The 124,051-nt window shown below is 50.8% G+C and overlaps 3 protein-coding genes and 1 long non-coding RNA gene across 7 annotated transcripts; 1 reads left to right on the top strand and 3 right to left on the bottom strand.

Annotated features, from left to right (window-relative positions):
- Positions 1-3,410: 3,410 nt before the first annotated feature.
- On the bottom strand, positions 3,411-17,455 carry LOC115947326 (uncharacterized). Its single transcript, XR_004081267.2, has 3 exons — positions 17,302-17,455; positions 17,142-17,227; positions 3,411-3,696 (listed from the first exon to the last, which is right to left on the bottom strand). It is a non-coding gene; the product is annotated as an uncharacterized lncRNA (long non-coding RNA).
- Positions 17,456-24,273: 6,818 nt separating this feature from the next.
- On the top strand, positions 24,274-58,298 carry PAFAH1B1 (platelet activating factor acetylhydrolase 1b regulatory subunit 1). Of its 3 annotated transcripts, none has more exons than XM_034068710.1 (11): positions 24,274-24,443; positions 41,152-41,362; positions 42,519-42,603; positions 44,660-44,734; positions 45,738-45,944; positions 47,734-47,902; positions 50,178-50,280; positions 51,034-51,262; positions 52,607-52,708; positions 53,332-53,488; positions 54,682-58,298. In XM_034068710.1, exons 2-11 carry the CDS (start codon positions 41,331-41,333, stop codon positions 54,753-54,755), a joined length of 1,233 nt encoding a protein of 410 aa, XP_033924601.1. In that variant the 5' UTR covers positions 24,274-24,443; positions 41,152-41,330; the 3' UTR covers positions 54,756-58,298. The 3 variants fall into 3 exon arrangements, with proteins under 3 accessions (XP_033924601.1, XP_033924602.1, XP_005154444.1); XM_034068711.1 differs by lacking the exon at positions 24,274-24,443 and adding an exon at positions 24,621-24,649 and having other exon boundaries at positions 54,682-55,227; XM_005154387.3 differs by lacking the exon at positions 24,274-24,443 and adding an exon at positions 38,333-38,386 and having other exon boundaries at positions 54,682-55,227.
- A 1,216-nt stretch (positions 58,299-59,514) lies between these two features.
- CLUH (clustered mitochondria homolog) lies at positions 59,515-91,832 on the bottom strand. 2 transcript variants are annotated; one of them, XM_034068767.1, is made up of 26 exons: positions 91,677-91,832; positions 80,464-80,660; positions 79,110-79,281; positions 78,815-78,958; positions 78,492-78,619; positions 77,693-77,847; positions 76,392-76,517; positions 75,285-75,432; positions 74,497-74,589; positions 73,324-74,018; positions 72,009-72,226; positions 71,329-71,433; positions 70,135-70,235; positions 68,630-68,782; positions 67,998-68,060; positions 67,079-67,323; positions 66,526-66,610; positions 65,834-65,987; positions 65,455-65,594; positions 65,266-65,346; positions 64,579-64,704; positions 64,018-64,139; positions 62,755-62,848; positions 62,442-62,576; positions 61,788-61,861; positions 59,515-61,186 (listed from the first exon to the last, which is right to left on the bottom strand). In XM_034068767.1, the coding sequence occupies exons 1-26, from the start codon at positions 91,777-91,779 to the stop codon at positions 61,018-61,020; spliced, it is 4,026 nt and encodes a 1,341-aa protein (XP_033924658.1). In that variant the 5' UTR covers positions 91,780-91,832; the 3' UTR covers positions 59,515-61,017. The 2 variants fall into 2 exon arrangements, with proteins under 2 accessions (XP_033924658.1, XP_030909503.1); XM_031053643.2 differs by lacking the exon at positions 91,677-91,832 and adding an exon at positions 90,810-90,831.
- A 2,636-nt stretch (positions 91,833-94,468) lies between these two features.
- Positions 94,469-107,239, bottom strand: CCDC92B (coiled-coil domain containing 92B). The gene is made up of 4 exons (XM_034068892.1): positions 107,195-107,239; positions 103,064-103,217; positions 100,937-100,984; positions 94,469-98,510 (listed from the first exon to the last, which is right to left on the bottom strand). Exons 1-4 carry the CDS (start codon positions 107,237-107,239, stop codon positions 97,903-97,905), a joined length of 855 nt encoding a protein of 284 aa, XP_033924783.1. The 3' UTR covers positions 94,469-97,902.
- Positions 107,240-124,051: the final 16,812 nt, after the last annotated feature.

The raw sequence follows: 124,051 nt of genomic DNA on the forward strand, positions 1-124,051 counted from the left end.
GCCATTTGCTGATCCCTATGCAGAACCAGCACATCCTGCCAAGTGCTCCTGGGTGGGCCCCAGCTATGGGCCGTTTCCCCAGGGGTGAAAAGCCCCTTTGCACAGCCCGGCAGAGCTCACTGTCTCCCTCCCATGGGCAGCCCACCTCCAGCCACCTCCAAGCTGGCTTGGGATGCACACAACAGATAACTTGATATCTTCAATGCCAATTGGATTCCATCTGATCAAAACGTGTCCAGGGTCAGAGCTACATCAAATGCCCCAGATCAGGATCTTTCAAGATACACTGTTGAGTTAGGAGAGGAGAAGGGAAACTTGTATTCTTTATCCCCTAAAATCTCCAAGTATCAAAGCACAGAAACCCAAGATAAACGGATATTCTCCTTCGCAGGGTTAGAGCCAGAAGACCTGGTTCTCCTAAGGGTGAGAAAAGTTACAGGGTGTCAGCCCAGCCGGCCAGAATAAGCATAATATCAGTGAAGGAGGTGGAGGGAAATGGAGGATCTGAGCCATGGAGTGTACAATGGAAATGGGAAATCCAGCAGATAACAAAACCCAACTCCAGAGTTAGATGAGGTGAATCTCCCTTTTGTAACCCTCCGTTCTGCAGGGTCCCAGCTGCACTGCATGAGAGCCTGTGGGAACAGCACAACCCAGACACCTGAAATGCCAGCTGCTACAGGGACAAAGCCTGACTGGATTCATTTTACCTAGGGGGGAAATCTGCTGGAATGAAATGCAGGAACACTTGGTAATGATGCTCAGGAGCAAAAAAAAAACACCAGCATCTCTTGAACCTCCCATTAATGGCAACAAAACAGGCGATGACAAAGTCACAGGTAAAACCAACCAGGACAAAGTGCTTCTAACGCATAAACACATACACATGTAAACACAGGGTTTGTTTTGGAAATCAAGATAATCACCAGAAAAACCTCTGACATTAAAATCACCGAATTTGTTCTCACCAGAATAACTAAAAATAATAATAAATTGGTGGTAACTGCTTTTAAACCTCTGATACAAAACTGGAATAAATGAAGGGACGACTGGTCCATTGTCCTGATGGTTTGTACTCTGTGCATTTATGTCCTACTGTGAAATGAACAGTGTGATTTTTCAACACTTCTTCAACCTAAAACACAATCCCATTTAATGATCTGATTGACATTATAGCAAACCCTTCCTTTCTAAGCTCTTTATCTCAAGCGATGCCCTTTAAAAGCAGCCTCATCCTTGCAGGACTCCAGGCCAGGCTTCAAGGTCACCTTCCCAGCTCTGTTGTGGTGCTCTGTGGGGATCTGCCCATCTCCGTGGTGTCCAGCTTGTGCCCTCCCATTCCCTCTATTGTCAGTGGTCACTGATTGCAGTTCAGGGCTCCCCACGCTCCAGGGAAGAGCCAGCATCAAACAGATCCCTCGCAGCAGCTCAGAGCAGGTCGATCACGTCTCCACTCACCAGATGAGCACTATCAGTCCTAGCACTGAAGTGAGCCCAGTTTGGCTGCACATGACAGCCATTGACACAGAACAAAAGGAAGCCTCGTAACAGCAATACATCAAAGAGGAGAAGAAAAGTATTTGAAGAAGAGCTATTTGAAGCAATTGTTTCAAAAAGGATGAGCAATTTGTTTTACAATCATTTTAGATAATTATTTCAAATAATGAGATTGCTCTGAACCAATACCATAACTTTAACCCAGGTATAATCACTGTAAATGACATTAAGAGCTTGTCTACAGGCAAACTGCATTGCTCTGATTATAATGGGATTGTTAAGGCTCAGCAGATCCCCAAGTCCAGATAGAGTGGACATAACAGAAAAAGAAGGGAAAGAAGTTATGCCAGAAAACCTAACCCATTTTGGGCTGACACTGACAGAGCTATTCCCATCAAAAGAACTCCTAAGGAACCAAAGCAACTGGACCTGTCAGCCCCCAAGCACCAACCTGCACTGGCAGCAGTGCTGACCAGTCTGCTACACTACAGCTTGAATAAGAACCTGTGTTGCCTTTCAAGAGTGTCCTTCTGCAGGCTGCGCAGTGTGAGTAATGTGGGAAATGCTTTCCCCAGGTCAGAGAAAACAGATCTTTAACATAAGTTTAGAGAAAGCCCTTACAAAGAGTCCTGCCCACTGAAAACTCACACTGAAGTGAGCTCACACCTTGTGCCAGGTTCTATCTCAGAAGCTGAAAACCAGAAATGAGAAGAACAACTGACCTAAATATGCAGAAATTACCCAGTGACTGCTCATGAGTCTATTTCTGAGTGCTTCACTGCAGACTTCTCAGAGAAACTTGACCACCAGAGATGAAACTTTAACAAGACAGCACCTCTCAGTGTGGAGGCATGCAGAACTGCTAATCGCTGCGGTGAAAAACTGGGTCAGAGTTATCCCCATCTTCCCCAAAGTGCTGTAAAGCTAGATTTACGTGTATATATATTCAAATTAATCTTTAATTATATATTTTTATACAGGTTTGTATTCCACTTAGCAGAGTTGGCAAAGTGCTGAAACCATCCTGGGTGGTGTTTGCTGCAGGACCACAGTGGAGATTCCAATCACAGGGCGGGTTTTCCTAAGTCCATTTTCAACCCTGCTCTCAACAGATATAATACCTATATTGGTTACGGAGCCAAAACCCCCTCTACATTCCTATTGCACAAGGCAGACACAGGCATACTTTGTACCTGTTAATTAACAGCTATAAGATGCAATGTGGATGCAAACAAACACATTTATATGTTATTTATGGTTGCACAGATCTGTAACTAAGAAAACAGGGATAAGCAAAGGTGGTTTATTTTCCACCAATGTTTCCAAACTGCTTCATTGTACTTCTACCATATGTTCATATGTAAAGTCTTAAATTAAGAGAATGTAAGCCAGCATGCCTCTAGTGGAATATACCTTCAGTAGGGGTAGCCCAGCAGCAGTAGCTCAGGCTGCTTGTGCTGGCTGCCACACAGCCCCAGCTTTGCCATAAGCATTCCTATTCCTTGAGCAGCAGCCCGCTAAGGTTCCATTTTCAAATGAATGCCTAAAGGTGGCACGCTCAATAAACAATCTTGCTAGAAACAATACAAGATAAGACATAAAAGACATATTCAATTACCCAGCCCATGCCTCCAAATGCAACAAAAATAAATGCGAAATGCTTTGGGGTTTGTCGCTTGCAGTATGCAACAGCTTTTCCATTACACTTTGCCTGATCCTTTGCCAGATTCCTCCAGGAAAGCCAAGCACTGGATGGATGGGAAGATCTTGTCTGGAGGCCAGGCAGTGGGAGCTGGGGTTCCGCTCCCCTCCTGTGGCCTGCCTGCCCCGTTCCACCCAAGCACCAGTACACACAGTTTAGCTTCCTGCCCATGTAAGTCTTACAGATAACAAGCAATGACATCAGTGCTACTACATTTATTAACTAACGATAATGCTGTGAGTAAATCCAGGCCCCAAAATGGATTGGGACTTCTACTGTCGTGTGACACAGCTGAAGAGTCAAAGGCGTGCTGGGAAGAAGCATTTACAGTATTTCCCACATGATGAGTACTATCACGATTCCAAGGAGCACTGCAGAAATCAGTTGATGCCAAGTAAGTATTGTGAGGTGGAGAAGAGTTGGGTAGACACTGCTCCTATAAATCCTGGTTTCCTAAGTCCCAGTGTGTGTCCATTATAGCACAGCACCCAGCGAGGCTGGAAGAACAGTGGAAGCAAAACCAAGCAGATGAGTCTCATTTTCTTCTGGTGAGGAATTACTCCTTACACTTCTACTACATGAGCCCACAGTGCTGCCTCTGAGCTGCCAGCTCCCTGGGGCAAGGTTTAAATTAAGGCCTCTTCTGTTTTTTGCTTTCTTTTCTTTCCCTTTTTTTCTAATCAGGAAACCATTTGTATTCATTCCAGGTTTGTAATCTTCCCTGACCCACTGTTAGAAAATAACAATCAAAAGAACACCCAAAGCTAAATGTTAACTCTAAACCCCCTTTTCCAGACCCCTATTTAATCAGCCTTGTGGCATATTAGAAAACAGATCATTTAGTTCCACTTCATTATTATGGGGGTAAAAACCCCCTTACGGTCAGGCTTAGAGCGCTTAAATACCTAAAGCCCTGTCCTAATCTGTCAGGCACATGGGTGTAGAACAGACAGGCAGGTTTTCATCCCCTGGGGCAGTATGTTCCTGGGGAATGGCGGGGGCTTCCTGGATCCCACCAGGCCCCCATGAGCACATATAGCCACATACCCTGCACTAGTGACCGGGTGGTGTGCAATGTACAGCAATGGAGGGACTGAAGCTGAAATTTCTGGTTACACCCTTGGAAATGTTCAGGGATTAACGTGTCCAATGTGCACTGAAATTAGCAGGAATTGAGCAGTGCTGCTGCTGAAAGACACCTGCAATCAAAGCAGTTTTACCCTTAAAACGCCTTGCAAAACACTATCACACGTGCAGGAGATGGTCATCCGCCTGCAGAGTGAATTCAGAGATTTTAATACAAGACAAAGCAGTGAAGTGTTTCTGGCCTCAGCCAGCAAGCAAAACCTTGTTATTTTAAGTTGTTTTTCAAAACAAATCCATGTCAGGGACTGAAATTGCTCTGTTTGTGCATTGTATGCTGGCCAGAGATTACAGATATCCTTATGTGTGCTGGGTAGCTGCGTAAACATGTCCCAGTGCAAGGCAGAACTGAGGACACGGTGCGGCTCCGCGTGTTCGGTGATGAGGGCATCGGCGTCAGCTCCATGACTATTGTGGCCTTTCTTGGGAGTCTGTGTCCTGCCACGGGAATCAAAACCCGACCTAACAAAGCCTCTTCTGTCTCCAAGCTCCCTTGCGCCGCAAGGACACATCCCTCCTTGCCATGCAGGCTGCAGGGACAGTCAGAGGAGGAGGGGATGCTCGGCAGCGGGCAGGGTGTCTGGGTGTTTGATCTGAAGGCTGCATGCGGCTCTCAAGCCACAAGTTGTCATCGTGTGATGCAGCCCTGTGCTGTACGGGTGCAGCAGGGACCGCCTGACGGTGCGCGGACTGCAGAGCAGCGGCCCCGGAGAGGCTGGTTTAGAGCACAGACACGTAAGCACGGCAGAAACCCCACCTCCCGGTGACTGAACGGATCAAATGGGTAGAAATGCCACAGATAGACACACTCCTCCCAGTATAATTGTTACTATCACAGCTGTGGTGGAGAGAGGGGGAGGAGAGCGGATGATGCAAGGCTCTTGGCATCACGCTTTGCAGTCACCCGGCTGCACCCTTTCCAAGAGGCGAGGAAGTGCTGGAATGCACCAGAGAGGCCGACTCTGCGTGGAGCTGGGGCTGCAGAGCTGGCAGCGGTACGCTGCATTCATCTGCATCTAAACTGCATCTCATCTGAACTGCATCTCATCTGCATCCGAACTGCATCTCAGCTGCATCTCATCTGCATCCGAACTGCATCTCATCTGAACTGCATCTCATCTGCATCCGAACTGCATCTCATCTGAACTGCATCCCATCTGCATCCAAACTGCATCTCATCTGAACTGCATCTCATCTGCATCCGCACTGTATCTCATCTGAACTGCTTCCCATCTGCATCTGAACTGCATCTCATCTGAACTGCATCCCATCTGCAGCTGCATCTAAATCTGATCTGCATCTGATCTCCTGCACAACCCGCTGCCATCCCACCCTACTTGCCCCAAGTTGATCCAGCCACTAGGCAATTACTCCAACAACCCCTGTTCTCAGTCACTTCTTTTCAGAGCTCATTACAAAGAGTAATTAAATGGTATAATGTCCCTGGCCTTAACCCTGTTTAGTAGATAAAGTGGGTCATTAAGCATTGTTAGCTCCATTTTGCATCTATGGAAACTGGGGAGAGAGACTAACACAAGGTCATAGGGCTACTCTGAGTCAAGCCAGGATTATAACACATCAGTTACTAACTCCTTCATCCAAAGATGATAGGATATTTCATTGATTTCAAGAAGTTACAGATCAAAACTGCTATTTCTGTCTTATCACTGAGAAATCTAGTATGGACAAGTACTACATGAGTTAACTGAATCAAGTGCTTGAGAACTTGAAATGAGCCGTTGGACCAGCCTGTCCCCAAGAGCAGACCCTGAGTCACTGGAGGCTGTATCCTTCAGGCTATATATAGCTCCATCCCTATAAACTATTATCTCACTTTTGGCCAGTCAGCTTTCTTCATTCAAAAGTGTTTATCTTGCCCTAACTGCCAGCCTAAAGGTGAAATGCTCTTTTCAGACCAGGAGAGAGGCCTAGAGAGAGATGAATTTTTAAGTATTCCTCCTTTCCCTGATTTCTTTAATACCTTGGTACTTACGCTAGATGCTACAAACTGAAGAGCTATATTTATTCACAACGTGTATAAAAGTGACAAGTTTTCCCTACTTACATGTCACAACCTGATGTCTAAGGAATGGAAAAGACTTGAGATATTGTCAATTTTGACTTTGCTCCTATGGCAGAAGGACAATTGTCTTCACTAAATGTTGAAACAGTATGGAAAACAGAGCTTGAAATCTGCCCTTATAGCCAAAATTCTTGATGAGGACTGAGTTAACTCAAACATGTTTAGTGTGAGGTGTCCCTGCCCACGGCAGGGGGGTTGGAACTAGATGATTTTAAGGTCCTTTCCAACCCTAACTATTCTAAGTAAATGACTGGGGGTAGTTTTGTTCTAGCAGGGACAGACGCTCCACTTGCAGCATGGCACAGTTCGCTCTCAGGAAGTGTTCTTAGAGATTACTACTGGAGACACCCAGAAGATCTGGACAGCTTTACAGCTTAAAAAACCCAACAAGCAAACCCAATGAACCAGCAAAGCAAAGACTCACAAACATCGAGCTTTCTAGAACACCTCCAGGCAGCAGCTGTGGGGCCGGAGCACAGCACTGCCGCCTTGGCGCTGCCTTCCCACTTGGCTTCCACCCAGTGCCACTGCTAATGGGATGCTGGTGATGGAGCTGCCACCTGGCACTGTGTCTGGCTCCAGGCTGGTGAGCAAGCGCTTGGCAGGCTGAGGGGGAACTGGCCACCTGGCTGATGCGAGGGCTCTTCGAGCCCACTGTCGGCCTCCTAGGACATCGTGGCACTGCGGGTGCTGACAGCACCTCCTCTGCTTGCTCTGTTCATCCTTCCCATCCCCACTGGTGTGCTCACAAAGAAACACCCAACACACACCCCCCTCCTGGCTCTGCTCCCCTCTGCTCCAGTGGATAAAGCCAGGCTCAGCCTTAATTGCTAAATGAGAATAAAATGAGCTTCTCACCTTCTCCAGTTCTTTAAACTATTCCAAGCCCCTGCCCCCCGTTCCTTCCTGTCTGCCTTCTCACCATCCTTCTCCACACTGCAGATCAGGATTTGTATTAATTGCTGAGTTTCACAACCATTTCTGAATGGTGCCGTTTGCTGCACATTTACTGGCCAGTAAAAACACAGATACAAATTAAGAATAACATCCAAACAAAGAACAGCACAACAGTGATCTGAAATCAGATTCATGCCCGAAGGCTAGATTCTCCACTTGCCTCGCACCCTGCTTTATTATTAGCACTTTCAAAACCTTAGTGAGAAAGGCCACAATTTTGATTTGATTTTTTACATTCTTTTTGCATATATGTAAATGACTCCACAAGGAGCAAGGCAACAGAAAATGAAGAACGGAATGCACAAAAATATATCAGTAAAGAATCCTGGAGTAGTGTCAGTGTCACACAGTGAAACAGCCTAAGTTTTGCTATGAAAATTGGATTTATTACTTCAAGATCTCGGAGAAAGGAGCATCACAAGTACTGAAATATTCTTCTCAGTTTCAAATGACTATGTGAGGTTCCACAATGGTTTTAGGCTGCTCTCAGGCTACAGTAAGTAGCAAATGTCAAGCTCTTACATCCATTAAGAATGAACTGGAAATAATGTACTCTGTTAATTGCAATAATTGCACAAAAATTAGGTCCCTCATTGGAACTGAGCTGTGTTTGCTCCTAGTGTGGCTTCCCTTCTGCTGAATGTCATTTCCAAGCTTGACATTTGGCACTGCTGGTCTCTTACTTTCCCCATCTTAGGTGCCAGTGGAATACTTATTGCTGATCACTAACAGGCTTTGAAGACTTCCAGCTGTGGACAAGGATGATGGAAATTGTGGGGCAAGGGATTTACTACAAAACCTCAGCATTTGGTACTATCTTAGCAAAGTACGTGGCCCTCTTTCTGTTATTTAGCTGTCACTGCTGATACCAACCCAAATTGAGAGCTGCTGAGCCAGTGAGTTGTTCCTTAGTACCTTGCCAGTATCCCCTTGCTCTTCTCTATTGCTCAGAGCAAACACAGCAGTCATTTCTGGGTCCTGATACTCACCACAGAGACTGATTAGTAGCCTGTGAGTGTGGAGACAGTGTTCTCACAGGAAAATGAATATTTGGTACATGAGCTCTGAATAACTCCGAGGGATACAGCAAGGCCATGGGAGGCCCGAGGAAGCCTAAACAAGCAAGATAAGAAGAAGCTGTAATTCACTGAGTGATGAGAACTGTGGACTGTTGGCAAGTGTTCGAGGTCAAGTTCTCACACCTGTGCTTAACCAATTATATGTTAGTCACTAAGGGTCTTCAAGACAAGTATCCAATCATGATATGCCAAATTGCTGTAGGTGTGTGCAAGCAATAGTATATAAGGAGTTAATGCTTTGTAATAAATGGCTTTTTGTCTGATCACATTGATCTCTGACTGAGTCCGTTCCGCGGCAAATGGCGCCCGAACAGGGACCCTCTATAAGTTCACATTGAAACGGAGGAGGGTGTGAATCGCTGGGCCGTGAAGAAATCGGCTGGAATCGATCTGGCTGGACCAAGATCGGGAGGCAGAAGCCTCGGAGGAGGGAATCCTCGGATCGGAGCCTTGTGAGCCCGGAAGACACTGCGCAGTGCAAATAAGGTAAGCAGCCGGACGGTTGGAAGGGAGCTTAAGGATGGGAAACCAGTTAAGTAAAGAAGATGAAATAATGCTTAAGCCTTTCCAATATATCCTCTCTGAGAGAGGGATAAAGTATGATGATGAAACTCTGAAGAGGCTTTTACTCTGGTGTAAAAAGAAAAAGCTAATTGTGGAGGTTGGTGAAGCTTTTAAGACTGAGACTTGGGAGAAAGTTGTTTTTGCGTTTGCTTGTGTTTGTTGTATTTGGGTTTTTTGTTTGTTTTTTGTTGGTTTGTGTTTGTGTGTGTTATGTTTGTTGTGTTTGTGGGACGATAATTCCCAAGGGTCAAAGGAGGCAAGGCCCCTTGCCACACTGTGGCGACTGTTAAAAGACACATTAACTGCTATGAAAGCTGAGAAGGAAGTAGCCATGTCTGCCTTTCCGATGTTTTCGGACTCGCCTGAGCAACAGCCGGCTGCTGCTGGTGCGCCGGTAGCAGCCGGAGTGTTGGTTTCGGGTGAGGCGGCTCCAGCTAGAAAGCCCATGCGTCAGAAAGTACAGATGTTTGAGGACCCAGTGCCCCCCTCCTACCCCGTAATATGCGATGAGGGGGCTTGGGAGAGGGAGGGTGTGCGACCACGACCACCTATGGTTAATCCTTTTTGTGATGCTACTGCCCCAGAGGCAGACAATATCTCTCCCCCGGCCCACCACCCCCACCCCCCACCCCCTACGGACAGGGAGAGAGAACCTTTTGAGGAGTATAATAAAACTCCCACTTTACAACACCCCCCTTCGCCTTTGACACCAGCACTTGCATCGCTCCCGTCGGAGCCGCAAATTAGCCAGGAATGGCATCGCTGGTTAAAGCTGTTAGATCAAAAGCTACAAGATTTACGAGACCGCCTGGAGGAGCTGGGGCCTAAAGATAAGGAGCAAGCTCTCGAGCAATCCACAGAAGTTAACCCTTTTCAGGTGCCGCTACCACCAACTCCGGCACTCTCTCAGCAAGCTGCTCCCAGTGCCCTGAGATGGCGTGGTCTTATTCAAGATGCGATTATAGATGGCACTATTTTACCGATTGATATCCCTTCTGCATTTCCAGTTATTGTGAATGCCCAAGGGCAACCTCTCTGGACTCCTATGGATTGGAAGGCTATGAAAGCACTAAAAGGAGCAATTGCTCAATATGGGTTGTCTTCCTCATATACTCAACAGATGCTAACTGCCTTATTTTCTAGTATGCTGTTAACTCCTAGTGATTGTTATCGAATAGCTGCAATTTTATTAACCCCCTCCCAGGTCTTACACTTTAAGAGTGGGTTTGAAGAGTTAGCTGCAAGAGCTGCTGATGACAACTTAGCTCGCAATCCCACTGACCCTTTACATGGTATCACATCTGACATGTTACTAGGGAGGGGCCAATTTCATCCTGATGCAGTACAGGCTCATATGAGGGTTGAGGTTTTACGGCAAGCACAGCAATTGGCATTAGCTGCCTTAAAAGCTGTACCAGAGGCAGGAAAACCTAATCCCTCTTATACATCGGTAAAACAGGGAGCTACTGAGCCTTACATGCAATTTATCGATAGATTAACAGATGCTATTGGAAAAAATATTGATTTGGCATCTAATGCTAAAGAGTCTGTGCTCATGTCCTTAGCTATGGAAAATGCTAACCCGATTTGTAAGCGTATTTTACAGGCTTTGCCAAAATCTGCTGGATTACAAGAAATGATGGATGCATGCTCTAAGGTGGGCACAACAGAGGAAAAGGCGGAATATATGGCACATGCCTTTGCCGCTGCTCTCAGACCTCTTCTACAACAAGGTCAGGATGATCGAGGGGGCATGAAGAGTGTAAAATGTCATAATTGTGGACGGCTGAGACATGTTAAAAAACAATGCACTGCAAAGAAACGTCGCCCCCCCCAGGGCAGCAGCTCAAGCGTTTGTGTCAGATGTGACAGACGTGGTCACACAGCAGCAGCATGTCATTCTAGGTTTAAGAAAGATGGAACCCTGTTGGGAAACTTGGTGGTGAGCGCGACACCACCCTGCGCGATGACACAAAATCAGGGTGTCTGGACTGCGTCCCCTCCGCCACAGCAGGGAGTGCCGGAGTGGACGTCACAACAGCAATAGATTTTACCATTACTGATACTTCTGTCCATTGCATTCCATCTACATTAAGTGGGCCCCTTGGTCATGGGTTATGTGCTTTGCTATTAGGAAGCTCATCAACATCCAGGACAGGAGTCTTTGTATTACCAGGCGTAGTTGATGCTGATTATACTGGAAACATTGGGATCATGGTGCAGACACATGCACCCCCAGTACACATCCCCAAGGATTCTAAAATAGCTCAATTAGTCCCATTTGAAGCAAAAGTTCCCCAGATGGGGCAAAAAATCAGAGGAAATCAGGCATGGGGTTCCACAGGAATCCCACACATTTTGTTTGCATTGGATATTGCAAAGCACAAACCCGAGGACCAGGTCTCTATACGGGGCCATAATAATCAAATAATTAAACTGCCTATGCTAATCGACACGGGGGCTGATGTTACTATCATACCATATCGTCAGTGGCCAAAAGCTTGGCCCCTACAAGCCGTTGCCACAGGAGTTATTGGAATCGGAGGAATAAAATAGACAAAAATTAGTACAGAATTGGTGGATGTCTTTCTATCTGATGGCAGTCATACACGCATCAGACCATATGTCATGCACTCTCCAATTGCATTGCTTGGACGGGATGCTCTTAGTCAAATGGGAATGAGATTGACTACAAAAAATTTTTAATGGCGGCCATTGATGGACGGCCAACCTATAAATTACGATGGCTTACTGAAACACCTGTATGGGTTGATCAATGGCCGCTGACAAAAGAAAAGCTGTCCCATCTTCATGAATTGGTCGCTGAACAATTAGAAGCAGGCCATATTGTGCCTTCCACCAGCCCATGGAATACTCCTATATTTACCATCCCCAAGAAAAGCGGAAAATGGCGATTGTTACATGACTTGCGGGCTATAAATGCCATCATGCAAGACATGGGTGCCTTGCAAGCTGGTTTACCTAGTCCCACTATGATACCCGAAGGATGGGATTTAATGATAATTGATTTAAAAGACTGCTTTTTCACAATTCCCCTGCATCCGAGTGATCGGGAAAAATTTGCTTTCTCTGTCCCAGCAATTAACAAAGGAGAACCAGTAAAAAGATATGAATGGGTTGTGCTGCCTCAAGGTATGAAACATTCTCCTACTATTTGTCAGCTTTACAGCCAATTCATCAATACTTACAGCACTGTTTAATTTACCACTATATGGATGATATTCTGATTGCAACGCAGGATTTAAATAAGGACCACCTACTTGGACTATTACAATCAGAGTTGGCCACTCAGGCCTTTCCGGAAGCCTTTGCGATAAATTAGTTGCTCCAGCATGGGCAGGGCCACCAGTAGATATTTTTCAACAAGCCCGGACATCTCATGCCTTCTTCCACCAATCGGCAAACATGTTGGTTCGACAGTTCGGCCTGTCCTTGACAGATGCCCGAGGACAAGCTATCATTGAATGAACACATCAAACACTGAAACAGTTATTGGAAAAAAAAAAAAAAAAAAAAAGGGGGAAGAAGGGCTTACGCCGGTACCAAGAATACAGAAAGCTGTATATGTTATGAATTTCTTGCGACTAACAGGAGACTTTAATGACCCTCCTGCTGTAATACATGGCCAGGCATTAGGGTCAGGTTATATGAATAAGACTCAGGGTATCCTGGTCCAATACAAGGACATGGAAACTGGTGTTTGGAAGGGTCCTGTGGAAGTAAAATTAAGTGGTCGAGGATACATGTGTGTAATTACGGACTCCGGCCTGCGGTGGGTGCCAGCTCGGTGGGTGAAGCCCTGGAAAGAGCCAGCAGCACCAAAGGAGAACCAGGATATCCCCCTTGTCAACAGCTGAATGAGTTAACTGGACGAACTCTGAACTTCTTTACTGTGAGAGTGACAGAGCACTGGAACAGGTTGCCCAGGGGGGTTGTGGAGTCTCCTATGTTGGAGATATTCAAGGTCCACCTAGACAAGTTCCTGTGTGTGACGTACTCTGGGTTACCCTGCTCTTGCAGGGGGTTGGACTGAATTTTTCAAGGTTCTTTCCAACCCTTGGGATTCTGTGATTCTGTAATTTATCCAATACATGGGTCTTGTGAACTGTGGGTCTCTCATGAGTGTTTAAAATATAAATTATCCATGTTTCCAGTGACCTTTGGAGACCTTTATAGATATGGCTGACCACTTCTTCCAACATAGGCTGGCCACCTGTGTTGGAATGAGTGTGCTTTTTGGTCAATATAAAAGCCCAAGCCTCATGCAATGTGAGGGAGGCAGAGCCTCTGCGGGGACGCCCGCTAAGGTTGAGCCTGCCACCTTGCACTGTGATGATGCTTCTTGGAGCTGATTTCCTGATACTCTTCACAAGGTCCTTGTGCTATGCTCTCTATGTGGGACTGTGTAGAGGGAGTAATGATTGTATGGATTTTGTGTTTCAAATATTGTAGTTGGGTGAAGTGTGCTTGTGGGATCCCAAGCGTGTGTGTGTGTGTGATGAGGGCAGACAGTGTTTTGTTTTGTTGTTGGGTTCATGCAATAGTTTTTACAACTATTGGGTAAGAATTTTATGCATGCTAAATAATTAACTCACTCTAGCTGTTATTAATGACTGCAGTTTTGATGTATATTGCTTCAAGCTTGTTTCCCAGACAATATGCATGTCTGATCAAAAAAAAAAAAAAAAAAAAAAAAAAAGGTAATGCTATGGCAAACTTGACTGTTAACACTGTACAGTTGACTTCTACAGCTGCTTCACATCCCCTTTGCATTAGAATGCTTCTGCTTTAAGGAGTCACTTTAACCTGTCTACTTCTCAAGAACTGATAACCCGGAGGAAGGGGTATATTTCTGCCCTACTACCTACAGGTCCACGGTGGCTGCCTGCAAAGTTTGTCAAGCCTTGCCATGAGCTGAACAGATGAGTGGAAGAACTCGATGCATCAGCTACAGGAGCTGACCTTGAAAACCCCAAGCAGAATGAGATAGAGAGAAACAAATGATTGTAAAACATCACTTGAGGGCAACTGAAAATTAACACCTTGAATATGTATGCTTGTAAAGTAGCTATTATTAGAGGTTGGGATTTCGCATATAAAACCACCTGTATTTACTAGCCAGTTGCTAATAAGAAACTATACCTTGTATTGTATGGAACTGTCACTTGTAAAAGAGATGTTAGAATATACAAATTTGCAGCAGCTGCTAGAAGATGCTAAGGCAAAAGGTAGAAAGATTCTAATATGATGGTACTGTTACAAAGCAGGTAATGGAACAAATTAAGAGGGTGGGAGAACTCCACTGGTAAGAAGTTTCTTTGGTTAGTCCCTCACTGCCATTGGCATCTTCAGCATGCTGATGCACTCTGTGATAGTTACTCTGCTAATGTAAATCTGTGTGTGCTTTGCTGTAGTAGTGACTTGTTACTGGGTGAAGCAGGTGAAACTCTGCATTGACAACAATGTTCAAGGACTGATATTGACCAAATGCCTGCTACCACAGTCAAGGGCAAGACTGGGTTGGCCTCTGTGTCTGCCACCAAGAAGAACCTTTAGCTCCGCTGCTGGCTGCAACCCAGCAGGCGTAGAGCGGTGGAGGCACATGCCATGCCAGACCTTGATGTGAGGGATGGCCTCCGCTGTTATCAGAGAGCCATCCAGGGGAAAAGGGCAGGCCCAGCTGTGTACAGCTATCAACAGGACCATACTGGCTGCCAGCAAAACGTACAAAGCCGCAGAACTCAACAACATAAAGAAACAGCAATGACAAAAATCTTTGTAATATCTGTTCTATTATTTGTGACTGTGGGTAATGGACAAGTATACTGAGCACATCTGTTAAATCCCCATTAGTCCATCCTGTTATATGGTGTGTAGGATTTACTGGTATGCCACATGTTATAAAGGTGACTTCAAGTGACTTCAAGTCAGACCAATCTTACTGAAATAATGCTACCTAGAGTAGTGGGTTGTTATGTTACACAAGTCAAGCAGTGATAGAGCAGACAATAAATTGTCAAAAACTTTTAACAAAATTAAAAAGGGGGAGATGTGGAGACAGTGTTCTCACAGGAAAATGAATATTTGGTACATGAGCTCTGAATAACTCCGAGGGATACAGCAAGGCCATGGGAGGCCCGAGGAAGCCTAAACAAGCAAGATAAGAAGAAGCTGTAATTCACTGAGTGATGAGAACTGTGGACTGTTGGCAAGTGTTCGAGGTCAAGTTCTCACACCTGTGCTTAACCAATTATATGTTAGTCACTAAGGGTCTTCAAGACAAGTATCCAATCATGATATGCCAAATTGCTGTAGGTGTGTGCAAGCAATAGTATATAAGGAGTTAATGCTTTGTAATAAATGGCTTTTTGTCTGATCACATTGATCTCTGACTGAGTCCGTTCCGCGGCATGTGAGCAAACACATTTTAGTTCCCTGTAGAAGATTGTTTTTCTGTAACTGGTCTGGCAGTGCAAGAACAGCTCTGTGCACTCTATTACACACGGTATTGCAAGTAATGACAGATAATGCTATCAAGGTCTTTTCCTAGAATATAAGGATTAACTCACCTCATTAAAATGTACACATTTGGCATAGCATAATGCAGCACCGCTTCAGGACAACTGTTTAAACCAGCCGAAAGAGGCTGTGCTCAGGGAAAACAAGGATGATCCCCAGCTGTCCTCTTACTTCCCATATGCAGGTTTTTATAATCTTTTTTGATCGGTACATAGATATCACAGCACTGAGCACTTTTAAAGCCCTAAAATAGACTACATTAGCTTAAATTTCTAGCTAGTAAAGAAACTCGAGGAGAGAAACATAATTAACTTGGAGCACGGAACAATTCCCTTGTGGGAAAACCACCCTGAACTAAAAAAGGTAGTTTGTACAAGTACCTAACAGTGAGCACACAGAGGCTGGCAAGTTACACACTCTGAAGAGTTATGTCTTAGGCTGAAGAGTTTTGGTTTATTTTCCTTGAGCATTTGGTCTTACACATTCAAAACTTCTGGTTTTGGATATTAAAATGACTGACAGTGCAGTTGTCAGTGCTTGGTCTTCTTCTGTCAGGAAAAGTGAAACAAAAGCTGTGTTGCTGAAGTTGCCTACAGGTACTTCTTGACATTCAAAGAACACTTCTGAAAGCTGTGATAACACATGGAGCCTGCTGCTGCTCACATTAAATAGCTGAAAGTATCCTGGGCAGCAGCAGCAGAAGAAAGTGGAGAAAGCAGAAGTGTGTTCATGATCAGGCCCTTTCCCCAAATGATTCAGGTCTTTTACTCGTAATTGATTTTTTCTTTTCAACTCACAAAAGTAACTCTGAGCAGTGTCTGTGCTGCTTCATTTCTACTCTGCCACAGCCTCTGTGACAAACAGCACTGCGTGTACCTGCTTCAGAATATGGAAATGCCTGCTCCTACAGACATGTAGGTGGCTGCAGAAAGGTGAATTTTACAGAACTGATTTGATCTATTACAGCTGAACATGTTCGAGTCCAGACTCCCATAGCAGTTATTACTGTCTTACCATAATTCAATTTCTTTTTAACAGCCTTACCTAACTTAATTATTCTGGCATAATATGTCAACCAGTTGCCCTCCCAGTTACGGTTACATTGCCAACTTCAAACCAAACAAAAGGTATTCCTTTTGTCTGTGATATGTACCAGCAGCCTGATGAATCCCAACAAACAGGACTTAGAGCCTGCTTAATAATGAAAAAGCTGCCATACAAGATAAAGGAGTGAATCCAGATAACACCATGAAGCCTGAAATGGGGACAGAGAAAACTCTCCAGGCCAAGTGGAAATCCACTGGGATTCTGTCAATGAACCAACAAGGAATTTATGCCCAGTTTTTATGAACTAGTAAATCAGTCTCCATTAGAAATTCTTTTCCATCTCAAATAATGTTCCTACTATCATTATTTGTTAACAGTTACTAACCAAGGATGTCACGATGCATTAAAGGGTAACAAACTGAACCTCCCATATGTGATTTTTGTAATTCCAGCCTCACATCTGGTTCCTAAGGAAATATTTGCATACTTGTATAACAGAATTAATCATTTTACAGCTTCTGTCACTTACAGTTTTCAGTGCTGAGATTCCACAGGGCTGGTGGCATCCCAAGAGTACAGCGAGCACTCCTCCCCACTCTGTCTTCTGTGCATTTGCTGTCAGACAAAAGTTTTAAATCTCAGATTTTTTTCTTCCATTTACAATTTTCAGTGCGTTTACTAGAAAATACCTGCTACAAGAGGCAGTGCCTCCAGGTGGTCCTTCCCACAATCCTTGCTAGATAAAGTACTGTTCATTACAGCTGTACCCCAGAGGAAAACCAGCAGTCAAAAGGGAAGCTAAGGGTACTGCTTCCTTCTGACATATGCTATGGAGAACAGCCACTGAAGTATTCCACGACTAGCCAGTGCAATGCTGAATCACAGCACAACTAATGAAGCTAATTGCAGTCAGAAAGTTTCATTTTAAGAATGTGTCAAACATAATTTGATGAGGGTGTGTGAGTATCTGCGCCTGGGCTGTCCATGGTACATTCTTATGTATGTGAATCACAAGGCATTATGAGCCACCTACCTCCTGGAAGCAGGGAAGGTGCACTCTGCTTTCCTTTGAGAAGGAAACCTGGACCACCTTTTAAAATGTTGTCAGCAGCCTCAGCACCATCTATTTCAACTCCTAAACCTTCCACTTAGACCAACAGCACCCATGATGTAACAAGAGTTACAAATTTTCCTCTCCAAAAGAGAATTCTGATTTTTCTGGTGTTAATAAATACTCTCAGATTTACAAATGCAGCATCAGGATGTGGCATTTACAAATCTGAGTGGTGATTTTTGTAAAACATTGCTGATTTTAACGGGGGAATAGACTGACACTTTATTAAGTTTAGAACAGGTTTATAAGTTAAATGGTATGTTAGGGGAAAGAAATGCCTGTACGAGGTAAGTGTTTCTGTTCAGGATTGTTTTTTTGATTAGAAGACATGTAAGATCAAAACCATCTTTGAAGCAGCTCCTGAGCAGGCTCCCTGCATACCTTGGTCCCTATGTTATAAATCTGTTGGCTTGTTCATGGCTTCAGCTGCAAAGTTCATCATCCTTCCAGAGAGCAGCAGCTCAATGTTCCAGTCAGCTCAGCTCATGTTGCACCTGCCAGGCAAGGAGATATGATGTCAGTGAGACATGTCAGGATCACAGGGTCAGAAGCTGCAGGTATGTTTCCTTCACAGCAGTCACAGGTCACAGTTCCTACATTGCTTTTTCCATTTTCCCCTCTATAATGGCAATGACATGAATAATACTGTCCTCTGATTTTCTTGCATCAACTAAAGATACTTGTACCATTACAACTGTGGCTGCACTGCCACAGCATCCTTGGGGCAGAGGCTCTATTTCCCTATTGCTTTACAGCATCTTGAGCAGCAGATTTCTGCTGTAGGAGCAGAACTTTAAAGAGCTTCTGGTGATTCTGCAGTAACAAACTAATACATATGGCTGAAAATGATTTAAAGGAAAGAAACTTAGAAGCAAATTCCAGATTTCTGTTACATATTGCCCTGGGTTCAGCAGTAGCAGTCATGTTTTCTCCTTCTTGGTAGCTGGTGCAGTGCTGTGTTTTGACTTTTGGGCTGGGAATGGTGCTGATAGCACCTATGTTTTTAGTTACTGCTGAAATGTTTACTCTGGCCAAGGACTTTCTGAGCCTCATGCTCTGTCAGGGAGCAGGGGAAGCCAGGAGGAAGGAGAGACAGGACACCTGGGTTTAAACCACGACACATAAATGATCAAATTACAAAAGCATGAAGAATAACATGAGAACATGTTTTAATATTAGGTTGAGTGCAATGAACCCACCCATTGGTGTATGATGACTCTATATACATAAAATGCAAACAGTGTCATTTAGCACTGCTGGCAGTGCTTTATTATTTCAATCAAAAAGGAATATAGTGAAAGGAATTCAGAAGGGGTGGATAGTGTCAGCAGTAACAACACACACGATTACACACTACTATAATTAGCAATGGAATTTAAAGAATTAAAAAGCAACACATTTCTTTGTTTTAACTGCACTTTGGGCTCAGCAGCAGCTCCAGCAATACACTTGGCATAAAAGTTTCTCCCAGCCTTTGTTAAAATATAAACCCATCAGAAGGAGAAATGCTGCAGTCAAAAGGAAAACCTTCAGTACGAAAAGGGCCCTAAAACCCCTCCAGAAGGCAGTTTAATCCAAATCTGGGATAACTATGGATTAGTTATTGATGTTAGTTTGTGCTCCCCTCTTTTAATGCTACTACCTCATGCTGATGTGCTCTGGCTTGTTTTCCCTAAGCACTGAACAACTCTTGCATTGTATTTGCTGTTTGATACAAAAACTTGTGGAGCAACCTGACATCAGTGCTGCCAATGGCCTGTACTCTCATTCCTCTGATTTCATCTTGAAGTGTGATTTGTAGAGGTGCCAAGTGTGAATGAAGAAGGCACAACAAAGGCTTGCACCTCGAGTACATCAAACTTTGCTTAATTGCAGCTGCAATGTGCTCAAAAACACATCTGTAAGACTGAGGAGTGATTTATCTGATCTAACATACCTGCATGTGCATTTGCAGCAGTTTCCTATGCAAATCAGGTACTTGGGCACACAAATCATTCTCGTTAGCTACAGGAGTGTGTGATGACCTGATCTGCATGTTCAGCTGTAGTACACCTCTGGATTAGCATGGAAGCTGTGTGCATTTTTGGCATGCCAAAGTATGTGCCCGGGTAGATTGAAAGGTGGATCTTTTATTATCTCTGCTTTGCTTTGCTATACATTAACTGGAATGTGCACGTTACTACCATTCACTTGAACTCATAAAAACATGCTGATGATATAAGGAATAATTTGCTGAACATTTGGGATAAAAGATTTAAAAATACGAATATTCATCCACTGAATAAGTGTAATTTCATCTAAATTAAAAAATTTGGGAACAGAAAACATCTTCTTGCATGACAATAAATATCCGCAACCCTTACGGGAAAAACTTTGTCAAGGTTATTATAAGCAATCTTGTTTGCACAGCATCACAAGGAAGGATACTTCCAATGTCTCACTGCACGGGGCCAAAGGAGGCTGAAGGTGACAGACAGCAGCCACTGCTCACACCCTCACCGCCATGCAAAGGAGCCAGCAGATAAACTGGGAGTGAACAGTGTGGCAGGTGTGGAGTTGCCAGACTCACAGGGGAACAATCAAGTTTATGTAGGTGCTCTGCCAGGCTGCAGCCAGCAAAACTGAAACTGAGCTGCTCCTACCTGGACTTTCAACCTTTGGCTCCAGGAAAGGAGCTGCTGGGCTAATGTGTGAGGTTAAAGAAGGAACCATGTGAAGATAACATCCATGGAAATACAGACTCTTGAATTGAGGTACAGAAAGACAATACTGCCACTGCTATGATGGCCAGTTGAGAGGGAGAATGGAATATAGGCATGGGAACTTCCAGTACTAAAAATCGAATGCTAAATGTGAAAAGGGGTTCACTTCAGTAAAAACCTCTGCTGCAATGGGTAAAGACTGCACAAAGCTCAGGTTCTCAGTACTGAACCCACTAGAGATGAGATTGATTTATCTTCTCTCCTTTTTAATGCTATTAGCAGGTCGGGTAGAGGGAGCACAGTTACAGGCTGCTCTTTTCCTTATGTTGATAATACATAGGAAAGGCCACAGGAGTGCTGAAAGTAGGATTTCTAATGTGAATATACATTAAAAATTAATCTGAATGCTTTTTGTGCTCTGCTTTGCATTGGGAACACAACATTTCCCCACACATTCGTATTTTCTCTCTGTTTTGGTTGCAAAAATAATACCCTTTTCCAGTATCTTTAAGTTAAACCCCAAGTGATGTTAAAAGAAAGCCCACAATGGCAGAACGCACATGGCTGTGCTTCCACCAAGAACCCAATGAAGTGGATGATTTTGCACTTCTAGAGCCCAGTCCTGCTTTACTTGTGTCAGCCAGGCCCTGCCATGGACTCAATAGATGTAAATTCACTGGTTGCAGTGGCACAGTCCCCGTGGGTGTTTTGCTACACAAATATGTACACACACAGAGAATATTAATGACAGCTTTCATTCACAGGCAACATGTGAATTATGAATGAATGAAGTTCTCAGCGTTCAGCAGAAACCTTCTAGCACAGTTTGCTGTAACGTTCTGGAACGTGTAATCTCTGGAGCAGTAGATGGAGCTGCGTGTGCCACCCCAGATGGTGAAAAGCACACTGAAGAGCCTGGCTCACTCTGCAGCATGGCTCTGTTGTAAACATATACTTCAGGAATATCCTGAAGGAAAAATGGAAGTTGGGAGTCAAGAGAAGCTATGTAACTCTGATCTGCACATCCCCACTGAGGCAGAGGGCTCGGATTTCTGTTACCAAGGTGCACTGCGACAATCCAGGAAAGCATTGAGGAAAATAAGCTCTGAGACTCCTTATGTTTTATCCATGCTGGGAACTGGGATTTTTTGCCATCCCAGTATCAAGCAGTGATACTACAAAGAGGATCAGCTGTAAAAGGAGAATAAAATACCTAGGTCTTAAAAGCATTGGGAAAATTCATTGATCTCTGTGAAATGGGTTTAATTTCTTGGAGAGGTGACTAGTTATTCCCTGAGTCTGTGGACAAGGGAAGAGCTGTGGATGCTGTCTACTTTGACTTCAGCAAGGCTTTGGACGTGGTCTCCAGCCAAACTGATGTGATAAAGACTACAGTTTGGATGGGTGGATGGATGTATGGATGGGTGGGTGAGTGGGTGGATGGATGGATGAGAAATGCCTGAGCCATCAGCTCAAAGCCCTGTGCTCAGCAGTTCAAAGCCCATAGGACTCCAGGACATAAGGTATATGCACAACAACTCACCTGAGAACAGGTTCATAGATACTTAACCTACAGGAGGAAAGGGCTCCTCTCCTTTACCCACAGCAGGAGTAGGGCTCTAAGCTACTCCTGCCCTTGTTTAGTCAGCACATGAAAACTGAGGCAGTGGCTGCATGCCTCAAGAGATAAGAAAATGCACTCAACACGTTTAAAAATTGTAAGTATGCTAATTGCCAGAGAACAATTCAAAGCTGCCCAATGGCTGGTACCATTGTGTCTGAACACTGCCTTGAAATGTTGGTACAGGACCCTGACACATGCTAGAAGTCTGGCCTACTCTTTATCTCATCACTAGTTATATTCATCAGTATATTGAAACTCGACTACTCCACACTTTTAGCCCATTTTGAATGTCACCAGTGTATTTGGGAATGTCTGTGGCATCGTCATCTCTGCGTGTAAGCTGTAAGAAATTTTCAAGGCTTAAATGGACCTAAGACTTGGCATGTTGTCAATAAAAGACTAAGTTAAATGCAGTTCATACTCATCATTTGTCCTGGATGCATTTATAGTTTTGCATTGCATGTTGGGTTAAAATCGCAGCTCTTGCCTCCTGCTGTATAAAACAGCATTACAAAGAGGAAGTGGCTGACCATAAGCCACAGCACAGCAGTGAAGTGACAGCAAGCACCGCCGATGCCCTCAGTGCAAAACAGATTCATGGCATAAATTTTATTTGCTACTGGCAGTAAAACCAGATAAAACTACAGATTTGAGTGTGAATTTTGCAGTGTCCCTTGAAGATTCTTCAGGTTTTTCCTATTCACATCATTTTACACATGAAATTACTTCTTTCCCAAATCAGCATTTCAGATACCTTTACGGCCCACACTCAATGTTGTGTTACGCTGCCAACATTCGAAGTGACTTTGGTCAGTGGCCTTTGACAGTGACACAAGTAACTGTTCCCTGTAGCCACAGGACTCTTTGGCACCTGGATTTGCCATCATTGAGCAGTTGCACCGGTTGGGTCCACTGCCAGCTCCCCTCCAGGGTTCTGTACTCTCTTGTCAGTCACTTGAGCATGTGGATTACATGACCAGTGGGCCATGCTTTGGTTTACCATCAGGAATACTGATGTATTAAACCAAGGATATTTAAGATTTACCTTAGCAGAGTTTGAAGAAGACTATGAAAGCATTCTGTTCCAAGTGTAAATCATGCTGATACTGAATGTGCACTAGCAAGAGGCACAGGGACATAGAATCACAGAATGGCTTGGGCTGGAAGGGACCTTAAATATCACCCATTTCTACACCCCTGCCATGGGCAGGGACACCAAGCTCCTGGATCTCCAGGGGCCCTGAGGTAACGGTCACAAACGATATTTCTCTCAGATCTGGTGACCCCAGCAGTGTGGGACACGGCTACGCACCAAGAATAACGCTGTCCTGAGAGCAGATTCCACACGAGCCAGGGCAGCAGTGAGACCAAAGGCAGTGCCCAATGTCAGGAGCAGGTAACCCCGTGCTGGGACTGCTCCATTGCATCAGCTGGGTCAGGACAGAGCCAGCACCAGCTCCATGCTGACTGGAGCGGGAAGCTGCGCTCTGCATGCCCCATCCTTGTCCTCTGCACCGCTGCACGCAGCAGGGCCTGTGTGGTGCGTGTCCTGCCAGCACTGGTGATGGGGGGTCCATTGGTCATCCTCAAAGCTACACAACAGAAGGATGCATTTACTCTGCCTTTCCTTCATCTTCCTAACCTCTCCTGTAGCATTAGTCTCTTCACTGGTATTTGCAGCTTCTCTTATTTTGCCGTTTACAGACATCACTAAAGCAGCTCCATCGCTAATGAACACACTGATGCAACGAGCGGCAGTGCGGGCACGGGCACCGGGTGTGACAGGGCAGCAGGTTCCGCCGCACGCTGGAGCGTGAGGAGCGCAGGTGCCTGTGAGTAACAGCGGCCTCACAACGGGCTCCGGGGCCCGCAGGTGCCTGTGAGGAACAGCGGCCTCACAACGGGCTCCGGGGCCCGCAGGTGCCTGTGAGGAACAGCGGCCTCACAACGGGCTCCGAGGCCCGCAGGTGCCTGTGAGGAACAGCTACCTCACAACGGGCTCTGGAACCGGCAGGCGGCTGAGGCCCTGCCCGGTGCCCGGTGCCCGCCGCGCGCCCCCTCAGGCCCCGCGCGAGGCAGGCCGGGAACCGCGGGGCACGTCGGGACACGCGCCCTGCACCTCCCAAGATGGCGGCGGGCGGCTGTCCCCGCCCCCGGCGCGCACATGCGCAGTGGCACGGCGGGCCGCGCCGCTCCCTCCCTCCCTCCCTCCCTCCCTCCCGGCGGCCGGGGCGGCACTGCCAGAGCGCCGAGAGGAGCCGGGCGAGCGGAGCGCGGCTGCGGGAGCCCCGGGAGCCCTCTCCGTGCCCCGCACTGCCCTGCCCGCCGCGCCGGTGAACGGGAGAGGCGGGCGGCGCCGGCCCCACGGAGCAGAGCGCAGCGGCGGCTCGGGTAAGGCCGGGGCCGCACCTCCCCTCCCTGCCCGCTCTCGGTCCCCCCCGGGAGGCCGCCCGAGCCCCGGTGCGGAGCAGAGCTCAGCTCCGAGCGCTCCCCCTCCCCTGTGCGGTGCTCCCCGCCCTCCGCTCCCTCCCTGCCCCCTCCCTGCCCCCTCCCTCCTTCTCTTCAGCTCGCTCTCAAAATGGCGGCCGCGCCCGGTGGTGAGGAGGGAGCCGGGGCGGAGGCGGGGGAGGCCGGGCGGCGGCGGCGGCCGGGCCCCAGCTGCGGCCGGGGCGGGCCCCTGGGCCCGGCGGGGTGCGGCGCGTTGTGGGGGGGGGGCTGCGGGGCGAGGCCCGCTCCCCTCCGCCGACCCTCGGTGGGCGCCGTGTGCGCTGTGGGTGACTTAGCAGGAAAACAGGGCGCGGGGGAGGAGTGGGCCAGACAAGGGAGCGGGGCGGGGTGGCTGCGGGGAGGGAGCCCCTGCGCTGGGCTCCGGCCTCGCGTCCTCCCCCCTAGGCCGCCGCTTTGCCCCCGGTGACTTAGCAAGATGCCGGGGAGGAGGCGGTGGGCCGGGCGCGGGTAGCGATAAAAATACAGCCTGGTTTGAGGAGCCGGAGGTGTGTGTGCCGGGAGGACGGAGAGCATCCCCCCCCAGCCCCCCCAGGGCTCTCCCGGTCGCCGCTCCCCGTCCTCTCCGAGGGCAAGGCGGCGTTTGTCGGGAGCTGGCCCAGATCCGCGCCTCGGCCGCAGCACGGCAAACAAAACCGGGCTGGTAACAGAGGGGAGAGCAGCAGGGCTTATTTTAGGGATTTGTTTCACATCCAGCCTGTTTCCCTGCAGTGATCTCGCCGGGAAGGCGGTGACAGGAGGTGGCTCAGACCTTCAGAGCCAGCTGCAGTAAAAACGGGGGAGGGAGGTCTGATCTCTCCTCCTTGGGGTCATATCGCTGCCGGGGTGTCTACAGTCACGCAGGCTTCCCTTGAAAGCCTCCTCATACCAATGGAGTTTGCTGAACCGCTCCGTTTAGCGCTGGGTTTTTGTTTCGCAGGAGGGTATCTGCAGGCAGGGAGGGCTTTTGATGGAAGTTGGGGGGTGGGAGTGGTGCCTCCCTTGGAAAGTTTAGGGTTTACTCAGTTCTGTGGGTGTGAGATTCGTGCTCATTTATTTATTTATTGGTTAAGGTGGATGCAGTTAAACTTGACCTTTCATACCAATAATAATGTGACACCTTCCCTTTCTTTGCCATAGTGTTACTGGTGAGATTTCCTCAATGGTGGTGCTGCAGCAGAGGGCTTGGTTGTTGCAGGTCAAGTCAATTCATAATGAATTACCTAACCAGGGGATGGTGGAAGGTTAATCTAAGCTATATTAAAAATCTTTAATAAGCACTGGTTTACTGTAGTAAGCGTTTGGGTGTATTGACGTGGCTGAATTATGTCTTTTTGGGGGGAGATGGTTTACATGTGTATTCCTATGGCAGTATTGTTTCTCGAATTGGGAGATGGGGGTTAAAGAACCCACATTTAGTGCTGATCATTTTGTAAATGATTGTGCAGCATGCAGCTGGTTTTCGGGAGAGGGAGGGTCTGCTGTCAGGGTGTTATTTGCCCTTAAGAGTTATTTGTTAAATAGGAGAATTATGTTGGGGAACTAAACAAAGAAAATATTTTCAAACAGAAAGATGTGCTGCAGATCTCCAGCTCGTTCTCGGGGATCTCGTTTTTGTGTGTTTCCTTTGCTATTACCATGTTTATGGATGCTGTGTGCAGCCATTGAGCAGAGGAGAGACTGGGTGGAGTAAGGAGGCAAAGCTGTGAAATGGCTAGATTACCCTTTCAGAGCTCTTTTTTTCCCTTTGCTGGGGTGGAGGAATACTAATTGCCGTAACAATGAAGTCTCTTCTTTAGGGAAGAATCTAATGGTGCAGGAACCTTCTGAAATGAAACAAATCTCGCATTCTGTTTGGAGGCTCATTTTTCTGCAGGGTGGATCTGGATTTGTCTGGCAGTGAGAAGTGACCAGTCACTGTTGCAAAGCCGGGTTTTTTTTTGTCTGATAACCATTTCAGTTGATCCACTTGGATATTCACTTGTTGGATTTATTTTATTTGCACTTCAGAGAAGAATTACAATTTTTGTGGGGTATTTTACACGCAAGATTCTCTAGAATATGGAGAACCCCTGTATTGTAGTTCAGTGATATTATTTGTTCATGTAACTTCTTGGTGAGACTGGGTTATGGTTGCACAAGAAAAGACAGTCCCCGCTTCCTCTGGTGATCACTCTGTTAGTATATAGGCTTAATTGCATTATCCTTCCTTGTGTGCTGACTTCATCTGAAACAACATCTGAAGGTTTTGGAAGCCCTGTTGAACAATATGGCTCTGTAACAGCATTACTGTACCACTCGGGTACTGCTGCATCATGGGGATAATACTGATGCTTAGATTCAAAGTTGTGTAGGAGAGGCGTTAGAACAAAGGATTTGGGGAATACAATGGGTATCAGATGAAGCACTCGGTGGGACTGCTTGTCCAAGTGCTCTCCTGTTCCAAATGTGGCTCATGACATTCCTACCTGAGTTCAGTGTTGAGCAGAGCAAGTACAACACAGACGTGAACAGTTCTGAAGCAGGTTGAGGTTTTGCTTTTTCTTGGGTCTGTCTCAGATCCGGGGTGCAGGTTTTGATGGTAGATGGCCACAGATGAGACTGCACTTGGTTTTAATTTGCCCAGAATTAAATTAAAAGGTATGGGCTTTTTTAGAAGATACAGTTCATTCACTTGGAGTAGATGTTGCAGGATGCTGTGGATGTGTTCACTAAATGCCTGTGTCTAAAAATGTATCCGGGCTAAGAGCAGTGAAGAATCCAATAAAATCTACGTGTGGCCTTCCCAGTTTGGTTGATTTTTGTCCTTGAGATGATGGCAGTCACTCTCTGTACAGGAGTAACTTCTGTTCTGCAGAAGAACAGGACATTAGTACTTACCTTTAATTCTGTATGCAAGGTTTCTTGTGTGCATTGCTGCCTCTTTTGCCCATGCTGTTTCTTCTGCTCCACCCAGCCTCAAGTGCTCAGTTCGTATTCTTTGTCTGCCCTCAACTTGTGTGTCTGCTGAACTTGCTATCGAGGGGACAGCTACTGAATTAGCATCTGCTGACTGTCTTGCCCAGTGCTTCAGCCTTGTCTGCCTTCAAGAAGTCCATAACCAACTTCCAGCAGTGGTTTGTACCCTCTTCTAAAATCTTCTGGGCAGGCAGTAGCTGGAAAGCCCCTGCCTCTATCAGTCAGAAACATACTGGGGATGTTTGTTACTGAGTTTATTTGCAACCCTCCCTACCTGCTTCTGGTAGCATGACCTAGAGTGGTACGAAGGGCAGCAGTATCTTCAGCTAAGGGCAGAGACTGTGGGAGGGCTGTTGACATGTCCCTGACGTGAGCACTGAAATACTCCTCAGCCTGAAAATGGGATCTGCTTAGGCCTCAATTTAGGAAAACAAGAGAACAGTAAAAATCAGCAATTGCTATTAATAAATAATAATTTTAGATTTCATACAGGGCGTGGGGGAGCTTCCAGCCTGTAACTTGTAATTTGTGATGGCGCTTGGAGATATTTCCCAAGTATCAGGGCCATGTGTTAATCAAAGTGGGCCTGGGTTTCTTCTGTGAGGGTTACTGTAGTAGTAGGTTATGCACTGTCTACGCACAGGTCTGTTATTGAAGTTACATCTAGTCTCTTCTTCCTTTTCATAAGAGCTTAAATATCATTGGCAGAACAACCTGTGTGCTTAAAATGTGTTGAGCTGATGAAGCCTTGCCTGGGTTAAAGGCTTTCTCAAGAGCTACTTTATTACCTGACACAAGGGGAATAGGGTTCCTAATGTGGCTTCTGGGTGTTGGGAGCAGAGGTGTTTATTAATAGGTGATGTTGCTTTGTCTTTTGATCTGCCTGACAGGGTAGGTTACACCTCAGTTTGACTTCTTAAAAATAGGTATTTATGCTAAGACATAATCCTGAGCTGTTTAAAACTAGCTTCCAAGTACATAAAGTTATTTCTTCAGAATTCTGCCTATAAATGCTGTCCAGGTCAGCAGGGGCACCCACATGGTCATCCCCTGCACACAGGGCTTGTGCCATTCCTGGAGGTGCAGTGGTGTGATGTGAGCTGTAGCTGTAGGATGTCAGCCTTGTTGTGGGGCCTCTGGCTTGGGTAGGGTTAAATGCCTGATTTTCTTGTGTTACAGTTATTTTAGAGCAGTTCCTTTCCTCATTCCCGCCATGGTTTGAGACCTACTGATGAGTATTGCATGTTAGAAACATTTGAAAGAACCATGATTTTTATCTCATGAATAATTTCTTTCTAGATTTAACCTGGTGAACTTGTCTGGTGCTGCAGGTTAGCCCCAATAGATGTGTCTATCTAACTTGTATCTTATCCTAGGTTACTAAAGAAGGGCCTTTTCTTCTCAATACTCATGGAGGCAAGATGCAAATGGGACAATGCTTGTCTCATTCAGAATGTTTCAAAGCTCACTCTTTACTGTTAACCTCGTGCTCTCTTAGGGGATAGATAGGTGTGACTGAGGCTAGCTTGCTTTCAGGTTGCTGTCCTGGAAGCACCTATCCTGTCACTGTGTGCTGGCACATGCTGGTCAGGATATTGCAAAGAAGAATGTTACTTAGACCTAAGTGTGTGCTGATCCATTACCCCAGTGCTGTAAACACACAGCCCCCTTCAAAGCAAGTCATGTGTGCACACAGTTGTCATTCTGAGCAATATCAAGGGCACTGGTGCATGCATAACTGTGTAAAAAAAAAATCAGCATTATGAATTCAAAGGACTTGTTGGTTAATGTGTTCAGCAGTACTTGAGCCATTTCCTCCTCACTGGTGCTGCTGCTGAGAGAGCCCAGCAGTTTGACTTGGCTGCTTATGGACTTTATCTTGTGGCTGTGATTCCATTGATTCTGGAAGACGTAGCTGATATTTTTAACCAGGCACGAGTTGCTGTAGTCTTGAAAGGGTTTTTCAGTTCCAGGACACTCCTTGGTGGCTGAGGTTCATAGGTGGTGCTGCAGCAAGTGTCTGTGCTGTGGTTCCCATTGTCGCTGGTCACTGCTGGGTGAGTTCCCAGGTAGGCTTTTCGGAAGCACCTCTTATTCCCCAGGGCCTGCTGGTGAGTCAGAGCTGTGCTGGGCAGGGCTAAGGTGAGGGCTTAGGCATGATGCAGTGCTGGGCTGCATCTGAGAGAGCACCGTGGCCTTCATGCTGGGGTTATTTACACCTTCCCTTCTCTGTCACTGGTAACTGCTCCATTGTGCGCCACAAACATGAAGTTTTGTGTCGAATTAGGCAGATGTTCCCCCCCTAGGTTGCCTCTGCCATGATTTTCTGCATGGAGTTAGCTTAATGCCAAAGCAAAGGTGTTAAGTTTATCCTTCTTTAAGACTAGAGGAAAATCAGTTAGAAACATCAAGCCTGTTTACCTGTAGGTACAGGACCCTTGCTTCCATGTTGGCAGTTTGACCTGTGCTTGATTCACCTGGGTTTTGGGATGAACAAAAAGATTGGACAAACAAGTTGGTATATTTAAATGCTGGTTTCTTTACAGTCTAGTCAAGAGGATTAACATGAGCATGTATATGTATTTTGAAACAGATGTTGTCTATTAAATCAGTAGTGGTAGAAGTTTTTGGTTCTCCCTCAGCTAGATTTGTAAGCAGCAAGCACAGGCTAGGTTTGGGGAAGCTTAACAGAGAAGCTTGGACCCCAGTGTTCACCTGCAGCAGGACTGAGGAAGGGGCTAAAGTTCCAACATCATGTGTGCCATTTCTGTAAGAGAATCTTGTGAATAGGTGATGCTATTCCAGCACACTTGGAATGTATCTTTTTCATGGCTTGATCACACTACTATGGAATGAGTGCTAATGATGGATAATTTCCAGTACTACAGCATAGTGCAATCACAGATCTGTACATCAAATAAGATGAGAACTGAGGTGGCTGTGAACAGTGTGGTCTGCTGCCTTGTGCTCTGTCTTGGCCTTGGTGTGTGCTCTCTGATCTTGTACCTGCTTGGGAAGCTGGTTTTTGTTTGGGCAGTAAAGAGTAATTCTGTGTTTGTCTCCTGCTTTCTTGGCTTAGATGAGGGAGGGCAGTTGCTGTCTCCAGCAGGAGAGTCACTGTGTGTGCAGATAGGTGGGAAGGTTTTGAGGGATGCTGCAAAGTGGGCAGGGGAGGCAGGTATCTCTTAGGGACTGGTTTCCCACAACTGCAGATCTGCTTCAGAGGCAGCAGTGTGGCTGGTGAAGAGGGGTACACAGGGAGCTGAGACACCTGCTACAAGAACCCTGTTTTCATCACTTTTGATAGTGGTGTCATGAAAGATTCAACTCTGTTCCCTGCCATAGGGTGAGATGTGTGTATGACAGTTGGAATGGAAGGTTGGTTTGGGTTTTTTTCCTTCTCACTTGTCAAATGAAGTCATTTTCAGACAACAAGCTCTAATGTGGCTCAAGGACTGATGAGATGCTCTTGTGATTTGAAGAGTGGAAGTTCTGTCTGAATTTTTGTTTGGATTTCTTTGTGGTTTTTACCTTCTATCTAAACCTTTAAGGTAGTTGTTCCTTCAGATGTTTTTCATACATAAATATAATCAATTCACAGTAATTTTTAACATCCCATTTCCAATAGAGAAGGCAGTTTAATAGCTGAAATAGTTTAAATCTGTGTATAGTCTTGTGACTTTCTTTACAGTTGTAAGACTGCGTCTTAATTCTTCAAGCCAGAGAAGTATGGGGGAAGAACTGAAAAGAACGAAGTTCAGATGCAGTGTGTGACTGCTGGCCACCTGTAAGAAGCTGCTCTAAGCACATGAGCTTTTCTCTTGGTGGCTGAGAGAAAGTAGCTTAAATGTAGTGTTGTGGAATTGCTGTTATGAAAGGTGTATGTGGTGTTTGACCTAACAAATATGATTTTGAAACTAACCTTGCTGAAGTCATGCAGAGAAGCAGTGATGTGCATTGTGCCTTTCTCTGAACAGGTTTAGGGGAGCAGCTTGGAGCACTCTAAGAAGCCCCCTGTATCACTCACTCACCCTCCTGCTCCCCTCTGCTTTGGTCCTGTTCTTCTGCTCTCCTTCCCAATTTCACTGACCAATCTCTGACCAAGAGGTCCTTCAGTACTCCAGTGAAGTTCAGTGCAAACCCACTGGGGGTTAATATGAATTTTAAACTGATTTTGTGACATGATTCCTTGCTGTTGTATCACTGTCTGTATCACTTGCTGTTGTATCACTAAACAACAACAGCAGGAAGAGCTCCATGTCCAAAACCTTTTCACATGTTTTAAAGGTTTCTACTGCAGTGTGCTTTGCCTGGGTGGTCATTTACTGGCAGTTAGATTTACCTTGCTTTCAGCCAGCACTGGGCAGGCAGGAGGCAAGAGGGATATTTTTGCTTTCCTGTCAAAGTCTGCATGTAGACTGCAAACTTGAGCTCTGACCTGAAGAAGCTTAAAGGCAATAAAATGTGTAGTGACTGTGCCTGAGAGTAAATTATGTCATGCATCCATCAGAATTGCAAACCTGAAGTGATAGAGGGAGGATAAAGCCCAAGATTGAATTAATTTTCCCCTAAAAAATATTTTCCTAGAAACTTGGTCCAGATGTGTTGAAAAGTCACATGGTGGTGGTGCTTGGGAGGTAACAAGACCAGAAATGTCTTGTTTCACAGGCCTAAAGGGAGGTAGTGACTGCCAGTGATGTGTGGCACAGAGATTATGACTTGAAATAATATGGAAAAGTAGATGGGCATAGGAGGTTATTTCAGAACGCACAGCTCTGATGAGGACAGAAATGGCTGTATTTAGGGAACGTGCAGCAGAGGGGAGTTCACTTGCTCCTGTGTTACAGCATCTCGATGACATGTCTTCGCTTGATTTTGTAGCTGTAATTACAGCTGGCATTCCAAGCCTTTGGAACACAGGCACTCTCTGATCTGCTGCAGATCACCCTCTGGCTCCCCAGGGATTTATTGTTGAAGTGTTTTCAGAAGTAAACTACAGTATCAGGTTTTGAGCAAAGTCACTTCAATTACCCTGTTATGTAGGTGAGCGGGTGGGAAAGCAGGCAGAGGATGTTTCAGGGGTTGTGTTTGCTGTGGTAAACTGTGAAAATGGGAAATATTTTTGGTAACTTATTGCAAAATGTGACCAAACATGGCACAAAGGCTGTATTATATATATAATACTGCACTGATACACTTGGCAAAGCAGTTGTGCTTGAGACCTATGGGCATTTGTCCTGGGTTCAGCAGTAGCAGTCATTTTTGCTCCTTCTTGCTAGCTGGTACAGTGCTGTGTTTTGACTTTTTGGCCAGGAATGGTGCTGATAGCACCTATGTGTGTAGTTACTGCTCAAATGTTTGGTTTGTCCAAGGACTTTATGAACCTCATGCTCTGCCAGGTAGCAGGGGAGGCCAGGAGGAAGCAGAGACAGGACACCTGAGCCAACCTAGCCAAAGAGGTATTCCATACCACAGCATGTTGTGCCCAGGGAGGTAACTGGGAGTTAGTGGAAAGGGGTCGGTCTTGCTCTCTTCCGGATCGGGCTCGTTTCAGCGGGTGGTATCGTATTCTCTTCCCTTGTTTATTTCCTCTATCATTATTTTTATTGGTGGGAGCAGTAGTGATCTGTGTTATACCTTAGTTACTGGACTGCTCTTATCTCAACCCATGGGAGTTACATTCTTTCCATTCTCCTCCCCATCCCTCCAGGAGCAGGGAGGGGAGGTGAGAGGGAGATGGTGGTTGGGTTTTAAACCATGACAGTCCTTTTTGGCGCCCAGCGTGGGGCACGAGGGGTTGAGGTAACAACAGATCTGAGCGGACTTGTCACTTGTCACAAAGCTGATTTATTGGCTCTCAAAGTTGTTTCTCTTGATCTCACAGTTTCAGAATCTTGTAACTTAGGGCATATATTTGCTGTGTTAGTGTTTATCAAGTGTGGGGCTTGGGCTAAGCTTCTTGTCTCATTGTACTTTATGGTAATGATTTGTAATATGATAGAAGCATTGATCATAAAACTGATCTGGTTTATGTTCCCAGTGTGGTCACCACCTTTATACTTTGGGAGGTATATAATAAAAGTGCTTAGCAATTGCACATCTTTTTTCTCCTTCTTGGGTGGTCAACCTGTGAAGGAGACATTCTTTTACCCTCCCAGTGCCCCCCCCCCCCCCCCCCCCCCAGACAGTTTACAGCATCATTTAAGAGTTTCGAAGTTTTTGAATGGCCTTCTAATACTGTTGAGACTTGTATGCTGATTGTGATGGGGATCACCATGGTAGCACGCATACAGAGTGTGTTTTGCCCACAATCATTTCGTCTGATTTCAAGAGTTAAGCAGAGTCAGGTTTGGGCTTTTTCTGGGTTTAAAGGACGATATAGGAGGAGCAAGAGATTTTCCCCGAGGCTGGACAGCAATGAGTGGCAGGGTGTGTGGGATAGTATGGGCAAGTATCTAGGTCAGTGGGCCCCTCCAGTGCTTTGGAATATCTCTACTGAACAAGTGCAAAATCCGGAAGAATCAGTAAAACACCTAAATGAGGTGTGCTGTCATTCTGGCCATACCAGAGATGGACACATCATGGCAACGTGCTGGGGCTTGGCCTATGCCTTCAGGGCCTTGTTCAACACTATCCAGCACCTTCAAAAGGAAGAAAATGTCCCTGGATCTGAGGGCAAAGCAGGAGTCAGCACAGCTGCTCCAGCTCCAAGCACAGCAGCTACACCACCCCCAGTGACAAGTACAGCAGCTATTCAAACCTCGGCTGCAACAGGCAGCGCAGCTACCCCAGCTCCAAGCAGAGCAGCTACATTGTTTTGGTTCTCCTTCCCAGCTCTCCCGGAGTTGGGAGAGCAAGGGGGGGAGTAAGTGAATGAGCTGTGTGCCTGGGTTTAAACCATGACAGCATTTTATGACTTAATTGCAGAATAACAGGCTCACTAAACTTGTGAATTAAAACTGAGGCTCGGAGTTGTAATTCAGATCAGATTTGCTTCTGTTTTGTTTTTACAGAATAACGATAGCTGTTGGGGCTCACTTTTCCCTAATCCCTCAGTGAGCTTCACTGATGTAGGCTGAAAAGTGGGAAAGAGATGAGCCTGTGTCAGTCATGAGGTGCTTCCTTGTGTTCCGGGTTCATCCCAACCGGCTCAGCTGGTGATGGGCCCTGACATTCTCTAGGATGAGGTGTGTTTGCCACACTGTAAGAACGGGCTGGTCCCTGGGATTACCCTGCACCTGGGCTTTTCTGCTGTCACTGCCGGTGACGTGGAGGGGGAAAGGAACTGGGTGTTTTGTTTGTTGCCTCTTTCTTTCCTCCCAGCAGATAGAGACAGGTTTCTAAGAAGCTTTTTCAGGTCATGGCTTTTATGCCCAAGAAATATGGATGTTACTTGACTTCTGGTTCATATTTAAGCAGTGACTCTGTTCTGTGGAATCTGTTTCTAGAGCACATTTGTGGGAAAAGTTGTCCTGTTTGGAGTTTGATAAAGCAGCTTTTTGCTTCCTGAGTTAAAGCAAAATCAGACTATTAAAATTAGTCTAGATTAAAGGGAAGTGTTTTTCTGTACTTGCTTATGGCTTGCTGGAATTTAGAAGTGAAATTCAGGAGGGTGAAAGAGAACAATTAAGTTAATCTAGTTCTGCCATAAAGGGCTGCAGCTCTAATTCTGTGCAAATACTCACAAGTACCCGCTTTGTTCTCTTGTTAGTATGTTATGAAACGAGATACACCATTGAAAAGCTTTGTAAGGATCTGATGAGCCAGTGTGTAGCAAGAGGAGATGCAACAGGACTTAGTATGTTTCTAATGCTTAAATGGATCATCCCAACTTCAGAGAATTGTGGAAAGAAATTGTGATGATATCAGTTCAGTCTTTGGTGGTTTTGGTCTCTGCTGCCACATAAGTGACTTGCCCTTCCCTGGGGTTGGAAAACGGCCTGAAGAGAGGAAGCTAACTGAGGTAGGATTAAAAAAAACATTAACAAACTCCAAAGAGAATGTAGGGAGTTTTCTTTCAGATAAAACCTCTTAAAACCAGTAGAATGTGTTAGAGAAATGTCTTGGAAATCGGTAGCAGGTACCTGGACTCAAGGCTCTTTTTTGGAATTATAGTTGATGGCAAATCAGGATTCGAATTAGAAGCTAAATGTGAGCAATCTAAATCTCTGATTTCAGAATGTGAACCCAGATGTGTTTCCTTGTGTTGGGATGGCCTGTATGCCTTTTAACACTGGCTCAATATTAGGTGTGCCTAACCAGGCAGTCTGAGAACCTGATCTCATGTTTGTCTCCTTCCGAGAAGCATTATTGTAGAGTATTATTAAATACATTATTTCCTAACAATACTTTGAAAACAAATGGTCTTGCAGTTGAGTTTATGCAAGTATTAGGATTCTGTAAAAGGCAAAATGTACTGGTCCTGAAGCAGTGCACAGCTCTGAAAAGCCTTCAGAGCTGAATGGTGTTGGTCTGTTCTGTATCCGCTGATACATTTGCTCTGTAATTCATGCCGTGTATCTTCTAATTTTGGCTATAATGAGTTACAGTGACGTGTTCGGTGCGCAGAGCTTGTGTTTTGGTGGGAAGGCTGTTTACGGAGCCTAAGCAACCGGCATTAAAACTGCAGAAATCGAATTAGTTTGGGTTTGAGTTCCTGGAGGAGCTCTGGGCATGTGTCCCGAGATCTGCAATGACAGATGGCCAGCGGTGGTTGTGGGGTCACCAGCCAGCAGCAGGGTGAACTTGGGGTGGTGCTGGTGCATTTACTTGCTTGCTGCTGCTGCCAATGTTGTGAACCAGGGAGTGATGGTGGAAATTATTTTCTTGCTTTAACACATAGAAATTCAAAAGATAAGAGAGAAAACATAAAATAAGGAGGGAGGAATGTGCCTGTGGGAATTACGGGAGATGGGAAAACTGGTTAAGAAGGTTTTAAGGCTGATTGACTGTTCTTGCTAGTAGCCAGTAAGCAAATGTGTCTGTAGGCTTCAGGACTGGAATTACCAGGATGATAAAGATTTTAAGCCTGGAGTTCCAGTGGTGAAGCTGACTTCCATTGTGGTGCTGAGGAGGATTTTCTTGGTGATGGGAGCCCTGGTTTAAGTCATCACAGTGATTACTTAAGGAAACTTAGGCTGTGAAAGAAGCCTGTAAAACTGAACTTCTGAAACTTGTAAAGACCTTTCTCTGCATTACTCTGCAGCTTTATTGATGTGACTTAAAATCTGGTTAGAGCCTACACATGTCTGCAGGGAATACTGATTCTGATGAACTTGAAATAGCTCTGCTCACTGTTTGCAATGCTTGATGTTTGTGTAGGTATTGTTAAACCTTGCCTAGCAAAGCAGGCTAGTGTCCAGAATGAAAGATGAGTTCTGAGCTGTACAGCTGGCCTCAGAGCTAACATACACAGCTGAACCTGGTTCATTTGCTGCTTGTGCATCTTAGGGATGGCTAGCAGGTCTAACCCTGAAGTTACTGTGAAGGGGGTGGTTCCTGTGCAGTATCAGATCTGGGGTGTCCACTTCAGGTGTGCAGTGAGACCCAGCTGGGTGCCTCGACAGGAGCCAGCAGCATGAGGCAGGTACGTGTTGAGTCACTGCCGGGGTGGGACCGTGTCGGGGTGCGTGTCAGGCAGCATCGCGAGCTGCTGAGCCACCCCTATTGCAATAGATGTGTCCTGGGCGCAGTGTGGGTGAGTCCTGTGGTGAGCACAGTGGGGTCCAGGCCATGTGTGGTGAAGCCAGGGAATCTCTGACTCACAGTTCAGGGACATGGGAGGTGATCCTTCCTTGTGAGGAGGCAGAGGGTCTTCCGCTTTATCAGTAGCTCTGTATGCTCTGTAAACAGCTCATGTAGGGAAAAAATTGTAACCTGTGTTGATTCATAGCTGTCCTTTTAAATATTTCTTCTTAAAGATGATGCTTTAGTGTGCCCCTCTCCATCCCTGCAGCACATAAGGATGGAATTAGATCTTTTATCCTTATTACTGAGATTTTAGCAGTCCTAAGTGTAAAGCTGGTCTTTAGCTAGGTGGAGAAGCTAGCAGTTGAGGTGAGATGCAGTTGTGTGTTGAGGATATGCTGCTGTTAGTGGGGCTGAGGAGGATGCTGCACACAGCTCTCAATTGGTTGTGTTTCTTGAAGTGGCTGACCTGGCCTGCAGCAGGTGATGTCCATGATGCTCCACTGCTCTGGGGAGCTGAGCAGTTGTCCTGCTGGAGGAGGGAGAGGCCATGGTCCTGTGTCATTCCTGTTCCTGTGCTGTGTGTTCAACTGGGGCTAGCTCCCAGTTTTAAACTGATGAAAAGACAAGTGATGGTGCTGAGAGCACTTGGAGCCTGTACACAGTGCAGAGGTTTGCACCCAGCCCTTGTAGATATGTGAACTATTGAATCTTCAGTTAGAAACTGCAACTGCTTGAGTGTAAGTGGGGCTAGTAGTACAAGGGATGTCCTGTTTTAGTTGGTAGCTGTTACTCCATGGATGGCTCTGTGTAAGTTCAGTCTTTTTTTGGTACTTAATACAAACCAAATTAAAATGTTCATGCAAAAACATCTTTTTGTCAAGAAAAGATCTGGCTCTGTCTTGAGACCACCTTGTTCCCAGAAACTGCTGATATTGATGGTTTTAGTTGGGGTGCAGTGTACAGGTGATGTCTCTGTGGCTTCTTCCCAAGGGTTCTCTTTGAACGCTTGCTTCCTCATTACTGAGGCTGTTTGCGGGTGTGTGACATGCAGGGGTGACTCTACCCCTTGATAGGCCTGGAGGAGGACTGGTTAGTCTTGCTCCACTGAGTTTTGTATGTCACCAAACCTTCCCCAGCTGAGGAGCAGCAATACATATGGATGATATTCCTCCGCTCTCTGTTGTTTCTGAAGTGGCACAGAGGTAGAATTAAAGTCGGGTCCTTTGGGGCTTTCTGGGTTTAGGTGTTTGTGCTTGGGTGGTTGGTTTGTGGGCTTTGTCAGGTTTCATTTTCTGTTTGCTTGTTCTCATTTGTTTTGTCTTTGTCAAAGTGTGTGCATGAAGGAGGCTGCCCTGAAGATACTCTGCCTGTGTTCAGGTGCCTTTGCAGTTCAGAAGTCAGGAACACTGAGCAGGGTGCTTGGAACAGACACTTTTCAGAGCGGCGAGGTGCTGTAGATCAGTTGATTGGTAACTTATTGTAGGTCAGCTGGAATTTGCTAACAGCAGAAAGAGCTGCTTTGCCTTGTAGCTGCTGAATTTTATCTAGTGCTAAGATCTGTTTCTGAATAACAGAGCGAGGGAGCAGGCTGTAGTGTTGGGGATATACAGGAGAAGCTTGGGGTTACTTCGCATTAGAGGAGGAAAAAAGCCATTCTGACTAGATGGCCTGTGTGCAAGGGGTTCTGCTGCAAGTGGACACTACAAAAGATGCAGTGTCAAAACTGACAGAATATTGCAGTGTGGTTTTTACTGGGGTTCCTGCACTGGTGCTGGGTTTACAAGGCATTCCCTGTGTGATGGTATTTCATAATGCAAAACTCACCTTCTGGTTTTCAGTTTGGGATCCTCGCCGTGGTAGCACTACAGGCAGATCTGGGGAGTTGATGTCTCTGTGCTCTGCTATGCAGTGCTTCAGCCAGTGCTGCTTTGGATGAAGAAGTGCCTTGTTTTGTTCTTCTCCAGTGTTTGTCGCTACCCAAGGCGTTGCTATGTTCATACTGAAGGGCAGAGGTTCAGCCATTATAGGCCTGTTTCTCAGTACTTGCATGTACAGCAGCATTGCCCTCTAGAGGGCACTTCTTCTGCTCAGTTAATAGGTTGTTTTTCTATATTAACCAAATTTCCATTAACTGGTATGAGATACACCTGCTGTGAAGTGAACAGGGTGAAACCAGTTGTGTGTCTGCTTGTTAGGAAGCGAACTATGGGACAAGAGTAAGTGGAGCGTTTGCTCTGGCCTCTGAAAGGATGCAGCCTGCGCTATCAGTTTTCAGTGACTTGTTTCCAAAATAGCTATTAGGGAAGAGGTCAGACTAATTACATGATGGTGTCCTGCCTGTTGGAGCTCTCCTGTCCTGACCAGCGTGCAGAGCAGTGTTTTGGTGTGCAAAGCCCTTGAGGAGGGAAATCCACCAGCAGAGCGAAATATGAGCATCTTGCTGCTTAAGCTTATTTGGAAGCAGACAGAAGAGCCTAGAGAGGTTTAGAAACAAGCTCCTGATCCCCTGTGATGGATAAGTAGACATTAATGATACAAGTCTGGTATTTTCTGCACTTCTTTTCATGTAAGAAAGGCTTCTGTTTAAAACAGACTCCTAACCAAAATGGTTCTTCAGCTTTCATAGCGAACCTGGTACCTGTGTCCTGGGGAGGGGGCAGTAGGGGCACGTTTCCTGAAGCAGTTGTAAGAGGTTTACAGACCAAATGCTATATCCTAAGTCTTTGTGTGTTGCTGTGTGCAGTTTACCTCGCTGCTAAGAGCTGGTTGGTCAGACTTGCTGAACAGCTTGAGTAAATTATGTGTTACATCCCGACTCTGGCCAGGTATGCCAGAAATGCCATCTTCAGCAGTTCTCATGATCAGGTTTTATGGTTTCATTATCCTAACAGAGTGCCTGCAGTGCAGAAATGAACAGGCAGCAATGCCAAAATGATTTTGGGGATGGATCATACTGCCCAGTTGGAGTAGATGGTACTCAACACTGAAGTTTGGGTTGCTGAAGAATAAGATATTAAGTAGTGGGCGGGGGGGGGGGGAATAATTTGTGAAGGGCACGATTTGGATGGACTTGAATATGTTGGACTTCAGCTGTATCTGCACTAGCTTGCAGTGCCCCATATGTGGTGATTCAGTCAGTGCTGGCTCCAGCTGAAGTAACAGGCTTGTGGCAACTGCCCTCTGATAACTGTGCTATGCTGATGAGATTGGAGATCTGCTTAAAACCTTGCTGTGCTCCAAGTAGGGGTGAGCTCAGAGATGAACTGTAGGTAAATGGGGTGAGTGTGTGACAGAGAAGATGCAAGTGTTGGCTTTTAGACAAGAAATGAATGAGCCATGAAAGAGCTGGAGTGTGCCGTGGTGCTGCTGGCTATGGCCTCAAGTGTGCCATGGCATCTTCCATAGGCCCTTTCTGGAATGTTCTTGGCTTTCCTCAAACTCTGGAGAGATAAAGAAGAGCATTGTCTGATCCCTTGTCTATGTGGAAGATGAACTGAATGAGCCTTGCTGGGTTTAGTTTGAAGAGATAAATCTATAGAAGAGTTCTAGCATAAGGATAGAGGATTTGGAGGGGGAGCTCTTTAACAGGAGTAGTGAGGGCAAATTGTAGACTGTTTACAGTAGGCCCAAGTTGTTCTCATCACAAGAACATACATGGAGTTGTCTACAAGCTAGGACTAGGCTGTGGCTGAGAATGCCTCTTTCAGCTCCCTGTTTCTTGAGGGAGTAATGATGGGAAGAGAGGGAATAAAGAAAGTGTACAAGTGGCCCCAGGCTTCTTATCCAGGTGGGAGATGTGCAGTAAGGACATAATCCACAGTAACCAAATGAATTTGCATTTACAATTCCAGTCACTTCGCCCTGTCCAGAGCATTGGTGCAATCCGAGTGCAGAGATCACGTCAGTCCAGAGGGACTGGATGCTTTACTTAAAGGAAACTAATGGCGTCTCTTTCTCTTCCTTCTAGATGGATTGAATCTTCTGTGTTGAATGCCTCCGGATTTCCTGTCGGGTTTCACATCTGGAAAACTACTTTGATTTAAGCCACTCTGTGGCAGACTGAATTGTGGATCCAGGGTTCCCGAGACTTCAGCTCTCAAGGAGACAGCCGCTGCTGAATCACGTTAACCTGTCATCGCAGCCACAATGGTGCTGTCACAAAGGCAACGAGATGAACTGTAAGGAATCACTATTCCTGAGTTTGTGTCATGTTTCCATTAAACTTTAAATATTAGCTTTTGTTTCCAAATAGATTTAAGGGTGGCTCTGCTCACATGCCAGTCAAGTACCATGTATTGTAGTTTATTCACTCTGATTACAGGTTTCAGCAATTCTCCGAAGTTTTTTCATGCAGACTCTTCCTAGAGTGTATGTGTTAATGGGAGATGGAAGTCAGGAACTGTCCTGCATGAAAATGGGAAGTGACCAGAGATCCCCCTTGGGATTTACTTCAGAGGTCTGATGAGGAGGCAGTACTCTGGCTTAGCATCCGTCTGTTATGGGGAGGTGTTTCTGCTTGAATGCAGAGTTGTATTTAGAGTCGTATGTCTGAGGAGAGATGGAACATGTATAAAAAGTGAGGAAGGAGAATGCAGTGAAAGACACAGGAAGAATTTTCATGTGAAAAGCAGATTCCTTTCAGAACAAAAAAGGTCATTATTGCTGCTTGCTTCAGCTACTGAAGTGTATTCATTTTCTTGTGTCTTGGGTAGGTGACCACCCAATTTTTGTGTTTTTAAAGTATCGGTTTACTTAAATATCTGTAGTGTAGGTATATATGTGTATATTTACAGGCAAGGTATGTGTATATTTACACACAGGTCCTTTCCTGTGATGTAACTAGAAGTTATTGTATTATTCTGAAAAAGAAAGCTAAGATTTGCTCCCTCAAACTGAGCATTTTTATTCAAGCTTAACTGAAATGAAATTTTGTACCCTAAACCTTTCTGCCCAAATGAGTTTTCCTTCAAAGATAAAGCCACAGCTTTAATATGTAGATGTGGTGGTTGTTTTTGTACTTGCTATGGCTTTTATGTACTGTACAGATTGATCAGTGTATTCATGCTGCTCCAGTGTGTGATAACTTCAAAGGGAAAACAGCCCCAAACTCTCCACCAAACCTGAAATAAAACATGTATCCTGCTATTGACACCTCGGAGCAAAGTCTGTTTGCCAAATGTATTTGTAAGATTTGCTTGGGCTTTTAAGAAACCTGACAACCCTGGTGCTGTACTGCACTGGAGACTGAGGTGTCCGTTGTGCCTTGTATACAACAGCAAAGTCCAAACCAGCCTGCTCTTGCTGTGGCTGAACGTGCTGTCCCCTGTCTTTCAGAAATCGAGCAATAGCAGACTACCTTCGTTCCAATGGCTATGAAGAGGCATATTCGGTTTTCAAGAAGGAGGCTGAGTTAGATGTGGTGAGTTCAAACCAGATTCTTCATCTGTCTTTTAAGTAATGACTTTAATTTTATGGCATGCATTAGTTGGCTCGTGCAGTTTCAGAACTGGAGGTGATGCACTCACAGCTTATTGCCTGGCCATAAAATTAAGTCATCACTGGATGACTCCACAGTTTATGAGCAAAACTCTCACCTTTATCTACAGCTCGTGACTGAAGCATGTTTTTAATCTTGTTTTTATTTGTCTGCCTACCACTCATCTGTACAATGCTGAGTGTTTCCTGTAATGGCATTTTAAGGATCCAGGTCCTAAGAGGGCCTAGATGCTTCAAGGTGGAAGGTGCCAGGAACCAAAGCTAGCAAAAGGCAATGTGAATGTATAAGGTGATAGATGATATGAAAAAAGGATATGACCCTTCACTAGCCTCACTCCAGCATCTCCATACAGGACTGGAGTATCTCTCCTGTGCTCCATTCCAGCCTGAAAAATTCTGTGCTTAGTATTTGGAAGAATGTGTCTAATTTTAACACATTTGATTTGTTTCCTGTTGTTGTGTCCATCCTCCCCTCCCTGTAACTCATTTCCTTAACTCTCGTTGTTCTTATCAGAATCCTGCATAAAAGCATAAACTTTCTGCAATCCAAAATTAGAAAACTGAAGGCTCTTCCCTTGTAAGCAGATGTAAGGGTGGGCAACTTTGGAGGCTGATTCTGCTTGTGATGCTTAAGAAACAGGAAGACAAAACAGGATTGCTTTTGTCCCCTCCTTTATTGTACAGAGCAAATGGGTGGAAGTCTATTTTGTGATTGGAATTGGGTCAGTAGTTAACTCACTGCCTCAGACTGTGGCATACCAGTTGATTAACTGGATAGTAGAAGAGCAAGCTCAGATAGCCAGTATGAGGTGACTGGCTCTGGTGAGCAGCTCTGTTGTTACAGATTCTAGTGATTTGGACCAATCCTTTCTTCCAACTTAATTCTATCGATTTGCCTTTGTAACTGATGATTCATTTTACACTTGCCACTTACTAGCATAGAGGAGGTGTGCACTTCATCTGAGTTTGGGTTTCTCTGGGTACAGCTGGATTGAGTAGTAAACTTGTGTGCTTGGCTGTGGATAAATCCATGCCTTTATTACAAAACTTGCATTGTTCTTTTTCCAAAATGCTTGGTTGAAGTTTGAGTTCATTTCTCCAGTCTGCTCCCAGTATCTAATAAATACGTAGAAATGACAAATTGAAATACCTTACTCCTAATTGAAAATCCTCATACCATTCCCTTCTCTGCCTTATCTATCAGCCTCATTAAGTCTTCCCTTCCCAAAGGTTAAAAAGGCAACCTAAATAGGCTAGCTGCTCCTGGGGGACATAAGAGATGCAGTTACTGAAGTTCCACATGAGTTTCTTGCAAGTAAATCTGAATTGGATGGATTATACTAAAATGACAAAAGGCAGAAATTATGTCAGTAAAGTGAAGGGATTCAAGTGTAGCTCTGCAAGGAGGGATTTCAGGTCTGTATTGATTATTCCTGCAGATAACTCCAGCTTTTATGAATGTCTCTGAAATAGTTGGTTAACAGCTTGTCCCTGACCAAGGTAGCCAGTGCTCAGAGCTTCTATGAGATATGCCATGGTATTGTTATTCTCTGTTGAGAAGGTAGCACAAAATGATGTGATAGTGGTGGCAATTTGAGGTTAACTGTAACCAAGTTGGGTTTCTTAAACAAATATTCATCATTCTCAGCTATGCAGAGCTCTTCAGAAGCTTTCATATAATGAAGCTAGAAACCAGCACAGATAACACAGTTCAGTCCTAGTTTTTGGATGTGATTTTGCAGACCCTTGCATCAGTGCTGCAGTATTTTTAATTAAAATTTGTATTTTAAATTATCTTCTCCATTTCTATGTATGTAAATTGTAGCTATTAAAATTTGAAGCATAACTCTTCTGTTTCACTAGTAAAACTCATTATAGCCTTTTTATTAAAATGGGCTGTTTATGTTGCCTTTGAAGAAACACTTCTGCAGGCTTTGGAACTAGAATTTATTGATTTATTCAAATGCTTCTCCTCTCAGAATGAAGAGCTAGATAAGAAGTATGCTGGGCTTCTGGAAAAAAAATGGACATCTGTTATAAGATTACAAAAGAAGGTAAGTAGAGATCTGATGGATTTACTTGTATTAAGGTTATACTGAAAGTGAGTGTGCATCACTGAGCAGAATGTTACATGTTTTCCTTATCAGACAGACAAGGCAAATGATGCCTTGAAGATGCATTTTGAGTAGGGAAAATACCTAAACCCATGCTGTAGATAATGTTCTGTCTGTGCTAGCAGAGGTAGCCTCTCAGTTTCCTTATAGAAATGTCTTGTCTTCAGTGGACGGATTGCATGTGCCACTTCTGAAACGGGAAAGGCAAGGGGTGCCTTCAGGCAGCTTCTAAAAGATTGAATAGCTGTCCCCAGAAGGCTTCACTGTTTAGAGAGACTGTAAAAACCTGTGCTACCCCTTGTCTTTGGCCATTACATTAAAGGGAAGAAAGCATTAACTCTGGTGCATCAGAGCAAGTGATTCTCCAGCAAGTGGACAGTACAAAACTCTTTTTAGTAATGCTTCAATGGATCTAGGTTGGGTTAAAAGCAAAGAAAAATAAAATCAGTGTGCTAGCAATAAAGACCTCTTTATTCTGAAGGTTAATATATCTCAGGCTTTATTACCCCTTCAGTTTCTCTGCTGTTGGTTAACATGCAAACCATATTGGGCACAAAACATTCCTTCAGTAGTAGCATTCCTTTTTGTTAACCTCCTTCAGTAGCTGTCACAATAGTAGCTCAAGCATATTTGTATGGTACTGGAGTGAACGTGGCATTGTAGATAATTTTTTTTTCCTGTCAAAATATTTGGGAAATGGGAGAAGAATAAATGATTGATTAAATTACTAAAGAATAAACAATAAATGGTTAATTTTGGTTTGATCATTAGAAACACTGACACTGATGGTGTTGGTGAGCATTGGGAATCACGTTGGGTCTGTGCAGTCTTTGCTTTACTGCAAGTTTGGGAGTCAGTGGTGTCTGGATTCTAAATGAATGAAGGTGGATTAGATCGTGTACAAAATTAGAAATGAACAGATTCTTTAAAATTCATAACCCAGGTAATGGAACTAGAATCGAAGCTGAATGAAGCTAAGGAAGAATTTACATCAGGTGGACCTCTTGGTCAGAAACGAGACCCTAAAGAGTGGATTCCTCGTCCTCCAGAGAAGTATGCATTGAGTGGACACAGGAGTCCTGTCACTCGAGTAATTTTCCATCCAGTTTTCAGTGTTATGGTCTCTGCTTCAGAGGATGCCACAATAAAGGTATGTGTCTGCTACTGAAGATGAAAATAAGTCAGAGGTCTGTAATACATAACATCATGGATGTGTAGTGTACTGATGGAAGATTGATTGTTTCAGGTTCTGCTTTAGCTTCAGTAGGGGCAGATCTTTTAAGTGCTATGACTTGTGTAATCTACACAGTTTTATGCTGGTCCAGTTAATATCTTTGGTGTTTTACTGTCTTTTGACTTGAGGAAAAAGTTAAGCTAATGTGGTTTTAGAGACTGGAGAAATAACGGATCAGTGGGGGAAGAATGCATTTTGACTGCTTGGAAGAGGGGGAATGGAGTAGTGTATTGAGTACTGACAGTAGGAGGAAGGCAGTTGCCTTAAGTCATCTGAAGTGATTATTTATAAAGCAGGTTAAAGTGGTTTTGCAGCTGTATTCTTAACTGAAAACTATTCTAGATGGACATGCAAGTGCTCATAAAGTCCTGTGGCTTTCAGTAACTTGAAAGGGTCTTTGTAGGCTTTTATTGCAGTGTACAATAGCGGCATGAAGAGATCTGTTAAAGTAGGCAAGTGGCTTCTCATTTTAGCATCCAATAAAAACATGATTGTGCATTTTGTTGTTTCAATGTCACATTTTAAGGGAATTATCCTGATAAAGGACAGTCTTTATTGTTCTGTGCTGGCTTGAAAACTGCTTGGAAAAGTGCTGGTCTGAAGCATGTTGAGTAGTGTATCCAGCAGTGTGTTTAAAAACACAAGTTGTTCTAATGGTGGCTCGCTGTTGGAGAAGGCGTCAGCCAGATCTAGTTCATGGAAAGCTTTGAGCTGTTGTTTCTGCAGCAGACTTGAGCATAGAGGAATGGTGGCTCTTCTTGCAAGCAGTCAGGGCCAGCTGAAACAGTCACAGCTCCGTGGTTGTGAGATACTGGAGGGGCCTCATTAGCTTTGGGTTTGCTCCCTCATATGGGTACATTGAATTCATTTCCTTCTTAAAGTCAAACCTTGCATTTTGACTGTTGCATTCCCAACGATTGCCATCTCTTACAATGATGGATTCATTTTGTTGGATGTTTTTAGTGGTGTATGCTTTTTGTGGGGAGATTTTTGTTAGGATATAATTTTAAATGAAATTCCTAATTTTGTGCTTGAGAGAGGCACAGTAGAGTCTGTAGGAGCTTGTTTTGTTTCAGAGGCTTTTGTTTGCAGTTGGATGATAGAAGACTGAATTAGGAGGTGAGAATGGGGACCTGCTGCTATCACAGTTATTAGCTGCAGTGTTTATTGAAACTGACAGATTCTGTAATCTGCTAATATGTGCATATCAAATGTGGTTTGGATTATCATCCCTAAACCAACTCCTTCTGAATATTGTTCTTTAGTAAGGCAGAGTGTGCTTTCCCCACCAGCTGAAAACAGGCTTTTCTGCTGGAGCTGGAGAACTAGCATAGATGGGGATGAAGAAAACCAGGGGTCAAAGTGGATTTGTTCTCTCCAGTGTTCTCAAATTGATCTTTATTTTTTAGGGTATTGGGTGTTAAGACTTTTAGATACAATGGAACTGATTTCCCTGCTGTTTATAGTGCTCTGAGTTAGCTGAAAAGCAGTTTTCAAGGTGCATGAATTCAGTTAATTTATAAGTAACCAAACCCCAAAAAAATGTATTTTCCTATGCTGTTATGCTTTTTAGGGCTGTCTCTTTGTCTGTTGCTCAGTTAATTATTTAATAAGGTGCCAGACTGGCCTGCAGAGTGCAAATGTAAGGCTGGAGAACACAAAGAGTAATGGGTTGCTGTTAACGGATTTTCTGTTCACTTGTCAGGTGTGGGATTATGAGACAGGAGACTTTGAACGAACCCTTAAGGGCCATACAGACTCTGTGCAAGATATTTCCTTTGACCACACTGGCAAACTATTGGCCTCCTGTTCTGCTGATATGACCATTAAGCTATGGGATTTCCAGGGCTTTGAGTGCATCAGAACTATGCATGGTAAGGTACAAAGGGAATTGATTTAGTGGGCTGTAATGTGAATTATTTTTTTCTATATCTAGGAAAACTGCTGATGTGGAAGGGGGGTTATAACTAGAGAATTGTCCAAGAGAAAGAGGGGGGATATTCTGATGCTTTAAGTGCTCTGTAAAGGTGTATACTTAGTGTCTATGGAATGAAATAACATCTTAAGTCTGCTATGCATGGGAAACACCTTATGATGATGTTGAAATGAAATGGCAGTTAGAGGGATTTAAGTCTAAAAATTAAATGCTTACTAGACAATAAACCCATGCCTTCAAATCAGTAGCAACTTAATCTTCATCCCTTTGTTCCCTGCTGTACTGCTTCAGGAAGAGGAAGCATTTGTTGTGAGGGGTGTTGTGCATATACTGCACAGAATCACAGAATCCCAAGGGTTGGAAGGGACCTCGAAACATCACCTAGTCCAACCCTCCTGCAAGAGCAGGGTAACCTAGAGTACATCACTTGCCCTTGCAAGTACATCACTTGCACTCTACACTTGCCCTTGTTGAATTTCATCAAGTTTCTCCCTGCTCAACAGTAGTTTGCTTCATGTCTGGTCACATCTTGCCCTTTGCATTAGGCTCAAAACCTGCAGGAAAAATGGGAAAGTAAAACAACCACAACTACAAGATTCTAATGTTGACAGTAACTACTTATGTAAAGGCATTTTTATACTGCTGCTTATCTTGCTGCTACTGTCCTGTAGAAGTGGTGAGTAGGAATAGAGAGTGATTGAGACTTCTGAAAGTAAGCACACCCCAAAGAAAATGGAAAGCTGCTGACTTCTGTGCATATAGTTCCTTGACCACCACAGATCACCACTGTAAAGGAAGAACAGACATTGCAGCTGGCTGATAGCAAGAAAACAAAGTTGTGCTACTGGGTGGTGAGGTTGGCCTATATGAACATCCATGCAGCATGTGTGTGTTTGAGCTGGAAGTTGAACATGAGGGTTGGTGAATTATCTTCAGATGTGTTTCCAGTTACATCACCAGTTACATCAAGTAAAAAATAAGGAACTTCCCAGTGAGGAGTTGTAAAGTACCATACAACACTGGGCTAGGATTGTGTGACACTCGGGTACTTACCACTGCTGTGATGCTTTTTAGTGGGAGCTCAGCAGAGGCTCCGAGTTCTTAGTGCAGACATGGCAATGAGTTGTGCAGTTGCACATGGCTGCAAGGTGCAGTGTAGCTGCCAGTAAAAGAAAAAAGCAACTTACTAGTGACCTTACTGGCTGTAACTTTGGGGAAAAAAATCAGGTAAGGAAAGGGGGCTGTTTCATGCCTGTGATCTGTTGAGAAGTTATATAGACTCTGTCTACTCATCTCAAGAGATTAATTTCTAATCCTGACAACTTAAGTAGGGACAATTGCAGAGCTTGAAGGTAAGCCAAATGTATGAATTATACATGTAATGTTGTAGTCAAGCTTGTACATGGGACTTGTCAACCCCTACCCCACAGCTTGTTGTGGGGAATAGCAATAAAATGTCAAAGCAGTGAATTCTGCTCTTTGCCACTTTGGGAAGTTTGTTTCAGTTTTTTGTGATACTGGAAATGAGCAGTGTTTACAGAGTGTGTTAAATGCCTTTATGTCCTGTTGCTTGTGGGCTGAGCAGAGTCAGGAAATGAAGCCAGATACATGAGGTTGTAAGGAGTGTGTTTAAGGAAATGATCTGGATGCTTTTTCCTGACTAAGCACTGATTGTCTTCCCCTCAGATCTCTCTGCAGAAGTCACTGTTGTGTCTATACAGTTGGTTCTTGAGTCAGTGCAGTACAGTGCTTTGTTAAAACCTAGTATCAGATGTCTAGAAACATTCAGCCTTTCAGCATTAGGCTGCTGCAGTGAGGGCTGACATGCCCCTCATGAGGACCTGTTTTCCTTCAAGCAGTGGCACAGTGCATCAGTGTACTGTAATCAGAGTTAACTGATCACTTTAAAGTGGTCACTGTAGCAGCTCCCTCTTCTAAACTACTGGCTTTTCTAACAGTGTAGAAGTGTTGCTTGCAGTGGTGTTTGATTTTAGAACATCTTAAAGATGTTTCTGAACTCATTTTACAGGATGCCAAATATCTGGACTGTGTGGTTTCTAAAAATGTAAATGATAATTTCATAAAGCCTCAGATTTATAGGTAAAGATTATGCCATAAAACATGAACTGCTGCTGTAGTTACATGCCCAAGTCTTGTGTGCTCTGTAAGAACTATTACACTACCACTTAATAAACGTTTTATGTTGCTTTTAGGTCATGATCATAATGTTTCTTCAGTAGCCATCATGCCCAATGGAGATCATATAGTTTCTGCCTCAAGGGATAAAACCATCAAAATGTGGGAAGTCCAAACAGGGTAAGTGCATTTCTGGCTAAACATTGGCACCTAAACAAAACAAGCAGAAACCTCTGGTTGTGGGAAATGGGCCACATAAATCTTGAATGTCAGCAAACATTGTTTGAATTGAGGTATGATATCGTGCCCTTTAGAGTAGCTCACTCAAGGATTCTACCATAAATCATGAAGCACAGGGTTTAGGTTTTAGTACCAACTAATTAAAACTGTCTTTATCTTTCTGGGAGCTATGAGGGTAGAACCATAACTCAGGAGCAGGTAGGAATGTAAATTCAGTGGTTAACCACAAGTTTAAAATGGAGCATGAGAGGGAGGAGAAATCTGTGAGTTTTCTTGGCACAGATCAAGGCATCTCCTGATTTTTTTGTCTTGCTGGTTTCATTCATCAGTTGTTTAATCCATCCCTTTGCTGGAAGGTGTAGATGAAGGCTGGCTGAATGACCTGCAGACCTCTGCTGGTTCTTAAAATACCTAGTTAATGCCAGCTGGCCTGTCAGCTTCGTTTCCCCCCGAGCCTCCTGCTCTCTACATTAACAAGGAATTGCCAGTTCTTAGCTGTCACTTCTCCTCATGTCAACGTCCTTTCCATGAACTGCTTTATGGCTTTGTGCATCATAGTCCAGGATGGGCACATGCTGAAGTATTTTAACTCCTAAGAGTAGGTCAAGCATTACACCTTACACTTCAGAGGCTTCATGTGTAGTGGTTTTACTGCAGTGCTGATCGAGCCACTCTGTGTTTCTCTTTCTGCAGTTACTGTGTGAAGACTTTCACGGGTCACAGAGAATGGGTGCGCATGGTGCGGCCTAACCAGGATGGCACCTTAATTGCCAGTTGTTCCAATGACCAGACAGTGCGTGTTTGGGTGGTAGCGACAAAGGAATGCAAAGCGGAGCTCCGAGAGCACGAGCATGTGGTAGAATGCATCTCCTGGGCTCCCGAGAGCTCATACTCCACCATATCAGAAGCTACGGGATCAGAGGTAATGTTTCCACTGCTGTTCAATAAGCACATGCAGTGAGATTTTTGACTATGCTCTGTATTTGGAGTAACTAAGCTTTGTGCCCGAAGTGCTTGGCAGGTGTATCAGTATCCTTTGCTGAATATGCTTGGTGTCCTGTTAATCCCCCATCTCGGCCTCATGGGATCCATGCTTTTGTGTTTTCTGACAGTAGGGCCCTACCTATGCCCTAACAAAAGTGAACTTTGGAGAGATGGCTGAGAGTGGGGCAGCCTCCACATCCTTTTAGCAAAGTAATGTGATCTGGCATAACATGATTACAAAGATGCTCAGCAATTGAAAGTTGTGGGAAGAAATAGTGAGTGAGGACTGCCTTGGGTGTGTTGTGCTGGAATTAAGCTTTGACTGCCGTGGCCTAGTGTACAAAGTTAATGACAGGAGAAAGCATTCTGTAACAAAAATAAACCCCCAATTGTGTGATCACAGATACATCTTATGGTGAGCCTCAGGAAGGGCTTGCTAAAGGTCAGTAAAAACTTCCTTCTAAGGATGATAAAGTGTAGAAGAAATGAACTAGAATTTAACTGCAATTTCTGCCTTGTCCTATTCCTCAAAAAGGACACAAGTACCCAAGGGCAAAAGTATGTAACACCGCAGACAGGGACCTGTGATGGATGTTACAGGTTACTTCAGTCAGGTTTTACTTGCATCCTTGAAAGATCCTTATAATCTTTTATTTGGGAGTAATTAAACCTGCATTCGTGATGCTGGCTTGCTCTGGCAGTGGTGTTCTCTGCAGTGGTGTCTCCCGTGCCCTCTGCTGGCTCTTCAGCAGGGTGCAGCACAGCACGGTGCTCAGCTGGGGCTATAAGGGAGTTAATGCCAGTGTCACAGTTGAACACTGCCAGTTCTGAGCACTCTTTAGTTCAGTCTGTGCATGATTACAGGTAGAAATAAGTTCAGAGCAGGAAATTCTCAAAAACTCTTAAACTTCATTTCTTTTTATGACAAGTGAGAACCCAGAGGTATGTCTGAGGGTCACCCTCATCTGTCCTGAGGTGTCTGTCTCCAGCTGTGTCTCCTATTAAAAGAGGATGTCTTGCAGTAGGCGAGCGTGCACTCAGTTATTTGGCTTGGTACATCAGCAGGGGATACAACCATTTCTTTTAACAGATTGTTTAATCCCTTTTATTTGTGTGTATTTCTCCTAGTAACAAAATGCTCATGACTCTCACCTTTGGGATTGTGTGTTTATTAGCTGTAAGCTGGTTTACAGTCTGGGTTTGCTGCTAAGAAATAGCACTCGGAAGGGATCTGCTTCCTCTGCCCCGTATATGCCATAACTTAAACCCTGATTTCCTGTAGACTAAGAAGAGTGGCAAGCCTGGGCCTTTTCTGCTGTCTGGATCCAGAGACAAGACCATTAAGATGTGGGATATTAGCAGTGGCATGTGCCTTATGACACTTGTAAGTTCACTGGTATTTTTTCTGGTCATAGCTGTGTATGTAAACCCAGATTTAATGAATGCATTATCTTACCTGATGATGTTTTCAGGAAGAGGAAGAGTTCCTGTTAGGAGACAGATGCTGGGAATGCACAGTTCCAAAAGCTTCTCTGTTTCAGCTTTTGGTGCTAAGAAATGCCAAGAATCTCAAAACACTCAGTATAAACACAGGGGTGCTGTGGTTTGGGTGTGAGGAGCTTGGTTTGTCTGCAGGGTGCTGATGATCATCTGAATTTGTCTTGTGTTGAATACCCTGTTCCCTTCAGGAGCAGCATTCCCATGGGCTGGGACTGCTACTTTCCACCCGCTTTCAGGGTGCAGGGGGTGGGGAGCAGGATCCGTGCGGATCACATGAGGACATCTGTTTGTTTGCCTCCAAGGACAGGAACTTGTATTGTTGGTAGTGCTGATAGAGATGTAATAATAGCAGCTGAAGATAAACTTGGAGTTCCAAGAGGTTTTAGGAAGGCGGAATGACATCCTTGCAGGAGCAGGGCAAGGCGCCGCTCAGTGCTCCATGGCAGGAACTGTGGAATGCTTGGCCTTACAACACACCCTGCTCACTGCTCTCTCCTTGTGCACCAGGTGGGCCATGATAACTGGGTACGTGGCGTTCTGTTCCATTCGGGGGGCAAGTTTATTTTGAGCTGTGCTGATGACAAGACTCTCCGTGTGTGGGACTTCAAGAACAAGCGATGCATGAAAACCCTCAATGCGCACGAACACTTTGTTACCTCTTTGGGTATGTATTGCTCTGCAGTGCCTACTGCAAAGTCCAGAGGTACAGATGTTTCTACATCTGCACCAGCTGCAGCTGAGCCCCAGGCTAGATGTTGGTGGCTGATTCTAGTGGATTTAGTGCTGTGTGTGTTTTAATCAAGAGCAGATAGGAATTTTGAGTGTGCTGGATTTTCCACTTCTGTTGCCAGGGTGGCACGTTGGACGTTAACTGCCAGGGTGTTCTGGAATCCCTCACCACTGCCAGGGTAGGCATTTGGGGAGTGCTGTGTCACAGCTGCTTGCCCAGAGTCGAATTAGGCAGGAGAGCCACAAAATACACTTTGAATTGGTGGGGAGTCGTGGTTGGTAGTACCAGGTCTTGGTTGACATTAATTCCCCCTTCCCTGACAAAGGCAAAACCACCAAAGCCCTCCCTGTTCACCAAAGCTAGCTTTACTCTGGAGTCTTCTCTCTTGTTTTTTGCTCTGTATTCCTCTGCAGTTTCTTGCTGCTTCAGTAGAGCTAGGGTTAGGTTAGCAGTGAACCTGGCCTTGGCTGCTGAGGCTTCCCAGTCAGACTGCAGGTCTCATCAGAAGGCAGGGGCTGTGACTGCACTCTCAAGTTGCTGAGACAGATGATCAGGAAGGGGCAGGGAGAAGCTATGAAGAGCATTAAGCCGGTACCATGGATTGGCTGCCTCACTGTACAGAGGGCTTGGCTGAGCCTTGGGCTCTTTGATGCCTCTTGGTAAACGTCCCAGTGCTGTCAGCTGACCCAGGCCAGAACTGGTTTGTGTATGTGCAATATTTTGGGATCTCCTGAGAAACGGTGCACTCGATGTTTTTTACAGCCTAGCTCACAGCCCATGCTGACTGCAGCAAAGAGAGAACGTCAGGTTTCCTGGCTTCTGATTCCTGACTGTCTCTTGTATAAACACATGGAGTTCTGCCTTCTGGTGGTTTGAGGATTTATCAGGTTGAGATGTTTTGGACTTTGTCTTAATTGCCATGAAAGCCCCTTTATAAGTGAACTGGCAGCTGCTTTTCATGCTTTCCAAAATGATGGCCTGAGAGAATTTGCCTTCAGGACTGCAGAGCTTTGAAATTTAGCCTTGGAGCTGATGTAATGGCTTTGAAAAGGCAGCGCCATTCAGTGAGGGTGGAAAACACGGAAGTTTGGGATTTGCTCTTAACGGAAGCTTTTCTTTCCTCACAGATTTCCACAAGACGGCACCATATGTGGTTACTGGAAGTGTAGATCAAACAGTAAAAGTGTGGGAGTGCCGTTGATTGATTCACATTGACCCCCTTTTCCTCTGGATGCACTCAGATACCATGGTTACCCATTGAGCTCTGTTTAAATAAATATTGTCCTTTCATGTAAATTATTCTGGATGTAGATTGAGCTTATTAAATGTTACACACAAAGTATTCATGCATGGTGAATCCAAATTGTATACTGTAAATTTACATACGTTGTCTAGAAGTACCATAGGTTTAAGAACATGGGCTGGCATTGGTCACATCAGACCTAAGAAGGCAGAAGTTGGATAATTGGAATAGGGCACTTAACTGAATAGTTGACAGTGTCGTTCTATGTCGGATAATTATACCTGTTTTTCTTTCTGCTGTCTGTTGGTGCCTGAATTGGTGACCTCATTTGGGAAAAGTTTTGTAGGGCTCTTTCAGAAATGTGTATCTATGTAACATCACTTAAGTGTGCTTAATAAATCTTCTCTAAGAATACTAGATAAGGCTGCAATTCAGAATCTTCTGAACCTTATATGTAATTAATGGAAATTAATTAAACTCTGGAATATTTGTCATGAAACATTTGCCAAATCAACAGAATACACTCGTTTTGGCCTCCTATCACGCAAGGGTTGGTATATTTATATGACTAACTGTAAACCTGAAAGAAGACAACAAATCTTAGTAGCAGCTGATGTGATAAATGTATTTATTTTTTATTTGGTCATTCAATGGTTAAGCTGTGCTGTTAAACTAAGTTTAAATGGTTTTTTTGTTGTTTTTTTTTAATGCTAGACGAACTTCCAGGAGGAGTTGTCCATCCCACTAGAATTTAGTGATCCAGTTTCCCATAGAGCTGCCATGGTACAACTTGCTGTTTGCTTTCAATGTTTGTTAGAGATGTGCAATTGCTCTTACACAACAGGATCAGAGTACACTTTCCTCTTACTCACTTGCAGGAGGTTGGGGTATACAGAGGTTTCTTGTTTCTTTAGTGCCTCCTTGGAAACCCTTTTGAAACTGAGGTTATACTTACCTTAACAAGACAATGTGGCTTGAACAAAAATGTGCTGTGGTTTGCATCTTGAGAAATACCTGGGGATACAGTATTGAAATGCTTTAGAGAAAGCACTGACTACCCTCTGAACCAGATTGTAATGGCAGATACAGATGGATGCAGGCCTTGCAAAGAAAAACCAAACACCATGAACAAAACAGAGTCCATCTGTGGGAACTATGCTATCAAGTAATTGTTTACAACCAAACCCAAATCCTATCAGCAAAACCACCCCAGCTTGGTTCTTGGTATTGGTGGTGTTTGGTGCCTACAGCTTTTAATTTGCAAATCCCTAAAGTTGCATATTTTGATCTGAAGTGAATTAAAGTATTATAAATATTTTAATCAGCATTTTGTGGCAGATTCCATTACAGATAACCAAGAATGACAATACTCACCAAACTAACCAGCTCCTTTTAGGAATCCACTTACAGTTGGCAGTAAATGAAGTACCAGTCTGCTGTTTTAACAGGTGAATTCATGCTTTGTTTTATTCCTTTTGTTTAATACATGGCTTTTAAAACTGTCCCTTTCAACCGAGAGCCCCTGCTCCATGGCTGAGGGTGTTCACACTGGGCCCATGCGGCTCCTTCCCTCCTGCCACCAGACATGGATCCGATTCCATCCTGTGGGGTGGAGGGACAGCAGCCCTGAGTCCTGGTGCAGACTCACTTGGGAAGGGGTGGAGGAGACTGAGTCTGATGGGGGGCTTTGTGAGCCAGGTTAAGATTGAGGCTGATCTCAAGTCCAGTGGGTTCTGTCACTTTCGGTGTGTGTTTCTGCAGTTGAGCATGCACAAATAAAGTGGGTTTTGTTCAGTAGCTGCTTGGACTGGAAACATTTGCTGCTTCTTGTCCTACTTGAGAATTCCAGATGCACAGGTTAAGATTCCTCAGCGCATCCACAGCTGTCAAGTAATAGATCTGTTTAATTCCTGATAGGACCCGTCAGCTTTGTTTAAGTATAGAGTCAAACAGGCTCATGTACATAATTCATAAACATGAATGAGAAATTAAAGGTACCTATTAAGTGGAAGTTGTCTACTGCAGTTTTTCCCTTTAGCATCCCAGTAGTTCCAAGGACAAACGAGTAAAGTGAAGTCATGTAAGCAGCATTCAATTGCTTGTGTGAAACACTGCTGAGTACTTCTGTTTGTAACCCTCTCCTTTGGTAAGCAGTGAATAATCTCAGGGACGAGATCACCAGGTAGAGCCCTGCTGGAGGAATAGCGGGAGCTGCGCACAGGAGCGGGCTGGTGAGGGGCTCCTCAGCGTGCCCCGTGCTGTGCTGAGCTTCCCACTGTCCATGTTGCTGTCAGCTCACCCTGTGCCTTTCCTGCGGTGAGGAGGTTACTGGTTTGGATTAGAGTTTGTGAGAGGCTGTAAGAGGTTCACTGCTGCTTTGTCACTTTCCTGACTAAAATTGGCTTACAAATACCTACCTAGAGGCTGTGTTACCAGATAACGTGGACTTTTTGGCTTAAACCCAGACAGACATTCCAGTGCCACACGAACAGAGCGTGCCCAGGAAGTCTTAGATGCGATGGTGGTTCAGGCGCAGTCTGGCAGTTGGTGTTTTCCAGCATCTTGCACTTTAGGAGATTTCAAACGAACCGTCCTGCTTTTGTGTGTGGTGTGACCAATGATGTGCCCGGGCACTAAGGAAAAGAGAAAACCCTAGTTGCTAGCGAGTTGTGCAGGGGCTGTGGAGCACTGTAGTGGTGTGGAAGCTTTGGCTATAGACTCACGGAGCCCAGCCTGCTGACCCTGTCGTACCCCGCTTCTCCTGTCTGCCTCCTCCTGTTTTATGTGAACTGCCTGCTGATACCACTCTTAAATAGCTTCGGGCTTGCACGGAAGCTGTTTAAAAGGAAAAGCTTATACTTTGTTTTTGTAGACAGTGGTGGCTTGATAATCCTTTTAATGGTTTGATATTAAACACTGAGCTGAGTGAAGGAGAAACGCACTTGGGATGAGTTCTTTGCTATCCAGCTGTACATACAGTCCAGTGTATTTAAAGTCAAAACCCAGAGTCTTTTAGCAAGAGTATGTGCATAAAGTGGTAGGGCTGAACGTGTCGGGAGCGGGAAGGGTCGAGTTGGATTTGCAAGTCACAACTGGATTTAAACTGGCCTTTTTCTCTTTCCACTGTGTCCTGTAAGTAGCTGCTCTCTTGTCCTGCCTGTCCCCTGGGCTTCCCCAGCTCATTCTGCAGATGAGTTAGCAAATTCACGTTGTAGGAGTCCATCCTGATGCTGACATGAAGGCAAACGTCGGCTTTTCTCATGTGAACGATGTTAGAGGTTGCAATTGGAGCAAACAGTTCCCAGACCGTTGGAGTTAACTGAAGCTATTGCCACAATTAAAACAAAACAAATCAGTACGGAATGTATATAATACTGCTCTGTGTTTTACAGTAAGATTTGTTGCTCTCAGACTGTGTAAAACAAAATTTATTCATGTTTTCTGCATATTAAAAAAAACTTATTGTACCAATTGGTAAACTATTAAATGCATATAAACCGAGATGTGGGTTTGTTTCCTTGGATGCCAGAATTAAACCTATTTTGAAAAAAGCTACTGGTGTTTCACCCTTCAGATTTTGCTCCACTCTGGCTCCTTCTTTCATCTCCATTTACCTGTGCTCCGGGGAGCTGGTTGTGGTTGGAGCATCGGTTTTGGTGGGTACTGTGCTGGAGGGAGATGTGAACATGCTCTGTGTGGAGCTTTGGAGCAGGATCTGCACTGTGAGCACCCACTCCAGCTATGGTCCGTGCCCGTTTTCCTGTGTCTGGTTTGGGGTTTTGCGGCAGTTGTTTTCCCCCTTAACTTGACCTTTCCCTTAAGCAGACCTCACAGGAACCATCTTCCACTGCTCCCTCACCCGGTGCCGCTGGTGCTGCCGTTGTGCTCTGCGGTGAGTGCTCGGGGTGACTTGGGCTGGGGGCAGCAGCCTCAGCTCTTTGGTCATTGTGGCTGCGGTGGGAGCTGCAGGGGTGTGAGGAAGCCTCTGATGGGTTTGCAGACGTGGTCAGCTTCTGACAGAAAAGGGAGGGACTTGAGTGGTGCTCGGAGCAGTTGGTGACTGAAAGCTTTCTGTGTTCCTGTGGCCTGAGGCTGGCTCCAGTTCTGATGCAGCACTGATGGGCAGGGAAATGCTCTTCAGCAGCCAAGGTTGGATGTGGAAAGGACCCACGTGTGTTGGAGTTTGGTTGAGCGGGGGTCTCCCACCAGTACAGGTACTAAATGCAGGGAAGGTTTAACTGGTGACATCTACAGTGCTGTGGCACTCAAGGGATGTGGGAGGTCCCATGACACTGAGTGTCTGGGAAAGGCAAGAGGATAAAAGCAGTGTTTCCATGTGCCTCATGTGGGATTGCTGTTGGGTTTAATGTGAGTGGGATGGGAAGAGGCTCTTGAGGAGCAGCTCTGGTTGGGGGGGGGAGGTTGCTGTGGTTGTGACTCTGGTGCTGGGTTTGTTACTGATCTCTTGGAGTTGATTCCTTTATCCACAGGAGCCCCGTGTTAGAGGGGGCACAGAGCAGGGGCTGTGGTACCCAGGGGGGCAGCAGAACAGCCCAGAGCAGGGGAGGACACCATGGGTACTACACACATGTGCAGGCACAGGTTACACACTAACTGGAGCCTTTATCTGTTGTCTGTAGGCTCCTGCTCAGCAGCAGTGGGGTGATTGGTATCCACCCCATTGCACCAAACTGTAGAGAAACCAGAAGGACCTGGAACAGTTTAAAAAGCCTTTAATGGACTGAAAGACACCGGCAAAGGAAAATCTCATAGGAAAGAAGCACTGCAGTCATTGATTGATTGTGTTCAGGAAATTCAGAGCTTTTCTTACTAAGAGCAAGTACTTTTGCAGTAATGACTCCTCCTCTTTGTCCCCTCCATCAGCTCCCTCCTTCCCCGCAGTTACATGTCCCTGTATGGGGGTACAGGGACCCAGGGTGTTCTCCAGGGGGGCAGTGGGAGAAGCAACATGATTTGGAGATGATCCATGCCGGACACAATGGGAGAGGCCGGAGAAAGGGGGGGACGGGGACAGGGGCTGGCACCCACACGTTGTTCCATAAGGTGGAGGGGTTGTGGGGAGCCCATTGAGCTGTGACCTGCAACAGTCACCTTGTACCTGCTGCATGGCCGGGACCTCGCGCTGGTCCCCAACAGCCCTGTGGGCACGATGGGGACACGAGGGTGGGTGAGTGGCGTCAGCCACTGCAGTGACCTCCACTGCCAGCAATGCAAGGGCCGGCCCCAGTGTGCAGAGGAGTCAGGTACAAACTGCGGGAATTGGAGCTTTTACTTCACCCCGTCCCCAGAACCAGGCAATTCCAGGCTGTGGGAATCATGCTCCCACTGTGGAGTCCCTCGGCTCTGTGTCACAGAGACAGTCCCTATCTCTGACCTCCCCCCTTGCTTCCAACAGGGCCATGAGTTCCCACTACCCCCCTTCAGCTCAGCCCCACTGGGTGCCATCACCCCCCAGGCACTGGGGTTTCCACCATTGGAAGTTTGTGCGCTTTATTTAACATCAAGCCCTCTCTCTTTGGATACAGAATCCCAAGTTACTCAGCTGCAAGCAGAGCAGAGGTGGAACAGTGAGTATCTCATATATATATATATATATCTATAGATATAATCTCTGTCTATATCTTTACCTTGAAAATTAGAATGTGAATGTTACAAAACCCACTGAATTGCCAAACTGCCAACCAAAAGTAGAAAAAAAGAATGGTTAAAGGAATCCCATGGCTATATCCTGATGTAGAAAACGCTGTACCTCCCCTCCCACAGGCGGTAACCAGCACTAGGACTATGGGTGCTTGGTTTTCCTTATAGCACAGACCAGGGCAGTGTTGGGGTGGGGGGAGCAAACCTCCTGGCCTGGGGCTGGTTTTATACTGGTTTAGCAAAGCAGTGTCCGTAGTCAACATAAAAATGACCTGAGAAATGGTACATACCTCCAGACAGTTCATTGGAATTCATATGTACAAAGTAGAAAGAAGTGATGCTCTGTGCACACACACGACACGGACGCGGGGCTCGGCGCCCGCGGCAGCCACAAGCTCAGCCAGACACATTACATTTCTCAGATTAGTTCTTTGCATTGTGTATTAATTGTACCAGTGCAATAACATTGTCAAAAAGGAGGAGCTGCTCTGGGGCGGCCCAGGCCCTGGTGCAGCCTCAGAAAAGGGTGGTTTAAACTTGTTTTAAAGCGAGGTACACGTTAAGCAGAGCTCTGTGTTAGGGGGATGGCAGCGGAAGGCATGCGCGGCTCAGCCTCCTTCTCCTCCACGGCTTTGTCCTCGGGGTCCAGCTGCTCGCCGCCCTTCATGCTTTCCTGGAGCTGCTGGCGCCGCTGCACCTCGGCTTTAAGGTTCTCCAAGTCTTTTTGGCTGAGGGGAAAGCAGGAAGGGTGGCAAACATTAGTGCTGGGGATGGGGAGAACACAGGCACCGCTCCGGCCCCAGCCCAGGGCTCGAGGGTCAGCAGCACCTGCACACAGTGCTTGGTCTGTCCTGGGGTTCTGAACCAGAGGTACTGGGATGTGAACCTTCAGTGGCCACCCAGGGCAGAGGCCACGAGGTTTGTGTTGTCTGGGTGCAGGCATCAGTGATTATCTATAGCCATGGACAGGTCTCAGCTCAGCTCTGTCCACCCTCTCCCCAGCCGAGTGTTCAACTAAGAGATAATTTATCATAAAATGAAGCACTCTTCATTTTATTATCAAAAGACTACAAAAAGTCCCAAAGGTAACGCTGATGATGCAGGGCTGCTGTTGGGATCTCAGCTGATGCTCTCTGCAAGCAAATCCCATGGAGCCGGGGCAGGGACACTCTGAGCTGCACCTCTAAGCACCATGCTGCCAAGCAGCCTTGGCTGTGCCTCACAGTGACTCTTAATGCAGAGGGAAGTGTTGGGTTGATGCTAGCTCAGGAACACAGATAAGACAAAGCCTTGATTCCTAAAGATCAGCACCCAGAGGAACTGCCCTACCTTAGTGGAATGAAGAGAATGCCGTTGATAATGTTGAGCTGCTCCAGGACACTGGCCATGCTGGGAGCTGTGAACTGTGGCAAGAGAAAAAACCATGTTAAGAGGTCAAAACCCAGACAGAACTCAGAGCTCCTGAGCAAACCCAGGCCCTGTTTACCAACAGCTTAGAAACCCTTGGGGCTCATAGGATACCCCAATGGGAGCAGCTGGGGCTGGCCCAAGGGGGCTGCTCCGTTCCTGCTCCATGTGTGGTGAGGTGAGGCAGGCTCCCCACCCCACATCCCATCCCATCACACCGCCCTTGGAAGCGGATCAAAGCGCTGGGGGAAGATGACAGCATTCTTTCAGATGAGGAAACCAAAGTACTTATGGATTGAGCAACCTGTGCCTGCAGCCGGTGTGTCAGCATGGGGCAGGTCTGGGTGCTCTGCAGCACAGCAGCTGCACCCACACAGCTGGAGCAAGAGCCAGACCCACGGAGGGGACAGCTGCTGAGTCCATACCGGTGCTGCTGCGCTACATCTGCCTGAGCACCTGCAGTGACCTCCTGCCCAGGATGGGTCTGGCCCAGCCACTGCCCCCCCCACACGTCCTTCAGGAGCTGCCAAACCTAAACCTGTCACCAGTGAAGCGCTCTCCCTGCGCAGAGGTTACCTTAAGAGGCATGATGTTGGCATTGGAGCCGTTCTTGTAGATCTCATTCATTGTGCGTTGCAGAGCGACTGCTTGCTGAGTCAGGTATTTCAAGTACTCGGAGCTCTCTTTGGTCTTTTCATGGTGTTCTCCAAGCTGCGTGGCACAGGGAAGAGGGCTCATTACAAACCCAGGCAGGCCCCAACCAGGCTCTGCTCCCTCAATGTCCCCATCCCTAGAGGGTCGGTTCCCTGGATCGGAGCTGTTCCTGGCTGCAGCACTGGGGTGCAGAGGGGTTGGCAAGGGCAGGACCAAGCAGCACACGTGCTCCTACCTGGTTCTTGTAGATGGTGTAACCTTCCTTCTCGTGCTGCAGGGCTGATCGGAACTCCGCCTTGCTCTCGTACACTCGGGCTACCAAGTGGTGGCTGAGGGAAGGAAGAGGGTTCAGAGGTGCCTTCATGAAGAGGAAACAATCCTGCACCCAGCGGGGTTTACGTCTTAACACTGGTGTGGAAAGAGGCAGGCACAACACCCTGGGACTTGTTTCTGTTGGGATTAGGACCCTGAACTGCTCTGGGTTGGGATTTTGCTGGAATGCTGGGATGTGGCCTTCAGAAATAAAGACTGAGCAGGGGCAGCTCATGCCCAGGGACACCTCGGGGCTATGTTTGTTAACTGGAGAAGGGAGCAGCCCCCAGCCCTCCAGAAAGGGTCTGTTTCTTGGAAAGCAAGCGTGTGAATTACTTGGTTATTCACAGCCCATTAAAGATCCTCCAGCACAGGAACAACCAGGAAGGCTGGAGCCCATCACCTGGGCTCCCTCCGGCTGGGAGAGCTGCCCCGGCACAGGCTTTGGTGCCTTAGTGGTTCTGGAATGAAAAATGAAGAGTCCAGGTCTGGCAGCATTAGCCAGCGGGAGGGGATGAATCTCATGGTGCATCCCAGTGCCTCAGAGGGCAGGCAGGATGCTCACTGCAGAACACACATCCATCAGGGCTGGAAAACACGTCAGCCTCTTGGGGGTGCTGAGTGAGATTTATTTCCAGCCTGGCACAGAGCAGATGGCTGCAATGTGGTGGCACTGATGAGGAGAGGGCTGCTGTGTGCTTGGTCCTGCACCCATTCAAGGGCAGTGCAGGCAGCTCTGAGAGCCGAGGGGCAGAGCAGAGCCTGAAGGTGCTGAGTGCTCACAGCCCCCTTGGAGCTGCTCAGTGTTTTAGTGAAGGAACAAAAGCAAATCACACACTGCTCAAAGACAGCTCCCTGAGGACCCAGTTAAACACCAGTGTTCGGGTAGCATCCTGCTCCCAGTGTAACTCCATTGCCTCAGTTGCCACCTGTGTTTTGAGACCCAAGGACCAGATTCTGGGGGCAGCCTGCTGCAGTGCAGGGCCCACAGGTAACTTCAGAACAAGGGATCTCTGCCTTTCAGGACAACAGACCTGGATGCTGCACCATGACCCTGAGAAGAGCCCGGCAGTCCTGAGGAGTCTGAGCACCAATGAGACTGAAGGTCTGATTTAACGGATCCAGCTGCACACAGCTGGATGAGCTCCCTCCCACATGAGCACAGTGAGTGTCCTCCGTGCCTCACCTCAGTGCAACCTTCAAAGACTTGGAGCCGTGGTACTTGGAGCTGATGGCCAGCGCATTCTCCAGGAAGCGGAGGGAAAGGTCGTACTCCATCACCCCGTGGAGCACCAGCCCGATGTTGTTCTGCACAGAGAGACCATGGAGGCATTGAGCAAAGGGGAATTCAAGCCATGCAGTTCCTGCAAGACCACTCAGATGCTTCACTGCTGGAAGCCTCCAGCAGGTATCCCCATAGCACACGGAAGGAAACCTCTCTGCACGTGGGAACTCAGTCCGAACAAGTCAGATGAGAGCAAGAAATTAAGGAACTTTCCCAAGGATGAGAGGTGCTCAAACCCACGGCTCCTGTGTCCCAGTGCTGACCTGCCCAGCACCTGAGAGTCAAATGCCTTTTCTCCATCCTACTGGCCCCAGCTGGCAGTAACCCAGGGAGGGGCAAGCGGGGCCTTAATGGCTAATTCAAACAGGCAGCACTGTGGGCATTTTAAAGGCCAAGAGGCTTCTTGGAGATCAGAAATGAAGATTCCTGAGGGAACCTGGAGGCTCAGGAGTGGTGACTTACATCCAAGAGTGCCATTTCTGGGTGATCCTCCCCGAATACCAGCAGCATGAGGTAGCGCGCGCGGTACAGCAGGTTCAGTGCTGTGGAGAGCTGGCTGTTTGCAAAGCAGTACAGAGCGAGGTGCATCTGCAACACAAGGAGGAACCAGCATGAATGGTTTCCATGTGCCCATCTCCTGCTCTCCCCCATGCACACAAACAAAGGGATGCTCCTTTACAGTTAAAGAGGATTGGAAGCACTTGACATGCCCCAGTCTGGTTGATTCACAGCTCCACTGAGCTACAAGAGCCAGTGCTGAGGAAGCTGCTCAAGTGTTTCACTTCAGTTTCTCTTATGCACCTCAAGGAGTATTTCAGAATCATCCTGCAGGTGCAGGAGACCCTCACTGTGCTGTTGAGGGGTTCTTTCTCTCTCTGTTGGTGACACAACCCAGGGCCAAGCCTGCAGAACTGATGAATACAGAACCATCAGCAAACAAAACCCCACAATCCCAACCTCAGCCCTGCAGCACACTGGGAACCAGCACGTGGGTGTCTGCAGAGGTGTGGGATACAAAACTGAAGGTGAAAGGGGAGGATTTGGGGAAGGCCAGGGCAGAGGGAAGGGGCAGAACTGCTGCTGTTCACCAGCTGCAGACAGGGTTTGAGGCTCACAGGAGGTGCTGCTCCCCCCCCAGCCTGTACTCACGTATTCCTGAATCGTGTTGGGGTGTTCGATGCCCAGGACCCTCTCGCTCATTAGCACCGCTTTCTGCTGATTACTTAAGGCCTGGCCAGAACACAAGACCCAAGGGCAAGTCACAGAGAGCCGGGCACTGCAGCAAGGATGGGGAAGGAACAGGAGGACTAAACAGGCCCTATCCCAGCCCTCGCTTACCTCTGAATAATCTCCCATGATATAGTTGAGACGAGCCAGCAGCCTCAGGCAGGCACAGATTTCTACATGCATAGCACCATACACATTGTTGAACAGGTTTAAGGCTTCGTTGATGAGCTCACAGCCCTCCTTCAAGAAACCTGAAAGAGGTGATGTTCACATGTATGTATGTTAAATAACCCTGTAGTTATTTAACTACATGGTGTGTGCCTGTGAAGTGAGAACTGTTCTGGGATGTAGCCACCGGTCACTGCCTTGTGTAAAGGCACAGACCCAGGAGGAGGATGTTGCTGATGTTCTATACTGGTAGAGGGCAGCAGGCCCTGCTCTGCCCTCATCAGCAGTCGCCTCAAAAGGCAGGGGCCTGTTGGGTCTGTACCTTGCTGAACCTTTGCTTGCCCGCTCTGGAAGAAGTGGAAAGCATCTGAGGCTTTGGGGTTCACATGCTTCACTACAGGGAATATGTTGAGAATGTCCTCTTCTGTGAAGGTGGGCTTGTGCCTGTTGTCAAAGTTGTACTCCTTCAGCAGGATCTGGAGGAACCGAACAGGTCATGGTCACCACTTTCATAGGAACTTGGTAAGAAAAGAGGGGAAAACCTCCCTTGGGTTCTGCGTGTGGATTCAGCCAAACACCTCCTGCATCGCCTGAGGATGGAGTTTGGAAAGACACCGTGTGGAGGTGTTCACCACCACGTGTGTGGTGAGATCACACCATGGTGCAAAGCTGCCAGAGCCCCGACAGAACCCCATGCAGCCAAGTACTGCACCCACCGAGGGGCAGGAAGGCAGCGCTGTGGGGAAGGAAGCCCCTGTATCCAAGGAAAAGCCCAAGTCCTGCTCTGCTCAGAGCTGCTTCTCTCTGGATGGGGAGTACAGGAGTGCAGGCACTCGAGATGTGAGCTTGGTTTGTCAGACAGAGCAAGCTACAGGGTCAGAAATCTCTTTCCCCATGGCTGTGTTCCAGCACCGCAGGGTGGACAGGCTGTCCCCTGCAAAGCAGCCTGCAATTACTCCTCCTATCTCTCAGTACAGATCAAGGTGGGGAAGGGAGGGAAGACCTGGATCTTACCTGGACTCCAGTTTTGAGGGAGATTTCCCGCAGCAGGGTGATTTTCTGCAGGTTATAGACTTCCACGGCCTGGTCAGCATTCTCACTGCAAAAAGCACACACAGGCTTCAGCCCTCAGGCAAGCTCAAGGGCTTCCCTCCACTGTGGTGCATCTGAAGCACAGGTCCCTGTACCACTGGGTGCTAACTGAAAGCAATGACTGACATTACAGGGGTTGCTAATGGTCAATTCAAGCTCAGAGAGATGCACAACAGTACCAAAGCCCCACTCCTTCAGTTTCTTGCCTTCTGCTCCCCTCTGCACTGCTAAGGAGAGGTTTCTTTCCTCCTCTGGTTTTCCTACCTGCCTTTGCCTCGCAGGTTTAATCTCATTTCACATTCCAGTTACACTTCCCCTGCTGCTCTTCCTTGCCCTTCTAAGCCTGTAAAACTCCCTCAAGAGCACAAGTTTATATCGAAACAGAAAACAAGTCCAAAGGCAGGGCCTGCTGCAGACCAAGAAGAGCTGCAGACACTTGGTGAGAGTCCAGGCACAAGCAGTTTGCTCCACTTACCATTCCAGACTAAAATCAAAGTAGTTCTTTGCTTCTGAACAGATGTTCTTCCAAAGCTCCTGAGGGGTCATGCTGGCCCAGGCTGTGTTATCAGCATTCCCAAGGTTCCTGTTTTTCCTTTTCTTGTTCTTTTTCTTGGAGACCAGCTCATCAGCTGGGAGATGGGCGATGGGATTCGGGAAGGAGCTTAGAAAGCAGTTGAGGAAGTGGCTGATGGCAGCTGATAATCCCGACAGCTCCACGCCCTGCAGAGACACCAGAGTCAGCTGGGGAAGATACCTGCCCTCATCATACAGGCCCTGCTCTGCCTCTGAGCCTCACACAAATCCAGTCCTAACAGCAGCAGGAAAACTCACAGGAGAGAGAGAAGAAAACATTTGCAAATGGAACTAGCGGAGTGACACGGATGTAGCACAGAAGCACATGTCTACACACACCCAAATACATAGTTCTGTTCCAGGCTGCTACCCAGGAGTGAGAAACTCGAAAGCATGAAGAGGATTCTGATGCTGGACTGAAGCCAGGGGCCTCGCTATGCTCTGTACAGACAGCTCTAGGGATGCACTGCTGCTCATGCAATCAACAAAGCTTCTCAGAAGGGCAAAAGCAACCCTGTTTGAGAGGAAACGTATTACAAGGAAAACAAGCTGTGATTTCACTTTTAAAAGCCTTCCCCTGATTCTCACTCGTTATGAGGAGGGAAAGCATGAATGATTGCTCTCTGGGAAAGCTCCCTTCAAGTGGGAACTTGTTTTCCCTTCACGCAGGCCTGTACCTATTTTAGCACTAATGAGATTGTACTTCCCGTTGCTAAGCAACCCCCGAGCTGCCTAATGAGAGAAGAGGCTGGAGCAGCTCTATTTGTGGAAGAAGCCATGGGGAGGACACAGGAGGCAAGAGGTGAGGCTGCAGGTCATACCTGGAGGTATGTCTTGAAGATGTGTTTGGCCGATCGAGTGATCAATTCACTGATTCCTATTTTCTACCCAAAGGAATAAAGAACAGAGACAAGGAGTCAGTTGGCAATAACAAAGAAGAACACACTTTGCTTGTCAAAGGGGCTTTGTGAAGGTCCTCAGGACACGTTCTGCAGACCCTGCCCTGCAGCACAGACCTGGTTTATATGTGACAACACTCCTGAGGGCAGCAGAGTCCCAGCACATCTGTGCACACTGACCACAAGCTCCAGTGGAGCTCCCCCAGCATCAGCCCTGGTGCTCACACTTTCCAGCTTGATCCAAAGATCAGACGGATTGTAGAGCTTAAAAATGCACAGCTTAAACCCCAGCTGTATGTTACCTGCTATTACACTTCTGAATCCCTGAAGCACTTCTATATCCCAAAGGACACTCAAACTCCCTAACATTATGAAGCCATTAAGGGTCTGGGAGCAAAACTCCCCATCCACCACTTACAGGTCCTTCTCCCTCCTCCTCCTCTGTTTTTTGAAGCTGTTTATTTTTACACAGAGAAAGCAATTTGGAATCCACAGGGCAAGTTGTGCCAGAGGGGGGCTCTAACTGACAGCCTGGAGTCAGGCCTGATGCTTACATAGATGTGATCCAGCTGAGCACGGCCAGGGGTCTTGGTGATGAAGTTGATCACCTTGCCCAGGTAACGCATGTTGATGCCCCTCTGGTGCATGGCCTCTGCGAGGGTAGCCCCATCCATCGGGAGCACCGTGTGATCCAGGCAATCTTTGACCTGGGGTACAGACAAACTCTGGTTACTGACACAACCATGAAGGAAAGAATCTCAATTCTAAACCCTTCCTTAAGGAGTTCCCTGACTGGGAGGGGGAAGGCTTTGTCTGACACAGAACTGCCAGGAATGGCATTTAAGTTACAAGCACAGCAAGAACTGGCAAGTACAGAGCACTGAATAGCCAGAGCCCAGCTGCTGAGTGCTCCCAGCCTTGGGCCATAGGCTCCATTGCTGCTTTACCCAAGGTGGATAAATTCAGCTTTGGAGAGACTGCTCAGATGCTCTTCTCAGCACCTCTGCTGCTCTGGCCCTGCTGCTCAGGGCCTTGGTATGGTTATTTAAGCAATGCTTGTGGAACCTTCCTTAAGGGGGTCACAGGCACCAACTAAAACCATTTCTAACTAAAAGATGTCATGGGGCTGTGCACACTCAGCTGATAAGGGGACACAGCCCTTGCATTTGAGGTTGTGTGGCAGTGCTGATAAACAGTCACTTCATTCATGTCATGAAGTAACACCAGTTACTCGCTGATACGTGGAGTACGAGGAGTGCCTGCTTACACCAGCTGGTCTGTAACATGTCCTCATTTTGGGTTTCTATCCTCCTGTATCAGCTCTCCTGTAAAACAACACTTGCCAAACCCTATTCTGATTCACTCCCCCTCCTTCTTCACTTAAAGGCTGGGTAGCTGCTCTTAAAGGTTATGCTGACTACAAAACTGGTGGATTTAGAGTTCAGAAGAAACTCTCCAGCAAGGAAAATCCCCTCCTACATACGACCAACACCTCCTGCACCTCCTGGAGCAATCATCAATTCTGCCCTCCCAGTCAGAGCTGCAACACTCATTAGGAGGCAATTTAGAGGGCGTCCTGAGAAGGAAAAGCCAGTAGTTCCTATCTAGCCAGGTGCACAGGTAAGCATCCAAAATGCTTAGATTTACAGAATGAGGCTTTTACAACAGATATTAATAAGAACAATTTCCTGTTTCACTCCAAATTATTAGTCACCAATTGAGTCACAATCAGGGTCGGGTAATACAATAAGCTGTGCAGGATGTCCAGGGCTAGGGAGGGTGACTTACGTGGTCTTTGTTGTCCCAAACTCTTAGCAATAGCTGGTAATTACCAGTGCCAAAAATTCTTTGTTGGATCAAGGTAGGGAAATGGTGCCATGGTGAAGTAAGGACATGGAAAACCCCTCTCATGCCTGCCCTGGCCGCCAGACTCCACCGCTGGAGCCAGAACTCAGCCTTGGCTTGGGAGGTGAAGCGGGGGAATGAGTGCCTGCTCAGAGCAGCCAGGCTTGAGGCAAGCTCTCAGAGGGGACACGACTGCAGGCCCTCAGCTCCTTACCAAACCTGGGATCTGACACGACAGCAAGAAGGCAGCAGCATCCTTCAGCAGCTGCTTCTGATCCTGCACCTCCTCTTTGCTGGACTCGGGAAAACGAACACCTGGGAGAGAGAAAGAGAAAACACATCAACTCAAAGGGGAAATGAGTCACATACAGAAGTGTACAACAAGAGAAGGTATAAAGTTGTGATTCTGTTGCCCTGGAATTAAAGATACTTCTTCAAACACTCATAAACTCTACAACACGTTTGGATGGAAAGAGCATCGGCTGCTTTGCTCAGTTAGTGGCTGTTTGCTCTTGCCACTCATGCTTCATTAACACAGCTCTTACACATCCAAATCCTGCTCTTTATTTGGTCCATTCCACCTATTGCAAAGTGCTGTGAGCAACTCAAGTGCAGAAGAGTCAACTGGCTAGAGTGGAGTGGGAATGTTTTAGCAGATGGGCCAGCAAATACTGCAAGTGCTAAAACTGAGTCTTTTGCTTTTGCACACCAAAATTAAAGGTTTAAGTTCTAGCTGCAAAGCTGGTGCTAAAGCACTGACCTTTACCAGCCCTGGAAGGTGCTTCAGCTTTTCAATACTCATACTCCTGACACATTTATTCCAAGCTAAATTCAACTATGTATGACCCTTCCCCTGTGATTTGCATGTGCACAGCCTTGGTATTCACCCCCTAAACACTGTGAGAGCTTCTTCTGTTATTTCCAAATGAAAAATGCTGATTCCAGCCATGGAAAGCTACAAATGATGCCTATGACTGATGCATGCATTTGCAAGGGCACTTTGACCTGCTTACCATGATGTTACTCAAGCAAACCCTGCCCTTCACTGAGGCTCCAACATCAGTCATTCAGCTACAACTGTTGTTTTTTGTGTAACTACATTAGGATCAAATCTAATTTCCTTCCCTCCCTCTACTTCTTTTCATGTGGGCCAGCAGCTGGGATGCTGGAGAATGGCAGGAACATTCTTGGCAGCAACCTGCAGACCTCCCCAGTGCAGTGGTGGGAGACAGCTCACTGCCTGCATCTGGGCTTTGGAGCACTGCAATCAATTACTCCTTGCTCTCTATCTTTGTGCTTCACCACATTACTAGCCAAGAGCCAGCAATATTCTTGGCTGAGGAACAGTTTTTTGCCTGGCTGCAGCAGTGCTCTGAAGGAGGACAAACACCAGCTCTTGTACACATACCTGGTGAGAATATATCTGGGTTGAACCGAATGTCAAATGATGTGTCACTAATGGAGCCCACGGCCTTGCAAGCGTTCCGAATCACTTCTCGGCTTTTGGGATCCACTGGAGCAGGAAGAAAAACAGAATACGAAAGCACGTGGGTTTCAGGATATGACAAGCCTAGTTAGTCAGTTCAAAGGTTCGTTACTAAAAGCAGCAGCAATCCATTATAAAAGCCACTGTAGGACATCTGGAAAGGAGGATGGCTGCAAAATACAAGAAGTCTGACCAGGAGGGTGCAAGATGACCCACAAAATCCATGGAGCTTGGATTGCTCAGAAATCCAAGCCTGCGATTCCCAAAGGTGCTGTACAATGAACACTTCCCAGCCTGGCCAGCACTGGCTCAAGGCTCTAATGGCCCAGCCCTGGCCACCAGCCCCACAGGCCAGCTTGCCAGCCAGCTCTCACTCCTGCCGCAGGCTGATGGGCTTGCTGCATCCAGAGACTCTCACCCACCCAACCCCAGGGTGATTCATCCATCAGTGTGTGAACAGCTCTGTGCAAAGAGCAAGGACAATGTGATGGAAGCTGCCAGTGCTTCAGTTTAACAAACCACCACCCCAGTCCAGCACGGCTCCCACCAGTTACACAGCCACCAAGCAGGGCAGGAGGCCTGGGCTGCTGCGGGTGAAATACCTGCTCCATCATCAGATGCAATGGTCTCAGCAAGCTCTTTCACCTGATCAAGTCCAGTCACGTTATCGTCTATTTTACCGTCCTCTGACTCAGCCTTCTCACTGTCTGCAGTTCCATTCTCTGGAGAGGCACCATTTTCCAGTGCACTGGAGCTCTCCTGCTTGTTGGCCTTCTGCTGCATCAGCTGCAGTGCAGCCAGCTTCATGAATAAGAGATACCTACAGCAAAGGGAAAAAGGAATTCAGCACAGAGGCATCCCTGCCCATGGCAGGGGGTTGGAACTGGATGGTCTTAAGGTCCTTTCCAAACCAAACCAGGCTGGGATTCTACACTCACCGCTGCTCTGCAAGGAAAAACCTCACAGGTAGCATTACAGACCACACCATTTCACAGAGGGCAGGATGTGCACCCTCTTCCCATGAGCTTCCCAGGGGTGCACATTAGTTTATCAGAAGCAGGACCATGGGTTTTCATGACCCATGTCCTTGCAGGGGTTACAAATCGCTTTCACATGCAGCAGCATGGGCAGACTCTGCGGGGCACAGAGCAGCAAACACAAACCAGCAGCAGCTGTGCCAGGACCTTAGCGAGAGGCCTGGCCCCTGCCCACCGAGGAGCAGCACCCTAGAGCCACGGTCCTGCAGGCTGCTGGTCTGGAAGCTATCCCAGAGCAGCAAAGCCTGCCTGCGGGCACAGGGGCAGGCGCCGGCTGCAGAACCGGTTGCTCCTCCTCAGCAACTGGAGGCTCCTCTTGTCCACCCAGCCAGCAGCACACAGGCTCTGACCATCTGCAAGAGCAGCCACCTGCAGCCTTCCACATGGCAGCGGGAGCATCAACATCACCACGTGGCTTGGACTTGTGCTGCTCCCAGAGCTCCTGCACTCGGTGAGCCCAAACACCAGCACATCCTACCACCAGCCTGCAGCTCCCATTGGTAACTATTTTTCAGTCTCTAGGAATAAAGGTGGCATTCCAGACACCTGGAGAGCCTTAGAAGGAAGAATAAATCCTTCTCATTCCTTAGCATTGAGGGTATCTACAGGGAAAGAAGAGCTTCTGTATGTTTGGACAGGAAACAAGAGCAGATCTGGAGACTAAGAACTGCCTCTTTCCCCAGCTCCCTGCAGCCCTGGCAGGACCCTGCTGTTTTCAGCTCATTCATGAAGTTTCTATAATGGCACATGCGTGGCCAAGCCATGGGGAGATCAGCTGCCTGCTTCTGGGAGCTCTGCTGTGATGTCCCTGGGACAATGCAGCGAGGCCCTGACCTGCACCCTTACCATTGCAAGGGGAGGAAGGGGGAGCTCAGCTCACCTGTGTTCTACAAAGGCATCAACAAGCTCTTGCCGGAGACAGCAAAGTTTGTGTCTGTGCTGCTTGGGGAACCCCATTTTCTTACATTCCTCTGGCATCTCCTCCCCTTCAACAGGCAGGAAGTTCAGATCTGGAGGGAAAGTGCGGAGCAGATCCAGGATGTAGTGACGCCCATCATTGCCAATAATGCCTTTGCACTCCACTGAGGAGCACAGCTCCACCTCCTCATTCTTGTCATTGAGGACTTTGTGCTTCTGGATCTTAAGCGGCCTGCTGGTCTTCTCCAGCAGCTCCAGGTACTTGGGGTGTGAAACAACGGTCTTGCCGAAGTCTATTGACCCATAGATTACACTCTGTTCCTGCTCCCGTTCCAAGATGCCAGGAATAATAGACTGAGCTGTCACTCTGTAACCTCTGTAATCCACCACCACAGTCCCCAGCGTGTACAGCCCTTCTACATCCACAGCATTATAGGTCCGCACACCATTGAGATCATTGGTAGGAGCTACATAAGCAGCAACATCTCCACCAAAGTCCTTGTAGTGGTCACGCACATCAAAGCCCAGGCTGAAGAAAATGTTGTTCCAGATGAACATCTGCATCTTGGTCTCTTCACTGGGGTTGATGGCCATGACGTTGCCATCAATGACAGCCATAGCACCTCTTGTAGCTGCTGCAGTGAAGTCGCTGTGAACCTGCAGGCAGGTGGAGAGAAGACTGGGTCAGGAGGGGCTCCCACTCTCCCAGCACCTTGCTCCCAAGGCTCCCTGCAGATTCTCCTTCACACCTCCTGACAGCTTCCAGCAGCAGGGTTGCTGGCTTCTACTTCTGTGAGCCTGGCTGGTGGCTTGGACACAAGCTCAGGAGCCACAAGCCTAGGGATCAGCACGGCGCAGGCTCATTAGCAACCTGCAGAGGAGGGCTGAGGTGTAAACGTCACCATCCCTCCAGCCCTGGAAGGAGAACTGGATCAGACAGAAGAGCAGAGGCTGCCTCAGGCTCAGCAGGGAGACGCAGGGTCAGGGAGCACTGTTCTGCCCTGCAGGGCTGGGAGCAGATGGCAGGCACAAGGCCCTCAGCTAAAGAACAGGGACCCTCCTCTGCAGTGAAGTGCCCAGATGGGCAGCAGGGAAGGGGCAGACGTGAGGAGCTGCCCGAACACCCCCGAGTTACCTTGAAGATGGCTCGTTCTCTGAGCAGCCTCTCGGGCAGGTTCTTGCGTGGCAGCTCCCGCGTGGTCTGCAGCTCCTCATTCCAGTCTCTGGTCTGAAAGAGTCAAAGCCTTGTGGGAAGCAATGCACTGAGTAGGAAGGGGCTGGCAAGACAGCATTCCTGCCTTACGAGGCATTTAGTGACAGAAGGGAGGGGAAGGGGCAAGAATTCAGGCGGCATGGAGCTCAGAGGAAGTGAATTAGTGGCAGGAATGAACACTCCTTGGGAGTGGACTTAATCCAGCAGCACTCTGGGGTAGATTTTACACTACCCCAGCTTATGCAGTGCAACTTCTCTGAACTAGCAGCTTGCTAAGCTCTGGAGGAGGACTGTGCAGGTTTCATTGATGTGGTCACACTGCAGGCAGACAGCCTCTGTCACAGCCCTGCAAGATCTCATGCTGCAACTGAAGCATGTGGAATGGTTTGCTCAGAGACCCAAGGGCTGTCCCAGGCCTGAGACATGAGGAGTGCTCTGCCTTCTGCACAGTGGTGCTCAGAGCAAGGACATGGGATTTAGAAACACCCCAGCAGAAGCTGCTCCTCTCAGACCTTTCCATGCACAGGGAGTTGCAGCCTGAGCAGCACAGCCCCTGTGGCCAAGGGCACTGTCAGGAACAAGGACTCCTGCAGGTTATCCCTCCTGAGCAAAACCTTCCACAAACACCAGAGGCCAACTTGTTACCAGTTAACCATCTCCCAGGGCAGCAGAACTCTTGCCAGTCTTCTGAGGCAAAGCAAGGCCAGTACCTGTCCAGGTATGTGCTCCTCATAGCCCAGTCTAGAGGTGTAAGCATCTTCTGCCCGGACACAGTCCATGGCGTGTTCCGCCTGTGGAGCCGTCCAGCTGTACACTTGGAAAGGAGTGGCTATCCTCTCAAAAGGGTGTCTCTGAACCCTGCATGGGGAGTGAAACAATCAGACAGTTTCTAAAGCAAGATTGCTTTCTATTCTAAGAATTTCCCCTCTGCTTCTGACAAGCACCAGAACAGAGCAGGCCTCAGGAGCAGCACAGTGACTTTCATGAACCAGTACAATAACCCACGACTGACTGGCACGGGCAGCATCTCTCAACAGCAGCTGGAAAAGCACACTTCACCCAGCAGCCCCTTGTGTCACCTGCCTGCTCCCAGCGGGTGACAGTCTCATCTGTATTTACTTTGACCCAAGAAGCAACACAGTATAATCACTCTTAAATGGGCAGATAGTCACAGTGGTGGCTGGAGGCCACTGCTAATTTCCAGCCCTTGCCTAGTGTCACTTTCATCTTCCTAATGAGCACAGCAGCAGCGCTCCTGAAAGCCACACAATGTGCCTGTCAGCCTGCACCCTGCCGAGCCCAGGCACTTCATTAAGTGGACTCTAAAGCATGACAGGCTTTTGCACAGGCCCTGCTGTCCTGGAGCAGAATAAACGGTCCCTGCAGCAAGGACACGAGAGTAAAACAATACCCTGTTGTTCTATTATTGTTGTTATTGCAGGAGCTAGAGGAAATTAAAGAAAATCAACATGCACAGACATGTTTCAAATAATTATTCTCTCCACCGTAAGCCTACGCAAAGCCTTTGTGTTGCTTTCCCTTGTATTTCTTGCTTCAGCCTCTTTTCTGGATTCAGGGAGAAGCACCTACTGATGAGGATACAGTTACATCAGGTGCTGCTGACATAAGCCAGGTGTTTCGTGGTCCTTGCTGCAGAGATGTGCACATCACAGCCACCCCCTGCTATGTGAGCTCAGAGAAAGCAGGCACTGCAATCCTTGCTGTACCAGCAGTGTCAAGTCCCACAGGGCTGAGCCTCCCCGAGCAACCTCCCACCGGAGCCCTCAAGGCAGCTAGAGAGGAAGGAGCACAGCTACCGTTTCTTCTGCAGAGCAGAGAAGTTTTTTTTGAAGGTAGGGCTGATCTGGTTAAGTAGTTCCACCAAGGAATGACTGAGAAAACTGGGGTTTGCAGGTTTGGGATTGAAGGTGTATGCAGTAGACCTGCAAGAGAGAACAGAAAGTCACAAGCCGATGTCATACCCCAGACTTCCCATACCCTAGGAATGTGGTACATAACAGCCTTCCATACATGCACTGTATGAACCACTAGGTTCAAGAAGGGGTTATATTTTATAGCTGGGAAGGACTGATTGCACAGAGCTTCCAAACACACCGAAAGGGCCTTTGCTTCACAGAGAAGCCAAGAGTAACACATAGCCATCCTGAACAGTGGGTGCCCTCTCAAGATGCCTTGTCTCACAGCTCCAGGCCTGCCAGATCCTCCCCTCCCAGTCACATCCTGCCAAACTCTAAAAGGCCACTTGTTTCATGTTCACTGGGCCACTTGGTCTTGGGACCTGCACTCACATGTGGACCCTTGGACTCATTACTTTTAACACTTATTTTTACAGATCTGGAGGGAAACAATGGACTCCAAATTACTTCTTCCACGAGCCAGTTTAACATGAAGCACTTCCACTTCATAATGAGACAAAAGGTACAAGTCTGCTTGATTTTTATCTTTTATATTTTAAGCTTGCCTTCTCTTCAGGCAGCTTTCTTCTCCTTCTGTACTTTATAACCTTGTATTTCAAAACACGGGGTTATGGTTGCCCAGGTGATTATTTGGATTGCAGGGTCAAAGCCACCCAAAGATGCTCCTGAGCTGATGGTTGCTCAGGTACAGCAGGGTTTCTGCTCTGAAGATCTCTCCTGTCCATCTTCAACTCCTAGGTCCCTGTTATAGGCTATTGGGCTGGACAGACCCTGCACCTCCCTCAGCAGAGCTGCTCAAGCAGCCCCTCACAGTCACTGCATTGAAATAAAACAAAGAGCCAGCCAAATCCGTGCCCAGCTCAGGAAGCTCTGACAGGCTGTGCTCTTGCTTTAGGGCACAGTGAGATAGCTGTAATGGTCAGGAAGGAATTCCCTCAACTCAAAATGCTCTAATTAGCTGACGACATTAAGGGATGTTTAAACTCTCCCTAAAGCATTGGGCAGTTCTCTGCTAGAGAAGTGGTACCAGGCACAACTGAACAGCCCAATCCAGTACAGCAGCTCCACAAACCATGGGAGCAGCGAATTAAACTGGCCTATTTCCCACAAAAAAAAAAGAAAGCAGCAATTGCTTGTTTGTGTGTGGGTTCTTTTCCCACAAGGAGGAACCTGTTACTCACTGATTCAAGTAAAATCCCCGGGTGGACGCAGTGATGCTGACGTGCCGATCCTCCACCGTGATGACGTACAAGTACATGAGGTCCCCATGCATTTTCCTGTTACCAGGTGGTGGGTTCCAGCCACTCATTGTCAATACCTTTAGGCACTGCAGAGGCTACAGAAGAACACAACAGAAGTAGTTCCTGTCATCAGGAAGTAATTCCCTTAAGTTAGAGCCATTCCATGTACATGGCAGATTCCTTTCACCTGCTGCTCTCGCATAGCTCCAGGACAAGAGCTCACATACCCCCTTGTCTTGGGAGCACAACCTTCCTCAACCCATGCGCAGTCACTAATTGGCCTCAGTTTGCTGCCTTGCACACCATAAGACCGGTAAAAACAGATGCCCTGGGCCTTTGGGCTGCACAAGGCATGGATTTCTTGCTGTACTGGTTTTCAAATGGCAGCTTCTAAACCAGAATCCCAGTGGGAGGGTATGGGAAAGATGAGGGTAATCTGTACTGTTCTGCACATCCAGTCTCCAGTACTCTGCAGAGAAATGCTGCTCTCCCTTCCCTGCCACCCTTCCCATAAGACTGGCCACTTCACACTCTGCAGGTGTCCAGACTCCGTGTCCAGTGCTTTGCACACAAATTCTTGGACTTTATTCTTTTGGCTAAGCAGTGCTATCCCAGCACTCATTAAGCATCAAGCAGAGCAAATCCCAAAGTCCGCTTCAGTGCAGCTTTCAGTCCCTGAACACCAGTTTGCTGCAAGGAATGTGTGGATAGCTGTTTGAATGACACAGGAGAACTCTACCTTCCAGTCTCTGTTCTGGGGCTGAAGGGCACACAGGGGTCTCTCTTTGCTACCTGGCAGGATATGTTCAGGAGGGGTGCAGTCAATTTGTTCCATTTCAGTACCTTTCTTCTTCCGTTTTCCACTGTCTAGAGTGGACAGAGAAAGAAAGTCAGTGATGAAAAGCACAGCATTGCCTTGGCCAGCAATTATTCAAGGAGGAATGCAGCAGTGCTCCAACTGCTTCTCTGCACTGATGTGGGGCAGCTGACCGTGTTAACGAAGCACAAGGAGTCAGGGGAATGCAAACACTGGCCACACCAGAGAGGCCTTTTTGCCCGTACCTCCCAGGTCTCCTTCAGTGAAGACACTCAGGAAGGACAGTGAATTACAGTCCACACCATTGAAAGCATCTGATGGGTCAAGACTCTTCAGAAGGTCCCGGATGTGACGCACGTGTATCCTGGCTTCTCGCACTGTGTATGGCTCTGATGAGGAAACAAACTGGAATGACACAGCTGCTCACTCCTCTGGCACACAGGTCTCCAGGGGAGCCACGGCAAAGGTCTCCCAGGTGGCCAAACCCACTCCCGATGAAAAGCCTCCCTCCTTCCCCCCCCGGGGGCTGCAGGAACTTGCCTTCCACCACTTTGAGCAGTGAGCCCTCCTGCAGCCCCTCAATCGTTTTCAGCTCAGCAAAGTTATCGAGGACGTTGCCATCCAGCTGCAGAGAGAAGCACGTCCGATGGCAGGTGTCCTCGCGGTCCATCAGAACTTGGTGGATCTCCTGCACCATCTCTTGAGGAGACACCTCACGGAGGGAAGAACAGAGTCACTCTCAATCCTCACCCGTGTTCCTGCCAAACTTTACCCCTCTGCTGCAGAATCAACCACCTCTTGCACCTCTCCAGGCCTGCAAAGGCAGACCCTGGCTCTCCCTCCTGGGAAGATCACCTCTGTCTCTGCTGGGAGGGCACTGCTACCTCGGCAGGGTTGGTCACCCCAGCTCCATCCCACAGGCTCAGCACCCAGAGGTGTAACAGCCTGGTGCTGTAGCGAGCACACAGCATGGGACAGAGGTGGTGGAGAGGGCAATGAAAGAATAGGAAGTGGTGGGGAAAACGGGCTCTTCCCATACCCATCACACTGTGCATTTGTGGTGAGGTTTGAATGATGCACATAGAGAACAGATTTTTTTCCTGTGCTCAACCCAATGTGGTACCTGCGGTGCAAGAAACCTCCCTGGCTCATGGATGGGGGCTGCTTCCCTCCCTCCTGCTCTGTTCCAGCACCTCTGACACTGCTCACAAGCTTGGCCCAGGGTAGTTTACATAAGCTGCTGTAAACAACGTGGCCTGCTATAATTAGCCTATTAAAACTAACAGCCAAGGGGATTTAAAGGAGACAAAAGCTGAGCTGAGAAACAGCAGTTTCACTGCACTCTCTGCTGCTCTGGGTGAGATAAGACTTCCTCCTGGGTTTAGACTCCACATGCCTCTCCTCAAAATTAGAGATACTTCATCCAAATGGTTTTTAATAAAGTATCAAGCTAAATCAGAGTATCAGTGAGGCACATCAAAGCCCAGCCTGATCTGGCAGCATATGTTACAGTCCACATGACATAGACTCTCTGTGCAGAAGGCAATCAGAGACTACATCATTTCCTGGACCTTCAGGCTGGTGCCAGGCAGCCTGTTGCCCATATCTCTTCTTCCTGCCTTATTCTCCAGGCAGCTTCTCTCCTGCACCCTCCAGCTTTGCTACTTCCTTCACTACTTAATCCCATCAGAGGATGGAAGACAAATGAGGGACCTGTGAGCAGCCTCAAGATGCTGTCCAGACCATGGTGGGTAACAGGGGCCTTCCTGGGCACAGTTCCCTCTCCCCTTTCCCACCTGGCTGAAGGGAGGGTGCTGTGTGTGCCTTGGCTCAAACCCTTCCCTCCTGCTCCAGCACCACCTCCATTCCCCTCCCCAGCTGGTGAAGGAGGTACCTGCAGGGAAAAGGGCTCTATTGCGGGTGCACAGATCTTGACAGTAAATCCTGTGTCCTGTATGACAATGACCTCCTGGTCGTTCCCATCTTCTCCTGGGTCAGCCTCCTCATGGCCATTCTGCCTGGCATCCTTCTCGCCCTTGAGGCTCTCGTGTGGGCCGCTGCCATTCATCAGTGCCATGCCAGACGGGTGCTCTGCGTGAGGAAAGAGGGATTTAGACAAGGTGAGAGCAGACGGATGGTCCTCTCTGAGGATGGAGAGGCTGGTTTGGACACCACCACCATCCCCTGGCCAACTCAAGCGACCCAGGGGTTAAAAGGCATCAAGTGTTTTATTCAGCACTTAGTGTTTACTAGACATAGGTGTGCCAGGCCCTGCCCCTCACAGCACCATCAACATGCTCTCGCTCGCCCGCGGGGTTCACATCTTCCACGAGGAAAGCAGGAAGGCTGGGTCAGGGTACAACACATTCAGCTGTCTGAAGAAGCCTCTTAATTAAAAGAAATGGGTGTGTGGTGCTTTGCGGCCCGGAGGCAGCTGTAACCTCTGCTCCAACATGTTACCCAGCTCCTAACATCCCTCCTGGTGCGCTGCTGCTCAGCAGAAGGGAGGGGAAGGTTTGGTTGCATTGCTCAGCGGGCATCACGTGGAGCCAGGTTACTCCACAGGCACACAAACAGCTCCCACGGCCCTGCCCACATCTTGCCACCCTCTGCATTTCCAGAATACTTCCCAGGGATGCTGTGGTGCCAGGGTGAGGCTCTGCACAGATCTCATTCCAGAGCAAGGTGACGCCATGTTGAACGCTCCTGCGGGCGTCAGAGGGTCGGGAGCTCTGTTGCACCCGCCCCAAGTGGTTTGTTTTCTTTTCCAGTAAGGCGAAGGGTGTCAGAAGGCTGATAAGATCTCGGAAGCTGTCACCTCCTAGAGCAGCCTCCACCCACCCAAGCAGGCTGGCACCATGCTGCAGAGGATGGAGGCACTGCCTGGGTAAGCTGCAACCAAGGAAAGAGCTGCTGGTGAGAGCATCTGGAAGGGAAAAGACCCCTTTGCCCCCAGCCTGGGAGCAGCGCATCACTGACCCATCCACCCAAGCAGCAAAGGATGGAGGGGAGCAGGCAGCACACCCCACAGGGTGTGTTGGCAGCACGGCTGTCCCATCCCAGCCATGCACACCCGGCCTCTGGACCCCAAGGTCACACATGGGGGGTTCCACCCTGGTGCTCCTGGTACCCACTCACAGGCAGCACAGATGGAGCAGGCTGGGGCTGTCCCCGGCAATGGGAACAGCCTCTCCAAGAGGCTGCACCAGGTCAGGGCAGCTCAAAGCCAGGTGAGCCCTCCCTCCAGCCAGCTCCATCTGGCAGGTCTCCTTCCTCCTCCTCACCACCAGCTGCGCTCCAGGGGAGATGGCAGCTCAGCCTCCATCATTTATGGAACACAGACTGGCGCTGCGGCTGCAAGACCTAAAGCTATCACCACCAGTTCTCACCCATCAGCCCCAACTGCTCTGGCAGCCCAGGAAAGTCATCCAACCTCCACCATGTGCAGCAACAGGGATGGAAACACTGCATCCCCTTGCAAGCCTCTGGAGCACAACACGAGGCTGCAGCAACAAGCCTTGCTCAAGTGTCCCCACAGGGGCATTCTCCTGCTCCAGACTATGACTGCCAACAGCAAACCCACTTCAGAGTGTGTCAGTGCTGAATTAGGACACGGTGAAAGAGCAAGAAGCAAGGAAAGCATTCCCATTCCAAAGGCAGCAGGTAGCAGAGCCACCTTCAGCAGCCTCTGCTGCCTTCAGCATCTCGCCAGCTGCTGCTCATGTTCCCCGTCACTTCCCTCCTGTCCCCAGCATGAGCTGTTCATTGCTTTGACAGATGAAGCCACGGGCAAGCCAGACGAGAGGCCTGGCTCCAGCAAGCTGCGGTCATGCTAAAAAGGAGGAAGAAAAGCTCCACACTAAAGTGCCCCAAGAGCTGTGGTTTCAGAACAACCACACCATGCCCAGAGGGAACACACGGCCACGCTCCCGGCCTGCCCGAGCACCCGGAGCAGGAGGGACAGCAGGAAAGCTACTTCAGGAACACTGCAGGCAGGGCTGCCAGCACAGGCTGACCGGCCAGGCCACCGAGCCAGGCTCGGCCCTGCCCCTGCCCACCCAAGCAGGGCAGGATCACAGACCTGTTCTCCTGCTGTAGCAGCCAGAAAGGGGAGGCAGAATGTAGCTCCGAGGCAGGCTGCAGCACTGCTTTGCAGTCTGCTCTGCACCATGCTTCAGGCACACTCCTGACGCTAGTCATTGTGCTATATACTTGAGCAAGGATGCTTTCCAACCCTGACTTATCAGCCCGAGCAACACAGGTGCTGAAGCTACTCCTGTGCCACCGTGCCTGGCAGAATATTCCCAACAGGGACACTGACACCCTAATGGTTTTGGTTTACAGCTTTTTTCTAAGCAAGACCCACAGTGAAAAGTCACCACAAGGACCATGCTTCTGCCTTTCACTGCTGGGTGGTACCAGAACCCCAAGCTACTGTTTTGGACATCAGAAAACTTGCTTGTCTGCAGAAACACAACACAGTTGCACTTCCCATCCCTCTTTTCCTACCTGGGTGAAGGCTGGGCCAGTCCAGCTCTGCGCTCTATAACAGAAGAGACATGTAGAGGCAACACCTTCATGTCTCCATATGCCAGCAGATGCAGTGCCAGCCAGCACTGTCTTTGGACACAGAAGTTGAGCGCGATGAGCCAGCCCGGCTGTCCTGCACGTTCACCCTCTGATGCAAGGCCAGCGCAGGCTTTCAGCGGGTGCTTATGGATGGGGCTGTGTGGATGAGGTTTGTTTCAAGCCCGGCTGACAGGCAGGGTGCTGGAGGACCTGCTGACTCACCCCATGTGCTCTCCTGACGGGAAGCAGAGCTTCACCCTCCTGCCTTAAAGTGGGTCACTGGTTCTTACCATGGCCGCAGACCGGCTGTGCCACGGCCTCAGGCAGGGAGAGGCTCAATTCCAGTGTGCTCGAGTGGCAGGGAGAGCAACAGGGACACCTGCAAGGCACCTGCACAGACCCCTCTGCTGTCACTGACTGGGTTCAAGCCCAACAGGGCAGTAGTTGTGTTCAGGGGCCTGCAGAACAAGGCACCAGGCCATGGAAGTCAGTTCGGTCCCTGGGAGCCCCACAGCTGCTGCTCAGACAAGCAAAGAGACCCCTCCTGTATTGCCCTCTCCACCAAAGGCTGTGAACTGCAGCCTCCCCCCTCATCCCAAGGGATGCAGGAGCATCCCAGCAAGACCCCTCCTTGTCTCGTAGCCACAAGTGCAGCTGAGGCTGCTGCCCTGCAGCTTGTGCTGGCCGGCTGCCCAGCTGTAACACTCTCATTGCCACTCGGAGCACAGTGTGAGCAAACCTCAAACACACACAGGAGGAAGGCGTCAGGAGAATGGGCAGGAGACAGCAGACACCACCTCACCGGAGGCAGTGGCCCACAGCTCGCAGCTGGTACAGAGGATGAGCACAAGGATTAACCTTCATCCTTGCACCTGGATAACGTGACACGCCAAGGTGAAGGCCCTGCTCTAATCATGCTTCCCATTTACAGTGATCCTGCACCTCAGGAACCCGGTCAGTCAGGATCCCGATGCAAAAGAGGGTGCAGACCTGAACCTGGGCACTGCTGGCTGCATACAGCATAGATCACAGGAAGTGTTCATTAATAACTGATTAAGGTTCAAACAGGTCTTCTAAACCAGGTCAGGCACTAATCCTTTCCTTAGATTATCAGGTCAAAAGGACACACTACATTGGTGCTGTGAGCTAGCCTGGTCTGGAGGGACTGCTCTGTAGATGAGTGCACCTCTGTGGTGCACATCTGGATGGGATATGTCATTGCCTTCCCCCTTTTCATTCTGCTGTGAAATGAAAGCATCACCTCATCTCCCCTCTCCTCACCCTGCCCCATCCCACGGGCACATGCAGCCACCCAACCCTGTTACAGGCACACAGTGCTTTGGCTACACAGCACCATGCCACGGAGCACCTAGGAGTGTGAGCTTCTTTTTCTTCCTCTTCTTCTTCTGCTGCTGCTGCTGCTTGAGGGGCAGTGCCTGCGGGTCAGGATCAGAGCCTGACCTGTCACTGGGGCAGGCAGCAGGGTCCATCACTACAAAACCAGTACTTGTGTCCCGAGCCTTGGATGAGGGTTGTGCCGCCCGTGCCCCCCGGCGCGGTGTCCTTTGTGCCGGTGGGGTGCTCCCCACGCTCGAGGGCAGAGCAGTACCTCCGTGTTCCAGCACACTGCCCAAGCCCCCTGAAGCTGTGTCCAAACTCAAGGCTGCTCGTCCCTCACTGTAGCCCTGGCCACTGGGACGTGCTCCAGGGGCCGCATCCCCCCCATCAGCTGCTGCCACGTGCTTCTCCTGGAGGCAGGATCTAGGGGCTAAGCTGCTGTCCTCAAGTTTCACGCAGCTCTGGCAGGCCTCAAGCAACTGAGCATGATCCAGCAGCCCCGGAGGCCCTTCCCCAAGGTCGGCTGGAAGGACAGCCACCGCACGGGATGCCTCTGCCTGCTGGAGCAGGCCGGCAGCGCCAGCCACGGCTCTCCCAGAGCTCATATCCCACACCAGCACTGCTCCTTCTTCACCCTTGGCTTGGGGCAGGTCTTGGATGCACTGGGTGCACTTCTGGAGGCTTCCAGTCACCACCTCGCTGGGGATGATGTCTGGATAGAGCCCAGCACACGGGGCAGCTTCTGGGCCGGCGGCAGAGCCCATGGCAGGCTTTGGTAAGAGGGGAGCCCTCTCATCGGCAGAGCTGGAGCTGCGCGTGTGGAAGATGAGGTCGGTGACTTGCCTGCAGCAGTTTGAGAAGAGGCCGTTCCCCATGGTCACGCAGCGCCGGGTGAGCAGAGCTCTGTTGGTTCACACACACACGCTGGAGTCCCCACGAGGCACAGCTCCCACACGGCAGCTCCCGCCCTCCGCAGCCAGGACCGTCTCCAAAGGCAGCTCCCACCCGGCCCCGGCGCGGCAGGACACGGACGGGGCTGCAGCTGCGTCCAGCCGGGCTCGCTGCAGCCTCCATCCACTGCTCACGCTGCCAGGAGCTCCCCGAGCAGCTGGGGCTGCCCTGTCCCTGCCGCGCCAGCACAAACCAGACACGTCCTACCAGGTTCCTCGGGCACGCTCGCAGGGGGATGCTGCCCGGAGGGGGATATAAATAGCTGGATCTCGAGGGCTGCACCAGTGCAGCATGGGACCAGTGCTAGAGCGCTGCCAAACCTGTAAGCAAGTGAGATTCATTGAATTACAAGGCGAGGGCAGTTACTATGGCACGCCTGGGCCCAGGCACAGCCATCCATACTAAGCAGCCGAGCACAAAACAGGCAGGCACTGACCCAGGGACCGGTTTCCAGCCGAGCTCTCTGTCCTCCCAGCCTGCCCCGCCGTATCAAGCACCAACAAACCACAAAAGCACATGCAAGGCCCCAGCACCGCTCCTCTCCCGTGCTGCTTTAAGGAATCCTGGCAACCGAGGCAGGGATTATGGAGCTGGAGGTTCCTGCAGCACCCATGGAGGCTGCAGCACAGGCCGCAGCATGCCCGCACTGAGGCTGTGCCTCAGCCCGCTCCTTGGGCCCCTCCGTGCACAGCACATCCCATCCGCACACTGCTCCAGCTCAGCCACTTGGGTCCCTTCAGAGGTCCTGGGGTCCTGGGACACACACGAGGAGCCGGATGCTTCAAGCACAGGATGTGATGTGAGCGCTGCAGCCTGGACCTGCCTGGGAGAGCCTCGTGTCTGCTCACAGACCCAGCGAGCCCATGCCTGGGCAGCACAAGCGGTGGCTTCCTTGGCAAGCCTTGGAGCGGTCAACACAGCTTCATGGACGGGAAGGGCAGGGCTCTGCACTGAGCAGAAGGAGAACACACAGCACATCCCCAGCACAGATACACCCAAACCAGAACAAAGCCAAGACAACACAGCTCACACACGAGCGCTTGCTCCAGGCCAGTGCCACACACACGAGCCCATCTCCAAAGGCAGCCCTGGGAAGGCTGAGAGCAGCCCCAGATTCTCCATACCAGTGAGCCACCTGCCCGGACAAAGGCAGGAACAGGCTGAAAACCAGCCCAAAAGCAAACCCTGGCTGGCTTCTGCTGTCCTTTAAAGAGCAATCTGAGAAGTCTCTCCCACCCCAACTCATCAGAGCTCCTGCTCCAGTAACCAAGGAGCCCCAGGCACTCCCCATGTGAGCGAGGGCCTTGGAGCCCTGAGACAAGACCTCCGTTAGCCCCATGAGCCAGCACCAACTTTCAGACCACACCAGCATCAGTAACCTGTGGCTTTCTGATGATGCTCAAAGGAGTTTAAATATCCTGATAGCTCCAACTCTTCCTCCTTACCAAGGAGGACTCAAGCCAAAGCAAGTTCAGAGCAGACACGGAGGCTGGTGTCAGAACAGCAAATGCAAATTATGCTTTAGCTGAATAATAAATGAAAATCAAAAATAGTTTAATGACTGTAAGTAAATGGGTGGAATGAACAGGGATCAGCTCCAGAGAGGGCCCTGCTGGAAGCATTTCTGCAGGACAAGCTGGCAGGGGATGGTGTCCCCTCCGCCCCCCCCAGCGGAAACCACAGCTTCCCAAAGACCTCCTGCACCTGAGGTGCAACAAGCACCTCTTTTAGTAAGGGCCCACAGTGAAGTTGGAGCTGCTCTACAGCCCTCATTAACTCAAATTGGCTGTGACCCACCTGTGGGTACAGGAATAAGCACTGCATTTATGCTACAGCAGCTTTACCACACTGAGGACTGACTCGCACAGTGGGGCCGCAGCATGTGGTGCTCTCCAGGGATGGTAAGTGGGAAGTTATTCATTCCCAGCTCTTGTGCATCCACAGTAAAATTTGGCTGGATAAACCTAAACAACTCAAGCCACATTCCAGTCTACTTAGAAGTGTGTGGCTTTTCTGTATTCCATGGATAGTGGGACATTTGCATTGCAGCCATGCCCCAGGGCACTCACGGGGTCCCACAGCTGCTGCTCAGGCATTACAAGCACTGAAATGCCTCATGCTTTGCATCTGGCACCCCAAGATACCCACACTGTCCCCGCCACATCTGGGAACTACATTCAAACCCATCTGTAAACTTCCTCTCTGGCCAAACCTTTGGAAGCTGACTCCTGGAACTATGTGGCTGGGTGACCCTGCTACAGCAAAGTGCAATTCAAACACCACCGAAATGGGGAGCAAAGACTAGGGCATGAGGCAAAGTGCAAAGATCAGCACCAACAAAACCAGCAACTGTTAGGAAAAGCACGTTTCTCGGATTGCAGGAGAGCCCAATGAAGGAATCATGTTTCAGAAGACATCGAGAATTAGTCAATAATTCTCCAAGCACATGTGTTTGATTCTGGCACATACCTTGGTTTCAGAAAGCCACTGAGACAGAGTGAGCCCAGGACCATGAACTACCTGTTAGATCCCGCATGCAGCAGAACATCAACAGAACCACAGCTCCGCACTGTCCCAGGGAGTCTCCAGCTTCAGCCCATGCTACCACTGACATGTGTCACCACAACCACAGCGGCTCTGGAGAAAACTCCATGCAGCACAAGCCTGGAAAGACCAACTGCACCACTACTGAGAGCCCTACAGAGACATTACCAGGGCCGAGACCCCGGAGGTGATGGCAGGGACCTGTGGGCAGGGTCTGCAGTGAGATCCAATGGCTGTGATGTCCTCAGCAGCTCCTGCTGCCTTCCTGCATCCTGCGGCACAGATGTGCCCATTGCCCGCAGCCTCCCACCCCTCAGCTCTGTGCCAGCCGCAGGGAAACAGGCTGGGCAGCTGCTCCCATGGCTCTGCGAGCTGGGAACCTCACCCATCCCACGGAGACCCATCTGACAGTGCCCACTCACAGGGCACCCTGCATGGCACCGCTTGCTAACAGGCAGCATCCCCATTACCACCTCCAGTCTCCCCGAAGCACAGCAGTGGGAGGTCAGCTAGCAGAGAGCCTGCGAGGGAGGGCTGGATTCAGGCTAATCCGACCTGCAGGAGCTCCAGGCAAGGAGGGCAAGAGTCACCATCCTGCAGTTTTGTGTTGTTGGGCAGTAACTAAAGGAAGAAGGAACCCAGATCCCTGCTCATCCCAGCCTCACTGATGTTAAAGAGCTGGAACACAACAGAAAGCTCAGCTGGCAAACGAGTATGTGCAAACTCCAGCACATCAGCCACGCTCTTGTGGGAGGTGAGAACCAAGCACTAACCCTTAGACAGCCTTGCTACTACTGGCAAGAAACAAGCTGCTTCGAAAACAGCACAGCCACTGCCATCATGGGAAGAGCTACACTCTGGTTTTTACTCTTTGCACCCATCCAAACACAAGTGACTTTGGGAAGTAACACCGTGCGCTGGTGCTACTCCTCAGACACAAATGAAAACCCCACAAACCTCAGGCCTCTCAGGCTTCTAGAAATAACCATTTCTAGTGCAGCCCATAGAGCAGGATGCAGGAAAGCAGAGCGCGCGCTGGAGACCTGGGGAGCTGCCAAGCTCAGTCACCTACAGACGACGAAGACAAACACGGGGCTCTGCGACACAGCGCTGGGTTCGGTGTGCACGAGGCAGTTCTGGAGGTGGATTCCTGAGGTGCTCCTGACCTACTTACTTACACTTCCCACTGGGAAACCCAGGAGCAAGACAGAGCAGCCGCGTCCAGCGGGAGCTCAGCTCCCATCCCACCGGCAGAACCGCCTCGGACACCGTCCCCAGCGTTCCCATCCCCCTTGTGCACGATGCTGTTATCACACTCCTTTCCTCTCCTTAACCTTGGAGCAGCGATCAGATTTCTCTTGCACAACATTGCTCCGATTCTCCCCCCAACGCCTGTTACAGCTGCATATAAAAAACCCCCAGTGCCAGCAATTCAGCCCTTTCCAAAACACCAGCGAGCCTCCAAGGTCGCGCCACAGACAGTGATAGCAGATCCCGAGATAAGGAATCAGCCTCCTGACCTTGGTAGTAACACACACTACACTTGCCGCCACAGCAGTTTTCCATAACCACCTGCATTCCCCACTTCTCTAACACAAGACTTGCCTTAAGATACGGCTGCCTGGGAAGAGCAGGGAGAGAGGCACCCAGCTATAAAAAGCAAATCTTTAGCCAAGGCAGGGTTGAAAAGCTTTCTGTGGTAGCTCAAAGCCCGGCTCAACTTGCAGGAGGCAAGCCTAAGGCAGTGACAACTGCAGGAGCACAAGTAACCCAAGAAATGCTGCACACAGTGACCATCTCCTGATCTTCCGCTAGCTAACAGAAACGTAACTACACCATAGCTGCCCCCATCAGAAATCCTTTCAAGAAGCTCATGTTCTTGTGCTTCCACACTGAGGACAGAGTGGCCCCAACAGTTCTGACTGCCTTGGACACAGGGAGTAGCAGCCATCAGCCCCCTTGCCTGTGGAGGTGAGGAAAACACCTCCAAAGGGTGCAAGCCCTGGTGCCGGGCACAGCAGCGGGGTCCATTTCCACATGGACCACTGCCCTCGGAACAAGCAGGGTGCCCACCACGTGCACTGGAGCAGAGGCCGGTTTTCCCTGGCAGAAACAGAGGCCAGGATCCAGAGCCTGGACAACACGGCCAGGCTGCCCCACGGCAGCACCTCTGCCTGGGAGCCACGGGCCAGCGCCTCAGCCCCGGCTCCCAGACAAGACAAGAGCCTTGCTCCCATCCCGGTGCCCGAGCAATCCGCAGCGCTCATCCGGGCAGGATTCTTCCACCTCCAGCCGCCCCCTGAGAGGCTGCGTTTCACCACATAACTCTTTAACCCAGCTGCTGGCACTGCCCCGCTCTAAACCCCAGTGTGCAGGGGGTAATGCTCCCTACTCTTGAACCGCATCCAAACCGCTCCAGCACCAAGCCACCAATGAACTTTGCTTTAGGTGACAAACTTCAAACGCTCGCCTCGCCCCCAGAGAGGCAGGGGAGGGAGGAAGCGGTGGGTCACTCACTGAGCGCATACGGTGCCCAGGACGAAGGCCAGCACAAACCACGCTGCTGCCACCCTTCTGCACAGTAAAGACCACGGGAAAAGAGGGGCCCAAAATGGGTGCTCAGGACTGTAACTACTTGAAGACCCAAAGCACCAAACCCAGCAGAGCCCAGGGCAAGGGGTGGCCTCACAGCGCTGTGCCCGGAGCCCTGCAGCAGGCGCTGTGGTTGGTCAGGACGTGGGGCTGTGCCTGAGCCGCTCAGGCTCGGATTTAACGCAGGAACAGCCTGCGAGTAACCGGTTAAACCGTGCAGCTTTCAGCGGAGGCCCCAGCACGCACCGGTCCTTCCCGGGAAGCCGCAGTCCTCCCTCCCGAGCGCTTCCCCACGTGTCGGTGCTGCCGTCCCCCGAAGTGTCCGGATCCCCCAGCCCGCTCCTGCCCTCCCAACCGCCGCCAACGACCAGGGCTCGGGCAGCCCCTGCGGCCCCCCCCGCGTCACCGCACCCAGGGCCCGGCCCCGCTCCCCAGGCCCGGGCGGGGAGGGCCGGGGCAGAGCGCGGGGCCCCGGAGCGGCCGCTCCCCCGCCCCCCGCGGCCGCGCGGCCCGATGAAGGTGACCTTCACCGGAGCTCCCCGCGCCGCCGGGACGGGCCGGGGGGCACCGCACAGCGCGGCCCGGCCCCCGCCGCCTCTCCCGGCCCCGTTCTCGGGCTCGGCCTCGCCGGGACACGGCCGAACGGCGGCGATCGCGCGTCCCGGCCCCGCCGCGGCCTCGGGCCCCGGCAGCCAGCGCCTCCCGGGGTGCGCGGCGGCACCGGTGCGGGCTGCGCGGAGCCTCCCCGAGCCGCACAGCGGAAACCGGGCCCCGGAACGGCTTCCCCGACAGGAACGGGGCCCCTCGGCCCAAGGAGCCGGCAGCGCGGCCCCGCGGCGGGGCAGAGCCGGCCTGGGCCCGGGCCGCTTCGGTGGGGTCCCCCCGGGCAGGACGCGCCGCTGGAGTTGTCAAAAGTGCCCCGGGACCGCACCGCGTCCCCGGACCCTGCTTCCCGCACCCCGCGCTCTGCCCGGCGGGCCCCGGGGCCCCGGCGCCTGGAAGCGGAGCACAGAGCCCGCACTGCCGGCACCGGCACCCCCCGGACGGGCACCCCCGCCCCGCCCCGCGCCCCCCCGCAGGCCCCGTCCGGGGCTGCTGCGGCTCCCCCCTTACCGGGCCGCTGCTGCGCGTCCGCCGGGCTCCTGCCGCGGGGCCCCGGGGGCTGCTCGGTGCCCTGCGCCGCGGCCGGCGCCATCGCGTCCGCTTTAATGACCATGGGCCGCGCCGAGCCCCGCGCCCGCCCGCCGCGAAGGACAGCGCCGCTCCGCACCCACGTGGTGCCGCGACCCCGCCGCCGCTACGGCCGCTACGGCGCGCCGCCCGGGACAACCCCCGCGCCCGGCAGCAACGCCTTAAAGGGGCAGCGCCGCTCCCCGGCCCGGCCTGCAGCAGCCGCCTTCCGGGGCGCCGCACCGGGACCGGGCTGCGGGGACGCGCTGCCAGCCAGCTCGGCGCCGTTCGGCTCGGCCCGGTCCGGTGGGGGTCCGGCACAGGGCAGGGAGACCCCCGGAACCCCGGGAAGGTCACGGGCCTCCGTAGCCGCCCCTCCCGCCCGGCTGAGTGCGACCTTCCCGCAGGCCGCAAGGTCGCGGCTGGGGCGGGCAGCGCCGGGGGCCTCGGTGCTGGGGAGCGGTGCCCGGTGCTGCCCCGGGGGCCCAGGCCCACAGGGTCGGGTGCGGAGCTGCTCCGGCCCCGCGTGGTGCGGTGTACCCGGGGGGGCAGCGGGCACGGAACAGGGGCAGGGGTTCTAGAGCCAAACTGTGCCCAGGGCCGGGACCCGCTGCCCTCGCCGCTGGTGAACACGGGCTCCAGCCACACGTGCATTTAACAGAGCTACAAGGGTTTGGGCTGAAGGGGCTCTACAGCTCATCCAGCTCCAACCCCTGCCAGGGCAGGGACCCCTTCCACTGGAGCAGCTGCTCCAAGCCCCTGTGTCCAACCTGGCCTTGAGCACTGCCAGGGATGGGGCAGCCACAGCTTCTCTGGGCACCCTGTGCCAGCGCCTCAGCACCCTCCCAGGGAACAGCTTCTGCCTAAGAGCTCAGCTCAGTCTCTCTTTTAAAGCTGTCACCCCCTATCCTGTCACTACAATCCCCAATGAATTACCCCCACTTCCTGTAGCCCCCCCTTAGGGATTCGAAGGCCACTGTGAGGCTCCCTGGAGTCTTTGGCAGGAATGAGCCCAGAGATGTCGATGGTCCATGGCGCCGGGGCAGGACAGGACAACCCTCTGCAGACCTCAATCTCTTTATTAAGAAAAAGGCATATTACAACAGCTCCTAAAGTACAGCTCCATACTCTAGTTTCTGGCTATTAATGCGTTTTGAAAAGCACTTGGTTAAAAAGCAAAGTCGACATCAGCATCGTCCTGGTGAGCAATGGGGTGATGATGGAGAACGAGCATTCGGATCAAGCAGAGCAGTGTCAGACCCTCGGCATCGGCTCTCCCCAGCACGAGGCTTTCACTGTGCTCAGCCGAGCTCACAGCCTCAGCCAGGGAGAGGCTGCAGCTGCAGGGGGACACAGGGAGCTGCACCCAGGGATGCCCCCCCCCATCCCTGCCAGAGCCCTCCCTGGGGTCCCTCTGCCCTGGCACAGGCAGTGCCCTCCCTGGAGAGGCCTCAGCAAGGACCAGACAGCAGCGACCCCGGAACACCAGAGTGAACATGGACATGGGGAGCTGGGGCTTGGGCCTTACCCCATCCCCTGCAGGGAGCGGGTCTGCTTTACAGACATACAGACGGGGTGTCCATGGCCCAGCGTCACATTCCTGCTATAGCTGCAATGATGGAAAGCTCCTTTGGAAGCTGCAAGTGCAGTGAAATCTATCAGGAGGCAGGAGCACCACCGCTGCCATGGGGGTGTGTGTTGGTGCTCCCCTGCTCCAGCCTGAAGGAGGGAGGGAGGGAGGTCTGATGCAGTGACAGTGCCGAGTGTCCTGCACCATGTCCCCCCCTTTCCCACGGCTGTAGCAGGGAGCTGGGATGCAGCAATGCAGCATCACTGCAGGGCCAACCTTTGGGCAGTGCTGCCAGGCAGGAGACAAAGGCAAGAGCCATCCCTGGGCAGCAAAGGGCAGCTCAGAGCAGTGTGGTGGCACGGTGCTGTTATGTGCATGCTCCCACAGCCCACATCCACTAGTGGGGTCCTGTGCTCACAGACCCCGGGTTCCTCCTGCTCACCCAGCCCAGCACAGCGGCATTGCTGATCTTATCCACAGCATGAGGCAACTCTGGGCGTACCGGAGCTTCCTCTCCCCTCCTATCACATTCCCCATAGGCCTTGGCAGCCAGGCACCCACGGTGCAAGAGGGTGACAAGAACAGACGTGCACTGGGGCAGCTGCGGCGTCACTGCAGCCTCCTCACGGCTGCTGGGAAGCAAGGGCTGGTGTTCCCGAGAAGGGCAGGACGATGCCATGGCTTCACCGAGGCAGAAAGAGCTGGTTCAAGAGGCTGCACACAAGGACCCCAAAATAGGTCCTGAAAATGAGTCCCTCAGCGTGCTGCTGATTTACCTCCTGTGGGAAGAGGGACCCGGCCAGCGCTGTGGGGCAGCCGCTCCGCTGCCTCCAGGAAGCTCACTTTGAGGAACTCATGCATGCAGATGCTGTGTGCAGAGCGCAGCAACCCCTCATGCTCCAGCCATGCCAGCTCTTGCCGTGCTGCTGCCAACTCACCCGGGCACGCAGGAGGGACCAGCCTGAGCCCCCACAGCATCCGCCCCGGTGACATCCATCACCCTGCACCCAGCTCTGCTGCAGTGGGGGTTACAGGGCTCTGCCTCAGCCCCGAGGCTGCAGGACCCGGCCCCGCTGTGGGCAGCTCTTGTGCAGTGTGGGGCAGCTCCAGAGGGGCTGTGGGGAGCGGCTGCACTGCTCAGGCACCCTCGCAGTGGGATGGGGAGGATGCTGCGGGAGCGCTCAGACTGTCCCCAGGAAACACATTCAGAAAATATGGCTTTTAATCAACAGGGTCAAGAGGGGGAACTGGAGTGTGGGGAACACGCTCCAAGCCACCGGCTCTGCCCCCGGGCACCGCTGGCTCCGGCAATGGCACAGCGCAGTGAGCAGCGCGGGTGCAGCTCCTCCCCACCACCGCTCACCCCGCACAGTTTGAGACATCGCTTCCTCAGAGGGCTTTAGGAAGAACACGAATGGGGAAAAGAGAGCTTAGCAAAGCCAACACATCAAATCCATGAGCGCTGCAGAGCCAAGGGGGTGCGGAGCGGTGCCGGCTCTTGGTCTGTGCGCAGAAAGCTCCCAGCACACGCGGGTGTACACACAAGACATTGTTTAACAACCGAGCATTATTGCTATGATCCATTTCCAGTCCAACCATTCAGCTTTACATAAGCTTTGCTTGTTCCACAAAGAGCACGTGGGGTCAGCGGTTACTCTCGTTGGTCTGTGCACCCTCTGGACCCCCGGGGGGTCTGAACGGAGTGACTGTACCTACAGACCTCGCTACACCCTCCAGGCTAAGGGCTGAAGCAGAGCTGCGGGGTCTGCAGGACCCCCAGCCCAGGGAGGGGAGCGCAGGCACTGCCTGGGCTCCCACTGCTCCGGGCTGTGGCTGACAGCAGCTCCCTCAGTGACAAACAGAACACTGTCCTCTTGCTCTTCCATCCTTGATCATTTTATATAAATACAAAGATTAAAATAAATTATCTCAACAGCGTTTCTATTACAATCACACAGTGGTTTTCCTTCAAAACAAGTGTGTGTGTATATATATATATATATAAGTGTATATATAGCATCTCTAAAGCTTCCCCCCAGAAAAGCAGCAGTGACTGAAGCAGGTACAGCACACAGGAGCTGATCCTTCCCGCTCCAGGGAAAAGCGCAGGGATCACCCCGACAGCTCATTTCCAAGTACATTACATTGGCATGGAGGGGGAACTGGGGTGCTCCCTCTCCATCCCTTTGGGACCTCCCCCTCACCGTAGGCAGCTCTTCCTGCACATCCAAGGGCCGTGGGGCTCGGGGCCTGCCCAGCCGCCCGCCAGCACCGGGGAGCACCGGGAGGAGGGGAGCAATGGGGGGACTGGAAATGAGATCACTCCTTGAGCAAGCTGCTGATTAGTGGTGAGGAGGGAGGGATCCTGCAGCTCGGACAGGGTTGCTTCATTTCCATACTAGGCACTAAAACTGCTGATTGCTAGGCAGGTATTTACACAGAAGGATCAATGTCTCCCTCCCCTTTTCAATGCTCAGGTCAGTCATGAACACCATGATCTTACCAAGAAAAATGCATCATTCTCCATTGGGATTGTCTAGGGAGGAGAGGGGAAGGCAGCTGTGCACACCACAGCCAGCGGAACAGCCGAGCAGCACAGCGTGACCCTCTTTCATGTTAAAGGAGAACAGAGACAAATCCTCAGCAGAGCCTCTCTGAACCTGAGAGAAACGGAGATTTCCAAAGCCAAAGCATCACCTCCCCTGCATCACACCACGGGGACCGGGTGGCCGCAATGCTGCCCCGGTGCAGTGGGGCACAGGCTGCCCCTCGCCACCCCGCTCTGCCTCTGATGGGTGGGTGATGGCTGGGCCCCAAGCACACCCCAAGCCTGCCTTGAACTGCTCTGCAGTGGGAGCCAGGCTGGGGCTTGTCTCCCTTGTGTAACTGTACCACACTCGTGCCAATGCACCCCACTGTGCCCTGGCTCCCCTCCTGCCTCGGGAGGGCAGCTGGGGCACACAGTGCAGGCATGGGAGCACCTTGCAGCCCTTTCCAGGGTGGCAGCAGGGGAGGGCAGGCAGGAGCTGATGGGGCTCTGCTGGTCTCTGGGATGCATCAGGGGCTGCAGAAATCTCCTACTAAAGTTGAACCCCTGCAGGGCTCCACACAGGGCAACTGCTCCCTGGATCCCTGCTAGTGGGGAGCTGCCCCAGCGTGGCTTTGCTGGGCTTCTTCCCAAGCTCAGACTGGGGAATGGGGGTCCCAACCCTCAAGGAGGAACAGGAGGGGTCTTGCCTTCCAAAGCTTGGCTATTCACATCACAGGCAAATAAATAGCTACAAAAGCTGCTACTTCCTGTCCTGCTCATGCAGCTTGTACGCTATGGGGCTGGTTTGTGCCAAAGGGCTGGCCTAGGGGCTGCTGCTGAGAATCTCGTAAAAGCATTTTAATATAGTATATAAATATTGAACTACAAAAATAGACACCTCTGACTGCACGGGCACGCTGCGGGGAGCTGGGGCAGGCCGAGCCCCGCTGTCTGCTAGGGCCTTGTTTCTGGAGAGGTCTCATACTGAACTGGAAGGAAATGGGGTTCCCATCGCGGCCGCACCAGCCATGGAGGCAGTGGGGCAGGGAGCAGGCTGCAGGCAGGGACTGGAGCCAGGGCTGCAGCTACACATCAGGGTAGAACCTGCCCCTTGGAGCAGTGCAGGTCCCAATGGTGCTGGAGCAGAGAGCCCTTCACCCTGCCCTGCCACCAGAGCCCTGCTCTGCTCTCCCTGCTCTACCACAACACCCGGGGGATGGAGGTGTAACGATGATGGTTTGTGTTGCAGACCAGGCGAGGCTGCACGGCCGCAGTGCAGGGAGGCCGTGGGGAGGACTGGAGGTGACAAACCCACACCTGGCTGTGGAGGTGACTGGGGACCGAGATGCTGGTGCAGAGAGGAGACCAGCCTGGTGCAGGTGACATGAGCTGCAGCACATGGAGTGAGGCTGCGGTGGGTTAGGAGCCATGCGGGCATCTGACAGGACTGGTGCTCATGGGTCACCTCCAGCCACCTGTCCAAGTCCTGCGTGTAAATGCAGAGGCAAACAAACTGCTGTGCAGGGAGCGAAGGAGCAGGACCAGGCCGGCACAGTTGCACTGTGCCCTGCAGATGAGATCCCTCCTGCAGCCACAGAACCAACTCCACTCAGCTGCCTGCAGCCCAGAGCACTTTGCTTTGTCATCTGGGATCCTCTCCAGCCCAGCCCCAGTGAATGAGCTCATCCCATTGTGCCAAACCCTGTGCCCCTTGCTTGCTGCTGCACATCCATCTCCTGGCACCCTGGCCCGGGGAAACACACCTGGCATCTGCTCCGAGGGGCAGCAGCAGGAAGCTCTTCTCGTTGCCGAATGCCACCTTTCCTTCCTTCCTTCCTTGGAGCTCTGGACAAGGACCCAGCCGTGTCCCCTCTGCAGCCCCCGTGCCTGTTGCCCACTGTCCCGCAGCGCTCAGACCCTTTGTGCAAGGGGGATCCTCCTGGCTGCCTGCATCAGGAGGTGCGAGCAGGGCACCCGCCTTCCGCCGCCCCTTCCCCTCGAGGGGACGCAGCGCTGGCCGGTGCCCCCCCCGGTGCCGCAGGGCTCAGGCCATGCCGGCCGCTCGGCCTCTACTCCTTGGTGCCGGGGGAGCCGCGGGGTCCGGGCCCCTGCCTCTTGCCGGGATCCCCCTTGCCCGACCTGGCCCTGGCCACGGGCTCCTGCGCGGGGGGCCGGGGCGGCCGCTGTGTGCGGGGGGCCGCGGGGGGCTGCGGGCGCTGCGGCCGCGCCGTGTACAGGAAGAGCGCCGGGTCGGGCATCGCGTCGTGCTCCTCGGGCGCGGGGTCCCTGGGCCGGGCACCGTCAGCGGGCGGGCGCCGGGGCTGAGCCCTGTGGCCGCGGCGCCGGGGCCTGCCGTCGGCCGGGCCGCTGTCGGGAGCCTGCTGCGGGCCGCGGGGCGCCGGCAGCCGCTGCGCCGTGGCGTGGAGCTGCAGCGAGAGGTACGCGGCCGCCTCCGTCTGCTTCTGAAGCTCCGTGTCGAGGATGGTGACGCGGTGGCTCCGCCGCTTCAGCTGCTCCAGGAACCGGCGCTCCTTGTTGCGGAGGCTGGAGCGCAGCGCGGCCACCAGCGTCTCCTTGTGCTGCAGCTCCTTGCGCAGCTCCAGGTTGTCCTTCTCCTTCTCCTGCAGCTGCGCCTCCATCGCGCGGCACTTCTCCTCCAGCTCCCGGTCCAGCACCTCTGCGGGGACAAGGCACAGGCAGGGCTCAGGGCAGGCTTAGATCCCCATGCTCCCAACTGGATCATGAGGGCACGCGGAGGCTGCTGCCGGCCATGCCATGTCCCAGCATGTCCAGCAGTGCCATTGAGGCTGCTCGGGTGCTTTTTGGAGCTGGGACTCCCCACACTCCTCATGCGCACGGGCGCCGCAGGCAGAAGCAGGAGCCGGCAGAGCGCGATGTGTAACACACGAATGCAAAGGCAGTTTGTGGAGGATGCTGTTGCTGTGGAACTGCCACCTCTGCCTCGCTGCGGTTTCTCTAAGTAACTGGGCACAGAGCAGCATACAGCTGGGACAGAAAAGGAACAGTTGGCACTGAAACCATCAGCCCAGTTTAGGAGGGGTCTCGACTGCAAGCCCTCAGGATCCACAGTCTGATGTGAGGATGGAGATGCTAATGTAGGATTACAGAGCAGTCCGGCTGTGCTGGCAGGGAGGGAACCTGCATCCTGGACTCAGGGGAGCCTGTCCCCGGTGCAGGATGGCTGGCAGCCAGCCCCTGCCCTGCTGTGTCACCTCTGCCCCTGCCAGCAGCCAGCTGCCAGCAACAGGGCTCAGGCAGGATTTGCTACAGCAGAGGTGCTGTGTCAAGCAGCATCTTCCCCACGGCTCCCATTGCCCTCCCTGCCCTTCCCACACCTCGGTGGGTCACAGGCTCCCTCCCTGCCCCGGCCCTTCTGAGTCACGGCACTGGCACCCAACAGAGTGTGACTTCATGTGGGGCTCTGCACGTTGCTCCTGCACACCCTGAGCTGCTCCGGCCTGACACAGACTCATGGAATGGGTTGGGTTGGAAAGGACCTTAAAACTCCTCCAGTTCCAACCCCTGCCATGGGCAGAGACCCCTTCCACTAGAGCAGGGTGCTGTAAGCCCCTGTGTCCAACCTGGCCTTGAACACTGCCAGGGATGGGGCAGCCACAGCTTCTCTGGGCACCCTGTGCCAGCGCCTCAGCACCCTCACAGGGAAGAGCTTCTGCCTTAGATCTAACCTGAACTGTTTAAGTTTAAACCCTCTCCAGTATCCTTATAGATCTCCTTCAGATATTTGAAGGCTGCTATCAGGTCTCCATGCATCCCTTCCTTCCTTCCTTCCTTCCTCCATCCCACCAGCCATGGTGGCATCAAGAGAGACTGCACAAACACCTGTAAAGGAATTTGAATACCAGAGCTTTGCATTTTCCCTAATCCTTTCTGCCTAAAGCCCCTGCAAGGCTGGAGGGGTGTGGGATGGAGGGAAACACTGCACCCACAGCAGTTCATGTCACACACAGGGGCATGGGGGCACAGACAGCCCTGGCAGCCCTGGCTGTGAGCTGATGCACCCAGCCCTTGGTGTGGTGAGGAAGAGGAGTGAGGCTGGCACCCGCCTTGCTCCCCACACCTGCCCGGGCCTGCTCCCATTGTCTGCAGTAATCTCTGCTTTTTACGATGTGATTTGCAACTGCTTTATAGCTTCAGCTCCTAAATGTCTTCTGCAGAGGAAAAATGCTTTATAATGAGAACTTAAGGGAGGCAGTTGCACGCAGTAATTATTACATGAGTGGCACTTGAAGAGCAATCATTTGATAGCATCTTAAACTAGGTGGCTGCCCCATAAATGTGGCAAATCTGACCTTACTCTTTGTAAGCTGTTAAAAGGCTGAAGGATAAGCAGAGACCTGTGGGGGAGACTTGCACATCATGGTCTGTGCCTGCTGCACATCCCAGGGCTGGGAGCACCAAACCCCCTGCAGCCAGCACAGCACTGCCCCAGGTCACCTTCATCCCTGGGATGCAGGAGGAAGAGGAGCAGAGCTGCACACAGAGCACCCTTTGCCATCTGCGGGTCCCAGCTCAGGGCTGCCCCAGGACACCTGATGGGACAGCCCGTTGTGAAATGCCTTTGGGCAGCTCTCTGTGGCTGGTCCCGGGCCGGGGATGGTGCCTGGGGCTTGCAGGCATTTCCTGAGACATTTCTCACCCTTATTTGGGAACGTGAAAGATTATTTTGTGGACAAAAGGGGCTGTTTCATGAACCAGGACTCCTGAAGCAGCACCTGGATCGTCAGCTCTGAGCGGAGCTGGAGGTGGGGCTGGTAATGTCCTTGTTGGTGTTTCCCTGCGGATGGAGGGTTTGCAGGCTTGCAGTCCCACCCCAGGTCTGTGTCAGGGCTTTAGGGATGCTGGCTTTCACAGGTAGAACCGCACAGGTGGCTCCCAGGGCTTTGAGGGGGCTGCCAACAGGCTGTGAATGCACACACTGACATCCCATCCCTGCCCTCAGCCCCTCTGTTCCCTACAGACAAGGTCCATGTCCCCCCCCCCGGGCAGCCTGGGGGCCCCTCCACCGGCAGGCTCTTTGGTGGCCCCGCTGCTCCCCTTATCTTGTCCCTGCAGTGCTCTTACCTTGCTGACGGGCTTCCAGCTCTTTCATTTCCAGGTCATGAGTGAGCTCTGGAAGAGAAACCAGACCGGGCTGAGAGGGAGCATCCCTCCCACCCATCCCATGTGCTCCCCACGGTCACCGCGGTGGCGGCACTGCCTCTGCCCAGCCCTTGGCGTGAGCGTGGCCGTCCCAGAGCACCAGCCACAGCCTGAGCCAGTAACAGGCGATTCCAGCAATCTATATGGATGAAGCAGCCCTGGGATCTGGGATCTGGCACCAGCCGCTGCGACGTGGCCACAGCAGCGTGCGCAGGTCCTGCCCCACGTTACTCCAGCAATGCCTTTACCTTTACTAAGAGTTGCTGAGCCATTTTTGGTGCTTTAAATCAGGACAAAGAGCAGAGCAGCCGGCTGAAAATAGACCAAAGTGTGAGCTGCTGCCACCCGAAGCATTCCATAGTTTACTGCTTCCAGGCTGATCCCTGCCTCTGCACGTGACGCAGGTGGGATGCCTCGTCCCACACCATGTGCCTGCTCCACAGGCACCGTGCAGCTTCCACATCCCCCCTGGGCTGGCCACTGGGACTGGCAGGGTCTGGGGTTCAGGTGCAGGCAGCTGCAGGCAGAGCTGCCCCGTGTCCACACTGCACCCAGCAGCGTCCTGCAGGATGAGCCCATCGCAGCCCTGCAGCCCCTGCCTGCTCCCAGCCTAGCCCCAGGCTACGCAACCAGCTCAAAAGGGAGCTCAGGGCTTTCTGGAGCTCACTTCACCCTGCACCCTGTTACAGACAACCCTATGAATTAACTGTCCCAGCCCACACAAGCACCAGCCACTCCCAGGGGAGGAGGAGGGGGCAGCAGCAGCATTCACTTGTTTTGAGGCTTTTTGCCCTGAAAATGAGCTCAAACGGTTAATCTTTGCCCTACATTTTTCTTTTAATCTGCTTCCATGTTGAGTGTAATCCTCATTGCTGCCACCCTTCTGAAACGGAGCGCTTGGCTCAGGCTGCTCTGCCCGTCTGCCGCGGAAAACAAACCTGGAGCGGGAAGCAGAAGGAACCCAGCACGTAATGCAGTTTCTGGAAAGCTTTCAGCACTCCTGACTGCCCATTGGAAATCAATGGGCCTCTGGTGCTCTTCTGAAGCTACAATAATAGGTTTGGAGTCTTGGATACATTTCAAATCACAACTAAAGGAGTTGCCCGTTCCCAAAGCAGACGTGGCTCTGCCGGCCGAGTGCGCAACCGGGTCCTGGCTTCTGCACTGGAGCCATGGGGCTGCTGGGAGCCTCCTGGAGCTCCTCGGGATGGGGCACTGGAAGCTGGGGCACAGCTCTGCAGGGGGGGGGGGGCACTTCCAGGGGATGGTGCAGGTGTGTGAGGCCTGGAACGTGAGTGCAGGGTGCAGCATGGGGAGTGCTGGCTTCCCCACCAGGCCTGCCCCTGCAAACAGCCCCACGGGTACCATCATTCAAAGCTCACCTTGAAACTGAGCAGGGCTTTGCCCCATCGCCCCAGGAGGAAAGGCCTTGCAGAGCCACACACCTCAGAGCAGGGTGCCAGCCCTGTCTGCTCAGACACTGCTGCCATCTGGTCGCAACAGGAAGAGATCACTGACAGCCCACCATGTACAGGCTCAGTTCTGCCCCTGGGGACTCAGAACCCCCTACCCTGACACAGGTACGAAACCTCTGCTGTTTCCCCTATCTGGAGAGACCACAGATGAAGCCAGTAAGACAGTGAAACAGAACAGCAAAAGCTTGGAAAGGATGGGGAAAACCAGACAATTGTATCACTGCAGATACTCCTTCATTTCCCAGGAATCAGGGAGGGTGAGAGGCTGGAAGACAAGGAGCAATTAGCTACGGCTGAATTATTGATGTGGGCGACGGCACGAGTTGGGATGAGTTTCAATGGTGAGCTGGAGGCTGGGAGGGGAGGAGGTGGCACTGCTGCAGTGGGGCCGTGCTGGGGGCTGGCTGCTGTGCACCCCCCATCTGCGGGGGTCTCTGAGCCACTCAGCAGGCGTGTGGCCATGCTTCCCAGGGGCATGGTGCTCATCCGGTGCCAACCAGCCCTCGATGCTTCCCCACCCAACGTGCTCCATGGGCATGCAGCTCCCACACGCCACGAGCACCCCAGCGCTCACCTGAGCAGTGCTTCTGCAAGCGGAGGATCTCCAGGTGCAGGGCATGGAGCAGCTCCATCTGCTCCTTCTTCAGGAAGGCGATGTGCCGGTGCACGCTCTGGATCTGGTGCTCCAGGGACACGGTCTCCATCGCAACCAGATTCGCTGTCCAGGCCTGTGGGGAGCGGAGGTGGCTCGTGATCAGCAGCATGCAGGTTGTGAGCCCCGTCCCCAGAGCCCTTGCCAGGGTGATGCTGCTCTACCCTTTCCATAGGGATGTGACTGAGGGAGAGGCAGCTCTGCCCAGCAGATCCCCTCGGAATGCCCCCCAGCCTTTCCCAGCTCCATCCTGCCTGTACCCGGGCAGGGGCTCAGGGGCTGTGCAAGGAGATGCTGCTGCATGGACCCTGCCATCGGAATGGCTCCTTTCTGTGTTGACTTTGGCCTTAGGCAATGCTCCTTCAGTGAGCAGGATTGCAGTGGGACAGGGCTGCTCCCCACAGTCCCCAGCTGGGAGCTGCACTGGAGGTGATGGCTCTCACTTGGCAAGTCATATATTACACAGCAGTAGCTGCAGAGACAGACCTACACATGGGAAGCACAGAATGCTCGCTCTGACCGGAGCACTGGCAGCAGTTTTGCTGTTTTCCTGTGTTGCCGGGGCTGGGCTCCATCACCACGTGTTGATGGCTACAGGAGCTGCCTACCTGAGCCGCTGCACCAGGGAGGGAAAAATAAACCCCGAAAGGACCCTTAATCCTGGGAAACACCATCCTGTGTGGATGTGGAACCCATCCTCACTGCCCGCAGCCAGCCCAGGGGGAGGAGAAACGACAGCAAACAGAGAACCTGGCAGCGCCGGGTTAATGGTTGGACCTGCGGATCTTAAAGGACTTTTCTAAGCTAAAGAATTCCATGTGGCAGGAAGCCTGAGGGCAGCGTGTCCTGTGCCTGGGAAGCTGCTTCATCCTCTCCTTCACACACACCTGATTTCAGTTTCCTTTCCATAGGAATTTCAGAACTCAGGAGTGCTCCCGCAGCACAGCTGTACACTGCACTCGGAGGCAGCTCCTGCCACCAAATCGGATCAAGCTGCACTTAAAATCCATTCCACAGAAAGGGATCTTGGCAGCACCCTGCGTTCTTGCCAAAGCCTCTCCGACCTGTGCTAACCTTAAACCCAGGTCTTCATCTTCCTGCTTATTTCTGGAGGCAAACCAAGACATTTTCAGCTCTGGGATGGTTCTACTGCTCAGGAATGAAACATTCCACACATTCACTCCATGAACATGATGGGTAAGCATGGGAAAGGCTGGTGTGATACCCAAAAGCAGCAGATACAAAGGTCCTGCTTCTCAACCAAGGCTATTGTTGCAGGAGGTAAGATTTATACTGGCTTAAAGCTTCCCTGTGGAACAACGTCATGGAAGTGAAAACAGCCCTGACCCAGCCTGGAGAGCCCTGCCTGGGGGAATGTGCTTGGGTGCTCTGGGCAGGGATCTGCAGCCCTTCCGTGCTGGGCTCTTTAGAATTGAACTGGGAGGGAAGAATCCAGCTCTAGACTTAACTTCCCAATCATTCATTTCCTTCTGAATGCCAAGCTGATGGTTCTGAAGCCTTTAAGTCCCCCAGCCCTTCCTGACAAGGAATTGTAATTAACAGACAAGAGACATGGCAATGATGGGGGTTTGCTAAGGTGTGAGGGGGTGTTGGAAGCGATGGAAGTTACCCAGAGCCTGCCACAGGCTGGGAGCACAAATCATGCTACAGCACACACCCTCTGTCACCCTGTGGGGCTGTGGAAGAGCCATGTGCTGGGCTCTGGAGCAGCTTCATGATGGGAGCTGTGGCACCTCGTCTTGGGAAGCACAAGAAAGTAGGTTGGACGAAGCCCCAGGGACACATAGTGCTATTTTCAAGCACTTTGTTCTGCCTGGTGGAAATGGCTTTAGTAGAAATGGCTGCAAATTTTCCATTGAACTTTGCCTCTTGCCTTTAAGTAGGAAATTACCTTTTTAACCAATGAACATGTTTTTCTTGGAAAAAAAAGTTGATAAATATCAACCTGTAAAGGAAGTCAGAGGAAAAAACATCTGGGATCGGGATGTGTTTGCTGTCTGCTTTAGAAGATGAAAAGCCTGCATAATTTACCTGTGTGTGGGGAGAGGGGGAGTCTGTTTCCCAAATTGCTACAGGAAATCCTTAGAGGGTTCAGAGCAGCTTTGCCTGTCCTGTGGCTTCCACTGCTTCCCTCAGGAAACAGGTCTCAGCTTGCAGCAGGAGGAACGTTGGAGCTGTCATGGCAGGGGAGAGCACCTCGCTTTGCCTGCAGGGAAGCTCCCGCAGGCAGCAGGACATGGAGGGAAGGCAGGAGCTGCCTTCCAAAGCAAAAGGGGACAGCGCCGGACACGTGGAAAGGAGCAATGGGGAGTTCCAGATCTGTCTTGGGGCTCTTGGGGCCCCCTTCCATCAGGAGCTTGGGGGCCACATACAGTGACCAGAGGCTGCTGCTGCTTTACCACCCGCAGCCCACAGGTGAAGGGAGGAACGAACTGTTCCACACCGTGGCCATTAGACCGCTCTGTGCCACACACAGGTCATGATGCAAGAGCCGAGAGCTGTTAATGGAGCTGTAATTTGGTCCTGAGGCTTCACCAGCATCTGCTGCTGTTTGAGGGTCTCTAACACTGCCAGAGGCAGCAGCAGAGGCAGTGTCCACCCCTTATCCCAAGGGGTTTCAGATCCAAACTCTTCTGATCTCTTTCCTCCAGTGCTTCCCAAGTCAACTGGAGATTGCAGCAGCAGTTTGAGCCTTTAGTCTGGTGCGTGCCCGTGGTCATTTCACACAGCACAACCACTCGGGAGGTGTTGGGAGTTAATAGGGATTAGCTGCTGACTGACTTAAAGCTTTACAGGGCCACTGCGTCTCCCAGCTCATCATGCCAAAGCTCCCCATGTCGAGGGCTTCAAGGCACCCAGCAAGTGCTGATGACCCTATTTCTATGTGTTGAAGTAAGACGGGAACCTTCAGCTTGTGCCAGACACAAGAGCCAAAGCACAGTGACTGTTTATGAGAACTCGTGTTTCATGAACTAAAAGGACCGGAGCAGCCTCCTGAAACAGCTACAATCACCGATTCAGCTACAAGTCTGCAAAGAGCCGACTGCCCTTGCACAGACAGATTGCGTGAGTATTTGCTTCCAGGGCAAAACTATACCAAAGACCAAAGCCTGTTGTTTAATGCCCATCAGAATCCCACAACTTTTATCCAGATTAAAACCCCTCAGTTCCTGATGATGCATTTGAAAGGCAGGTGCAGCCTGTACACAAAACCTGGCACAAACATCGTCACGCCAGGATCCAGCCCTCACCCATGTACTCACTTTCCCCCATAAATAGCAAATTAACTGGGAGTCAGAGGAACATGTCAATAATTTATCCTGCTATGGTTGCCAGCAACCCCCTCTCCATCGCATTAAAACATGCACAGGGATAAACACTGATACCCATTAGAAATCCATACTGCTTAGAATTTATGATCTCAGAGAACACGAACATAAACTTTGCAACAACGCCACGGAGCAAGTGCGCCTTTAAAGGGAAGAGGAATAAGGCAGCAGGAAGCTAAGAAACTCGCAGAAGGTCACAGAGGTAGTGGCAATGCCAGGAATAGAAACTAGAGGTGAAATCCTGGCCTTGGGAAAGTCAGAGGGAAACCTTCCCCGATCTCGGCAGAGGCGGAATTACACTCGGAGCTCTCTCTGCTATTCATTATCTACCAGTATCTATTTCAAGATAAAATCAGTGCAAATGGTGATCATAAATGCCTGTGTTTGCTCACAGTTCTCTGAGCACAGCTGCGTGCCAGCGGCCAACGCTGGAGCTTCTCATCCGGCTGCGGGTGCCGCGGCTCCGGGGGATGAGCAACGGGCTCAGCTCTGCGTCAGGAGCGGGACCGGGCCCGGCAGCTCCGGATCCATCCCCCCCGACGCGGCCGATCCCGAGGGGGATCTCGGAGCGGCTCCTCCCGATGCCCGGCGGGGCCCCTCTGCCGACAGCCCCGGGGGGCACGGGAGGGGCCGGGGCGCTCCCCGCCGGCCCTGCCCGCGTTCCCCCCCCCCGGCCCCGCCGCGCCCCGCCCGGGGCCCTTACCTGTGGGGAGCGGAGGGGCCCCGGGGGGTGCCCGCTGAGCGTCATGCGGCGGGGCCGGGGCCGCGGAGGGCTCCGCGCTGCCCGCGCTGCCTGCGCCGGCCCCGCCTCGCCCGGCCCGGCCCCGCCGCCCGTAAACAGGCGGCAACGTGACCGGAACTGGGGAGCTCCGCCGGGGCGAGGCGCGGGCGGGCGGGGACCGGCGCCTGCGGAGCGCGGCGGGGGCCGGGGAGCAGGGGCCCGTTCATCCCCCCCGGTTCATCCCCCTCCGAGTGTCCCTGTCCCTGGCTCATCCCCCCCGGTTCATCCCTCCCGGTTCATCCCCCCCCGCTCATCCCCCTCCGAGTGTCCCTATCCCCGCTCATCCCCTCCGGTGCTCTCCCGGTTCCCCCCCGCACCGCCGGATCGGGGCTCCGCGGGTCCCCTCCGCTGTCCGCGGTGCTGAAGCGGCCTCCGCAGCCGCCTCCTGCCCGGCCCGGAGCAGAGCGGGACCCGGCCTGGGGATCCAGGGCTTCCCGGCGGGTACCGCGGCTCGGGGGAATGCGGTTCAACCGGGGCACGGTGAGGGAACCGGCGGGACGAGCAGAGCTCCCCAGGAGCTACACTCGGGGGGTTGGGGGAAGGTGCTCATGTGGTCACTGGTCCCCTGTGCCCTTTGTCTGCGGTACCCAGAGCAGCTGGGGCTCTGCTTCCACAGATGACTCAATTCATTGCACCTCTTGCACAGCGGGGAAGCGCAGATGCAGCGGCCTGTTCCATGCTCACGGCCGTACAGGCACAGGGAGATGGTAGCATCCTCCCTGTCAGCTGACAGTCTGATGATTCCCCTTCCCTTAAACCAAAACTGCTCCAGGGAGCGCAGTGTTCCTGGAATGATGCTCAGCTGGGTTCTGCTGCTGTTCTGTGTGTATCAGCTTTCAGTGCACAAGCAGCATGTGGATGCGCTTTAGGGCAGCCCATAGGGGATTGTGGAATCATTTTGTCATCCCACATCCTTTTCTTCCCTCAGATGGTTCAAATCTCTGACTGTGCACCTGTGCTGCACAAAGTGACCGAGGGTGCATGGTGAGGAAGAGCCCTGCCTCGTCCCTGCGAGGGCAGGCAGACAGGAGCATACAGTGGGTGCAGTATGGTGGGTTCATCACATCCCTGAGCTGTAACAGCTCCTCGCCTGGCACCAAGTGGTGCTGATAGCAGAGCAGGGCTGGGCTTGGACTTAGGGCTCTTCCACAGAGTGTAAGTTTAGGTCATGCTAAAAGAAAACTCATTAGATCAGAAGAGGTGACCATGAGGTGTGATGGCCTGCACATGCACACGCAAGCTTCTGATTTGCAATGAATTATTTAGACATCTCTGCTGAAAGCTCAACAAGCACAATGAGAGCTTCAGTGCTTCCTAATACTCATCCCATCACACTGACCCCTGTGTGGTCCCCAGGTTGTTGAGAGGTGAAGGATTCATGCGTGAAGGAGGAGAGTGCAGACTTTATCACTCAGATAAGTGCTGTTTCATTAGAACTTCTCACCCATCCTTAACCATTAAGTAAATGCTTGCCATGATGTGTCTGTCCCTCTTGGCGCACCTTGTGATGTTTGGGGGGCTGTATTTAATGTCCTACAGTGTCTTCTCCTGACTCGTGTGCTAACCTGAGCAGCAGTGATTTACAGATGGGGAGGTGGGGGGGACATGAAGGGGAAGCTCTGAGTGCATCATCTTTCACCAGATTTGTACAACTTTCATTGATTTTCCACTGAACAACAGACAAGCCTGCGCACAACCAAGGTCAGGCATCTGGGGACAGGGAGCTGCTGCTGCTGGAAATGAGGCCATGGCCCCAGGATACAATAGCGGGAGGCAGAAGGGCACAGTGCATCCTCTGCACCCTGCATGGCACCGAGTGAAGCCAGCTGCCTCTGCAGCAGTTGGAGCTTGGGTTCAGCCACAGCACACACATGCTGTCAACATTTATCATCACCTCTCTTGCTTTCTCTCACCATTCCACTGTGAGCTGGTTTCACCAATAGGTTTTGCTCACAGAGAGCTGCTCTTGGCTTTTTTGACTCACTCTCTGATAGGTCTGAGTTTGGTTGTGACCAACACAGTAGGACAAAAATGGCAGGAATGCCATTTCAGCCTTAGAAGGAGTTGTGGGGTCCCTGCTGCCAGCCCACATGTGTGATGGAGCTCTGGAGGCTGTCAGGCAGAACTAACCTGCTTCTTGCCTGTTGTACCACATAGAACCATAGAATATTGGGTTGGAAGGGACCGCAAGGATCATTTTGTCCAACTTTTCTAGGCAAAGCATGGACTAAATGTTCCAGCACCCTGTCCAGCTGAATCTTAACAGTGTCCCATGTTGGGAAGTCCACCACTTCCCTGGGGAGATGATTCCAATGGCTGATTGTAGGGAGACATCCACCTGCAGTGCATCCTAGAGGAGGCTCTGCTCGCTGTGACCCCTTGGGTGCAGGCAGGGTGGCAGCAGTGGTGTGACAGTGTTGGGGTGACAACGGCGGGGCGCAGGGGCCATCAAAGACCCATCTGAGCTCTGCAGCCCCGGGGTTTGCTGCAGAGACAGGCAGGGCAAGGCGCCCTGGAGAGAGGAAGGAGGCGACTGCAGAGCTGCAGAGAGGAGCTGCAAGGAGAGGAGCTGCAGAGGACAGGAGCTGCAGGCAGCGGCAGCAGCTCTGCCGTGCAGGGCTGGGCGCAGGCAGCTGCCTGCAGCTCCGGACCGGCACTGACCTCTAGCGGCAGCGGTACCGGCAGCCGCGGCTCGCAGAGGGACAGAGTCGGGGCGCGGTGGGTGCGATGAGGGTGCGGTGGGTGTGAGGGTGAGCCCGGCCCTATCAGGCTGCAGCAGGGAGCTGGGCACCGCGCTGAGCCCTGGCCATGCTGCCCTGCAGAGGGGGAAGATGAGCTCTGCACCACGGCCTTGCTCGGGGCCTGTCTGTTACAGTAAGGTCGGGTTTGATCCCATCTTAGCTGAGGTGTTCGTTCAGGCAGGGCACGTAACAGCCGCGGTCATCTCCCACTGCACTTGCAGCTCCTGTCCGTGCATCCACACCTCTTTCCTCCGGCTGCAGGAGCTGGAGGCCGTGAGGCTCTGCCTGCAGCTCTGCCATGATTGAAACACCTCCTGTTAGCACAGGCCAGCTCACGTCAGAAGCTGGGCCCAGGATAAAACAGCTGCTCCCCAAAGGGAGCGAGCATCCCAGTGTACATGGAAGTTAAACCTGCATCCCATGCTCTTCTTGTGAGCTGAGTGCTTTTAAACCACGGCTTCCCCCTCCACCCCCGAGTTATTAGGGGAATCGTTGCATTTAACTTAGAAATTAATTTAACAGTGCCTCAAATACTGTTTTTCACCCTAGCTGAAGCTCAGTGTGTGTCTTCTTATTGCTTTGAAGAACCTAATAAGAAGCTCCTTAAAGTGATGTAAGGCTAAAAGCTAAAGGGTTTCGATAAATTTAACATTAGCTTAACACTTCCACCGGGATTTCAAGATACCAGACTCGAGCCCAGTAATGCAATTGGTGCCTCTCCAAGGTGCTGTTCCTCTGCCTCCTTGGCTGGGGGGGCTGTGGGGTGCTGGGGAAGAAGTCCGTGATGCCCACCCAGGGCAAAGGGCTGAGAAATAGCAGGACAAAGCTGTCCTGGCTCTGGGGATGCCCCGTTGGGATCAGCCTGGAGGCGCAAAGGGGGACATGAAAGAGGCTGGATGCACCAGTGTGTTTGTGCCACACAAATGCTCTTGTTTGTTAACTCTCTCACTGTTGTAGAGCTTTTTATTTTTAAAAAGGAAAATAAAGGTTGGTTTTGTTTCTAAATCTCTTGGGTGTACAGCACCCAGTGTGCTGGGGGTGCCCAGGCTCCAGGGGTGGGAGGCAGAGCTTCAGCCTCCACTGCACCCCTCCTATGGCCTCACATTCCCATTGCTGCTTCCCTGGCTGGGACCTCTGGCAGCAATGCTGACACTGGGGAGCAGCCTGAGCTGTGAGGGGTCAGTGGGGGGCTGGCCCCAGCTCTGCCCTGCCAGGGACCAGCTCCATCATTCCCACCAGCCTCTCCAGCTGACACAGCAAAGCTGCCCTTTGCTCCTGACATGGGGCAGATGGGATGGAGGCACCAATGCCTTTCAGGTGTGTTGGTTTAAGTTTTGATTTAAATGGATTGTGGGTAGAGCATTTGGGTTTGCTGAGTTGTGGAGTTAATTCCTCAGGGGTCTGAAAAACCAGGATTTGGAGCCAGGACACTGGTTCTGAGAAGCAGCTTTTAGGGTGTTTGGAAGTTTCTTGAAATAACACCTCAGCATGTTCCTGGGTTGTTTCCTAAGCACCACGGGTATCCTGTAACCAGGTAACCAGCTCTGGGGGGCTCGGGAAAGGACCCCCACTTAGGCAGACAGCAGGTTTTAGCTTTCAGTCTGTAGAGATTACTTTTTGTTCAGCATTCCTGGACCTTCTGCATGTGAGTTCTGCTGGGTTATTTGTGGGTTCCTAAGGGTGAGCAAGGACCAGTGGCAGAGCCAGTGTCCAAGGGACGGCTGCAGCCCCGGAGCCTGCCCTGGGCTGGTGTTGGGGGGCTCAGGACCCTGTCTCTGGGCTCCGTTCCACCGGTGACTGACCCGGGCACTTTGTGCCGCTCGGCTCAGGCTCCGTTGTCAAACGCACGTTCCCCTGTGGAGCCGGGTGGGAGCGAGCGCCCCGCGGATCACCGGCGCCTCCGGGGCTGCCCCGGGGTGCGGGCGTTGTGTAAGGTTTACGTAACGGGGCACGGCGGTGTGACCCCTACCCGGGTCCTCCCGTGCTGAAGGGGGAGGCGGCAGCGAGCAGCAGCCGCGGCGGGGCCGGGACGGGAGCGCGCTGCGGGGCTCCCCGTTCCGCGGCATGGCCTCGGGCAAGGCGGCGGGGGAGCGGCGCTGGGAGCTGGTGCGCTGGTGAGTGCGGGGCCGGGGGTCCCGGTGGGGGCTCGGGGAGGGCTGAGCTTCAAGGGGGCTCGGCTCTGGTGTGGGGATGCTCCGAGCCCGGCGTGCCCCGGCTGCTGGGGGGGGGGAAGAGGGGAGCCCCTGCCGGGGAGGGTTCCGCGGGATGGGGGAGGACACACACGGGACCCGCTCCTGCCGGGGGAGCTCCGGGGGTCGCAGCGTGGTCCCGGTTGTGGTGGGAGCCCCGGAGCGGCTGCTGCAGCCGGGGAAGGAGGGGGTGTCACCTCCTCGGGCAGCGTGGGGGGATCTCTGGCATTTGGGGACGTGTGGAAGTAGAAGCGATGGATCCCAAAGAGAGTTCCTGTGTGGGAAGTGGCCCTGTCTCACACAGGAGTGGTGTGGGAAGCAGCAGCATCCTGATGTATTGGGGGGCTGTCTCTGGGACACTGGGATGCTTTGGGGTACCCTGGTGCTGTCTTGGGGTGGAGGGTGCTGAGGCTGTGTCAGGTTTTGGGGACCAGCAGCCTCAGCTGGGGATGGATGATTGCAGTGCCCTGAGCACCGGGATGGGCTGACATTGGAAGCAAGTTCTCCCTGAGTCTTTGTGTGTGCAGTTGTGTAGTTTGTGACGTTCAGGGCTTGTGACTTTTGAGCAGGACGCTGTCACAATGCCAGATGGTGACCGGGGGGGCTCTGGTGCTGCTGATGTAAGAGTTGGGACCAGGACCAGGCTTGTTCTGGTACTGGCTGCCATGGAGCAGAGCCAGGATGGAGCTGGAGCTCACGGTGTGGTGGGATTCTTGTGAGCCAGAGTGGAAACACTGAGGATTACTCTAAGCTTGTTTGTGAAGCTCTTTTCATTCTATTTGCCCCATCAGCAGCGAAGGGCACTTTGTTTCATGCACTCAGACCTCAGCTGCTACAGCAGCTGCTGGGCTTGGCCATTCTGCCATGCCTGAACTTCCTTCCCAAAAGCCATCCCGGCTTGCCTGCCACCACTCTGTGCAATGCTGTCACGTGCAAGAGCTGCAGGGAGCGCTGGGACTGCACCATCCCTGCTTGCTTTCACCAAGACATTCATGAGTTCACTCTGTGCCGAGGACACTCCAGGAGCCTTTTGGGTTTCCTTCTGCTGACAGCAGGAGGTTCTGGCTCTGTCACTGCCCCCAGCTCTGGCAGGACCTCACATCCCTGTGTTGGATGAGTTCGAGTGGGCAGCAGAGCACTGAATAGCTCCAGATGTGTCCCTGCTCAGGCAGGGCTGGGGGGCAGCCCATGGCATGGTGGGGAATCCCCCTGGCCCATTCAGGCAGCATGGCTGGATCCCTGCTGTCCCTAGTGGGATTGTACCACCCAGAGCACCCTTGTGTGGAGGAGCTTGCCCAGCCCTGGCTGGGGTTTGTGGATGCTGCAGCTGTGTGCGTGTCTCCAACCAGCACCACGGAGGCTTTAAATAATTAATGGCTTGCTGATGAAATTTCATGTCCAGAGGAGGGTGTGTGAAGTGCAGCTGGCTGCTGAGATGGAGGCAGGCAGCAGAACTCTGCTCTGAAAGATGGGAACAACTGCAGTTACTGACACTGTGCTTACTAAACAGAGAACCTGCACTCCTCTAATCAAGATAGCCATCAATTCATCACTTGAGTATTATTTAATAAGCCTCAGCATCTGGCCTGACATTCAAAATGATGTTAGAGAGGCATTAGCCTGGGCTTGGTGCTGGTGAGAGCTGTGTGGGAGCAGTTGGAGCAAGCTGTGCTGCTGAGCTGGGTACTGATGCTGCCCCTCTGCCTGCCAGGGGTGTACAGTGAAACATTCTGGGCTGCTTTGGCAGTGTTGGCTCTTCTAAAGGGTGCCCGGTCCCAGCCACAGCCGTGCGCCTATGGGGGTGTCTCCTGATGGGCAGAGAAGGATGGGGACCTGCAGGGATGCAGGCAGGGCTCCGGTGAAGGAGGCCCTGAGCCGCCCTTCCCGTCCCGCAGCTCCCCCACCCTGCGCTGATGAATATTCCTGTCTCTGCTGTTATTTTTAGGTACGTGCGGGAGGGCCGGTTTCGGATCGAGGAGAGGACGCTGACGGCGTTCCAGTGGCTGTACTCGCCCCAGCAGCACCGCATCGTCAGCCGGGCAGACCTGGGCTCACCCAGCAGGTACGGGGGGGAGCGCGCTGCAGGGCTGGGGGCTAAAGGAGCACTGACTCGTCCCTTCCCAGTGCCACCCACTCTGTCACAAGCCCTTGTAGCTTTGATGTGAGTCTCCTGAGCCTCAGCCAGTTTCTGGGGCCCTGTGAATACCTGAGCATCTTTAAACAGCAGTAAAATAAAGTCCCAGATGCAGCAGCTGGGAGCTGCAAGCATCCTCTAAACACCCCTCTGGTATAAAGCAGTGCAAAGGACAAGTTACTGCCTGCCTGTAGTCTTATTTTTTAACCCTCCATGCTTATGGTCACACAAGCTTTGAGGACCTGCTTTATGCATGCAGCACACCTGAGATTTAGTTTAAAACCAGATTTGGTGCTAGGGGATGCAGGTCTCCCAGAATAAGTAATCTCTGGACAATATTTGTTCTGATACCCTGGTTTGGTGCTTAAGCTCCCTCCATCACAGCTCACTGAGGCAATGTCCTGGGTATGTGCTGTGGCTCTCCTGCCGATGCACATGTGTTGCTGTCAGTTTGGATCCCAGTATTTGGTGGTAGAATGCAATTAATGTAAGAGCTGTGTGGGTCTCAAGACACATCTAGCACAGTGTCTGTTTTGCTGCCCATTAAGAGCACTGAAACACCCAAGTCCCCGGATGGCTGAAAGCTTCTCCCTCTTCGTTTCTGCAGCAGTTTTAATCTGAGAGCCCTTAAAGCCCTGAAGTCTTTGTTTGGCCAGGGTTGCCTGGAGCAGAACAACAGCAGGAGGGTGGCTGGGGAGGGAGGGGGTGCCTGAAACGCAGGGTAGGGAAGGGCTCTCGGAGGCACCTCGCAGGGTGAGGGGTCTCTGGGAGGTGCATGGGGCTCTGGAGCCCATGGGCTGGGTGAGGAGGGCTCTGTCCTGCTCCCAGAGGTGACATCCACACCTAGAAGAGGCTTGCAGGAGTGAGGTGCTCTGCTTCCCTCGGCAGCAGACATGGTGTGCCCGCTGGCCGCATCCTGAGGTGGTGATTCCTCTGGCTCCCACCAGAGAGGCTTCCCAGAAGCTGCATTCACCATGCTGATTGTTAATCTGAATTGTAGGAAATTGCTATCGAAGGCTGTGTAATCTCACCCCTGACGCACATGTATCATCCAGCATGTGGCACGTCAATGTGTGCAACGTCATTTATAATTAGTGTGACGTACCACTGGGGTTAATTCCACTGCATGCAATTGATTTCCCAGTGGGCAGGGGAATTACCTGGAGAAGTCTGGTAGAGCCATGAACGATGCCTGCATTGCTCTTAGGGGGGTGAAGCCTTCATCCAGGTTGCAGCTTGGGCTGTCACCCTGAACAGCTCAAGTGCAAATCCAGCTCGGTGAGTCCCAGGTTTGCCCAACTGACTCTGAGCAGAGGCAGAGCAGCCTGCTCAGGCAGTGCCTGCAGCCAGGACCTGCTTGGGGCACAAACCTGGAGCGAGTTGGCTTCAGCAGCTGCTCCACAGGATGGGAATGAGCTCTGCTGGGGATGCATCACCACTTCCAAGCATCTTGTTTGTCCTGCAGCCTCCTGGTCTGCTGGGCCTGGTGAGCAGGCAGCTGTGCCCAGCACCAGTACTTGTTTCTGCTATCACATGCTGCTTGAGGCTGCATCTAAGGCACATTATGGTGCCTCAGGTGGGACAGTGACACCAGGATGCTCTGTGGCATTTCAGGCTGTTGCTTTATTTGTCACATTCATTGGATCACTGTCTCTGTTTTGCACTGACTGCTGCTGCTTTGCATAAGGATAGTGACATGGTTGGGGGCAAGAGTGTCGTGTGGCTGTTGGTCACCCCATGCAAGCACCAGCCTGGTCAAGCATTGTGTGTTACTGGTGTGATCCACAGGGACCAGGCAGCACCAAAAGGGAATTGTGCTAGTTTCCTTGAATCACTTTAGGAACTGGTGGGACCAAATTGATGCAGCTTGTGATGACCAGGCTGTGCTCTAGTGCAGGCTCACCTTCGGACTCTGCTCTGGGACAGCAGCCTGTGGCTGGGGTAGAAAGAGAAAGGATGGGCCTGTCAGTGGCAATGGGAATTTTGCTTTTGCCTTTCCCTTCAGTGGGTCCAGATTTTTGGCCCTGGAAGCTGCTCTTTTCTCAGGTCTGTGTCTATAATTCAGCTGTAACAGATGAAGGAGCTCACATGAAAGCTAAGGTCTGCTTTCAAAGCTGAATCCAAAGGGGCTGTTCCATTTTCTAGCTATCTTTTCCCAAACCAGCCCTTTCACTCTGGGCTGCTCCAAGCTCCTCGGCTCTCCCTGGTGGGTGTTGCTCCAGTGAAACACCCCCAATAACCTTCGCCCAGGCGCCCATCACGCCTTGACCCTCATTCTTCCCTTGCCACTACAGGGACCCAGTCCCAGTTTCCAGCTCCCTGATGCACTTGCCCTAAGCAGCTCTTGCACCTCTCCCTGAGCGTGGGTGAGGCGTTGGGGCGGCGGCAGCCCCGGATCTGCCATTGGGAGCGGGGCCGCCGGTGCGTGGCCGGGGGTCTGCGGGTGCGCAGCGCCCGGCGCAGGCTCCTGGGAGCCCGGGGCTGCGGTAGCTGCTCGCATCGCACCGCACCGCCCCGCGCAGGGGCTCCAGCACTGCCGGCTCCGCGCAGCGCAGCGAGGACACCGCGGTAAGAGGCATTCCAGGCTTGTGGAATCGGACCCGAGGGCAGCGCACGGCGGGGCTGCGATAGCGGCGGACTGGGGTAGGAACACCCGGGTAAGGCTTTAACGGGGAGGTTCAAGTCTGTGTTTGTCCTTGTTTCTGCGCCGAGCTTGTCTGCATGCAAATGTGAGGCAGAGCCGGCAGAGCTATTGTTGAAGCCGTTACAGTTCTCGGCTCCTCGGTTTGCATTTAAATACGCGGTGACTGCTTGAGGCTCCGTGTGTCTGGGCTTGGGGACTCGGAGCGTGGGGTCTATGGGGTCTGGGTGCCGGTGCCAGCGCTCTTGTTAAATAGGGAAAATTCAATGAGGAAACTTCAAAAGGTGTCTCCAGGGCTCTGCTCCGATGGGTTGGGGGTCGCGGTGTTGGTGCTTGCTCTGAGCAGCTCCCCGACAGGGCTGTGAGGGGTTATGGTCCTGCCTTTGCAGGGCACCCCCTTTGCGGAGGGGCCCCAGATTCTTTGCATGATAAAAGCAGGGCACAGCGATTGTTTGTTCGGAGCCTCTGTGCACCCAGCGCTGTGTGCTGGGGTGACCCTCCTCCCCCCTGCCTTTGAGTGAGACTGCAGCTTATCTGTGCCGGAGGAGCGGTGTAATGTCTGCTCACACGCAGAGAATCGCTTTTATCTGACTCGCCTCTGCGGGCAGAGCACCGGTGGAGCCGCTGTGCGAGCTCCGTGTCGCCTGCATCCCTGATGGGGACGGGATGCGAGATGGAGCCTGCCAGGGGCTGCCTTGTTTCCTCATCCCCTGCACACTTCAGGCTCCACTGGTTTATTTAAGCCTGGCTGTTGTTTTAGTAGCACAAGGGACATAATATCTGTCCACACGGCACGATTTATTGGGGTTGGAAACACGCCAAGGAGTTTAAATTCAGATTCAACAAGAAGTGTGATTCCAGCCAGCAGGCTTGCTGTGTGCACCAGGTCCTCCCTGCGCTGCTGATTCCTCCCGAAGGACTGCTCACAATAACCACAGCAGCAAACCCACCTTTTTGCTTTGCCCCATGTTTGTTTTATCATCCTTCTTCCCCTTCATCCCGAAGTGTATCCATACAGCAGCAGGGTCCTGGGGGCTGCCGCTAGAGTCCTTCTGTTGTCGTTGCCTGTTGTGTACCTGGAGTCAGATGCTCCGGTTGTCGTTAGCAGCTGCTGTGGAAACAGGAACAGGACTTCAGCAGCAACAGTAGGAAGAGGCATTTTTTCCAGGAGCTAAAAACAGCTCATTCTGCCCAGACCTCTTTCCAGTTTCGTGGGGGTAGATGAATCCCTGCTTGGAGTTAACATCTGCCTCCAAGTTGGGTGCCAAACCAGGAGCTGTTCCTTGACTCTGATTTGGATCTAGCCCAGCTCTTTGCAAAACCCACCCAAAATGGTGAAAGAAGACAGGTGACAGTGGTGAAATGCAGCAGGGGTTTGAAGAGCTTGAGTCCAAACCCTGTGTGCCTTGTTTGCTGTGTTCAGATGGAACCATGTGCAAGTTTGGCCTTGAAGCTGAGCCCTGACTGCTGCCTGGATCTCGCCCTGTTCCAGCATCCTGGCTGTCAGCAGTGGCTGCTGGAGCTGGGCAGTGTGTGGGGTGCAAGTTGGAGCTGTGAGAGGGGTGCGAGGGCAGGAGCTGGTTCTCCGAGCCCAGCTCCCCACTGGTGCTAGCACCCACTCGTGTAACATACTCATGGATGTACTGAGCATCACTTAGAGTGTTTTTTCTTTCTTCTGCTATTAGGAAACTGTTCCAGAGATTGTTTGTATTAAAGACTAGAAACCTCCCAATTTCCAGACAAAGCATATTCAGGTCTATCTCATGCCCATGCTTTCTTCCCACCCCCATGTTTTGCCAGCCCTGGGTTTTAGTTTAAGCAGTTCTTTTTCTGTCTTGCCACAATTTCTTCCTAGGCTGCAGTTGTATCGCTCCTGCGTTTGTTGTGTGAATTGGGCCAAATGCTCTCTGGTTCTGCTGGTCCAGCTGTGCACTGGTGCCAGCCTGACAGTAGGAATGGGGTTTGATTGGGTCTTGACCTAATGCATCCTCCCTCCACCAGCCCTGTGGTGCCTGGGTGGACAGGCAATGAGCTCACGTAGCAGCAGACCAGGATATGGAATGCAGGATGCACAGTGGATGTGCAGGTAGCCATGGTAACAGTGCCCAGGGACCAGGCACTGGGAATGGTCAGCTGCTTGCCTGCCTGTCCCCTGCCTGCAGCAGGGCTGCCCCAGGTGTGGGATGGGGCATGCTGCAGGCAGTGGTACCTGCCCTACCTGGGGCTGGGCTGTCTCTAGAGCAAGGATATGGATACACAGAGAAACCTTCCTGCAGGATCCTCAGGGGAGGCTCCGTGTGCATGTGGACACAGGCATCTGCTGCTGTTCTGAAGTATCCCCTCTTGGGCTTGACTTGTCAGGGAAGGGACATGGATGGAAGAGGTGGGGAAACCACACATGCAGTAACAGTGTGCTTGAACAGGCTCTTCCCAAAGAGAGATTCTTTGGGGATTTCCCTCACAAGACATCTCTAAAATGGGTGAACCTGAGGAAATGAGCAGCTCTGTACATGAAATTCACTGTGGGCTGAGATTTTAATGAGCCTGGAAGTGTGTGTGATGACTTTGTGTGCAGTGCTGTGAGCAGACAAGATCTGTGTCCTCCCACAGGGAAGAGCCAGGTTGTGTGATGCTGGCAGAAACCCGTTACTGATGTGTGTCAGGCTGGGTACCAGGGAGCATGTGCATGTCCAAATGTGAATGCTGGTGAGGCTCTTGGTGTTGTACAGTGCTCAGCAAACCCGGTTACCCCAGGAGGCCCAAAGGCAGCAGCCAGGGACCAGAGGGTTGTGTCCACTTCCCCTGATGTTCTGTGCAGAGCAAGCCTTGGAGGGATGGGGAGTCACCTGCTCTGTGAGGTTTGCTCCAGGCTGTCCTTGCCTCCCCTCAGAGCTGCTTGGGAATGGTGAGATCAATACTGTAAAGAAAAGGCAAATTAGCATTGATGAACTTCAGACCCAGGGACAGTTAAACACACTGATTTCTGCTGGTGGTGTTCGCACCAAGCCGGGCTTGCAGGGTTTGGCCTTGTTTTCCTCTGCAGTGGTCCCACAGAGGTGTTTCTGTCTCTGCCAGGTTGAGCATGGCCCCTGCTGCTCATCCCTGAGTCCCACTGCCGATGCTCACCAGATGTGTGTGACAGGCACTTGGGAATGGCCCTTTCTGTTGGGCTTGGGTTGGAGTTTTTCCTGTTCTGGCAGCTTGCTCCATTCTGCAGCTGATCCTTCCAGTTAAATCTCAGATGCATGGAGCCCTCCCTAATGGGTTTAACAAGTGGCTGCAGACAGCAGGCGGCTCGGTTCTGCTCCCGAGGCTGTGCCTGTGCCTAAGGAGCAAAGCTGTTAGAGCTGATCAGTGCCCTGTGATGAGCAGCCCTGAGACTGATGGAGGCAGGCAGGTATCAGAAACCTGCCCTTGGCTTTACTGTCCCTTGGCTGCAGCTCAGCTCTTGAGTGACAAACAGCCTTTCTGGGTGCTGGGGCTGAGAAGCCCTTTGGCAGCAAGTGGGTGCTGCAGGTGCATGGGCTGTTGAGCAGCAAATAGGCACCTTTGAGAGCAAGCTGGGTTTTGTGGGAACCTGCTGTTTAAGACACTGAGTTTCTCACTTCATTTAACTTCAGCAGCATCATAAAGGGGAGAAAATACTGTTAAAAATATTCCATGTACTGAGTCAGAAATAATTCGGACCCTATTTTGTTTGCTTTCCGTGTTGAGGCTGCTGATATGTACAGCATGTTCTTCCTGCCAGGAGAAAACCTGATATTTCTGGATGCCCACAACCTTCCTTGGAATCATAATAGAAAGATGAATACCCTCAGCGTGCCGCATGCAATATTAAAGCACTAATGATGCAATCCGTTTCTCTTAGCCCCAGTAACAAAGGGAAAAATTGTGCTGCCCTTCCTGGGCAGTGTTCTGCTCTGTGGTGCAGGCTGAGGATGCTGAGGATGCAGTGTGTGTGTCCATGGCTGCAGCCCAGCCAGTGCAGGGGTACTGCCTGTGCTTGCATGGGCAGAGGATCAGCCCCACCGTTCCATGGCTGCCCGAATCACCCGGCTGCTGCAGGAGCCTGAAGCAGGCCTGGGAATGGGAACAGCAGGCTCTGTCTGTGCTGGCTGCACCACAAAGGGTCCCCAGCTGCTGAGAGATGGGGGCAGAGCTGTGCAGTGGTGCTGGGGGCTGATGGCCTGGCTAACCCATCCTGCTGCTGCTGTGTGCACAGGAGGGCTGGCTGGCAGCTTTGGTTGCCTGGGAGGAAGGTGCCTTCAGAGCCTGCTTTCTTCTGTGCCAGGAGTTCATGTGTTCACTGGTGCCGAAGGTTCGGTGCTGGCAGCACACGTCATAGAATCCCAAACTGGTTTGGGTTGGAAGGGACCTTAAAGCTCATTTAGTTGCAGGGATACCTTCCACTAGAGCAGGGTGCTCCAAGCCCCTGTCCAGCCTGGCCTTGAGCACTGCCAGGGATGGGGCTGTCAGGGGCAGTTCGAGCCCTGAGGTCTCCTGTAGGGGATGGGAGCTGAGCTGGGGCTGTGCACAACCGGCCTGGGTTTCCTCTGTGAGCAGCCCAGCAGCGTGGGCTCATTATCCCCATAGCGCTGCTATGGCTCAGCCTCACACTCCCTCCTGTCTTGTCTTGTGCCTGGTTGGGGTGATGGAGCCACCCAAAACATGGGCACGTCTCCTGCATGCTGCTCCCCTTCGAGCTGCCTGGGGGGCTCCAGGGTTGGTGTCCTGCATTATCTATTAACAATATGTGGCACTGAGGATGCTCACCAGGGTTGGGAATGTGGCTGGGGTACATCGGGGTGATGGGCCCATGGCTCTGGCAGAGGCCCTTGGAAATGTTAATTCTGTCTGGTGCAGATGGCACCAAGGAGGCACCGTCCTCCCCCAGGCCTTTGTTTCTTAGTTTGGGCTGATCGGTTCTGATGTGCCTGCTGTGAAAGGAGGAGGGATTTCTTTTATCCTTTTGTTTTTGAGCTCAGCTGTGTGAAATACCCCGGGGGGGGGGGGAGAGGGAAGCAAGGAAATGTCACTGCAGACACACTCCTTCTGGAAGCCTCTCCTGCGGGTGAGGTGGTGCTGGTAGGATGCCCTGGAGCAGAGGGGGGAGCCTGGAGGCCCCTGCGGGCTTGGAGTTGGGTTCCTGGTGTGGTTTTAACCTTTCCCTGGTCCAGATGCTGTTTGTCACCTGTGCCGGGGGTGCTGACATGGCCCTGGTGGGAATGAGGAGCAGGCAGAGCTGCTCCTTTGCCCCTGGGCACCCTTGGGTACTGGTCCTGCTGGTGCAGAGTGAGGTTGGCATCACACGGAGGTGCCTCGCACCTCTCGTGGCAGTGGGAAATGGAGGCAGTTCCCCCATGGCTGTGTCGAGGTCCTGCTCTCCTCGGCTCTGACATCCCAGGGGAGGTGTGGGAACCATTCCTCTGTCGTGCCAAGGGGGCATAAGGAGACCCCAGCGAGCAGTGGTGACCCCCTGGCTGTACTGACCTCCAACAGCAGGGAGCATGGCCCTGCCTTCTGTGCATCTCCCCCTCTCCCTCTGCTTCCATGTGCCTCCGACAGCAGTGGGTTCATGTAAGGACTGAAGTGGCAGAGCGAGATGTGGTAATTGCTGCTTACAGACTGCAAGAGTAAACGTTTAAATGAAGAGCTGGCTGTTTTCCTGGGCTCTCCACGTTGTTTCTGGTGTGATGCCAGCTGTAGACTGATGCTTCCCATGGCTGCTGTCGCTACCTGCACTGCACCTCTGTCTGCAGGGCTGCACTGGGCCACAGCAGCCCCATGCAGTTCCCATGCACTGCAGGGCTCCCTGCTTGTGTTTTCAGGCATGTGAATCATGTGCGGCTCAGTAGAGCTGGGCAGAAACCAACTGCTGTGAGTGTAAGAAAGATGTGGCCTGGGGGAAGATGAAGCGTGAGGATAACGTCACACTGCCATTGATGCAGAGCTTTAGCATGAAGCATCCAGGCCAGAAACAAAGGTGCTCTGAGCAAATGTCTGCGCCAGATATTTCATGGTACCCGAGTTATGGCTTTGGAGCCTGCAGCACGTTTGGGAGGCTTTTGGGTTTTCCTTTTTTTTTCCCCTTTTTTTAAATGATGTTCTTAAGGGCTCTCAAATGCAAAGGATTTCGATCACTTCATCCCTCTAAGGAGAGATGGCTGTGGGCAGAAAAGTAGGAGTTGAAATAGCTGGATTTGAGTCCAAGCTTTTTCCCCAGACTTGAGTGATTTCTCTCTCCAACTCCCCATCCACCCCCGGCCTCCCCTCTTCCTTTCACACATCAGACAGGATCCAAATGCTTCTCAGTTTAAAGCTTTCGGGTGCTTGGATGAGAGGCTGTCTCCTGCAGAGTTCTGGGCTAGGATTCGCATCGGGACCCGTGGAGTGCTGGGAGCCAGGCTCTGCCCAGCAGCACACCAAGGGATGGTTGCTGTGTGTGCAGGGTGTTATGTTGAATCACCGGAGTAGGAGGTGAGTGAGCAGGAGCATCTCAGCTCTGAACCGCTGGGACTTTGGGAAGGGGGCTTTGGGTTCCTGCATCTCCTGAGCTTGGTGGATGGTGCAAGGCTGTGGTGTGAGGTGTGGCTCCAACCCGAGTCCCACTGCAGCCCCCCCGGCTGAGGAGGGATGCTTGGGGTTCCCAACCTTCCTCCTCACTCATTGGAGAGGGTGAACACCCTCTTGCAGCCTGAGTGGGTGCAGATGGGTGCTGGTGGCTGGTCTGGGGATGGGCGAGGTGTGAGGATGGGATGGCAGCCCTTGGATGTGGTGCCTGGCTGCTGGGTACCGATGAGGAGCACAGCTCCCATGGGCTCTGCTGTTCCCAAAGACTGATGCAGGGAACAGCAGCCTGTTTTCTTGGGACCTTGTGTCTGATGGAAGCTCATGTCCAGCTGGAGGTTGGCATTTCCATTTAAGTGGGATTTATGAAGCCTGGCTGCTAGAGGACTGCGTGGTTTTCAGTGACTGTCAGGCTGCAGATGCACATCACAGAGCTGTTGGGGAATGGGAGAAAACCCACCTACTGCTGCTGAATGGGGCCGGGTGGGAGGTGCCCCACTGAGCCCT

This window comes from Melopsittacus undulatus, chromosome 13 (genome assembly GCF_012275295.1).
Source record: "Melopsittacus undulatus isolate bMelUnd1 chromosome 13, bMelUnd1.mat.Z, whole genome shotgun sequence".
Lineage (NCBI taxonomy): Eukaryota > Metazoa > Chordata > Aves > Psittaciformes > Psittaculidae > Melopsittacus > Melopsittacus undulatus.

Excerpts from the sequence above, each read along its gene's own strand:
- PAFAH1B1 (XM_034068710.1), top strand. The coding sequence starts at position 41,331 with ATGGTGCTGTCACAAAGGCAACGAGATGAACT. Across the intron at positions 47,903-50,177 it reads GTGCATCAGAACTATGCATG|GTCATGATCATAATGTTTCT; the intron begins GTAAGGTACAAA and ends TGTTGCTTTTAG. Across the intron at positions 53,489-54,681 it reads ACACTTTGTTACCTCTTTGG|ATTTCCACAAGACGGCACCA; the intron begins GTATGTATTGCT and ends CTTTCCTCACAG.
- CLUH (XM_034068767.1), bottom strand. The coding sequence starts at position 91,779 with ATGGTCATTAAAGCGGACGCGATGGCGCCGGCCGCGGCGCAGGGCACC. Across the intron at positions 77,848-78,491 it reads CCCAGAACAGAGACTGGAAG|CCTCTGCAGTGCCTAAAGGT; the intron begins GTAGAGTTCTCC and ends GTTCTTCTGTAG. Across the intron at positions 64,705-65,265 it reads CCAACACGATTCAGGAATAC|ATGCACCTCGCTCTGTACTG; the intron begins GTGAGTACAGGC and ends CTTGTGTTGCAG.
- CCDC92B (XM_034068892.1), bottom strand. The coding sequence starts at position 107,239 with ATGACGCTCAGCGGGCACCCCCCGGGGCCCCTCCGCTCCCCACAG. Across the intron at positions 103,218-107,194 it reads GGCCCCTCCGCTCCCCACAG|GCCTGGACAGCGAATCTGGT; the intron begins GTAAGGGCCCCG and ends CGCTCCCCACAG. Across the intron at positions 98,511-100,936 it reads GCTGGAAGCCCGTCAGCAAG|AGGTGCTGGACCGGGAGCTG; the intron begins GTAAGAGCACTG and ends TTGTCCCCGCAG.